The 144,179-nt window shown below is 39.4% G+C and overlaps 2 protein-coding genes across 2 annotated transcripts; both read left to right on the forward strand.

Annotated features, from left to right (window-relative positions):
- Nucleotides 1-46,393: 46,393 nt before the first annotated feature.
- Nucleotides 46,394-97,541, forward strand: LOC140246273 (dystroglycan 1-like). Its single transcript, XM_072325738.1, is given in 7 exon segments — nt 46,394-47,005; nt 81,305-82,224; nt 95,101-96,720; nt 96,722-97,078; nt 97,080-97,259; nt 97,261-97,399; nt 97,402-97,541. Coding segments are annotated over 6 exon segments (2,715 nt in total). The 5' UTR covers nt 46,394-47,005; nt 81,305-81,927; the 3' UTR covers nt 97,524-97,541.
- Nucleotides 97,542-114,234: 16,693 nt separating this feature from the next.
- LOC140242018 (uncharacterized) lies at nt 114,235-138,145 on the forward strand. Its single transcript, XM_072321765.1, has 14 exons — nt 114,235-115,816; nt 116,917-116,945; nt 118,009-118,078; nt 119,716-119,795; nt 120,533-120,624; nt 121,383-121,534; nt 126,335-126,436; nt 127,307-127,409; nt 129,608-129,776; nt 131,594-131,633; nt 132,117-132,204; nt 133,853-133,958; nt 134,698-134,776; nt 137,992-138,145. The coding sequence occupies exons 1-14, from the start codon at nt 114,235-114,237 to the stop codon at nt 138,129-138,131; spliced, it is 2,832 nt and encodes a 943-aa protein (XP_072177866.1). The 3' UTR covers nt 138,132-138,145.
- The last annotated feature ends 6,034 nt before the right edge of the window (nt 138,146-144,179 follow it).

A 144,179-nucleotide genomic window follows, 5' to 3' on the forward strand; every position in this document is an offset into this window, starting at 1 on the left:
AACAAAGTTTCTCAGCCCAACTAACCCTTTTTATAACGTGTTTCCTCTTAAATGTATGGGGACAGGTTTTAGGTGAAAGGGAGCAGTGCAACTCCAAAGGATGCATTTTGTCTTTAGTATCCCCCCTCCCCCCCAAGATATTCTGTGAAGATACATGGGTGCTGTGCTATGTGACAAAAGTGAATTGTTAGAGAGTTGTATTCTGCATGATTCATTTCTGCATTTCCTGATGATTTGTTTGTGCAATTCACTCTTGATACATGAAGACAAAATGAGGGAATGTCATCAATTCTTGGATGCTGTATAGACTGTGGCGTTATGCTCACATTCCATTCACAATGTCATCATGTACATGTAATGTATGAATGCAGAGCACAATCCTGTTTCCTTGAAATGGTTAGGCCTTAGATAGTTGCATAGATATAAGAAGTTGAAAAAGTCAACTTCTCCTTTACAGCAGCTAGATATCCTATATCAAAAGAAAAAAAAGGAAAGCGAAGCTTTCACATTTATACTGCACAGGGAATGCACTGTGTAAATGAAAGCTTTCAAAATATATATTTTTTTCATTTTGTTTGTTTGTTTTTGGGCAGGTGTACATATTCCTGTTGTGCAGTTGCTCTATATATGATTCTCTGTTTCACATTGTGGTAGAGTTTCAGAAAAAAAAAAAAAAACTTACTTGTCATATGTTGCTATCTACCAATACTCTGTGTGACTTGCACAACTGCGTGCCAGTTTAGCGAATTTATTAAAAAGAAGGAATTAATGGAATGTTTTGAAACACTATGTAAAATGGCTAGCCCCAAACTTTGTGACTCCCACCTACACAGTGTGTAGGCTGGAAATTGGCGAGCAGATAAGTTCAAGGGAAGGAATCCACCCTCTTTGGTTCACCACACCTGTCACCACGTGAACCCACCAAATTGCCGCAGCGATGAATAAAAGACTCCCACGTTCCTCCCCGAAATATTCCTGGAATGGAGGAGAGAGACTCATCTCCGATGATGATGGCGAAAGGACGAAAAAGACGGAACCAGGAGCAGATTTGATGTCACGTTTGCAAAATCAGGCGCGTCAGGGTTTGAGCATCTGCTGGATTCAGTTTCACAACATGATATCATGGAATTTAAAATTATTCATGAATGGCATTAAAAGTTAAAACCTTTCATTCCCAAAGTAAGAGCAATCTGATGTCCATGATATCACAAAATGCTACATGGGCTTTGAAAATATTCATGAATAACATTGGAGTTCATAAAAAGTTCATGAAATATTCATATATAAGATATATTTTCATTCCCAAAGCAAGAACACTCTGATTACCATGATATCACAAAATGATAACATGAACTTTAAGTTGAAATATTCACGAATAACATACCATAGGAGTTCATAAAAGTTTATAATATATTCGTATATAACATATTAAAGAAATGAACCTTTTCATTCACAAAGCAAGAGCAATCTGATGACCATGATATCACAAAATGATAACATGAACTTTGGAAATATTCATGAATAACATAGGAGTTCATAAAAGTTCATAAGAGTTCATAAAATATTCATAAATAACATAAGAGTTGGAACCATTTATTCCCAAAGCAGGAGCAATCTGATCACCATGATACATTGTATCGCCAAACGATACCGTGGACTTTGAAAATATTCATGAATAATATACAAAGTTGAAACATTTGATTCCCAAAGCAGGAGCAGCAAATTTGCTCTTGTTTTTCATGTATTGTGATTCAAGCTCCCAAGGTGGAGTATAGTTTTATTAGGTCCCTACTCATCAAATAAAAGATAGCCTGGACCCATGATTGGTGACACTGTTTAAAGGGTTTATTAGCCATCTTTTAATAAAACTTTCATATCTGTGTTGGTTTTTCTTTCTGATCTCAGTAATTTGCCCTTTTAGAGGAGAATCAATCATGCAGAAAAAATTATATTTCTTAAGGAATAATAAGGACACTGATATTGTTGTGTAACTTCACAAAGAGTTGATGTTAACTTCTTTGTGCGTATCATGCTGGTAGGACCCTTATATATGAGCGAGCATAATCATACAGTTGTAGGCCTTAGTGCTCTTTGCTACAAGACTATATGATATCAGGTATGATGGGCTAGCTTGACAAAAGGCCAGCTCTGTATACTGTTGGACCAAGTGGTTTTGTAACAAGACCCAGGCCCTAACTGAGTTTAGCACAGATACCAGAGACTATTTTGGGGGTGGTGGCATTTCTCGTTTGGACCTTGTGATCCGTCTTGATTACTGGCAACAGCCATAAGATAACGTCATCCTCGCCATTGAATATCCCTGGTCATCGATCACTCTCGGCCTATGATCACTCACCAGGGTAATTCATTTCGCGTCCCACGGATGGATTCTTCCAATGAGTCAGCCATTTGGAAATGCAGAGGTCAAAAGATGAAGTTGGCTTGTTATAATCCAGGTTAAGATACTTCAGAGAGACAAGTCCTCTCTGGCCCTAGGGATAATTTTAAGAGCAACCAGATCTGCACTTGGAACTTGTCATAGTTTTGTCTCTCGGTTTTGGAGAATTTTCTTCACCTTGCTTGTCTCTCTCCTTTATTCTATATTGACAGAACTCTTACGAAATGTACAGTCCTAAAAAAACTTATTGGAGATTGAAGAAAGTTTGCATTTAATCCTGCCCAAACTATGTACAGATCTACCACACAGTAGTTTCTGTAAGTTTTGTGAGTTCCCAACTCTTCTCCCATTATTGTTATTATTGTTATTATCATTATTATTATTATTATTATTATTATTATTATTATTATTATTATTATTATTATCATTATTATTATTATCCTTTTTTTCTTTTTGAGAGAGAGAGAGAAGTCTTCTTGTTTACTCTTGTCAGGACTAGCATGACAAACTTCTGAAAGGAGGCCTACACTTTTGCCATGGCTTTGTATTCCAGTGCTGAAAAGTAGGATTTGTGGCGCAAGTACGCATTTGTCAACTTGGAGACTTCATGCCTAGACTGAATCATAGAATTGCAAATACAACACATATCAACCAAACTGTTCTGAAGATGGCCATTCTTTCGGTCTTCTATTGTTTTGTGCTGATCGTACACCTTGTGACATTAACGTATTAACGTACTAACGTATACATCTATATTAACATTATACATCTACGTATATACTTAGCCCCTAAACTGCTGAGGGTATTGTCATTATTTCCTGATGACGTAAAGAAAATACGAGGAGATACATATTTGGAGTAAATTCCCCTATAAAACGGTCTTTCCTCACTGCTAATGAAGAGCGCAGGCTGAACATGTCAAATACACAGTGCAATTGTGCACAGACATTAATTCGAGCACCCCAGGGCAGTATACCCTTATGTATTGGTAAATGGTATCGACAAGGCCTGTTAAGCTACGTGAAGAAAAATTACCACCGTGTAGAAGATAATCGGATGATCAGGTAGCATACATGAGATGTCATTGACAATACAGTGTCATTTTTGCCAAGCCCATCGCAGGTGCGGGGAGACTAAGGGATCGCCTGCGGCATCTGTCCGTCCGTCGTCCGTCCGTAACGCTACAAAAACTTGAATAACTCTCTACTGAGGACATTAATTTCAATCAAACATGGAGGGAAGAGTGATTATACAAAGTTACACATTTTACCAAAACATGAAGGTCACCTCAAGGTCAAAGGTCACAGGCAGGGGTAATGAACTTTAGGGCCCAATGTTAAGTTTTTACGGTGCATTTCGATTATGACTCATAACTCATAACTTTTGATGTATATGTCTGTTTGTGACTAAACTTGCATGGTAGATGTCCCTTGGGGAGTTCAAGAACACCACAAGGTTAAAGGTCACAGACAGGGGTCAACAAACTTTTAGGGCCCAATGTTAAGTTTTTACGGCGCATTTTGATTATGGCTCATAACTTTTGATCCATATGTCCCTTTGTGACCAAACTTGGCTGGTAAATGTCCTTTGGGGAGTTGTAAGTCACCACAAGGTCACAAAGGTCATAGAGAGGTCAATGAACTGCCAGGATTTAGAAAAACATTTATTTCGTCTACGCGAATGGGCGAGACACATTTTAGCACTTGCCTTGTTCTGATTGTCAACATTAGTGTACATCTTTTTTGGGGGGTCTCTCATTAATTTAGAAATGCAGTTTGTTAAGACCAACACACCCGATTGTCAGTTAATGAGCAAAAATGCACAATATCATTAGTTTGGCAGTCAGATGTTTGGGTTGTTGTTTTGTGTTTAGTTTGTTTTCAGTTTTTACTTATACCGGGTGTCCCAAAAAAAGCGGAACGGTGGATTTTCAGTACCTTGCGGGCTAAAAGTTATATATATTTTGACATCATTAGAAAGAGCATCTTCCGCAGAAGACTATGATACCAAAATCATAAAATTTGGTTCAGTACTTTTTATTCTACGCCAATTTCTGAAAATGCAGTCATTGCCAAATTTCGCCGGATTTTTGCGACTTATGAGATAATAATTTGAGTGCAACACGCGATCCATACGGTGAATATTGTGTAAGCTCGGTGATCCATGTCAACAAATGATACAGCTTTCACATTAGGCACGGGCCAGGAAAAAAACGTGCATCTGTGTGTCTGTGTGTCTGTGTGCGCGCGCTCCCAATATGAAAGCGTTATCTTTTGTTGACATGGATCAACGAGCTTACACAATTCACCGTATGGAACGCGTGTCGCACCCAAATTATTATCTCATAAGTCGCAAAAAATTGAAAATGACTGCATTTACAGAAATTGGCGTAGAATAAAAAGTACTGAACCAAATTTAATGATTTTGGTATCATGGTCTTCTGCGGAGGATGCTCTTTCTAATAATGTCAAAATATATATCACTTTTAGAACGCAAGGTACTGAAAATCCACCGTTCCGCTTTTTTTGGGACACCCGGTATAATGACAGCATGTGTTTTAAGCCAGTAAATTGAGAAACAGCTCAACTTGATTCAATTGTCCTTGTTCGGAAGTGATGCTCAATCTATTCACCACTTTATATATTGCTCGAGTGCATTATTTTGACTTGTGATTTATGTAAACTTAGCATCAATATCGTGTAATATATTGTGCCAGATTCTAATAATCAAAAATCTCTCATTATGGGTATGATATTGTCATATACTGTGCATTAAATACTGATGATGATTTTCATTCTTTTCTTTTTTTCTTTTCTTCCCCCTGTCCCAGATCTCTGTGACAGAAACTTTTTGTTGGATCTTGTTTGTGGCAGAAATCCAGAGACAGAACTAGAACTCGAAAGGTAAGATGCTCTGATATATATTTCTTGTATCTCGGACTGTTGCGATGTATGATGATGTCCTTGGATGTGAAATATGCCTCTGGTCGCATCTTTTGTCTTATATCTTCCTTGTGTTGGAGGAACTATACATCATACAGAGAAATGTCACGCCTCATGAGAATTATAATGCATGGCAGTTGTATATTACGTGAATTGTCAGTCTTCTCGTGATGATAGCAGCAGAACGGATACACTGCAAAATGTTTTATTAGAAGTAGTAGGCACACCTGCTGGTAATATCCACCAGGTCAAAGTGATTTTAATCAGGCAACCAAAGTGCAGTGTACACCAGATTTGATTAATACGATGTCAATCAAATCATTTTCAAACTGCTCTACATCTTTCTCTTCCCTTTCAAAAAGAATATATGATTGTTGTGTTCCCAAGCAATCATATCACTAAGTGGCCCCTTTGCTGTAGATTCGCATGCATCCTGGACTATTATCAAATCAATGGAGATGAGTTTGGGACAAGGTTGGAAAGATTGTGGTGGAATAATTGGGGTGTACTTTCCTTTGTTGAGATTTCAGTTGGAGAAGACTTTTGTCATGATAGTTAATCCTGTTTTCATTCAGTAACATTAAAGTGAATGGATTATAATGCTATATATATTTTCTCTTTCGCCTTTTTTTTTTTTGATGGGGGAAGGAGGGAATTGGGGCTTTATTTGGGATTGTTTATTTGCTCTAGAGCCTTGGTTTGATCATGTATGTGTCTAATACTGATTCATAAGTGTGTGTGTGTGCTGTATTTGATGGATTTGATGTTTTTAGTGTGGACTTCCTGTACTGATACAGAAAAAAAAACAAACAGCAATCTTTGGTAAAAGTTTCAGTACTGCTTTGTTCTTTACATGTTGTCACATTACTCTAGTTTGTTTGACAGTACAGTCTCAAGTGGTACTGGGTGGAACTGTTACAGAATCCAGCGTCATTTAGGAAAATGTGACAATCCTGCTAGCAGAAGCAAAGAAACTTTTCATAGGGTGTATTCATCAACTCACTTCTGGGAAACAACATTCTGGGAGATTTGGGCAGTTGATAAACACAAAGCTGTTTCGATTAATTAGAAGCACCTAAAGTTCTGAAATGCCCCCCAAAAAGTGCGATCGCAAACACATTAGAGCCAGAAACGCATTCCTGTGGAAATGGTAAATGCGAAGTCATATATAACTCGGACCTGCCCACGCCAGCCATTGCCAATGACACGCATTGCCAGTGATACGTCTCTGCTCCTTGGGTTCAAACTGCACAGTGGAGCTGTATAGTGACGAGGCCTCCTTCTTGACTCAGAACAGAGATGATAAATACATCAACTCAAGAAAAGCAATCTAAAATGCCCTTGTAAAGGCGTTTTGATGGTGGATATTCAAACATGTACTTCAGATGTTGAAAAGATGATAAATGCAGCCAAAGATTTCATTCAGTTGTATTGTTTGTTTACTATTCAACAAAAACATAAAAAAAAAGAAAAAAAATTCAGTTCAGCACATCTGAGTAAAACATACAAAGATCAAAAGCATGGAAACTAGACTGCAGTAGGCATCATAGGTATGAGTGCTGTATGCATAAGTTTATTTTCAAGTCATATCTGACTCTTTGATCTTTAGGAGTTGTTTTGCTGCAACACCCCACTGCATCATTTGAATACACAAGTTGGTAATATGACAATGTCAGATTTAATATATATTTGTTATGTAAGCTTACGAACAAGCTGCCTACATGTACCCTGCAATTGGGATATGATTGTGTGTGTGTTTTTCCCGTCTTCCATCGGTGAGCATGAGTAAACAGCAGAAGTGTCACAATTTGCCGAAATTTTTGATCGTGCGCTGTCACCTTTTCTCGATGCACGAGTACAGTACGTAGCAAAGGCGGTGCATGGTGGGGTAGTCACTGGTGGGTATCCACTATGGCGAATGACCCCTGCTATCCCCTTGTAGAAATCCGCACTGCTGAAAGAAGCCTCAGTGTAAGGGGTGCTCCATAAATCACTTGTCAATGCTTTTAAATTGGATTCCTTTTGTTGTCATAGCCATCCTCATTCAAGGGCAAATAATTGTTCAGAAATCTGCCAGATTTTTATTTTTTTTTTCTTCTCTTTCAAGGGATCCAGAGAATGCCAGGCTCAGTTGAAAGGAAATTTTGGATAGCTTTGAGCTGTTGTGAAAAGCATCATCTCTCAAATGGTAGTTTACCTTGCCTTTTTTCCTTGCATGGACAAAACAGTTTAAAGTTGTTTGGTGATTTTAAAGCCTACTACATTACATAGTTCTCTAGTGGCACATTTATTTCACAAAAAGAATTTTGTTGTTTCCAGTGAAACAAAGCAAGGACAATTTAGGTGTGTGATAAAATATAGCTTTTGACAAGTGGAAAGAAAGAAAGTTGGTGTGTTCATGCATGAAAAACTAAAATTCTGCCCTCAATATAGATGGAAAATATTTTGCTCTCACATGACATAGCATACTGAGGCATTCTACTCTGTTCAATCAGACTTTTCCTGTCTTTTTTTTTTTTTTTTACTTTTCTGTACAGTAAGGAATTTAGTAAATAATTGCACTTTGTGGATAGAATATTGACCAGAATTCGAAAACTCATCTCTGTTTCACAGGGAATCATTGATATTCATGGAACAAGTGGGGCTTTGCACCACGTATGGAAAAGTTGCTCAATTTGTCAATGGCCCTTTTAAATGCTACATAGGAATATTGTGTGTATGAAATGTACCTGATTAGACAAAAATCATATCAGTTCCTATGCATCAAATTCTGTTTTTGGTAGATACTGGCTTTCCAAAAAAAATTGCAGTGAAGAAATATATTGCTTCAATTGACATAGTATGGTATAGATGGTATAGATATTTTTGTTACATTCAAAACCATACAAGAAAACTTCCTGCAGAGCTGGTATACGAGATTAATTAGTAAGGTATGTTTTTCATCCTTGAAAATGTCTAAGATTTTGTCAAATTTAGTTGACAATTTCTATCTCTGTTTTTTTGCGAGGATTTAAGTGATTGTAGTTCCAGTTTGTTTGTTTGTTTGTCTGTCTGTCTGTCTGTTTGTTTGCTGGCTGTTCCAAAGGTTGATTTTCTGTTTGACAGTGACAACTCATGCTGAGCTTCTTCCATCATATGAATATAGATTGTAATTAGCTGAAAGTATGACAAATTGTTAAAATACCAGGCCTTCCAAATAGGCTTCAGAATACACAACCTCTTTAAAGTGAGAGGCAATTTGTGTTCCTCATACGGTTGGCCTACTTGTAGAATAATGCCTTGAGCTCTTTGTTTAAATGGCGACATTTGTACCGACTTAAAAAAGAAAAGAAAGAAATGTCCAGAAGCTAGCAATCAAACCAGATAAATATGTACTAGTATCAAAGAATAAGGGGGAAAAAAGTGCATACATCTGTCGCAGCTACCGGCCATCAAGGTATAATCGGCAGCACCTGGTGCGGAGGACTCCCTGCCCTTTGAATCCAGCTGCCCAGCTCGTCTGGCTATGTCGCAACGTAAGGACGCGTTACCGTGATGGGAGTGACAGCTCACTACACCTTCCCACGCGCACATGCACACGCACACACACACACGCACACACACACACACACGCAAACACACAAACACACATACATACACACCTCTCCTTTCCGTCGCGAGAGAGATAACAGACAGATACAGCTGACCCCCTCCCCCCCCCCCCACTCACCGAGGTGCTCTCAACCTCTGACGTAGAACAACATCCCCCTCAAAATAAATCCCCTTCTCTCTACCCTAGCTCTAAAGACTTTCAAAGCGCTCCCATGGAGCATCTATAATATAGGCAAGGACACCATTTATATGAAAATCTACTCCATGATCAAATGGACACAAGGAATTAATCAAAATGATGCTGCCAATGAAAGTTCATTTAACTTGGACAATTTAACAAAACTTGTTTAAGTACGAAATAATTTAACTTTCAAGTTAAATCTGATTTTAATGGCACATTTTTACTATCTGTTTGACTTCAGTTTTCCTTGAAGAGCAGTTGTTAAACTTGTCCTTTCCTCCAGTTTTATGTCATAAAAGAAATCATTTACCACGTGTACAAGTGAACATTGGATAAGGAAATTTCTGTAGGAACGTAGTGTTGACCTTCAAGGTGCCACTCTATCATACTGCAATACAAAATCTGATTGTGCTAGTCCCAGAAATAATACATGAATTTAAAGAGACCTGTAGTGACTTTCCATATATATGTATTTGTAATTTGATTTGAATTTTTTTTTTCGTGTTTGCATGCTGACAACTCTATGGAAATTACGTATTCTGAGGAAAAATTTCTTTTTGCATGATCAAACTTGCATTTGAGCTTAAAACCCTTACTGCAAAGCCACACATGGTTTTTCAAGGGTTCTTTTTGAATATGCCGCAGTGTAATAGCACAGATGTAGATCAGAGTGACAGCCCAATGCCTTTCCACACACCTGACCTTCCCTTAATGAGATGTGACACCAGATAACTCTGGTGACAGAGACTGCTCCAGGAAGATTTCCACCTTTTGACAGGGAGCATCTTCCATGTCTTTTCATCCACGCTCTCCGCCAATATTTAACCTTCTCTTCCCCATACGTTCTTGCATTAGACACACTGCCTGCTTTACCAAGGAGGTTCTAGGCATTACCAATTGAAATCTTTGAAATCACTGGAAAGCCACACCTTTGTGGCGTAAGATAATATGTGTGCCTATTTTGCTATCATTCATACCTGTAATGTTATGAAAAAAAATCAAAACAAAACTATCAGAAAATGCTATCATTTTAGATGCCAAAAATCTCTGACTACTCTTTCCCAGCTTGCAGTGATGTTTTTATAGTGATTAAAAATGGTCAAAATATTCACAAATGTAGACCACACCAACACAGTACTTGTACTTATTTTGGACGACACATACACAAAACCTCTACAGAATCTGAAATTGACATTTTAGGTAATAATTTTCATTGGATGGATCATTGGTTGCTCTTTTATCATATATTGTGAAATAGGCACTGATAATTTTACGTGGATATAAATGAATTTGAAAATTGACAAAGGAAATAATATACAACGTACCTTATTGTGATTGCCTTGTCTGTGACATTTGATAAGCAAAGAAATAAAATGATGTGTGTGTGTGTGTGTGTGTTAAACCATAGGTGAGTTCTCAAGGTGCATGTAACACCTCTTGGTGTTTGTTTACACTGAATACATTGAACCTAAAGTTGAGTTCCCAAGGTGTATATCACCTTTAGAGGTGTGTGTTTGTGTGTGTGTGTTCATTGAATGCACTTCTTCATAGGGAGTTGCCAAGGTGTATAAGCTCTTACTGTGTGTGTACCTGGGATACAATGAACCGTAGGTGAATTCTCAAGGTACATGTAGCACCTTTTGTTTTGTGTGTACATGAAATGTACTGAACCATAGGTGAGTTCTCAAGGTGCATGTATCACCTTTAGATGTGAAATGTCAGTCATTCCTAACAATACCTTGCTTTGCTCTCAAATACACACTTTCAGGCCAAATAGAGCGGTGGCTGTGGAGAAAACATAAAAGTGTTTACTCTATCAATTACAGCGTCACATCGTCCGTGCTCGTATTATGATTCCATGTAATGCAGCAAGCCGTGATGGCTGGGAAATATCATGTGTATTTGCCCCATGGCCTGGTGGTGGTAGATCACTCAAATCAAGTCATCAGAGCATATTCTACATCTGATAGCACCTACATAGCATTCGTCTTGTCTGATAGAACATTTACCCACCCACACCAATCTTTATCTAGGGTCTGTGTTTGTGCTTGAGAAAGCATCCATTGTTCTCTTGGATGACTGACAATACCATTTTTTGCCTTAAGAATGTTATCACTTCTTTTTATTACTCCAGATATGATAAATTGAGGTATTCAGACAAACAGAGAGAGATTGGGAAGGGGGAGGGGTGGGGTGGGAGAAATGATGTCTTGCATACTGCATCAGTAGTCTACCTTTTGGTCAGAGCTAGAGTGTATAAGTTTTCAATCTTTGTGTGTGTGTGTATGTGTATGTGTAGTTCTTCTTGTTGTTATTGTTGTTGTTGTTGTTGTTGTTTATTTGAATTCAGCATTTTCACCTGTGTATGATTCATTGCTTGAAGTATAGCCAATTAGGTGAAGGGCCTAGTTTGTAGAAATAACTTTTGTATTTTAGATAGAACAGGAAGTTCTTACATTTTCTTGTCAGTGGTCTAGTATTTATTTTGAAATGTTGTTATTCTCTCCAACTAACTTATCGTTTTTCAGTGCAGGGAAGACGGAAATCAGCAAAGAGAAAAATGATGCTTGCAGACATCTACACTTTTTGTCTGATTGAAAGATGCAAATATATAAAGATTGTTTTTTTTTTTTTTCACTATGTATGCAATATTTTTCTACCGGAGCATTGACATCTTTTGTTCACATGAGAGTGCTCTGAATGTCAAAACTAATTTTGATGCTCAGTGAAGGAAACTAAAATGACTCCAAAATTCAGCATTAGATGGACACATTCATATATCCCCTCATTTTGAGCCTTCTGGGTAGGTAGACATACTGTAACAAATGAATTGCAAAAGCCCCACTCGTGCCAGTAAATGAGAGCCATGGTAATATCCTCTCAGTGTATTTGCACTGTATTGATGAAGTCTGACAATACATAAAAACAGAGGGGTTCACGTTGCACACAACCTTGAGACTTGCTCGAGAAAGACGGCATCGTGTTATCTCAGCGTTGCATTTGGCGTGCGAGGAAATGAGACCGGTATCGCACACAGATGCAGATGCTGTTTATCTTCTTTTCGTTCTCGGCCGTATCCAAGCCGGGGCGCGAGTTTTATTGTCCCCGATTCGGTGTGAGAAAACACAAGGAGATGAACCAGCCGTGGCCTGTGAAGGTTGCAGTTGCAAAAGCTCCCTCCTACTTTACACCAGACACAAGTATCTGTATAGGAACCCCTTTCTCATGACCGAAATAAGATGGATCTTTAAATTGTTGGCTCAGTTATTGAAATGATGCCAATTCCACAAGTCACTAAAAAGAGGGGGATTTAGATTGCAGTGCAGTGTGTAAGTGCATATTATCAAACTGCGGGAACAATCTTTATGATGCTGCCAGTATAGATTTTGATATTATTTCTGAATGAGTAAATGTGTGGTTCATTTCAACATAAAAATTGTCCGTCTACATTAGTTTATGTGAAATTGGTCCTGAATATGAGACAGCTAGTTTATAGATAGAGCTCATTTCCCTCATTTTGCACATTTTCTAAACTCCTTCAAAATCTACTGAAGATGCCTATACTCTAAGCACTATGATATTCCACACTGCCAAACTTGTAATGACATTGAAATTGTGTAATAAGTCTCATTATTTTATTCTATGGTGTCAAAACATTTACCCATTTCTTCCCAGATTTCCTCTGCATCATCAATAGGAGAAGTCTAGTTTTCCACGTGTAAGTAATTGAGGGAGGAGGGCCTTCCATTGAAATTAAAGCATTACAGCTTATCTCATATCAAAATGCAAAAATTTCCAAGGTCATGAAGGTAACATAGAGTGCACAGAAAACCATATTTGGTCCAGGGCCCATGCCAAGTGGGAGCACTCGGCGAAAATGAAAGGAAATACGAGGAACAGTTTTTTTTTTTTTCCCTCAAGAATTACACCTGAGATTCCCCTAGGTACAAGGCAGAGTTTTCAGCATTCATGTCTTCTGATACCATACTTTGTAACTCTCTGCACCTGAAACTTGGGGCGGTGGGCTTTACTTGGGACAAAGTACTCTCAGTTCCCCCTAGGCACCTTCTGCAATTTAAAGTATGTTCCCAAATCTTTGCTCAAGAGCTAAATTTTGTGTTATGATTACTAAATGAGTCATTGTTGTAAAATGCACTTTAAATAAAAAAAAAAAAAATGAAGTTTCCTCTGGCCATAGTATGGAGCCTTGCCACTTATCCCTTTCATAGCTAACTAAAAGGGGCCATTTCGACATTGCGTGCAAAAAATGGTCAGTGGCAGTAGACCTGGCAAGAGATAAAACATCGGTAGGATAGTGGGGGAAGATTTGAGATTGTAAGTCTTCGTGGTTAGATTCCGTGGCACTCTTGTGTATGAGAGATCTGATGTGTCAGATTGTTTTGGGTACCATGAAAGCTCTGTCTTCATGCCTATCTGAGCTCTATTCGTTAATCTGTCTATCCTGCATCAGAAAATATATAATTTGAAATATCAAAATGTATTTCAAACTGTGCCACAGAGTCATTAAAAGTCCATACAGGGCATTGAAACTATATGGCTTAGAGAAATGAAGTGCATTGTAAAAAAGATGGAGGACTGTGCTTCCAAGGCTAAGGAGGATTTTGAAGAGAAGAAAAGAAAAATATCAGAGCATCCCAGCCTGCAGCGTGAAGGCTATGGATTAGCTGTTGAATTACGGGTGTGACCTACTCTTTTGATTTGCTGGTAACCTTTAGGTTAATGTCTAAATTATGTGCAGTGTCTTCCATGAAGAGGTTGAGCATGGATGCTCATGAAGGTGTCCACATTCGAATCACGAAATGCTGCAATATGTGTCGGTCTACTTCCCAGCGCCAGGAGACGGGAAGCGGATCCCCAAATTAATTTACGGGGAAATCAGAGGACTGAACGGTAGATTTGAATTGGGCAGGAGTGCACTACAGTTGCTACGAGATACAGTTTTTTTTTTTGATGGTGCGCGGTTGGACCTGTGTCATCAGTAAAACCTGAGGAATAGTGTCCCGACGCCTGCCCACTAATGCTTACATGTCCGTTACAAAGCGCCATCAAAAATCTTTTTCACTTCAAATAGTCTCTTATTGGTCATGCAGCTACATAATTGTTTTGTATATATAGTCCTGTATTTTATGTAAGACTTCTGGCAGTGAATTTTGTACAGTTGCAATTCACCATGCAGTGGACTCTTGCATGTGTGTTTGCATTTGCTAGAGCATTGCAAAGTCTTGTTGCTATCCTGGCATTTATTAAAAATCTTACATTTCCAGAGGAGTTTTTTTTTTCTGTTGTTAGGGTGGAATATAAAAATAGATGATGATATTTAGATGGAAGTATAATTATGCTGTGAGGCTTGATGATAAGAAATGAAATTCAACTCCTTATATTGATTTGTTGCAGAAGGCATCCAACCCAAGTTCAAGGGCTCATTATGTCTGTGGTCAGTATGAAAGGGGGCGAAGGGACAACACTGCCTTGGTGAAGGTCATTCCCTACTTGGGCCTGCTGGATATCAAACTGTGGGGCTCGTGTGAGGCATCCTGAGAATTTAAAATGCGGCATTGATGTCCGGTCGATATTTACCCTCCATCCCTCCCTGTGCAGAAACTTTTCAAAAGCCTTCTTTGTGTGTATGTGTCTGTATGTCTGTCTGTGGGCATTTTGTGTGTGTGTGTGTGTGTGTGTGTGTTTGTATGTGTGTGTGTGTTTATGTATGTTTCAAAAGCTTTTCAGGAATGTGAAAAAAAAAGTAAGGTCATAACCTCCTGTACCATGAAGACTGCTTTGTTTATCTCTGCTCCCTGTTCCTCCCAAAGTACTCATGCTTATGTTGCTCTTAATAATAATATTTGCTATCCAAGCAGAGTGGTCTGGTCATATTACAGAGGAAGTGAGTGCTTCTGTGTGCTTAATTGTACTCACAGTTTGGATGTGCAAGTAGATGTGCTCAAGCTGTCGACAACCACAATATGGATCCGTGTCCCCTGCACAATCGTTCTTTCAGAGTTTCCATGAAATTCTTCCTTTCTGTCCCTTACCTTTTATCTGTGATTGTTGTGACATATGGGTTGTTGTATCCATTGCTTTGTGTGTCTCTGCCTCTGAGATTGAATATAGGAGAGATGAAATATGTTTCCATTCACACAAACATGGGCATGTTTTAACATTTATTGTCATTACTAACCTAATATTGAATACTGCAAATAACACATAACAAAAAAAATATGAATGACAGTGAATGCATTTTGAACTTCCATTTTCCACATATGCAGTTTATTCACTTAAATATCAAGCTATATCACTGTCAATATTATGACACTAAATTGCCTGCTAGAAGTATTATTTTGAGAGATAACAGTATTGGTGGCAATGGTGGTTGACATAGTGCTAGTGTAGTTTTCCTGAGGACAGTAGCAGTATCTAAACCAGCAGACAATTGTAACTTAATGGAAGCAATCAAATAGTCACAAGCATGATATCATTTACAGAGGAGTATTTCTGGGCATTTCTGTAAAATATACATGTGCAATATAAAATGAAAGGGCATTTTGGATGTGAAAAAAAAATGCTTTTCATATCAGTCGTGAACACGTAATACAAGTGGACAAGTGTATTCAGGTTGACACTGCAATCCTGTTGAATAAATAATTGGTCATCTCTTTCTCTCTCCCTCTCTCTCTCCCTCTATCTCTCTTTCTCTGTTTCTTTCTCTCCAGTTTGATTTCTTTCTTCCCCCGACTTGCCAAGGAATCAATGGCGGTGATAAAAACGTTGTTCTTCAATGGCCGCAGAAAGATGTGATGTTGTCAAATTCAATTTCAGGAATAATACGCTATTGATTCCAGGAGCAAGCCTGACTCTCATTTCACGTTGGAGTCCGAGCATCATTCCTGCATATATATGTGGAAGTATACGGCATGCAGGGGGTCACTATCCCAGAGGCGATTTGCAAATTCTACTCGGAGGAGGTCGCCAAAAATGAAAATGTGAATTTGTGGTTGTTGGGTGTTTTTTTTTTTCTCCACAACTTGTAATATGAAAAGAATTGTTCATAAATCAGCCCAAAGTGGTAACATTAGAGGGAAGAAGTAGATGTGGATCATAGGAAAGCAGCGTGAATGCAGACGATACCAATATTGATTGCAATTTGGGTTTCTGCTGTGTGGGGCTTGATTGGATATTTTTATTTATTTGTGTGTGTGTGTGTTTCTTTTTTATTGGGGTTTTACCACTTACAAGCATTTGTAGGCCAGCATTGTGGTTCAGCATGCCACAGTCACCCCTTCATTGTTCCTCAATCATATTTTCATCCACATTCCCTCTTCTTCCTCATGTCTTGCTCACTTGTTTTATCTCCTGGTTGGCATCGTCTCATCTTTCTGTCTATGTTGCTGTTTAAAGGGATTGTATAGTTTTTGGTTGAGACCTAACTTCAGGTTTCTAATACTTTTTTGGTGAGTTAATGAAAAATCTCTTATGAAATATCAAAGAGCATGTAATTCCGAGAGGAATTCAACGTTTATTTGACGAAAATTGGTTTTGAAATAGCTGAAATATCCAAAACAGAGTAATTCGAATATAAGGTGGGACCCACCTTTTATTACGATCGCTTTATTTTACTTTGTTTTTGGATATCTCAGTCATTCCAAAACCAATTTTTATCAAATAAACTCTGAATTCCTCTTAAAATGGTATGCTCTGTACTATTTCATAAGTGGTTTCTTAGTGTCGCGTAAAAAGTTAAAAGCCGACTCCTCATCTCCACCAATACTATATTATCCCTTTAACTCCTCCGTTTTTGTTTTTGGTTTTTTTTTTCTCTCTCTCTCACAATGGTTTTCATTGTCTCTCATGCTTATTTGTCTTACTTGATACAGGTTTCTTCAAGAGTGCGTGGGTGAAATTAGCTCTTAAGTATTTTTCCATGGACCCAGTGGTTGTCCCAATGATGAAAACAATCACATTCTGTTCAAGATTGCCATATAGTTACTACACTCCTTAATCTCTTATTCATCCTTATGTAAGTGTAGATGCAGTCAAATTGCTCAAATTTAATATGGGGCTGAATCATGTTTTGTGTTTTTTTTCAGTCAAAACCGGAGAGAGCTCGCTCTGGAAATTAGCTGTCTTCATCCTGGGATTTTGAGAGTGGAGTGCGTAATGAAATTATCCAGAGAGCAATTTTTTTTTTCTTCCGCCAAAAGCACTTTAATCGGATGAATATGGATTTGAATCCTTCCGTCGGACCTAAATTGAAAATCCTCCAGGTTTCTTTGTGAGCAGATTAGCGCTGGTTGGCATATGATTCCATTTGTCTGTTATGTGGAGTCAGCCAAGACTGCAGTATTTTATTTTTCTCCTGGCATGCCAGATAATTGCCATTGGAATAGCAGCACTGTGTGAATTTGAATAATTCAAATATTGAGAAGTGGTGTTTATGTAAATCTAAAGGTACTACATTTTGTGTCTGTGTCTTATTGCAGATTTTGTACAACCAGTAAAGAATCAAAAGGACATAGACATTGTGCAAAGTTTATGAAGCTGCTTTGTATGTTTATTGAAGTTGCTAACTGTTTGATGTCAAATGTCACATGTCTTCTGTCCGGCTGTTTTTATCTTCCCTTCTTCATCTGCAATCTGAGTAGTCTCAGAGGTACAGTCCAAAATTAGCTAAATTTGACCCATCTCTCACCCCCGCCAGAAGTATTGGAAGTAGTACTTGATTAGAGAGAATGATTTGTTCTTGAAAGGAATTTTACCTGCATTGTGTGTGATGTGAGAAAAAAAATCAGGAGTGTATCAGATGTTGATTTAAAGCGTTATTGTAGCTGTTGGTGATTCTGGTACATAATGTGTTCGTGTATGCCTTATGGCACTGATTATTCTAGATGTCATAGAGTTGCTTTTTTTCTAATTCACTCACTGGTTTAGTTCTTTGAAATACTTTGAATAGAGTGTTTCATCATTGTTGATTAATAGTATCATCATTGTGAATCGCTTCTTTTGGTAATATCTTGGGTAAGGCTTCAGAGGGGACATGACAGCCATTTACCAGTTTCCTATCTACTGTAGATAATGATGGTCTTGTCATCCCATTGATAGTAGCGAGCTATTATAGATCTGCGATGCGAATGCTACGGTGACACTAATCAGGCAAAAAATGGTGTTCTGCTCTGGCGCGAGATAGCTGTTTCCATTGTTCGATCCGGGAGGAGGCGTCATCTAAGCATTTGTGTCGCTGGTATAAGCCTCTCTACTGTTAGCCAGGATACCGGATGGAATCTTGATAGATATTGCTGTACTCAAATGGAAAGGCAAATCACTGTTATATATGCCTAAGTTTAAAAGAAAACAACAACAATAGATTATCACTCATTCCAAATGGATAATTGGAATCAATTGGACCATTTTGACTTGTTTTTCTGTGCCTGGGTGATGTTTCTTGGTTTATTTTTCTTTCTTTCTTTTTTTTTCTTCTTTCTTTTTGATGCTTCTCCATTGTGATGAGTATTAGAGACATATTGGAGATGGGTGTAACTTCTTTTATTGCTAATGTATCAGTTGTTATCACATGATTGTTATTTTCCATCTCAGCTGTTGTATGTATAAGCTATAAGGTCAGAGTTATTGAAAATGGTGATATCAGCAGCTCCTATTCATTTGTCTGAATGAGCTCTAATACCTTAAGCCAGTAGTACGTATGCAGAGGATTTATTCTTAATGACTGTACAATGAAGGATTCCCTCGAATACTGTGTGTTTGATGGACAGCAATATTACAGCTTAGCAATTCTAAGTTATGTGATTAGGAAGTTTTAGGTGAAATGGAAACAAGGGAAAGCAAGAATTACATGTGGGGCATTGTCCTGCGCTGGGTTGTTCCAGGAAGGATGTCGGCTTTGCGAGTCAAAATTAATTGTGAAGTGTATCTCGAGTGTAAGAGAAAAAGACTGGTATTCTCTTTGATGTGTCAGGAAGAAGGCTTTGTAGCCACCACTGAGACAAAGCAGGATTTTATGAAGATGATTCCTGTCTGATGTGTTCGAATGCCAAATCAATGAGCTTGCCGTAATGAGGATGCCGTGTACACAGTCTCTGTATCTTTGCCATGAATCATGCACCTGCGATGAAAGTAAAATTATGGGGTCATTAAAATACCATGGTTGCTATATTGCTTTGTTACCGCACGGTGCTGTTAATGTGTCGTGAGGATATCTTAATCACCGACTTATATCGGGAACCTCTCTTTACCGTTGATTTGAATTTGCGCGACTTTTAACTGTGCCAAGCATGATTTAAGTACCCTGCATGTTATCGTAAGATGCTCGTTAATAAATGCAAACCCTATATAAACCAGAGTGGTGTCACCGTGGTAGTGCTTTACCTTAGGATAGCAACCCCCTTGACATATGACTGGAGCGTATGATACCAGTCTTCGCTAATGCATTTGACACATCCGCATTCATTTAGCGGGGCCCCACGCTGTGGCATGCGGCTCATCGGTGGGCCATTCATAATTCACAAATTATGGCCGCGCCGCCGCTGACGACAGTGGAAGTGACCCTTCAGACCCGGCCAGGGGGCGAGCTTGACCATGGACATGAATATGAGTCTATCCATTAAAGGCTTCATTTATGGAGACACGGAGGGATGATGCAAATGCAAAGTTTGTGAAGTAGATTGAAGGAGCTGGGGGGGGGGGGGGGGGGGTAGGGAGATAGGGGGATGAGAGATAAGATATGTTCATGGAGACAGACAGATGGACTAACAAACACTGAGATGCGCCGAGAGGGGCCAGTATCTCCTCACGCCTGTCTCGTAGCACACTCTAGTCAGGTTTGCATATTATATATGCACAGTGTACATATACAAGGGCAAAAAAAGGAGTTGTGGTAACCTCCAATACCAGTAGACTAATTTGTGAAACTTTCCGCGGCGTGTGTGTCGTCAGTATAGAGAGTTCTGTGATTGTACGATTTAGTATTGGTCCCAGAAAGAACTTAGGGGATTAAGAAAACCAGATATATATGAACATAAGAAGGAAGATATGAACGAAAAAAAGAAATATTCTTTTACTGCAGTGGAGAGAGAGAGAGAGAGAGAGAGAGAGTGAGATTGTTTGAGCAGATACTTGTGAAGAGGGGAATATGGTGTCTGTACAAACAGAATTTTGGCAACATGGACTTAATTACATTCCATTTCAGTTAATAATGCTTATAAATTCAGTTGCAAAATGAAAGAAATGCTGGGTCAATTGAAAGGAACCAAACAAACTGCAAAAGATGTAGTAAAAAGTATACCATATACTGTATACGCTGTTATTTTCGTGAGGGTTTTATTTTCGTGAATTTCGCGAATTGCAGTTGGATCACGAATTTAACAACACGCGAAATTGTCTCCATGCGCTTTGTTAATAGAGCATTAATGTAAGCGTTGGCGTCAATTCACGAAAACAACATCTCGCGAAAATGTCTATGGCCTCGTCATTCGCAAAAATATCTACGCGAAAATAATGGCGTATATAGTATGAAAGTTGTAGACTCTGAAAAATATGCTCAAAATGTTGGATTTACCATTTAGCTTTAAAAAAGTGATGTGGTAAATCCAACATTTTTAGTGTTGAATTCAACATGGTCACAAAAGTTTTGAAGAGTGACAACATTCAAGATATTGGATTTACTGTTTCATTGTTTAGAATGTTCACCAAAAACACAAATGAATGAGTGCCTACCAAGAGATTGTCATATCGTAGAAAATGCCTGAAGGCTATGGAGCAAGGCATTCATTTTTCTCACATTTCATTTATCAGAGCAGTCATCAAAGTTCCTCACCAGCTGAATCATTCTTATCACTAGCGAAAAAAAAGAACTCCAGCTTTTATACTTTTGTGGTCATTATTAGCACAAGTTGAGTGAATTTGAATGGTACTTTTTTTTTGCAAGCAAGCAAGCAAGCAAGCATGAAATGAAGTAATTCAGAAACAAAATTTAATAGAGTCTACAGATTCAGTACATAGGTAATTTTGTTATAATACAAATGAAATGAATCCTATGCTTAATACAGTGGAATCTTTGCAAAGCAATCCCATTTTCAGCATCAAAGATAGAGAGAATGAGAGAAAAAGGGATGAACAAACAAGAGGGAAAGAAAAGCTAGAAGGAAGTGGAAAGAAGAACTGATTTGAGAAGGATTTGTTTCATATTTCAAGCAATCTTGCTAACTTCATACACAGTGAAATCCCAATCAAGATTCGCTTCCATGTCATGTGATGTATGGAAGGCACAACGTGAATAACATGTAATGTTACAAATAGACTCTCCTGTTTTCATTTAGCCCATTCCATACAGGAACCTGGCAGCATTTGTAGTATGGAACAGGTTAAAGGGATCGTATAGTTTTGGTTGAGACCTAATTTCAGGTTTCTAACATTTTGGTGAGATAATGAGAAACCTCTTTTTAGATATGGAAGAGCATGTATTACTATGAGGAATTCAACATTCATTTGATGAAAATTGGTTTTGAAATGGCTGAGATATCCAAAAAAGAGTGATTCTAATAAAGTGTGGGACCCACACTTTCTTACGATCGCTTTGTTTTACTTTGTTTTTGGATTTTTCAGTTATTCCAAACCCGATTTTCATCAAATAGACTTTGAATTCCTCTTAAAATGGTATGGTCTGTACTATATCATAAGTGTTTTCTTGGTATCTCGCAAAAAGTTAAAAGCCCAATTCTCATCTCCACCAATACTGTACCATCCCTTTAAGACTCTGTGCTGGGATAAGCAGCACATAGTTTCAGATCTTCTTTGCTGCAACCTGAGCCATTCTAAGGCGATATTCGCCGTAATTTACTGGCAAACTTGAAGCTGAGCCAAATGAGTTCACTGGCATTTTGGGTGTGCTCTTTGGGGTGCATAATTCATCAGGAGGGTGAGGCGTATATCCCCCATGAGAGATGGGCCCACTTTTATAGCGGCATAAATATCCATTGACTTTCAAGATTGTGACTGGTATTAGGATGGATAGAATGGTAGCATTACCTTGTTGTTGTTGTTGTTGTTGTTGTTGTTGTTGTTGTTGTGTTTTTGTTGTTTTTTTTGGGGGGGGGTGTGCCAATATTCACGAGTGAATCCTTCATGGAATAGTAAATGTGGAATAGTAAATGTAACTGAGTTCGAAATGTGAAGGAGATAGATGAAACTTTGTGATTTCAGTCAGAATTTCAACTTATATTCAATCCAAATGTCTTGCAGTGGTTTGTGCACTCATTGTTACCATGGCACCAGTATGCTTTCTGGCAATCATATGTTGCTATTGCCAAACCCATCCCCTCTCCCCCTCCCCCTCCAAAAAAAAAAGAAAAAAAGAAAGAAGAAAAAGTCAATCCCAAAGGAGATAGAGTATTTGTGTTACAAGTTGGATGATATTATGTTGTAGGGGTGCTGTGACATGATGCTGGACCATTGTATAAAATGAATCTTGCAGATTTTAAGTCCTGTGGTGCATTGATATTTTTGTGGAGCTGCTTGCCCTGAGAAAAGTTCTTTAAAATGAATATAATTTGCATTAAGTACCTAGCATATTCAAATTATCTGCATGAGCCAATAGAGATAAATGGAATGGAGGAGACCAACTAACATGTTAGAACATAATTCACCAAAATCACCAATGAAAGCAGGTAGGATCAGGGAGGTGGGGCTGGTAGGATGAAGATGGCAACTAGCTTACGTGAATACTTGATATTGACTGTTTAAAGATGTGGGGATGGAATAAATGAACACATCTGAATAGGAAAGGAATGAAGGTGATGAGAGGAATGATGGAGAGATCAATGAGAATGGGTGACAATCTGAAGCCCTATTTAAACCATGGAGGACGAGTCCCGAGTATACTCGGGCAAGTGTCTATGAGAAATACATGTTGGAGCAAAATTAGCCATCCTCAACAGGTCACCAATAAAAATACCAAAATAAAACTAGAAGGAAGGTTAAAGCAAAAGTAAAATGTAATGTCAACTTAGCTGTGTCATCTTACAAGATAATGTCACATAGATTCCTATCATCTTCTTTATATCTTAGAATTTTTAGAGAAGAATGATTCAGTTCCTGGTGCCACTACCCACACATGTACACTTGATTTCTATTCTGCTATCAAAGTGCTTGTTATTGGCATTTTTAGTGGAAATACCAAATTTCATAATTTCCAGCAACAGCAAAGGATGTTAGGAGTTGTGTGAAAGTGACTTTATGAAATAATTCTGGGCAAGTATATCAGTGGAGAAAAAACAAAACAACTCTGCTACTGGGACTTCACAATATCATCTTGAGAGTACTAGCATGATCCACAAACAATGTTCATCAGGCCATCTACGTGAAAGAGGCCATGTATTTAAATCAAACGAGAGAAGATGAAATGCTACGTGGGACCTTCAATTATTCACTAACACTCATATCCAGCTAGGAGCTCTCCAACACTTCACGGTCGAGCCTCCCATACTTTCGTGACGAAAGAGTGTAAGGCGGTAGCCGATGGACACTTGACGAGGGCGCGCCAGGCCCTGCCGGCAATGCGCTCCAGCGAGTGTGAGAAAGTGGATGACCATGCATCATAACGAGGCATGAAACATCAACTAACCCACTTTGAAGCATCGCGGACCGTCCGGCCGGGAATCCATCCTGCTATGTTATTCATGTCTTTATATCCATCGAGTGCTATCTCTCCCTGATGATAGCTCTCTCCATGCTGGCATTGACATCAGAAATGTAAAGTAATCTGCACAGACACCACCCCCCCCCCCCCCCCATATCATGTTCACATCAAACATTATCATGCAGTTTATAAATCTAAGTTGATGCCTCAAAGCAAGACAACAAATGATACATTTTATGCATTTACCCAGTGTCATTTAGATTCTGTGTTTCAACCAATTAACATGTTATCATTTGAATAGCTTTTCTCTTTAATGTGCTTTATTCAAATACAATTTGATATATACAACATGTTAGTTGGATAGGCTAATGTGAAACACACATAGTATTCAAAAATATGTGTTCCACATTTTTTACATGCTGTGTTTTTACTATCATTGATCTTATTCCTTTAGGAACCAGGGTTTCAATTTGTTTAGCCAGTCACAACTGAAAACGAAAATAGAAAGACATGAATGAAACAGATCAAAATGCTATAAGATGAAGATAGCTTGGCGATAAGTCCCACAGTATGCAAAACATGTCCCTGGGATAAAGGGATTCTAACAAGATTTATGCCCCGCTTAATCTGGCTTAGTGAGTCAAGAGTGCAGGGTAATAATGCTAAGACCTCAATGGATTAGATTTGTTGTAAATCTCATTTAATCTTTAGAAGTTTTGATAGGACCCCTGAAGCTAGATTGAGTATATATATATCACCAATGTATGCTACACAGGCCGTGTTTATCACAAGAACCAGCATCATGTGTTTTACATAGACTATGTAAAAACAAGAAAAGTGGTATTTGTGTTGCTGTTTGTTTGTTTGTTTTATTTTTATTTTTTTTTGGGGGGGGGGGGGTTGTGTCTTTTTTTTTCCTGGATGCCGAGCATGTTAGGCCGTGTTTATGCTTCCCCTTTTCAGGCCAGAATCAGCGTTTTGAAACGTGATTAGTGCAAAACGCTGTTGCATTCATGCTCACTTCGATAGAAATGCTGATTCAAAACGCCGATTCAAAATGCACAAAAAGGTGCGTTTACGATCGGCGTTTCTGACTAATCATGTTTGACGGGGAAGCATAAACGCAACAGCGTTTCTAAACGCGTTTAGAGTGACGTCATCTAAACGCCTTTCCGGTTCACGTGAAAAAGCGCGCGCCCGGCCAGCCAGCTACCCTTGCCTGTGCAGTTTTCCCATGTACTGTGCATAGTACACATGTCTTTCCCAGCTGCTCTCCCAGGCCAGGCCACCGATCGCAGCGCGCGCCCCAATTTGACCTGCCTCTGCTGAGGTCAGCACAGCAATCGCAAACGCTCTTTCCAAGACTCGAAGAAAGTGAGCATTAACAGTGCTCCCGTGAACGGCGTTTTGAATCAGCGTTTGATTCTGCCTTCGCAAATTGAGCATAAACACACCCTTAGTGTCATTACATGTAAGCTCCATTATGCTCGCTCCTCGTTCTGTAAATCGTGCACTTGATCTTAATATGGTGTACTTTCAGACATTATCAGTGACGCATGTTGTAGCATTGTAGGCCTTTCTTGAAAGCCAGCAACGACAGAGTATAACTCGACAGATTGTTCCCAAAGTTTTCTTGTGATGGATGCAGTTAATGCAGCTGTCATTTGTATGACGCACCTCTTGACCCCCGGGATAGGTGCGTCAAAGTACCAATGTGCGTTATACCTTTTAGGTACCATGACGTACCCTCCGTCACAAAAAGTGACCCACCTCTATGAGACATTGACGCATTAACCAGTCAAAATGGTGACGCACCTCTTCGTGAAAATGACTGACCCTTGACGCACATGTTATTCGCGGTACGTACCAGACTGGAATGCTGCAGAGCTCTGCGTGCGCTCACGCAATTCGCTGCCTGCGAACTGTGTACACCGAGCGGAACTTCGCGCGTGTGAATCCCTGTCGCCTACGGACGCTGGATGTTTACTTCGATCGCCGTGGTACTGTATCCCCATGTGTGGGCGGCTGGGGAGCGTGAGTATAGTAGCTTAGCTGCACACTGTAGCCAGCTGCCACTACACTACAGTACCCGGTTTCGATATGAGCCGGGGTAGAAGCGTTCCGTTGTGCAATGTCTGCTTCTTTTTCTCTTCTTCTTCATCCGCTTGTTCCTTGCCTCCCAAGTACGAAATGATTTTTAGAGCCGTGTTGTGTGTGTTTTTTGTAACGTTATTGCATCATTTTTCTGCAAGGAAGAGGTGAGTTTCTGTTCGCTGTGTATTGATGTGCACTGCAGTAAGTTATGTGCAGGTGAAAAGCGTTCGAACTTTCTTTCCCGAGTATCGTGGAAACTCGATGTATTTCTCGGCCTATCAAAGGAGATCTCATATAACAGAATACTTATAACAAACTATTTTCCGGTCAAAATGAATTGATTTCCTTTGTTTTGTATCGTTTATTGACTTGATCCTAAGGATCTCGTCGCAATACCGAGTTTCCAATGTGTATTTATTTTCACCTTATTTTCGCGTAGCTTTCGGTGCTGTAAACTGTTGCTAGGGCCTAAGCCTACTACTAAACTTACCGTTCTCCACTGTCGTTTCTCTCACATCGTTTGGTACAATTTCTTCCATTTTATATCACTTTATCCGTTCTCTTTATAATTTGAAGTATTTGACGTAATTCTTTCAAGTGTCTCGCACTGCTATTTTCGTAACGGCGATTTCTCCGCTTTGCTGCAATACTTTTTCGAATCGAAGCGACGAAGTTTGATACCAGCTAGCCGCTTTAGTGTGCCGTGTGTTGTCTTTTCTAAATATTTGTGTTGTTGGGAGGTGTTGATACTTTGTATTTGTTATTTATTTTCCTAGGTGTTTATCTCGAGGGACTATGCGTGTTTCTTAATGTTGATAGGAAAAGGCTGAAATGGTCTGAGTGATGTCTGATGGTGATGATGATAACTATGCTGGTGTAAAAAGACGGCTTACTGTGAATGCTGAGCATACGTGCCGTTCGTTTCATTTTACTTTCCCTCTTATTATTCTTTCCCCCTTACTCTTCTTTCCCTTCCCAAGAATGATAAAAAAAAAAGAAATTACATACACCTCACAACAAAATAGAACCACGTGCTACCAACCTTCGTAAAGTTAAATCTAAATGTTCAATATCAGCAAAGAATAAGGGGAAAGCACGAATGACAATAAATTAGAGCGAAGAGATTGTTTTACATGCAGTCTCTTCGGCTCGAAGAAACTTGACACCCCACCCCTCTCCCCTTGTGGAAATTTCCACAAAAGCAGGTGCCACACCCAGGTGCGTGCCAGACGAAAGAATGCGCGCACTGGAATAAACAGCGTGTAAATATCCTGGAAATATCGATCAAAGAACCAGCTCATTAGTTGAATTAAAGGAGTCATTGCAAAGATATCGTGATTCTATAGCCTTTCTTTTGGCGCATAGTAGGAAACATCAAACAGTGGATACTTGATCGAATATCTTATGTTCCCTGAACAATAAAAAAAGATAGATTAATCAGTCAATTAAAAATGCAATCACAGAAATACTTAAAAGGTCTCGTATGCCCAGAGAAATTCACTACGAGTAGGTTCAATGAGATGCAGTCATCACCTGGTTAGACAACAAAATCATGACAATTAATTTCAGTTCACGTTCATGATAACTGCTTATTACTTATCAAAGTTTTGGCTATCAACATTCGTTCGTAGGTGTTTTTTGTTTGTTTCGTATGTTTTTCCTCATGAAAGACGTAATGATTTCTTCGTATCGAACGTAGGCTGCATGTTTACCGTTTATCCAAACAGTAGGCGCCTAGGCGTACTTTCTGAATGTATTCAGAAATTTCTATCAACATTTTAAATATATTACAAGACTCCCAAATACCAGTTGAAAAAAATTAAGAAATCGAATTTTTTAGATATGAACAAACAAAAAAAATAAATAAATAAAAATGTGTAGGAAAAAACCACTTCAACTTCGAATGACTTCGAATTTCTCTAAACCGTTCCCTAGTTCATGAACATCCCATAGAAACGCGTGTTTTGATATACATGTTGCTATGGCAAACTATCTAGTTTCGCGAAACTATGGCCTGGCCACAGTAATTTTTTCCGTAACCTCCCGCCTCCCCTTCCCCGATTCGAAAACAGCTTGACTGAAGCCCCTGCCTATTTAACCACGAACCTTATTAAACCCAAGTTAGGCACATGGTTTATATGGCTAGTGTTTAAATAGAATTTACTATTTTAAGTTAATGTAGGTTTTAATAGACTCTCAGTAATGTTAATTCCATAATCGTTTGTATGTGTTTTGCGGCCTGGCCTCTGCCATGCCTCGCCTTCTGTATACGTATGTACGCGTGTACTGTGTACATGTACCACATGGTCGACATCACGCACGTGGTTTTGCTGCAGGTTCCACGGTCGGTCGACGGTCGATGCTACACTACAGTGAATGCGATTGAAGGATAGCGAGCTTCGCGATGCCGCGGGCTGTATGTGATGATTTTAATCACAAATCGTGTTTGGTAGTGTGGTTTTGGAGCAAATTTGTGCTCAAACTTTCTGAAAAGACCTTTAGTCTGACATCAGATAGAAAAAGAAGACATACGAGAATGAAGTGAGTATCAGTATGTTATAATAAAACTGAATGAAAATTGTGTCATTTTCGCGTTTCCAGGAGCCGGTGAATTCGGCCGACTCGCGATCGCGAGTTTGTTTTATTCTGTTACGGAGGGATACCATGCAAGAAGCCTCGCAAAATTACATGACGGTCCCATTAACGAACCTTTTGACACACTCTGGTTAAATGACCGACTATGACGCACATAATGGGTCAGTATTGTGACGGACATTTTGCTCCCGTGACGGTACCACGCGTCATCAAATTGGTGGTACTTGACGCGACCATGACGCACCTTTCCCGGGGGTCAAGAGGTGCGTCATACAAATGACAGCTGCATAATACTGTACTGAGTAAAGCCCTATTGCTTTCATCAGGATCAATATATCAATAGAGCAACTGCAGGGTGGTCCACAAGGGATTTGAACATGTCGCTGCCAAATGCCAGCAACATACTATGCAACATCCATGAGAATTGGAGACATGCTCAAATGAAATGTATTTTTAAACATGTGAAAATGATAAATGTACAAAACTTTAGAAACATTCAGACTACCATACTTCAAAAATCTGTGCGCAACACTTGAGACAAAGCATTGAACATAAGCAGCATGAAGAGAAATAAGAAGCGTACTCTTGATGTGCCATCCCAGCACATACTGTACCACTTCCGCAATATTCTCACATTCAGAGCTTGCAACATGCTCAAATTTCAAGCTGTGGACCACCCTGCGACTGCATGAAATAAATTCAGTATGACTGTCTTGATCTAGTTGTAAACAGAATGTCAAACGAGTATTTGACAGGAGGTGGCATAAGTAAACAAACTTTAAGTCCAACTTGAAAGAAAACTGCTGATACATTTAGCGTAAGTGCGCATAATTGTGAGGATCTATTTTTGTATTTTTGTCCAATGCACTGAAACCCGTTTTATCTCAATCTCTTTCTCCCCCTCGAGACATTTGGCAAGATTTATGGATTCAGCTCTTGGGTTTTATCCTTTTCAAGGATTCTCTTACTGCTTCCATTTCATGCATCTTCAGTTTTGCATCATAAGCGGGTTTGGATTATCAGGGGAAAATGTGTCTAAAACGGGTATGCCAGGCTTTGTTTAACCTTTTTGACATCAATGCATCTTGTTTCATAACATACACCATTTCTTCTTTGTTATTCATGCTTGTAAATGCAATTGCCTTATGGAATTTCAAACAGGGATTATTTTGTCCCCTTTCTTTATTTTGTAGCCTTTGGTCTTTTCGATCCCCATCAACAAACAGTGTTACAGTCTGCAATTTGTATAAAGCCATGACTGTATAAAATCCACAGCGTGATGAAAGTGTGTTCTTAGAGATGCCAACCAGTACAATTTTGTAGTATTCAGTATGATAAAATGAATGAAACATGATAATGCAATATTGCCTCTTAAAAGTCTGACTTTTCATCTTTTAAATGAAAAAAAAAATTAAGCCAATATAAACTTTGGAAAACTGCAGAAAACTGCATCAACATATAGAAAGATATACTACTAAATTCATGCAACCCCTACAAAAAGGTTGAACGATGAGCCAAAATGGGTGGGAAATATACCAATGCTTTACAATTTTTTCATCATTGTCGACGAAGTAGCAACATTTTACTTGCCATCCTTACCAGGGGAAACAATTTTTTTTTCTTTGTTGTTGTTGTTGTTGTATCATCTGTCATGAAATAAGTATGGCTTAATAAAGCCTGCCGACTACATCTTAATTACTCAAGTTTCTGCTTGAGCATTTTATAGCTGTCATCGTTTGTGTCATCTATTGTCTTGCATGATGAATTATTGTAGGTACCGATTTTGGTGCATGTTTTATAGATTTTAATGAGACATTGTAAAATGTGTTTTCAGAGGGCGAGTATTGTTCGTAGGACAGCCATAGCCTTGAAATTGTAATGTTGTCCTCCTGTGTTTTGGTTATAACATCCTCATTTAATTACGCCGAGGTTAGGAGCCAGCCAGTGCAATTTAATTAATGGTGGCTAATTACATTGGATTGCTCTGTGCGAGGAGGCCAATTATACGGAGGTTGCAATGTGGCAGATGACTGGCTCGATGTCAGAGGTGGCATCTCTTTGCTGCCATGTCGTGTGGAGGAGATAGACATTATAAGTATATCGTGCATCAATTGTTGTGTGTCCACTAGTTCTTGATGTCAAAATTTGTGTGGTCACACACACACACAGGCACGCACAAGTACACCCCGAGGTACCATCAGCGTGGATTTTGTATTTTCTTTTGCAGTTTAGAAAGTTTTTGTGCATATCTCATGCGCTGATGCCTAGTAGGCAAAAAAATAAAATGTAGGCCTATATAAGTATTCTGTTACCCCCCCCTTTTTTTTTTGCCCGTGCGAATTTGTTTCACAATGTGTCAACAGGCGGCAAGGCGAAGAACATGCAATATTCACTTCATTTCATTTCATTTAATTTCTACTTTATTAATTGGTTTACAAAATTTGTATAAAAATACAGACAGACAAACAAACAACCAAGAATGCATGGTATCAAATATGATAGTGGCGGAATCACAAGAAGCACAAAGTAAAATATCATGATGCAAATATGTGTAATCATTTGTATTCATTTGTAACTGGATTGAAACAAACGTTTCAGTGGATAGAATATTCAAATATGATGCCATTATACCAGTCATCTAAAGCATTCCTACAATGGAATATGAAATGAGATCCTTTTATTCCTGTGAGCTCCTGTATGGCTTCCAGTGATAAATTGTTTTGTAGATATATACCACCAGACATTTCAGTGATAGTGTTCAATTTGAACACACAAACATTCAAAGCCAAGCAAGGGAAAGTTTGAAGGAATACTTTATCTTCTTTTGTTTCTGCCTAATGCATCGGTAAGTTGGGGTGAAATTGGATTTGGCATTTTACTGCTGAAGATGTCTTCAGCATTTAAGCAAACACGGGGAAATGGAAGGAATATTTGTTTGTTTGTTTTGTTGTTGTTTTTTTTCATTTATGGCTGCCCAACGCATCAGTAAAGTACTCTGAATCATATTTAGTGAGCCCAGGTCTTCTTTGTAAGGAAACCTTGGTGGAGTTAACACAAGATTGTCAGAGTAAAGATTTGCAACCAGTAAGGAGTCTGTTAGATCCTCAAAACTATCTCTGAAAGATGTGTGATCTATCACAATATAAACGTGGCTTATGCAGGTGAATTGTTTAATATACAATCCCTTTCACCCCACAGTCAGCTCCAGTACACTGTGTTGGAGGGAGTCGATGTGGTTGGAGAGAATAAACTTGCCAGCTATTTGACCGCACTTACGTATTTCAGAGAGATTTATGAAGTCAGCCCTGCTTTTTTTGGCCGTGGATGATGGGACTTTATTTGGAAGTCTGCAGAAAGAGACCTGGTTGTTAACAGCTTCAGTTGTCCGATTCCACTCCATAGCTCCCCCCTCCCCCCAAAAAAAGAAAGAAATACTAGTAATAGTCACTATTGACACATCATGTTTCAATGCCACCAGATCCAACTATTCTATTTCAGAGAATATCATAGTCAAACTGCAATGGGATGAGTTTTATGTATCCTCACTATGACCAACACACACAAAAAAAGAGAATTAAGAAAAAATGCAAGAAAGATATTTGTATCCTCCAGATGAATTAGAGAATTATTATTAGAACACCTCCCCTCCCCTTCCCCCTCCCCCTTTCCATCCCCCCCCCCCCCCCATAGGGGCAATATATAGTATAGGCCTGTGGTGATACATCTCTCCCTCAGTAATGTTCTGTAGTGAGGGCGAACAAGAACAGTTGTGATCATCTATCACTCCCTGGGCAAGTGCAAACCTTAAAGAGATGGACATTAGGAACAAGGGTAGCCTTGTACCCAGCGGCCCAGCTATGTGTTTTATGGCCTTGTTAGAGCCAAAATGTCTTAAGTCATAATTTTGTGGTAGTAAAAATAAGACTGCGGTATCAGTTGTGAAGCTGCAGGGGCCTGTCAATGTTCATCTCATAACATTTTATACAAGAAGACCAAACACGCTTTACTGGAAGCCATAAAAAGGATTTGAATAAAAGCATCGTGTAATGTCTCATTCTTCAAAAAAATAAATAAATAAATAGATAAGTATCCCTATGAAAGTACTGATACTTGATGATTGTGTCTTCAGCACTTTCTACCATATCAATGAGAAATCAGGAAGATATTTGTTTTTAAGAGTGTACTTTCTTTCTGAAGGGTTCAAAGTGTTGAAATGTAATATACCAAATGTAGGAATGATTACTGATACCAGGGAGGTCGCCTCCCTGCTGATACAGAAGAGTTTTTTTGGTCACTATGGTGTGAATTCTCCCACTGAATGAGTCTCTGATGTTGCAATGATACGACCTTCTTGCTCCTCTGTGAAACGCTCTGGCTGGCAGCAGCGTCCTTCTTGCAAAACATTCTAAAGGTAGCAATTGAGATGTGAGATGTGTAGTGGGAGAAGGACAGTCGCCTCTTTGTTCCTGGGAGCCTGGAGACTTCAGTTTCAAGTTGGTCCATCATGGAGCATGAGTCATATTGCTTGGAATGTGGTACTCACAAACACACACACACTCGCACTCACACAAACACATTACACACACACAAACTCACAAACACACAGCTCCCCTCAATACACAATGCACCTGCTCGCCTGCATTGCGATTTGTGGTAGACGGACGACCCATTATGATTTGGAGCATATTGCAGCATCAGTTACTGCTAGGGAAATGTTCTAGGCTCAGATTTCTCACCAGAGCTACACTGTAGTCTCTGTTCAGACTGTTATAGTCCAAGTTTGTAGCGCAGAACCGTAAAACTGGAAATTTTCGCGTGCATGAAACTTTCATGATTTTCATGAGGAACCAAGATTAGCAAAGTAAAATGCATGCCATAATTCTCGTCTGCTCAGTGCACTGAATGTCAACAGCAAGTCACGAACATTTTATGCCACAAAAAAGGGCCATCGGCTCCAATTTTGCCGAAAGTTTCGTTCCGCCAATGTTTCTGGATTTGCAGTATGTATGTTTTGTGTGAAACAAGGGCAAGCAAATGTTTAAAGGGACTGTACAGTACTGGTTGAGGTAGGGATTCATGTTTTGAACATTCCTAAGTGAGATAATGAAAAGCCTCTTATGAAATATGAAAGAACATGTAATTTTAAGATGGATTCAACGTTTATTTGATGAAAATTGGTTTTCAAATGGCTGAGATATCCAAAAAAGTGCTAATAATAAAAGGCGACATGCCCCAACTTTATTAGTATCTCTTTGTTTCATTTTGTTTTTGGATATCTCAGCCATTTCAAAACCGATTTTCATCGAATAAACTTTTGATACCCCTTAGAACTGCATGCTCTTTGACATCTCATAGAGTGGTTTCTGTATATCTCACAAAACGTTAAAAGCTAAATCTTCACCTCGACCAGAACTGTACACACCCTTTAACATAAATTTATAATATAGTTTTATACTTTACCGTCTCAAATAATACTTTAACATGCCTCATGATGATGGAGGCTCATGAAGAATAGACATTGTGTAACAACTATCAGATACTGAAATTTCTCTGTAAGGGTATGCAAACCATGTTTCTCGAGTGTATTTACAAGAAAATGTCCTACAGGGCGTAGAATAATTCCATTTTCCATCTTTGATCAGTGAATTGAAATCAACTTCAGATTTGACTGGGTCTGGTGACCCAAAGCACTACATCAGGTTTCGTAGCGTATTGAATCATGATTGAAATATGAGATGTTTGATTGACTTTTTATTTTTTTTTTTAATTTCAAGAACCTATGATAATCTTATGGAGGCTGCTCCATTGAGCTGATTCACATCCCTACCACCAACAAATGTTCCCATGCGCAATGGGGGGGGGGGGGGGGGGGGGAGAGAACTGTGTTATAGCCGAAATGTTAAGATAAACATTTGGAAGATGTCGTGTCATTATTCTCATACAAAATGTCAACCAAGGTGTCACTGTCAAGTCACTTCAGTGTCGCTCTCCTTTGTTGGGTTGCATATTTCTCTGTCTGTCTTTCAGGGTCGACTCTTTTCATTTGCTCCGTTTGTGTGGCCCATTGTTCAGAAATTTCATATTTGATGAGCCAGGGACATAGAGTTCTGTTGTCATGTAAATGTTGCATTGTGATGGGAGACATCCTGACATATGACACATTCAAAATGATTACCTGATATAATGCACCATGCAGTCAGAAAAATAGACAAACGAAAACTGTTAACTCTCTTACATTACATGATCACACCACATCCTGCTATTATTTGTCTCAGTGACAAAAAAATTGACAGCATATTTGTTGGTAACTTTCATTCAGTGCATAATAGTGTAGACAAGATCTTTAGCGTGCATTTTAATTTCACGAATCTCGGCTCTCTCGAAATTCGCGAAATTAAAATGCACGTGAACATTCCTAGTTTTACAGTAGATACAATAGCCACATTCACACGTACAAAATAGTGGGATAGCAATCGCAATTCATATCTCTAGATTTTTTGTTAGCTCTTACTTGGAGAGGAATATCCTGCTAATTGGCACACACAATGCACTTCACTGTGTGCACTTCTCTTTGCCCTTTGTTTTTGTGGCATGGTGCGCTTACTGCTGTTGTGCTGCACGTGCTGTTGTGATGTGCGCTTTGAATAATGTGACATAAAAACTCAAGATTATGTGGTCCAGCATTTACACAGTCATCGCGGGGCAAATTATCTGTATAATTCAGGAATAAGCCTAAGGTTTCTTGGGATTTGCATCGCAATGCTTATCACAGTAAATGGTGGGATTTTTGTGTCCAAACGGCCAAAAATCTTGAAATTTCGATCCCAGTGCAAATCTTGAGATTGTTTTCTGCTACTTTACATACATGTGAATCCCACATCAGAAATAGTTAGTGTACAGGATACCCTACCATTAGTACTGAGGGATGCCTACCCTCACAGCGGAATTCATGGGTAGGCTGATAAAGGCATTAATGCTTATCATGAACATGCCAGCTATTTAAGCAGATAGATAGATAGATAGAAAGAACAGTCCAGGATGGGGGGGGGGGGGTGGGGGTGCAACATCATCCAACGAGTCAATCAAATTACAGGCATAACAGAATTTATTCATTTTCTAATTCAAACTGCCATGCCCCTAATGAAATTAGACTCTATCTGACTTTGTGGGCCTCACAATAATACGTGTGAAAGCTACGCTGCCACTGCACCACAAGCGATAGACATGTTTTGATCATTCCGGAAAAGTTTAGATGTGACCGAAGTGACAGGAGCTATATTTAAATGTTCCTCTATCATCATCAATTATTCATGAACGACCCATGAGCAGACGATGACATGATCTCACAAACAAAAAAAGAAGAGTGCTTGTTGATATTGAAACACATTCGTTACTGTAAAAAATAGTGCGCATTACAGTTGAAGGCGCATGGTGCTTTGATATGAGATTGATTGAATTCGATGCCCCCTGGCTCTTTCCTCATGAAGGAGCGATCGAAAGATGCAAGCATATGCAGCATAATGGAGGAGGGAGGAGAGGAGGAAGAGAGAATGGGGTCTGAGTTTGGAGACTACGTGGAGGTGGGATGCATTTGTGCCAGAGGATCGTATTGAAGACTGGGGGGTGATGTGATGGGAGTGGGAAGAGTCGTTGCCAGGCAAGAGAGCGATCCGAGAGCGCGAGTGGAGAACAGGGAGGGATCTTGCAGAGTGACATGCTTTCTCCATCTCTCCCCCTCTCTCTAGAAAGTCCTCTTACTGTGTAGGAGTATGCATGGCTGCCTGCTTCTATCCATCTACCATCTCTTGAATTGTCCACAGTAGCTAGTCACTGGCTTAGCCCTGCTCTACTCTGCTGCGGCGGTCTGTCTGTTCTCCAGCGGGGCGGACATTTCTCTGTGACATTGCATCTCAGGGAGGGATCAAGGGGGGAGAAGCTAGAAGCTGCCAGTGTTGGAATTAATACACCCTGTAAACCCCCCTCGCCCAAGATTTGCTGCCCTGAGTTTTCAGCTGGTTTGACTTGTGCCATTTCGTTCATTCTTTTTGTTGGGGTGGATTTCGAACTCCCTCGCTCTGGAATATTTCAGTGAAGGCTTGGATCCTCTATCCTCGTGTCCAGTTCCAACCAGCTGTGTGTGCCATGTGGATATAAAAGGCTTAGTGGTGTCATCCAGCCAAGAAAAGGAGACTTCTGGTGGGTAAGATGGGGCTAAATTCCCGCACTTGTCACTTGGTATAGAGCGTTAGTGACTCAATTCAATACTGACCTCAATACTGATATTTTGTAAATTGGAGCTAATTTATTATACCATTATTATCGCTATGATTTCACAACTAGCAATGTAGACTAGATGTATGAGTACTTATGCAGTCTCATACTCCTTGTTGATATGCCACACATACAAAGTATACATATGCAGAATGATGTATGAGATGATGTTTCTTTACTTTAAGGAGTACGAAACTGCATCAGCACCGATGTGTGTGGTGCAGTTACATGTGAGGACCATGAATTGAGTCTGGCTGCGGGAGGTCAGCGATCTACGTCACTGAGAAAACACTGATTGATTTATTGACTGTCCAGTACATAATTAGCCATTACGGTGGGATGGATGTAAATTGCACAACAAAGCTCAAATCTGGAAGATGGGGGGGGGGGGGGTCTGTTCAATATCTGATGAAGAATGAAGTATAAACCCATCAAAATTAGTTTTGATTGCGTGTACCAACGTCTGTGAAATCTTTGCTCTCATATCTAGCGTGATATTGAGTTGATATTGTCCTTTCCATTGGCTGTCACAGCATGGTGTCTTGTGCTGGTTGTATTTACTCACTCTAACATCATGCTGCATGTCTTTTCCTTTTCACTTTGTACATATGTATGATCATGGATCTTATGATTATAAATGTTTTGCCACAGTCACAGAGACTCCAACCCAAAGCACCTTCTGATCTGGAGATTCTCCTGCCTGAAACCCCTGGCAAACGGGAGACTCGAACTTGATGTGTGCGAAGCGCGAAGTTCCTAGGGTTCTAGATGCTCTCTTGTGCTATCTAAGGCTTATTTTTTTCAACATACGATAGAAATAAGTAAGAAATCCCTTCCAACGGGAGACAAAGAGCCAGGGCGGGAGAAATTAGATCTCTAACGGGAGAACGGGAGATTTTGCAAAAATGGGTTTTCGGCGGGAGATCTCCCGTCGAAAACGGGAGAGTTGGAGTCTCTGCAGTCAGTTTCTCCATGCAGAAAAGTGGGTAGCTTTTGGTCCAACAGTTATGCCATTTTGTAGTTGTGTTTGAGTGGAGGCGTGGCAGCAGTTTTTGGAGTAGCAACCTGATCTGGTCATCATGATCTGAAGTTCATGTTGCAGGTGGTATGTAAGAAGTGTCGTGCATTGTAAGTTAAATCATTGCAAAATTTGTGCAAAACTCTTGAAGTTTCTAGTGAATATTACACGGCAATGAAACTTTACACGCGAGTCTCAGCTGGAATAACGTAAACGCTGCGTGCAAACACAAGCTCAGTGTAGTGATTTGCAGCCCCCCCCCCCAAAAAAAGGAAAAAACAGTAACAGAACGGGAAAGAAAAGAGCTTTGATGTGTCCATGAGGAGCGTCATTGTTTATGCATTGTATACAATGGTTTATTTTTAGTAGGAGGCAAGACATACATAGTGTGTGTATGCATAAACACCCATGATCCATGTAAAGGCGCATCCCGTCAACATGATCTCCCTTTATGAGGATTAATGTAGTCGCCGTTACATCAGGCATGAATGGACTTGCGTTGCGTTGTGTGGAACAACATGAATGGTATGTGAGAAGGGGATGGGGGGGGGGGGGTGAATCTGTTTCTGGAAACACTAGCCATTGTAACAGTCACAACTAACAACCAATGCATTTGTGCACAAATGTTCATGAAATTTCCATAGGTTTAGATGGATGCAAATTGAAGATTTAATGACAAAGTAAAGATGACATTATGATTTCTTTTGACTAGTTATACCCCCGCCAAACGAAGTTTGAAGGGGGTATATAGGAATCAGCGGACGGTCGGGCGGTCGGTCGGGCGGTCGGGCGGGCGGTCGGGCGGTCGGTCCGTTGCAAATCTTGCGTCGCGAACTACTTCCTCAGTTTTCAACCGATTCCCATAAAACTTGGCACAGATGTGTGCCTTGGGTTGTAGATGTGCAAGACGTATTTTTTGACAGTACCCAAAAGTACGTTGCCATGGTAACGGCATATTATGGGCAAAAATGGGTACAAATCTTGCGGTGCGAACTCCTCCCACAGTTTTTGATCAATTTTTATGAAATTAGGTATAGATGTTCATCTGAATATGTTAATGTGCAAGACACATATTTCCGCAGTGGCAAAAAGTGCGTTGCCATGGTAACGGCATGTTATTGGTAAAATATAGGGCAAAATGCTTCATGGCAAAACTGCTTCATCAGTGTTCTTCCAATTCTCATGGAATTCATATTGAATGTTTGTCTTAGGATATAGGTCAGCATGACACATTTCTTGACAGTGACAAAAAGTATGTTGCCATGGTAACAGCTCACATATTATGAGCCAAAATGATGGAAAATTTTGTGTTGCAAACTACTTCCTCAGTTTTTGCCCAATTTCCATGAAACTTGGTACAGATGTGTGCCTTTGGTTGTAGATGTGCAAGACGCATTTTTCGACAGTACCCGAAAGTACGTTGCCATGGTAACGGCATATTAATGGCAGAAGATCAAGGAAAGATCTTGCGGATTTAACTACTTCCTCAGTTTTTCGACCAAAGCTTATGAAATGTTGTTTTGACCAAAGCTTATGAAATGTTGTTTGGCGGGGGTATAACCAGTCGCTGTAGCGACATTTCTAGTTTGATTAGATTATTTACCCAAAATGTCCTCATGTGATAATACCCATAACCAAGCCAGTAGGAGACTTCTGGGTCATTATCATTATTACCTCATTCATTTTGCCTTCATGATGATAATATCAGTGTGTCATAAAAACATACAAAGCTTTATAATTGGCCTCATGAATCTGACACTCAATGACCAGTTCAATTGTGGTGAAACTTGACTGTATTGTCAGACTGCACGCTTTTAGGCAATGTCAAATATTAGCATGGAGTGGAGTCCCCGTGTCATGTATGGCCAAAGCGACTAATTCACACGTGTACCCACTGTGTAGTAATAGTCATTAACCGTGACTCATTTCTGAGTGAGCAAAAGAGTGGAATTATCTTTTTGAGTTACTACCGCCCCCCTCTCCCCTCATATACAAACATACACTGCCATTTTTGCAAATTGAGGCTGCATTTTTTTTTCTTTTTTGTTAAGGGGGGGGGGGGTGGAGACTGATGTGACGTCCCTCATAAATATTCATTCAATTAAGGCCTTGAGGTCCAAATTTGTTTATCTTGAAGGGGATTGCTGGTGCATTTTAGCTCAGCTCTGGTCAAGCAGAAATTATCCAAAAGTCGTGTCTCATGTGATGAGATGTTTCAGGAGCGGAGGAGAAGATCAGAATGTGAGAAGCTCTTCCTGATTTGATTGAAGGCTCTTGAGTTGAGGTTCATGTATCTGGTGTGGAGGGATAAGCATTTTGATGTGGATTGATGTTCAGAGTGGAGATAGGCAGCTTTGGAAGGAAGCGGATGAGACATGTGGAAATGATTCGAGGAATGTTGGTTGTCATGGCAACCGTGAAAGTTTACACCACGCCACTTCCTACTGGCATGGGAGTCCCGAAGTTCTCGCCATACGCCACACTGGGATTCGGTAACATCAAGACCCAATACCAAGATATGGAGCATGTATTCAAGTTTCCGCATGGGGACATTTTGTGGGAGGGCGGACCATAAGTCAAGCCAGCTGTCAAGTGCTGAAACTTTGGGGTTTATTTTTGTAGTGGCCATAGGCATCCCAGGACAGCTTGCACCGATGTTGACTCTCTGGTGTGACTCTCTGGTGTGACGCAGGTCCTGTGGAAAAAATATACACTGATGTTTGATGGTGGATATTTGGGCGAGGCAGAGAGGGCAGACTGGCTATCAATGGCCGAGGTCACCAGTGGATGAAATACTGAAATACCCTGCATACCCTCTCCCCTATGCCCCCATATTTCACTCCCCTCCCCTCCCCCTCCCCCCCCCCATAAGAAAAGTACCCGTGTGGTGACAGATGCAGTACCCAAAATCAGATCGTTATGTTTCAGCGTAGCATCTCTGCTTACTCTCTCTATCCCACTGCCCACCCCATCTCTTCATGTCTTCAAATCTGTCTATCCATGTGTCTGTCTATCTATCTATCTATCTATCCATCTATCCATCTATCTATCATTCTTTCTTTCCTTCCTTTTCTATCATGCTTGAGTCTTTTAATATCCCATAAGTTAACAAGAGCTGTAGGTATCTCACAAAGTCAAAACCTGTCACTGTGCTTTATACCAAGTCAGTGCCCACTTGGCCCTTCAAAGTTATGATGTCCTTAAAAGAAAGAAAAAATCATATTTTCTATGAATATGAAATTGAATTATCCAAATGGGCCTATACGGTGTACCTTGATTTTTTAGGAGACAGTAATACGTAAGCTCCTTTCAAGAAATGTTTGAGGAATGAATATCAATTTGATTTTTGTTTCTGTCAAAAATGTTTGATGAACCCTCGTCTTTGTGTAGACCCTAAATTCAAGCGATTTTGGGGTCTCTGTGGTTTGAGGCTCATTGGTGCTGTCAATCATCTCCTTGTTATTTCTTTTTGTTGTAATACCATGTCTCTACCTACAAGAGTACAGTGATTTCTTTACCAAACAGCATTCCTCAAAACACCCAAAAGTGCACATTCTTGTTTAACATTGCTCCATCATGCCCTTTTCACCCTCATGGAGTTCTGCTGGGAGAGCTAGGGTCATTCCTGTTTCTGATTACAGTCAAAGCCACGGTGAAGGTCACGGCATGGCAAACATGCCACAAATCAGGAAACGTTATGAATGGAAGTGATCAGCCGTTGACTTACAGCCTTTTGAGCATGAACGAGCAACCAAGAATGACAAGACTTCTTCGAAATCATTATTATTATTGTTATTTTTTCCGGGGGGGGGGGGGGGGGGGGTGGTTGTGGTACAACAGTTTGTGGCTTGAAAACTTTGCTGAACTTTTTTTGGGAAACACTTCAGCACTATGACACAACAAAGATGGTTCTTTTTAAGCTTGAAGGAGCAAACCTTCTTTTGCAAGACATAGATGATTACTTTGAGCTTGAGAGGATTCAACCTCAATTTGCTAAACAAAGATGATTACTTTCTATCCTGAATAGAAGCAACCTTGTTCAAAAATACGATGATTACTTTCAAGCTTGAATGGAAGCAACCTTCTTTTGCGGAGACATTCTAGTTTACTCAGCTGCCATCAGGTCCATCTGATGATTGTGTCCAGTATGGAAAAAACAAAAAGGAGACAAATATTTTTCTCATTCTTAAAGCTAAACTTGAACTGCCCTCAGGTCACACAGTGTCAAATGTGCAATCAGTTTCGTATTCCAAGGCCAGAAGGGATATACATGTATATTTCAGCTGTCCTAAGTGGAAAAAGCAAATACGATTTGAAAGGGCATGATTCTGAAACCATGAATTTGATGTTGTGATCCCGTCACCATTATTTTTTTGTTTGTTTCATTTTATGATAGACTGATGCCTGTTCAAGGCCTTTAACTACCACCCCTCCCTGCATGACATTTTGTTTTAGAAATAATGCCTACTACCATTTATGATATATGATAAAATGATATAGAATGAAATAGGTAATGTTCTGGCAAGTAATTGTATCAAATGAGCTTTTGGCATTCATTCTTGTCTTGAAGTGTCGAACAGATTACAACAGTAGTTTTGGTGACTCTTCCAGCTTTCAATTACGTAGTAAGTGCATTGTGCTGCAAGGTAGGCCTATAAGCAAACTACATTGTACATATGTGTTGGTTTTTCTCAAGGAATCATGAATGATAGAAGAGTTTATGTTAATCTCCAATCTACGTACTGATTTAAGTGGGATCTTTAGAACACAGAATATTTCAAGGGAACGATCCCATAATCCACTAGGATGAGGATTTGTTTGCCATGAAGGTCTTGCAGACAAGAGATAATCTAAAACCCAGAGTATGCAAGGATGCGTTATCACTGAAACATCCTTTTTACTGGGATCACTCACATGGATTAATTGTAGATTATGCACATGATCATCATAAGATGTTGAAGTTTTTGCTTCATCGTTTGAGGGCTTTTTAGACATGCAAATTTTTGCTTAGTCCCGTACCAACGGTGGGGCTAAGGGGGGGCCTTAGCCCCACCGTTGGTACCGGACTTTCCTTAGCCCACTTTCTGTTTACACTTGTTTTTGCCAAAGTGGGCTAGCCCCACCGATAATCCCATACTAAACTATCTGGCCCTGCAAAAAAGCAGGATTAGCATCGCAATTGCGGTCTGTTTCTTTGTGAGATTGTCTGGTTCTTGATTATAGAAGACATGAGTTGTGCCTTATTTGCCCGTTGTTGTTTTTTTTTTTCAAAGAAAACTCAAATATAAAATGATGTCTTTTAAGGCCAGACTTCTTGAACAGCTAAAAACTGGTTTTCAGCATTGAATATACAAGATGAAATTATCAATAGTCAGATTTGTGTAGGCATAGAGAAAGTTTGTGAAGACATGCCATCATGCTGAAGCAAGTTAAATAGAAGGAAATCTCATTATATAGGCTATCACATGGTGATATTAAATAGATTACTTCAGAGATAGTTTGAAATGTTAAATTCCAACTATCTAGTCACAAATTTGGAAAATGTCTTGGGTAATATGTAAGGTTCAACCAGTTTTACTGATTTCAGGGAGTAGAGAAGGGATTCCCCTTTTGCTGTATCTGATGTTCCCGAGGTAGGATGGGGGCAAGAGGGGCTGTCCAGTAGTACAGGTATTACAAGTTGACCAGAGAGTGTCCGTGCATCCTCTCCGCCCCATTAGTGTAGTGATTAAATTCGTCGTCTGGCCGTTGCATGCATCGAGGGAGGCCACCGACTGCTTTGCCGAATTATGATCGAGTTCTGAGACGAGACCAATCAGGAGGGATGTCTTCTCCCCTTGTTTCTCGATTTTCTTTCCTCGACGACGACGAAGGGACGGAGGGGCAGGGAGTGAATTCTCTGGAGTAGAAGTTTGGACTTGATTTGTATGCAGTCCACTCTGCAGCCTCCAATTTGCCATCATCGGGGAAGGAGACAGACTGAAGAAAGGAAGAGAATTAAAGGAGAGTGAGAGAGTTGGGAGAGGTGGTGTGTTCTAAGACATTACATGGACAGAGGCAGAAGTGAAGAGCAGTGGAGACCGGACAGAATCAAGATAGATGGTGGAATCATGAGGGGGAGATATAAATTGTGTGTGGTAGAGAGTAGAGGGGAGCATAGAGGAGGAAAGAGAGAGCAAAAGGGTAAAAAATGCAAGTTTGTGTTCAGGGCTCAATTGGGTTCAATCTAGGGAAAGGGAGGAAAAAAAAAAGATAATTTATTTTAAGAGTTTTCTGCAGTCAGATTGAAGTATAGGGACATGCAAACCTCTTGAGTTGGAACAGAGCTCTTGAAAAATGGAGGCTGTGCATTTTAGATGAGAGTGTGTCCCAAGAAATGATTTGTATCGTATGGATGCAGAGAAAGAGCACAACACACAACAGGTCAGTGACAATTTAGTAGAAATCTCACAAATAGTGAGAGAGTCAAAACCATTTCAGCATAGTGATATACTGGCATCACCACTGTCACCAACCTGGAATGAAATAAATTCTCCACCTTCTGTCGGCATGGTAACACAATTATTGCCTTGACTGTAGGCCTGCATAATTACAAAAAAAATGTAGTTCCCTGCATGTCATATAATCTGGATGTAAAAGGAGTTTAAATATTTAGGATATCGTACAGCATAGATTGCTTATCACTTCAAAATAGCAATCTGAGTTGGTGGATATGATGCTTCTAATTTGTGTGTGTTTGTGTGAAACATCCACTCTTTTCAGAAGTGTATGTAAGGCTTTCGTGTTTATAATATTGAAGATTACTCATTCGAAATATTCGAAGACAAAGGAAGTTAATTTTGTCATACATACCTGATCTAACAAATAGGCCTATTTGTTTTTTGTTTTTTTTTATAAGCATTGAGTGCCTATCAAATGTCAATGTATGCCTATTCATGATTATGGTGTTGCTTTATTTTGGATCTCTGTGGAATTACGTATTCATATATTAGTAACAACTTTTTTTTTCCAAGTTTGTGCAGTCTTATTATTATTATCATGTGTATCTCTCATCTGTATTTTCACAAGATTGCACATACTTCAAAGAGAGTCTCTCATTCAGAAATCATGTTGCAAACCGCTGATGATGTTAAAGTGTATCTTTGCAGGAGCTTGACGGTGTTGTCAGGGAGGTGGCAGTGTTTCTGAAACATTTCTCGTGGTTTTTAATGACCAATGCATTTATCATGCAAGAGGAAATGCTTTTGTCACTCGGTCTCAAAATGTGCAATTTTGCCAGTCTTATGTATTCAGTATTTCTTCTTCTTTTTTTTTTATGCCTGGCTTCCTGCTTTGCAATGGATGCCTAATGAAGGCTGACAGATGTGTATACCAAAGGCAGCTAGAACAATCATTTCATTTACTGGGTGCTTTGGCTTGTGTGCTTTGCCAAAAAGGGTTGACAGGCTTGTTGTTGTTTTTTGTTTTTCTGTTCTTATCAAAGACTTACTAATGTGTGACTAGAGCAAATCCCTTCCGCAAAGCAAGTTCAAAGAATTTCATGTATGTGGAGACAGTCAATGGGCTTACAAGATGGGTTTGTCTGGGAACCCTAATCCGCCTCTTCTAAAGGACCCAGGGCCACTTCTGGTTTAAGAACCTAGGCCACCCTCACCCCACTCTGGGCTCAAGTACAAAGAACCGTTTCCTGTGTTTTGTTTGGTGGGGGATCTCCATGTGTGCGCTGATCCCATTCATTCATTCCTTGTGTGTAATCAGAAAGGAGAGGTTCATTGTGAACCAACTGCTACATCATCTTTACCCACCAAGCTCGGATTAATAGCAAGAAATGTAGTTTTGATGATGTTATCTCTATCATCATGATACTAATAGCAAGAGATGTAGTTTTCATGATGTTATCTCTATCATCATAGATTTGAGTGTGCTGAAGAGATCAGCTGCTCATCAAGTAGGCCTACTTTTAGTCATGAAGAGAGCATCAAAACCAGTAGTGCATTATAGTAAAGATTCTTAGCAGCAGCTGTATGTTGGGTGATTCATTTCTCCTGTATTTTCCTCCTTTGCACGTTTATGAAACTTGCACACGAAAATCACATAGTCCAGCTAATTAGGATCATTTCAGTGAGTACCCAGCCCGAGATGCACTTGATACTCAGATGAGGTAAACCCTTTTACAGCTCAAGAACCCTACACATGTGTCATGGGATGATGAAGAGAGAGTGTGTATACTTTGTATGAGCTGGCCTGTTGTGAAAGTGTGAAAGTGTAGCCACTAATTATAATATGTGAGGACCATTTGGGTTGAAACTCATTAAAATCATGAATTGGTCACACAAGGTGATCTGTGTGTCAGAGGATTTTTCTTTTCCTCTGTAACTTGTACCCCTCCCTCATTTTCCTTGTGACTATAACACAGAAGACTGAATTGTATCCATTGGCTACCCCTCCCCTGTCAAGTCAAGGTAGGCCAAACCTCACCCCACCCTACCCCACCAGCCATCTTTTAGCACACCATACAAAGCTTGCGTTTTGAAGAGTCAACCCAGGGTCACATACCAGCCAGCCATCCATTCATGCCCGGTCCACTGCACAGTCTCATTGTACTCCAGTCGCCTCATTTGCGGCTGGCTGGGGCTATGCACCAGCACCACCACAAGAGAGCAAGGAGAGCTAAGAGAGATGTGTGCACACAGAACTGGCTGGCTAGCTGAGGTGTACACTGCACGCTGAGCTGCACACTCGCTCCCACCACTCAGTCTCACTCTATCTGTCTCTGCCATAAGCACTACCGTCATCTACGGGTGGGTGGACTGTTCTGTTCATCTAATACCATCTTTGTCATTCATTCCCTCACCGTCCGTCTTCTTTGGCCGGAGTCGGAGCCCATTTGTGCCGCTTTATTGCCAAAATCGGGCGGGGATTAAGAAACTGCACATTCCCCATTGATGTCCATTTCATGAGGCTGATTAAACTACAACAGAGTGTGTCTTTCTCTCCCTCCCTCTCAACCTGTACAGTTCTGCTCAACCTCCCCACACTGGATGAGGTGCACGGGTGTTATGCTACGCTAGAGCAGAGGAGACCCTCACTACGGTTTGCAGGCTTGTGTTGTCCGGCCTCTCTTTGCCCAAATCGAACGGCATTCAGGGAGCAGACGGAGCAGCACACCACGGAATCTATACGTGCGGATTATTTTACTCGCAGCAGAGTGCATACATATATTCCCAGCACAAGCAATATAGTGTTGCATGTAAGTATGTGAATGTCATTTCTTCTTGTGGGGGATTTCAATACCTCTATTTTAAAGCAGCAAGTCAGAGCCTATGTTCATTTCATAGTATATAGAGATGGATTATAATTATTTACTCCACTATAGGTAGCTGTCTTTATACATTCGAAAATCAATTTGTGGGACTATCATTCTATTACTGTATGTGCGGGGAGTATATGTTGATTATAATGAGCGCTATTTAGTATTTCAATCTCAGTCAGTATTGTCTGCAACTCTACACATCAGTGGCACCTGCCACAGAGTATCCGCTCATCATATCATGTCATCTCATATTCACAGGCAGTCTACATGATTTATATATAGGCTATATCACAATTCAGCATTAACTGCTCTTTCTGAAGGAAATGAATAGGGGGTGCAGGTTGGGAACGGAGACAAAAATGGAACCAAATTGCTTTTAAGCTGATTGCCGTCAATGGAGATGCACCGAACTGAATTCTCTAGACCGGGAAGAAAATCATTGACTTCGGCATTGCCCTTTGCAGCCAAGGGTTTCAATTCCTATTGTTTAGATGATAATCCAAGCGGAACCACTTCCCATTGTAAATTTAGCTTTCAATATGAAGCCTTTCTATCTAAACCCTCAATGATCCTTATCCTCTCAGTGATCCTGAATAATGCAGGGCTACTTGGCCTGCTTTGGGGATCATGGCTGTGACTTTGGTGCGAAGAAAGTGGGTAATGCAGCTGTCATTTGTATGACGCACCTCTTGACCCCCGGGATAGGTGCGTCAAAGTACCAATGTGCGTCATACCTTTTAGGTACCATGACGTACCCTCCGTCACAAAAAGTGACCCACCTCTATGAGACATTGACGCATTAACCAGTCAAAATGGTGACGCACCTCTTCGTGAAAATGACTGACCCTTGACGCACATGTTATTCGCAGTACGTGCCAGACTGGAATGCTGCAGAGCTCTGTGTGCGCTCACGCAATTCGCTGCCTGCGAACTGTGTACACCGAACGGAACTTCGCCCGCGTGAATCCCTGTCGCCTACGGACCCTGGATGTTTACTTCGATCGCCGTGGTACTGTATCCCCATGATTGTGTGGGCGGCTGGGGAGCGTTAGTATAGTAGCTTAGCTGCACACTGTAGGCAGCTGCTACTACACTCCAGTACCCTGTTTCGATTCGAATCGCGGTAGAAGCGTTCCGTTGTGCAATGTCTGCTTCTTTTTCTCTTCTTCTTCATCCGCTTGTCCCTTGCCTCCCAAGTATGAAATGATTTTTAGAGTGTTGTGTGTGTTTTTTGTAACGTTATTGCATCATTTTTCTCCAAGGAAGAGGTGAGTTTCTGTTCGTGTATTGATGTGCACTGCAGTATGTGCAGGTGAAAAGCGTTCGAACTGTCTTTCCCGAGTATCGTGGAAGCTCGATGTATTTCTCGGCCTATCAAAGGAGATCTCATACAACAGAATACTTATAACAAACTATTTTCCGGTCAAAATGAATTGATTTCCTTTGTTTTGTATCGTTTATTGACTTGATCCTAAGGATCTTGTCGCAATACCGAGTTTCCAATGTGTATTTATTTTCACCTTATTTTCGCGTAGCTTTCGGTGCTGTAAACTGTTGCTAGGGCCTAAGCCTACTACTAAACTTACCGTTCTCCACTGTCGTTTCTCACACATCGTTTGGTACGATTTCTTCCATTTTATATCACTTTATCCGTTCCCTTTATACTTTGAAGTATTTGACGTAATTCTTTCAAGTGTCTCGCACTGCTATTTTCGTAACGGCGATTTCTCCGCTTTGCTGCAATACTTTTTCGAATCGAAGCGACGAAGTTTGATACCAGCCGCTGTAGTGTGCCGTGTGTTGTCTTTTCTAAATATTTGTGTTGTTGGGAGGTGTTGATACTTTGTAGTTGTTATTTATTTTTCTTAATGTTGATAGGAAAAGGCTATAATGGTCTGAGTGATGTCTGATTGTGATGATGATAACTATGCTGGTGTAAAAAGACGGCTTACTGTGAATGCTGAGCGTACGTGCCGTTCGTTCCATTTTACTTTCCCTCTTATTCTTCTTTCCCCCTTACTCTTCTTTTCCTTTCCAAGAATGATTAAAAAAAAAGAAATTACATACACCTCACAACAAAATAGAACCACGTGCTACCAACCTTCGTAAAGTTAAATCTAAATGTTCAATATCAGCAAAGAATAAGGGGAAAGCACGAATGACAATAAATTAGAGCGAAGAGATTGTTTTACATGCAGTCTCTTCGGCTCGAAGAAACTTGACACCCCACCCCTCTCCCCTTGTGGAAATTTCCACAAAAGCAGGTGCCACACCCAGGTGCGTGCCAGACGGAGGAATGCGCGCACTGGAATAAACAGCGTGTAAATATCATGGAAATATCGATCGAAGAACCAGCTCATTAGTTGAATTAAAGGAATCATTGCAAAGATATCTTGATTCTATAGCCTTTCTTTTGGCGCATAGTAGGAAACATCAAACAGTCGAATATAATGTACTTGACCGAATATCTTATGTTCCCTGAACAATAAAAAAAGAAGATCGATTAATCAGTCAATTAAAAATGCAACTGAGCCAGAAATACTTAAAAGGTCTCGTATGCCCAGAGAAATTCACTACGAGTAGGTTCAATGAGATGCAGTCATCACCTGGTTAGACAACAAAATCATGACAATTAATTTCAGTTCACGCTCATGATAACTGCTTATTACTTATCAAAGTTTTGGCTATCAACATTCGTTCGTAGGTGTTTTTTGTTTGTTTTGTATGTTTTTCCTCGTGAAAGACGTAATGATTTCTTCGTATCGAACGTAGACTGCATGTTTACCGTTTATCCAAACAGTAGGCGCCTAGGCGTACTTTCTGAATATATTCAGAAATTTCTATCAACATTTTAAATATATTACAAGACTCCCAAATACCAGTTGAAAAAAATTAAGAAATCGAATTTTTTAGATATGAACAAAAAAAAAAAATGCGTAGGAAAAAACCACTTCAATCTCGAATGACTTCGAATTTCTCTAAACCGTTCCCTAGTTCATGGACATCCCATAGAAACGCGTGTTTTGATATACACGTTGCTATGGCAAACTATCTAGTTTCGCGAAACTACGGCCTGGCCACAGTAATTTTTTCCGTAACCTCCCGCCTCCCCTTCCCCGATTCGAAAACAGCTTGATTGAAGCCCCTGCCTATTTAAACACGAACCTTATTAAACCCAAGTTAGGTACATGGTTTATATGGCTAGTGTTTAAATAGAATTTACTATTTTAAGTTAATGCAGGTTTTAATAGACTCTCAGTAATGTTAGTTCCATAATCGTTTGTATGTGTTTTGGGGCCTGGCCTCTGCCATGCCTCGCCTTCTGTATACGTATGTACGCGTGTACTGTATGTATACATGTACCACATGGTCGACATCACGCACGTGGTTTTGCTGCAGGTTCCACGGTCGACGGTCGATGCTACACTACAGTGAATGCGATTGAAGGATAGCGAGCTTCGCGATGCCGCGGGCTGTATGTGATGATTTTAATCACAAATCGTGTTTGGTAGTGTGGTTTTGGAGCAAATTTGTACTCAAACTTTCTGAAAAGACCTTTAGTCTGACATCAGATAGAAAAAGAAGACATACGAGAATGAAGTGAGTATCAGTATGTTATAATAAAACTGATTGAAAATTGTGTCATTTTCGCGTTTCCAGGAGCCGGTGAATTCGGCCGACTCGCGATCGCGAGTTTGTTTTATTCTGTTACGGAGGGATACCATGCCCCATGCAAGAAGCCTCGCAAAATTACATGACAGTCCCATTAACGAACCTTTTGACACACTCTGGTTAAATGACCGACTATGACGCACATAATGGGTCAGTATTGTGGCGGACATTTTGCTCCCGTGACGGCACCACGCGTCATCAAATTGATGGTACTTGACGCGACCATGACGCACATTTCCCGGGGGTCAAGAGGTGCGTCATACAAATGACAGCTGCATAACCTAGGACCATTTCCTACTCCCAATGCAATTATGGCATAGTCCCTCCATTTTTATGAATCCATCCATCTATCTATCTCTCCATTCATTTATCTTTCTTTCTATCTATCTGTCTCTGTTGACACCTCTTTCACAATATCAGTAAAAAAATTCAGTTTGTTTGTTTGTTTGTTTCTGTTTATCAAGAGAGATGTGACTACATATTTGAAACCATGATCTTCTAATGTGCCATTGATTTTGACGTGAAAGTGTGGGCAAATTGAGAAGTAAATATTGAGCATTTGTTGCAGTCATTTCTTTAAATGAATATAACTAACCCTCCTTCTGTTTTGGTAGAGTAAAGTAGGGATCCCAATAACACCCATCTTCTTTTACCTTCTTCATCATCTTTTTGTTTCCCATCTTTTTAGTTCTCTTTTTCTTATCTGCTTCTTTTATACCTTTTATTTTTTTCTCCTATTCTTTACCCCTATTTCTCCTCATCATCATGCTAACCTTTCCCCTCTTTTCAAGTTTGCTGTAGCAAGTCCTGTGTGTATCACAGTGCAATGCCATGATCTGCCTTCTTGTGTAGGAAGTGTAACCTGGCAGCAAGTTCAAATGTTTTCCTCTTTAATTTGTGTCTTTTACTATATGTATGTCCATTGCAAGATACAGAAACAAAGAGGACTAATTTATGACTTAGTTTCATTACATGCAGAACCAAATAGAACAAGAAGAACTCTGTTAATACAGGCATGATACTGTAAAAGTGGAAATTTTCGCGGTGTTGAAATTTTCGCGCATTTCGCGCAATCAGAAACTAGCACGAAAATACAAACACGCGAATATTTTTGCTTGCCATACGTTCCTGTGCGTGATGTCTTGATTCCGCGGAATTAAACACACGCGAAACTCTTCTGACCAGGCCTAGCGCGAAAAATTAGTCGCGCGAAAATATTCACTTTTACAGTATTTGCAATTGTAGTTTGACATATTACATTTCCAACCCACCCCCCCCCAAAAAAAAAAAAAAAAAAAAACAGAAAATCCCAGATTTGACTACAGGTGTCACAATAATCATCATCATTTTCATCATCATCATCATCAACTTCAGACATAAGGAAACTATTAGTTCATTGTCTCACTATTTAAAAGGGTTTTTAATCATCTTTCAGCATACCGCTATTCCAGTATCGGCTATCTGACACAAGATTTCCGTAGACCTCCTCTTACACTGATGGGTGTTTTGTTTCAGATTCACACCATCTGGTGGGATTTCTGGAGCAATTAAAAACCAAGCAGTGAAGATAATGACATGTTGAGACCACACAAGGGGTTTGGGGAGAGTAATTTTAGCGCCTTAACTCTGTTATTTGTCTCAGCTTTTTTTCTTTCTTTTTTTTTGTTGGTCAGATTCTTTATTAAGAGGTCAACAGCAATTAGGGGCAGAGGGATATGATATAAGATCGATGTATCAGAGTGCATCTATGATTATGTAATACTCTTACATATATGCAAAACAGTAAAATTTTCATTATCAGGAGGTTATTGAACCTGCACCATTTTGTGGCAGAGTGCTAACTTAGTAGTTGCATGCAATCAGGGATGCCGTAATCAACCCGCAGCGTTATGAGTAGAGGATTACATTGAAGGGAGCGTATGATATCTATGCCTTTACTTAAAAGGTCTCCTGCACATGCTTAGTTAGATTCAGGATTATGGTTTATGTACATAGCCATTTGGATGACTCATTGCTCTGTTTACAAAGAAATGACAATGTGCATGTGTGTGTGTGTTTTAGTGTGAGCTGTGTGAGTATGTATATGGGGGGGGGGGTGTACCTGATTGAACGCCAAGATGAAATTAGTCTACATCTGATGCTTTTCTGACCAATGAGGATAGAGTTAATCCGATAATAGCAGACACTCTCGTTGACCCATTTCAAAGTTGAGCCGAGGAAGCAAAATTAAATTGCTTCATGGATGGAGTACGTGTTTAACATTATTCAGAGTTCCTGATTCACTTCAGTGATAACTTCCCACAATCTTCCTTCCAAGAGGTTTTTTTTTTTTTTTTTCACAGAGAGCAGACAAATTATCCCATAGAATGCCCTCAGTGGCTGCCGTGATAAAAAGACTGTCGTGCATTCGCTGTTGTGATCAGCGACTCGCCATTGTTATGGAGTCTAGAGGCATCTGGTTTTATAGCTCAAACACTCAAAACATATTGTTTCCTTGGCTGGAATAAAACCCCAACTCTGGTCAATTGGGCCGCATGGTCTGTTTAATGCCTCGACCGCGAGTGATTCTCACCTAGTCATTACTGCCGGTAGTGGAACGGCATCGCATACTACAAATGATATTTGTGAGCGAACCATATGGGCCCAGAAAATAACTGTATAAATGGGAAAGAGAGAGAAAAAGAAAGAAGCAGACCAGAGTTTTCCTGATATTTTTTTTTCCGCACTGCTTCTTTTTCTGCTCCACCACCCCAGCACCAAACCAATTATGACTCATGAGTCCAGTGTTTGTACTGGCTATGGAACCATGCTGTGTTTAAACCTCTAGTTGACACCTAGCGATAAAACAGGAGATGCCCCCAAGAAACTAGGGCAAACCTCTCTGCCCATTCAGACTTGGAATACCATAATATCTGGATATACTATGGAGTATCAATTTCACGGTTCTCAGTTTGATTTCATTTTTTTAAAATTTGATTTCTGCATTCTTGAAAGAAAAAATTTCCACTCTTCTCTGACAACTGGAACACCATATATAAAAAAAAAAGAAAAGTAACTTACCATAACTGCATGAACCATCATGAGTCAATGCATTTTTGTAACACATATAATTATGATGTAAACTGTAAAAGAAGGAAATATTGATGATTATTTTGGCAAATTCAACATTTTTGGTAAATTGAACAGTGAATTAACATTGTTTCATATGAAGATAAAATGTCCATTGGGAAGTCCAGGATGATCTGTGGCATAAGGTTTTGGGATTTTGACATCTCACCATTCACCACAATGTAGGCAACATCAGTGGCTTTTATTCTTTGCCTGTAAGGCAGTGAAAATCAAGCCAAGTTATGAAATGACCAATCCCTTCCCCCTTCCCCCCCCCCCCCCGCCATTTTCGTTTTGTTTTGTTTTGTTTTGTTTTTGGTGGGGGAGGGGATTAATCAGATTAGAAATGAAAACATTACTGCCCTGCAGTGACAGTGGCAGTAATAAGCCCAGCAAGCTAGAAATTATTCAGTAACTTACCGAGATGGTGATTCAGCAAGGGGGGGCAGAGGTAAAATTCACCTGCTGGAATTCTGTAATCGAGTGTTCTTGACCTCTGGAGGAGCCTGCAAGAATAACTTGTTTGGATAGAGTCTGTGCAACATTCCTCCACATACCCTGCTGACCACTAAATCTCCTTTTTTATGGCCCCACCTCCCCATTTCCATCCTCCCACTCTTGAAATTCTGTGGTAGCTAAACCCACAATTGAATTGTTTATAAGAATAAGCAAGACAATGATTCATGCAAGCAGTCTTCCTTTTATGGAATAATTCCCCCCCCCCCCCCCTTTCTTGCATTTCCATTTGATGATTCGATATTGACACAGATCTCGGCCATTTGAACGATGAGCTGAGATTTGAGTATCGTGCTGATAAGCTATTACCAGATTTCTCCGTAGCGCTTCTGAATTATGTCTCACCTACTTTCATTTTCCCTTTGATGTCAAGGTCATAGGATGTCATCTATTGTGCACACATGGCCCTATCAGAACACTTCAAACAAAGCATGTTTGGTAATTACCAAAGGAATTAAGTGAATAGAATGCTAGTCAGCTTGAATTAATTTGTTTACATTTTTTTTTCTGTAAAATCTAGGCCACCTTTTTGTTAAAAAAAGAAGAAAAAAATACTATTACTGTATCAACATTTTGCAAACAGATTGCTTTTACAAAACTTAGAATGTTGGTAAAGCCTTGGAAACAATGCCAAGAGGAAGCTTATGAGAAAGGGAACATAGAAAACACTTTGAGAAGATGATCATGAACAGGTCACAGTCAAGTGAAAAAGATATACTTGTTTTTTGAATAATTTGTTTCAGTGCACTTAATTTTTGCTCTCTTGTTCTGAGCTGAGCTGATTTGTATCTATTCTCTACTGCAATAAAGGAGTTACTAAATGGAAGGTAACACATCAGCATACTTGCCAACTAGTAAGATTTTATCACATTCAGTAAGATTTTTTACGTTAAAAATAGCAAAATCAGATTTTCTGTCAGAGAAATCAGATTTTTGAAAAATATTTAGATATACCTTTCATGTGTATTTTCTAAAGATTTGACCGAAATTAAGATTTTTAACTTTAGTTTGCGTATAAAATAAGATTTTTGCAATTCATGAGTAATATATTTCATCTTGAAATGTTGGCAGGTATGCATCAGTGATAATTCAAGGGCAATATGACAAGTAATATACAATGTATGTGATGGCATCACCTTATTATCACTCCTGGAAAATGAATATCACACTGTGATAAAGAGTATGGTAGGCCTACTCAATTCGTATTATACAAAAGAGACCAAATTAAAGACATGCCAATTCTTAGGGCTTAGATACATTTCATGTGATATTGCGCTACATGAATATTATGAATTAATTAATGAATTATTAAAAGTAATTGTGTTAAAATTCCACATGATTTATATTTGTCTGGTCACATTCTAGGGTAGGGCATACATGAATGTGAATTGATAAGTTTTTCTGATGTTACTTTTGGCAAATTCTTCTCTCTTAAAAGTATACAGGTTTGTATGAAAATGTGGATATTCAGTGAATCAGAACATATTTTATATGCCAAATGTTGTAATCTGTTTTGCTCTTCAAATTTTCATCTAAACCAATATCATTTAGTGTCATTGACTCTCGAGATGTAGTCTTGTCCATCAAATCTTTCATTTAAAAAAAAAATCCCCATATTTAACAAATGTTTAAAAATTATTCTGTCATTGCAGTTGACAAGTTTATTATACAAGGGTGTTCTCTGGCTTGTCATACCAGTTCTGATATTACAATTTTGCCTTCAGTGCTGTAAATTTGGCAAAAATGAATTTGTCATTGCAATCACTCTATTTGGTTGTAAGACCTGCCCGGAATGATACCATTGCCCTTGTGGCCGCTCGCTGTGAATGAAGTATCCTTGTCCACAGTAGTTGATTGATGCAGAAATCAGATGTTGCAGCCATTACTAGGCAGCATTGATACGTATTGGTCTTTGGTCATGCATTTGATTGGTTGCGAGCAAATCAAAAACCAGGGCTCTTTTGACAGTGGGCCTTCAGAAAATCTCTGATTGAATGTAATGCTCGGGAATAAATGGAACAGTGTTTAATTATGCTCCAGCATTTTCCTTGGCAGCATGTTTTGCTATCCAATTAATTACTGTTGCATCAATTTCCAGTGGCTGGAAAAGACTGCCTGCTATTTTTCTCCATACTGAAGCAGTCAATCTCAGTGTGAGGATCATACCAACTTCATGTCTCCCATGGATGAGACATTTTCCAAGTCAGATTGTACAAAAACCTGGTGACAATTACTACAGTTCAACCTGTTCTGCATGTCTACCTTCACGAACAGAATCTGCATGCATCTTGATTACCGGGCATTAGAAATGCTGATGGTGTGAGCGCAGTGCGTGGCCACCGTGCAGTGATCCTCATATTCTCCCACTTGTTATTTTGCTGCGAGCTTGACAGGTCGTAATCTCGTCCTGCATGTCAGTCGTGGCCTCATCAGCATGTTTGCTAATCAGGTCGCTTTTGTTCGGGAGCCGGTTTTTGCTCGCTGCCGCACGTCTTGATGAGGACGACGCTCAATGGGAAATGAATTCAATTACCAACCTTCACGAATGTGAATCGAGGAGAGAAATTGCCATTTTGGCGCTCGGGCCCCCTCCATCGGCCAAACACAAAGTGATATGTGATGTACAGGTGCTCATTATGCAGGCTGTTGCCCTCCATTCATTGGTGATGGTATTTGCCTGCGATGACTGTCGGATAAAAATTAGGAATTCAAGATATGCATCAAGCTCCCTCTACTTGTGAACATGGCATTTCACTGAATGGAGCCATCCTCTCCTGACTTTATATGTCAATCTTCTCTGATGTAATATTCATTCACTCATTCATTAATTCATTTATTTCATCAGAGGTAAAAGTGCCTTTTCAGTATAATTGCTGATTTTTGAAAGGGCAGTCGTACAGTGTTTTTTTGGTTGACATTGGAAATACACACTGTACACATTTGATGCATAAAATGACTTTTCAAGAAAGAAAAAAAAAAGTATAATATCATGTAAGCCTGCACCGAGTTATTACAAATTGAAATAGCAATTTAGGATGATTATACCATACAAGTTTTTGTACTTGCTACATTGTCAAGTCCAATTTTGAATTGAATGTTGGATAATTCATGCCATTCAAGTCCTCTATCTTTGTATCTCAAGAAAGGATGACATTTTGTTGACTTAGCCCACTGAATGCACTCAACCATTCTGCTACACGTACATGTAGGTCCTTTATCCTCCCCCCCCCCCCGTAAATTTACGAAATGTCTTGCCCCAGTTTTTGTTCTTGTCAGAGCGATCCCACAGTGCATTATGCCATTTCTGTGATCAAATTTCTCCCGCCCTCTCCTTCTGAATAGTCCCATTTAGTCATTATTGTGTATAGCCTTGACTGAAAAGATAAAGGTATAAAGGTAGAGATTTTTATATGCATGTGTGTATGTATGTATGTGTGTGTGTGTGTGTGTGTGTGTGTGTGGAAAGCCATGCTGTAGGCACACGCTGATTTCACTGGCCTTCCCCATTTTCCTCACACTGCTTCCATGTAGCCTCAAGGCATTCTTCACAAAGACCTGGGTAATTCTATTGCAATTTCAGTGTGCACGGATGAAGAAATCCAGTTTGGTTTTGAACTCTTTCTTCACTGGGCAGGATGGAAACACAGGAGAAAGGGGCTTGACACATTTTTATATTCCGTCTTTTTTTTTTTCTTTTTCCTTTTTTTTTTCGGGGGGGGGGGGGGAGGCACTGCGCTGTTAAAGCTCTTAGGATATAAACACAACATGCTTCGCTAACGATGTGCGAATTCTTGCCCAGTGCTTTCTAAGATTGAACACGCAATGAGTGTGCGGAAGTCAAAAAGAACAAGATCAGGCTACGATGCCTAACTGGCTGTGAAGAATGCATAAGTGTTGGTTGGGTTGCAAATAGGCCTACTTAAATTTGCCATTGGTGTCGACGAAGTGGAATATGTCTGTATGTATACTGCAGTCTCCTATGTGTTGGTTTTTCCCTGTATATACAGTGTAGTGTCTATTGTGATATTTTGACCTTGTGAATTTTTATAAAACTCTAACATGATAAAGGAGATTGTGCTTGGAAATAATTTGGTGCCTGTGTATATGCCAGCAGGAATGGGCCGCATATCACTTAGATTTGAAATTGACTGTGAGGATGTTTTAAATCAAAAGTACAAGTTGTTGACATATTGATCATACTTACATTTACTTGCACTTTATCAAGTGCAGGGCCATAGTAAGTGATAATTTTATTTTTGTGAGACTACCCAGCAACTATGTACATACGCTTTTTTTATGATATTGTCTTTCCTGTCAAACTTTTAGGTACATTCTTCATTTTGATCATGAAATTTTCATAACTCTCATACATTTTATTCCCAGTAATAACATTTCTTTTTAGAAATCTCAATTTGCTCGCCCTGTGCACTTGTCATGCTTATTCATGACATTATCATGCATCAAAGTTTTTTTTTTTTGTGTGTGTTTTTTTTAATCCCCTGTGGCTTTCTGCTTTCTCGCAAGAAGGTTTCATCCATCATTCCATGCATGTGAGTATTCTTGACAAAATATGGTTGAAGCTGGATTTTTCAGAATTGATCATGTTTATTAACGCAGCCGTGCCTGAGAATAATGCTACATTGCAGATCAACCCCGTCCCAGTTCGAAGGAAAGGTAGATGCTTCACAGGATTGCCGAACTACAAGTTGTATTTTGATTCATGTCAGGATCCAATGAAGGAGTTCAGATTTCTAGAATGAGGTAAATCTTGTTCTGGAGTCTTACGTATGATTCCAAGATTGTATTTCATAGCTATAAATGTATCAGTTTGCAGAAACATGTGGCAGCTTTTGATTTGCAATTTATAGGTGATACGTGCTGTATGAATTATGAAGAAGGAGAAGCAAGGTATGAAATCAAGACTACGAGAGGCCTTGGGGGTAGTAGAATATGAGGAGCCAAGCATACATTTCAGTGATGAATATTTGATGTGGTGATAAATTTTTTTTGGCGGCATTTCTTCAGAAATTCGTCACCTCGGGTCTTCTTGGTAGAAGAGTGCTGACGGGCACCAAAGATTTATTCACATTTTCATGTCTTCTTGGATGAGGTATTATTAATGAAGTAATTGATTGGATTTCAGTGGTTATTGCCTGAGTGAAGACAGATGATTGTCGCAAGAAAGGAGTTATCACTCCTTGTTCTAAGTTATCCCTTCTTTTAGCACTTTTGTTTTGAATGGATGACAGACTTTAGTCATCCCTAGTTAGGCCCTGCGTTGTTGAAGATACAGTTCTATCCCATTGAACGAGGATGAGAATCTGAATGTGGCTATGGTTTTGTTGTTGTTGTGCAGACTAATAAAAGAGAAATAACAGAAGCTATTATAAATCGGAGAAGGCAGAATTGGAGAATGGATGACCAGATAGGCCTACTCAATGTGCAGGAGGCGATCTGTCTGAGGAACCCCTTCCGCCTCACCCCCCCCCCCCCCCCCACCACCACCTGATAGTGGGTTGAACTGCAACTATTATTTGGTATGAATTAGCATTTATGTGTATTTCTGATGGGCTGTTGTTTCACTGTTTTATGTTTGTGTGATTTGAATTGATATGTAGGCCTAAATGTACATCAGTCATTATTCCCTGTTGTTTATTTCCCGTGCATCATTAACGAAAGTCTGTCACCGCACAGATGCCATAAACTTCTCCAGTGAAAGGAGTTGTAAAAATTCATGACCCACATCCTTCACTGGATGCGGGATGCCTTTGGTGTGAGTGGTACTCACGGTCATGCTCAGCGTCTACATACATGTGTGATACAGAGGATGGGCATCTGGGTCTTGCCGGGTAACATTTCTCCATAACCAGTGGTGAAGGCTCACCATTTGGGGTGCGATTTATGGAAGCGAAACTTCTCAAGGAGAGTTTATGCCATCTGTCGGTGGAAGCCCTCACCGAATGCTACCACCAAAAAGCTGTGGTTTATAGTGTGTGCCTAATTGGCCCATTAACCCTGCAAGTCTCGAACTGACATTGGAGGGGGCTCCTAGAAAGGTAAAATATTCAAGTACACTTACAATAACATAAGATTTATGTGTTTGTTTTTTTGAGGAGAAGGGAAATAATGAACGATTAATATTATATTATAATCACAATTGTCATCATCGACTCAACTATAGGACATCGAACAAATAGCACCTACTACAGTATACTTACAACACAAACCATTACACTCACAAACCATTACACTCAATCCGCTGATCTGTTGAATTGTGTAGAGCTGACATTTGATGGTTAATTCAACAAAATTTAATATGAATAATGTGTAATGAAAGAATGTAGGCCCTAGATGGATAATTCATCATTTTTGTCCCTTCTTTTATTACATCGGATAGAGTGACTCCAGAATATCGTCGCTGGGGTGACAAGACCTGGTATCTCAAAAATGTCAAAAAAAATTTTTTTTTAGCTTAATGGTCAATAATGGGTCAAGTGATGTCTTGGCCAAATCCTAACTGTCTTACTCCAAAAATGAAGCCACCATGACATGTCAAAGAGAAGGCTTTCCCATTCACTATAGTGCTTTGGCCGCCATATTTTTTCACTCTCCTGAACATTTGACAATTTTGAGATACGAGGTTTTGTCACCCCAGCGACGATATAAAAATTGGAGAGCTGTAGTATGTGTGTGTCAGGAGGGGGTGAGAGGTGCACCTTACTTCATACTTAACCCATTTAGGACGAGTCCCGATTATACTCGGGCAGGTGTCTATGGGAAATGCGTGTTGTAGCAAAATCAAACCGCCCTCAACGGGTTAAGCAAAAAACAGGTGATGGATGTATTTGATTTCAAATGCTTAGTTTGTGGTGATCAGGTGATGATTCCAATTGTAATAATCCCTTAGCCAGGATTTGGAGATAGGCATCCTCCCCAAATACCCTTTGCTCTTTGACGGCCGCCTTAGGCAAATGTCTTGAGTTGCCGCAAGTTGCCCCTGCCCCCCCCCCCTTTCTCTTTTTTGGCGGCTGAGGTGATGGGAGAAGCAGGGTTATCGGGGCAAGACGAGGACAGATTACCAGCAGACTAATGGCAGTGAGCTAATGGGGCCGGAATGGGATGAACCGAAGTCCACATAATGTAATGAACCCTCCTCCTCGCTTCCCCTTTGCAAGGTGATCTCTGATGTATCGTAATGTGACTTTGCAAAGTTCGATTCCATTTGATGACGCCGAAGGGAAGTGCTCTAAGTGCATTTTCGTTCCGCGGAAAAAATGAGGCACAAAAAATAAGCATCTCTTGTTTTGCCCTCATTTCCTCCATGGTATATTTATTTCCCATTTGTCTTGAACAAGCTTTATCACAGTTTGCAAGCATGCCGATTGAAGAGTGGTTCACATTTGCTTTCTCAGGGGGGTTGCTATTTTTAGCGTACGTGGATTATGGAAAAATGAATATTTAAAGAAATCTCAAAAACTCATTAGGCCTACCCTTCACGGGTCAGGTATCCCTGAGTCAGTCTATCCCTTTGGTTGATTCCCGCCGAGATAAGAGAGGAACTGTTGGCCATTCACGCATTTCGTGATGATACGGTAGCTTCTGATTAGCTTATAGAATTCCAGCCCAAATGTGTCAAACATTCTTCCCTTTGGCATACCAAACCAGTGTAAGGACAGAGTACTGAACACACACATCAAAGTACATTGTTTCAGGGGAAATACAGAAAGCCTAAATATAGAATATTCAGATGCTTCTGTTTCTATACCAACAAAGAAATAGATCCACTGTGCAGTTCTTCAGTGTAGGCCTACACAACAGAAATTTTTCGAGTTACGTTTTGTACAAAGTAGTCACACAACTCGCAGACATACTTGGAGGTCCATGCATTTGAGCAAGCATGGCAGTGGCATTTACAGGCGCTCATTAATGCACACCCTTCGAGGAGCCACCAAGCTGAACTGCTCCGGCAACACAAACCCATCACTCATCATTGAAGATCATCTCATGTTGCAAGGCAAAGTCCCCAGATTCATCCCCTGCAACATGTACCATTGTCAGCACCGGCGGTACCTCGGTGCAAGTGTCATGTACGTGCGTACCATGAAAGGCCCGCTATGAATACTTCTGTGAGGCTTGGAGATGCTAATGAGCACCCACATAATGGACGGGCAAAGAATTTCCTTGCATCTATATGCATTATGTTGAAAGAAAGGAAGCATCTCTGCTTAATGGAGTATATTGCTTTATGGAGAGGGAGGGGGTTGAAAGGGAGGGGGAATAAGCATCATAGATGATGCTGTGTGTACAGACACAGTGACAGGACATCAACAGTGCAGGTGATAGAGGGTAACAATACCACGTGCTTTCCTGGCCATTGTGTTGTCATTTGGAGCTCATCTAGGTCGCATGGCCATTGTGAGCCTTTCTGATAGAAATTTACCAAAAGGAGCCAAAGAAGGAGTGGATTTAATTTAATGGCTTTTCTGGGCGGATATTGCGGGAGGAAGTACACTGAAAAAGAGAAAGAAATCATTTATACTTCGCTCACCATGGGGGATGTGAATGGGGGGGGGGGGTCTATTGACACAAAATGTCCTGTGCAGAAAAAGGAAAAGCTCGTCAAGGATCCAGCAGAGGGAAAAGGAACTGAATATAAACTATTTCTTTCTGCATAATCTGCAAAGGTGATGATTCAACCTAGAACAAGAACTGTCTGCAAAGGTGGCAAGGTCTTTATGGAAAGAAGAGATGCTAGTTACCAAAGCAACATCAGCAAGGTTAAACTTGTTCAAACAAAGGATGAGCAAAATCTGGAATTAATGATGTGATGAAAACCCTTTGAGCAAAGAATAATACAGATGTCCAGCAAACAGGCAACCTGGCATTCAGAAAAAGAAAGTGAAAAGCAAAAGCAGTTGAAGAGGACGCGGAGGAATGATAAGTAAGAGAAGTGGTCAGTGGAATGGAATTCAGATCAAAGGGCCTGATAAGGAGGAGACATTAAGTGACTACCAACTCGTAATCGTAACGTCTCAAGTGTTTTGCCAGTTGAGTATGATTGATTTTCACTCTGCGAAGGACCAATCTCTTAAAATAGGGATCGGTTAATATTAGATAGGCATACGTGAATACCGGGATTGAATTCAGATGCCTAGTAAAGACGGCTGTGAAGGAAGGAAGGGTTCTTAGTCGGTAGGAAGGAAAGTGGAAGGAAAATTTTAAATAAGGCACATGTTCAATTACTTGTTTAGCTAGTTTTGCTACAAATTAAAATCTCTCTCTATGTAGAAGATATCTTAGCTGCATACCATGGAGAGGTTTGTCTTCAAACCAGTCAATGAAGACAAGAAGTGAAGTGTATGGACTCATACAATTCATTTGCTAGTTTTACAGGGTGTTCAGATGCAAAAAATTTATATCAGAACGGTATAGCTAAACAATGAATGTACACATGTGAACACTGACTAACAAAACGGTGTATAATGAAACGACGTATAATGAAATGATGGTCAGCGCATCGTTTCAAATGAGAATTGATAACGAATTAGCATTCCATCCATGTCCATGTGCATCTGAACATATGGCGACCATAGAACGGTATAACTGGGTGATGCTTAATGTGAGTGCGCACAAAAGGTGACCCTATTCCTCTCAGTAGCCGCGACGTCATGACCATAAGAACATGCGCAGTGGAAACTGCACATCTGTACGTTTTCCAGAACGGTCGAGATTAGCGTCTGAAGGGTCTGTCAGCTATACGATGATTCTTCATACGTTGTTTCTTTATCGAGTTTTGGTATAAATTGGTTTGTGCCTGAACAGGGGGTATGTTGCTTTAAGCATCCCTGGGAGCATCTTGAAACGGAAATTCAGGGCATTGACCAGGATTGTTTTCAGATGCTGCAACTTCAGCACTAGCAACATGATTAAGCTGTCAGAAGAAATTTTCTTCAGGAATGGTGCTCATGTTTGATACTTGAGTAAACAGTTTGTGGCACATTTGTTATCATGACCATCATTGCCATTTGCAGGGATGGCATGCCAATAAAGATAGAAACTAATGATACATATCAGAGTACACTGAGCCAACTGTAGTTAACTTGTTATTGCATGATGGATTTCAGGGTGTTATTTATTTTTTTGAAAAACTCTGTTTTTATTTTGGTTTTCTTTTTCACTTGTCAAGATGTTTGTTGTGCATTGAAGGTACATCTTCATGCAGGGAAATGGAGCTTGGTGAGCTTGGTTTGTGGCCAGACTCTGGCGGTTGCCATGGATATTTGTATGATGAGCAACGGATCTGAGAAGGGTACAAATTACAACTGTGTGCAATTGTTCCTTACTGACACATTGGTAGTTAGCACTCATAATCTATTGAATTAGGACCTGATTGAAAACCTTTCTCAACAGATGAAATGCCATTTCTGTATTGCTAATTGCTTGAATTCAGCAAAGGTGGAATTTTAAGGGTTGTATTAGCAAAGCTTGTGAAATTTCTAAAACAAAGCTGAAGACTGCATAACCGTAAAGATGCAAACACCGTGGTGGGTATGAGGGACACGAGTGATTATTCTGAATGTATAATATAGTTATATTGTAATGATTTAGTCAAAATAGAGCTTTCTGTGTTTTCCACATTAATTTAATGGCTTAGAGCTTATAGACACCGACATTCTGAACTAAATCTGTGTGAATAAAGAGCTGAGTATGCAGTATTTTTTCTCTGCAGCTTCTCAAAAGCGAAATCCAGGCTGTATTAAAGAGTGATGTCCTCCCACTCAAATCTCCAAGTCTAATAAGTCGGATGATGAGTGAAGGAAAAGAGCGGGGACAAGAACTGGGGCGACAGTTTTATAGAGTTCATGGCACCAATCATATTTTGATTGTGATGTTAGTGATGAAATCATGCTATAGACATCTATATATTACATTTAGGACAGTCCCGAGTATACTCGGGCAGATGTCTATGGGAAATGCGTGTTGTAGCAAAATCAGTCCGTCCTCAACGGGTTAATGTCGTCATCATCAGTACCATAAAACTCATCTTCATCATCATTGCTCTCTCATCCCCATTGACTTCTTTTTCAGAAACATCATTTTACATTGCAATATGAAAGGGTTGGACAGTCCACAGAAAAGTTCATATCAGATGGCCTGTTTTGGGGGCGTGATATACTGAGGGTATGGGATATCTGTACAGCAGGTTATATCTCTCTGGCTCTGTGGGATATTTGGATGGCAGTGGCATATGCCTATATCACTATTTCTTATAGAGTAAGAATTACTCTTACCCAAGCTGCTGTGAAGTCCTACCTAGTTTTTGTGTGACATTTTCACGACCAGTATCTTCAGATGGTATCACTCTATTGATCATTTTGCCATGCCAGTCTCCTCCACACCATTTTGTTTTGTTATGTTTATTGCAAGGAGAAATTCTGATGGTCAAAGACATGAAATCGAAATAGTGTCAGCAGAAATGAGTGTATAATGTGTTCATTTGCATGATACACAACATCATACCTCTTTAGTAATCTAAGATGTTCGTTATAAATCAGCTGGATATGAATAGGTGGTGATCTCGATTCTTGCTCTTGATGAACCCTGACAGAGTAAAAGCCTGGTGGAGTAAGACTAAGCATCCATCCAGTCCCAGGTGTCCTTGGCAATGGTGGATCAGGAGGAGAATAAAGAGGAGGTAGATGGATGATGTTTAAAAAAAGGGGGAGAATGGGAGAGACAGACCGACAGACAGACAGACTGACAGACACAGAGAAGGATCGAAAGAGACATCCGACTCCAAGATCAATAATATATCATTGCAGAGCAAACTGGCTCCAGCCTCTGTGATGGGTTTCCTGTGTGCCCCCTTCATTTCATACTGATTCCAGTCTCTGGCTGGGTTCAGGTGAGCTCTGAGTTGAGCTCACTCATGAGCTCACTCACGGCTTGTTCTGGCATTTGCCGGTTGCAAATCACTCTCTACGACATACTGGGGAGATTTGGATGAAGTTCATGGCAGTGTGAACCCACACATGCTCTGTAACCCACATGCTCTGTTGCTGCTGATGATCAGGAAAGTGCCATTTTGTACCAGGCCGAGCTTGGACTTGGTATCAGTATGAATGGGATATATCAGATACTGGACCGAAATGAGCTGGGGTACCAACAAAATTGAGATTATTGCGCAGCTCATGGCGTTTAATGTGTCTCACTGCATTTGATTAAAAGGAGTAAATTATTTTAATGTTTGGCCCTTTAATGTTTTCTTTAGCTGAGCAGTGGAAATGAATCTCTGTGAAAATATTGCCTTAAGGCTTCTGAAGCAGTACTTGAAAGCCCAGTGGAAATCATGTCTGGATATGACATTAATCAACGGGAAGTAATGCACATTAATCATTCCACTCTGTAATCCCAAGGTGGTCGTAGATTCAGTCCAATTTCCCTGGGGCTCATGTGCACAAAATCTGCACTTCTTGCAGGGTGCTGGCTTATCTACATAAGTACCTGTTTGCCCCGGCAGTTGATGAGAAATGGACACGTAACCGTGGTGACCAAAAGTCAATGTTTGGAAAAGCCTTGACGCCACTGAATTTACTTGAGAGGAGGATTGGACTGATTAATGATGTGAGTCAGGAAAAATCCATTCAGCTAACAAGACATTATTGGTGGGAAATGTGGGAATGTGGTTGTTGTAGCTGCTGTAGTCCCACGTGTTGAAAAGAATGGGATTATTGACAAGTCTTTCGTGCCTGCTGATAACTTCACCTCAAAGCCCAGGGAATGATGTTCATTCCTAATGTAGGTGGATTAAAGATAGTCCGAGTCAGGTACGTCGCACATCACGGAGACTTTGATCTTCGTCCTCCAAACCAATCAAGAGATATCTAGGTCAAATACAGATTTGTTCTCCATTCTCTCACCGCAGACGAGTCAAGTGGACAGAAACAATATCTCTGGCTCCATTTTTCATGCTGGGCAGCTGGACTCCACAGTCTGTGTGGTGCCAGGGTGCTGATCGTTCTGGCAATAACGATGTCGTGCCAAAGTTTTTCTTTACCAATTTCCCCCCTATGCGTGGGTTACAAAATGGCTCCCATTTCTATCTGTGGTACACTTGACCCCTCCCAAAGATGGATATGTTGATATCAAGATGGTCCTTCATGCATCCATTTCAAATTGATATCGTGGCAGAATCAGATATTTGTGTCACAAGTGATATCTCTCATTGTAGGGATTAGGTACTGTGTATGGGGCAGCAGTATAAAAAAGAAACAACTAGACACTAATAATAAACTGATGATTATGTCGATGATGCTGATAATAATGATTATAATAAGAATAAATTAAGGAGAATAACAGTGATAATTATAATGATATCAATGATGACAAAAACATTAACTTTGAAAATATTAAGACTAATGATCACTTGTAAGACAAATTGTTATTTCTCAGCAATAATATAGATATAGGATATAGATGAAATTGAAATAATGATTTACATTCATTTGAAGAAGAAATCCACTCCTAAGATTTTATTAATTTGATAAGAGAGGAAAAAAAATCCCTGCAAACAGTGCAGAACAGTTATTCATGTAGACTGGCCAAAAAATATTTTCTGGAAAAAGAAGTGAAATTTCAAAATGTTATATCTTCCTCCATAGGGAATTTTGTTCTCTTTCTTTTGGAGTTTATGTATTTTTGGGGTGGATTTCCTCTTGAAGAACAACATTGATAGAAGACTCTTGACACCTAACTCCAACCCCACAACCATTTCTATGCCACTGGTCCTCTGTGACTGATTTCACACACACAAAAAAAAAAGGAAGCAAAATTTATTGTTTGTGATCACATTTCTGAAATTCATTTTCCTAAATTTGTTCAGTTAGTTGTCATAGTGCTCAGACACTGAAATACGTCTCCTTGCTGATCGCAGTGAAATGCCTGCAAACAAGATTTCTAGCGACAGCTGTGTCACACAAACTCTGCAACCTGTCAATCAAACATTCCAACTCTCGACCCGCGTAGACTGCAGGAGTACGACGTACCTGCATGCACGTACTATGGTGGAAGTGAATACAAGGGTCAAACTAAGCTTCATCATCTCTTCATGCATGTTGTAAAGGTGAGACCTTTCCATGTATGAGGAGCCAGAATGGAGCAAAACTACAGGGAATCACCCCAAGACACTGATTGCTGGAATCTTCACGTAAGGAACATGCATGAGGAAAACTTTGGTTCAAGTTTGTGTTCAGACTTTCCGCTCCATTACCATGAAATTCATTTAAGAGCACATTTGCAAATTTGTCCTTTGTGGTGAGTGTGAAACCTCTCTATTTCTCTCCTTGCTCCCCCCCCCCCCACCTCCCAATAAAGTTTGGACAGATGATAAAGTGCACTGATGTACTAATGGACATATTTATTGCCTCTGCTTGTAACGTGTTTATTGATCTGCTCTGACCTCGTGGCTTATCAACTGACCTGGCGCCAGAGACAGTTGCATACGTAATCTTTGAACCTGACTCCCTGCATACCTGCCCCTTACAACCATTTCACTAGATAGCGCCGACTTTGGATAAACTGGCGAAACCGTGGGTTCTGTATAGTGTACGTACGTCCGTCCGAAATGTCTTCCGTATGTGTCTGGTTTGCACAGGGGCACGGGGTTTCCGACTCGGCCCCTCAAGTGGCGAGAGAAAGTGAAAGGTGAAAGCGGATTTTCTGTGAGTATGCATGTGGGCATGACTTGATTGCTAAGACAACATAAAGGGTGGCTTGCACAAGAGATTTGGTTTGAACAAGGTACTCAGAAAAAAAGTTTGTTGAGAGTGATCTTAGTGTATGGAAATCCCTTGGAGTAGTTGAATGGATGCATGTATAAAAAAAAAAAAAAGAGGAAAAAGGAAAAAAAAAAGAGTGGGAGAGAGAAACTCTGTTCACAAGTCCCTGTAAGCTTTTGCTAGTAATCGAGAAGTGCCACATTGTACGTATGTATTTGAATATTTTCTCCTCACAGGGTTTATTCTATTACAAGGTACAAGGAGTAGGCCCCTTTGCCTGCAACAGTTTTGTGTACAGAGATTAGGGCGAATAAAAGGCTCTATCCCCCCTGTGCTGAACACAGCTCAAAAGGAGGAAAATACTTGTAGATTAGTATTTGTTTTCCCTCTGTGTGTGTATGTGTGCGCTGTTCATTGTGTATTGCTGTCAGATGTGTTCTCAAATTTATGGGGGGGGGGGGAGGGGACATTTTATTCATGTGTACTCAGATATGTTGCTCAAGATTACAATGGAGATAAACATTGAACATCATGATGCTAAGTCAGATCATGGAGCTACGTGTAGCTCCATGGTCAGATCTTCCAACCTTGTCTGCGTTGCATTTAAAAAAAAAAAATCAGATTCTTCAGTAATTTGATAATGTGAAATTAGTTGATATGATTTGATTTGATTTGATTTGGCAATGGTTTACTTAAAAAAGGAAAAATGTAATTGTAGGATATGTTTTGAAAGAATCATTTCTATAGGCTGAATGGTAGTCTTGAATGTTTTGGGGGCAATTTGCAATGCCCTGTAAGGCAAATATGTTGTGTTTGTCTGTTTTGAAATTTTTGTAACTTCAACATTTCCTTTATTGTTCCAATGTTCTACTGTGTATGTATTGTTCTTAGTATCCTTTATAAATACTTTTTATCAGGATGTGGAAATAAATGAAATGAAAATGAAATGAAGTATGGATCCACAGTTCAAATTGGCAACAATTCCTGTAGAGGAGCTACATTGTACCAACTAGTATTTTACTATGATAATAACTGTTTGGGTGTTTTTTTTTTTCTCTCTTGCAAAAAAAAAAAAAAAAAAAAAAAAAAAATTAATGGAATTTTCTCAAAACTTTTATTAAGCATCCTTAATATGTGAATTTTCTTTTAAAATAATCAGAGAATATGATTTTTGCCTTCATTTCATAGTGCATCAATGTATTTTCTGATCTGCAGATCTAATAGAGGTTGGCAGCTCTGTACCGCTTCTGATATTGAGTGTTAATACACAAGCTAAGTAGATGTAGATATAGATGTCTTCTGAGGAAGACAGGATAAAGAGCCCATCAAAACTTCATTGTGGTCACTTAATCTCCTGCTACATGCAGTATGACTACTCACGGACAGTGGATTGGCATGTTGGATTGATGATGATAATCCTTAAAGGCCTCGTGTCGCATGGCGGCATCAATCTCTAACGAGGAAGCGTGCGTAATCATTGCGTTCAGCACTGCACGTCCCTCTCAAACATCTCATTTTCACTGTTCCCCGCTTGCTGCAAGCGTCCGTGGCTAGCATGCTCCTCGGCCACCTTTCTTTTCCCATCCAGCCGGGCATCTTGTGCCACATCGTATCACTTTCAAATAATATGCAGGATAAATACTGCTTACCCATACTCACGTTCTCTTTTTCTCTCCCTCTCTCTCTTTCCTGCTCTCTTCAGTTCTCCTCTGCTCTCTTTTCAGCACTGTGAAACCTGCAGTGGGGCCCTCTGCAGGGTTGACTGATGGAGATAGCTCTGAGCTCCTTTGTAATTATTATAGGGCATATGTGGTATAATCACTTGACTTTTACAGCTAGAAGGCTGTTAAACACTCACTTTTTGTGGAGCAAGATTTTTTCTTAACTGCTAATGACTGGAGAAATCATTCAAAAATGCAAGGCATAAGTTCTTACAGACTTTTGAATCTGAGTACATGATATACATGTATAAAAGCAATTGTTGAACTTGGAAGGGGCTAATCTAAGTGCTTTGTATCGCAAGGATGAAAAAAAAAAAAGAAAGCAGCAGATATCAGTGCCAGAGAGGGGCTGAGACTTGCATGTAGTTGGACTAGCCTAAAGCTTGTAATCAGATTTATGGCAAAGAAACTTATCTTGTGCTTTTCTTCTTATCCGTTTCAAATAAAGATTTATTCTGTCTTTGTGCCAAGACTGCCAAAATTCTTCCTCTCTAAACATCATAAACAAATGTCTTTGTATGGGAATCATATATCCCCTTGACCGTTCTCTGACTTCTGTTGTTGTGGAGGCGAGTGACACCAAATATGATTAGAATCCATGTTTGCACATCCTCCAGATTTTTGGAAGGTCAATAATTTTTTTTTCTCATTTTTTTTTTAACAATCTGCTCTGTTTCGTCCCCACCATAGCTGACTTGAAGAGGTGGGTGGGGTCCCGCAACACATATTGGCCCCAAAGATCATTTGTAAAGCACGGAGATGATTTTTCTGTTATTCATTCCATCCCAAGCCAGATTGTAGAAAGTTGACAGAAATGCTGACCCCAGTCCTCTCATAATATTTTTTTATCCTACAAGAATGTGTCCTCCCTGTATATCACATTCACCTTATGTTTTGTTTGGGGGGAGCACGAACTAGTTGATTCCCTCAGCTCTCTGCCAGCCCTTTCCGAGGTTTCCAATCCAAGCAGCATCTATAGCCTCCTGTCCAGTCTTTTCATTGAAAGAGATGATCTTTGCAACACTGGTATACTACAGGTGCACACCTGTAGTATTGCGGTGTCGGAATAAGACGTGCATCCAAAGAGACAGTGCTTTTACAGTAGGCTATAGCCAGCGTCACTGATATTGGAACCGAGTGAAAATTTCAGCTGAAATGTGTAGAAGTATTGAGAGGATTGCCGCAGGTTGAGTGGCATTATTGCATCTTTTGTGGTGGGAGCCAATAAGTCATTCTGATTTTGCTCTCCCAGTCATATGACTATGATGGTTTATAAAGAATCACAACATTCGTGTGACCATTGTCATCTCACAAGACTCCCACAAGATTTTTAAACAAAAGCACAGGTAAATAGCATGTATTGTTTTGGGGTTTTTTGTCAGTTATTCAGGATTTGTAGCAATTGCAACCATCAACCCTTTGAAGTGTATACATGTATCTTATATATTGCAACTCTAATGCTGTGTGACAAGACAGATAAGCAATTTTCTCATTTGTTTGTTGTTGTGTTTTTTTTTCAAAAAGAGGATATTTGGTGAAGATTTGTGTGCAGGTCAATGAGACAGAGCCTTGAAAGTCAATCAGATACAGTATCTCAGTCATTTGGATAATGTTTAGCACACCACATTTTTGTGATGTGACATGTGAAACTGTAATAATTTCAATAATTTTCTTGTTCATGTCAAGTTTAAGAAACTTCTACCATTCTACTTTTTTCTGATTTGTTGAGGTCAACTTGTGGAATGGCATTTCACTTCGATGCTGTTGTTTTCGTCCTTTTTTTTTCTTTTCTTTTTTTTCAAGTATAGACTGCTCAGTTTCAGTTGACATATTGTGGTGGGTTATTCAGCAGTCAGGTCAGTCATTGAACTTGACTTCTCATGTTTTCATTTCAACCCTCACCTTCTAGATAGATATAGAGGCTGAGCCATTCTCGGCCATGTTTATGGAAGGGATTAGGGGAAAATTGGCCCCAGTGGAGTGTGCAGGATCAAGTCCTTTTATCTCGACTTGCATAGCAAAGTGTGCATTGTGGCAATGATACTCTTGGCAAATATTACATACAGTTTGTAGACTTGAGTTTACTTACACATATTCACTTAAATTTCTATTTGAAGGATTGTGGTTGTAATTATATCAATAAATGTGCAGACTTTGATCTTTGGACATCAAAAAAAAAAAGGTATTTAAAAAAGGGCTAGGTGGGTAGAGCAGTGGTACATACTTGATGTTGAAGTTTGCTGTCTGCTATAGATATAATACATTTCATGGTAAGGTTTTTACCATTGAATCATATATGAAGTAGTTTTTTTTTTTTTAGGGGGGGATGTTTTGACTGAAGATCCACCGTCAAATCTGGATGGTAATATCACATTTCTGGTGTAGGTGTGACAACATCCATTCACTCACTCAGGTTTTTCCCTCGTGAGGATCAAGTATGTACCAGGTATTATATTCAAAAGAGATTTAATCCAAGGCTAGCCATGCAAAATGTTCTTTGATTACACTTTCAAAGCGCATCAACACAAACCCTTCTGTGATCATACTTTTCTTCTCATTTTGCAGATTTGAGGAGAAAAATTGTCATGATAAATGGTCCACAAAATATTCCATTTGTCCTTATGGTGGTTTGAAAAATTTTACGTTTAAGGCCCCCCTGTATATCCCTAGGGCCCATTTGCAGCTCTGAATAGTATGATCTATATTTTCAGGATTTGTGTTACTTCACCAGGAATAAATCTTAATGGCCAATTAGCTCAATGCATATTGCCAGTTCATTCATAATGACATCACAAACATGCTGGGATGCAATCTCCTTAATTTGTTATGTCGCTCTCGTTGCCTTCCGCTCACTGATGATCAGTGCCTTTACCCATACAACTGTCAAGGACAGGTAATTGTTGCACCACCCAGTGTGTGCGGTGAGATGAGTCAACTAGGGACCGCATCCATTAGGTTACCATAGTAACAGGAGGAAATGTAAGAAGCTGTTCTCTCCTCGGCTATTTATGAGTGCAGATTTGATAGGGAACTGACGGGAAATGGGTCAGAGAGGTTTTTTGAAGGTTGATTCAGGTAACATCTCTTACCTACAGAAAAAAAAAGGATTCAAGATTATTTTGACAGGAGTGCTCCTGTGGATGGGAGCTTGCCTAGGCAGCTAATTGATCTACTTGATCAGGCGCTGTTGAGCATCGTTGGAAAGGAGCAGTGTCACCTGGACTCCCTGGTTCCTCGTCTCAGGGATGGAATGCAGCCAATGCTTCCTCCGAATGTCTGTCAGATTCCAAACTCAGCTAGCCTTCGGCAACCAGGAGTTAGTTTCCGGGCTACTGAACTCTTGTCATCCGATAGGTCGCGATGGACGCAGCATCCAGGGGGGGCGCGGCCGGGCGCGTGGAGCCGTGCTGTGAAGTAACACATGTCTTGCTGTTTATCAATCCAACATGGCATTGATGGCCCCCATGCATCGATGCCGATGCCTTGAACATGCTCTCGACATTCTCACACGTCACACATATTTGTCACTCAAGAGTTTTGAACATGAATCAAAGTGCTAACTAACAGGGAAGATAATGGAAAGTGCAAAGTCATGCCATTTTTTTTTTCCCAAGCGGTTTTTATTGATTGTACACATGTAAATGATGAGAATAATATTGCTCATTGAAGCAACCAGTGTAAACTGATATTGCAGTCCTTACAGTATGGTTATAACATCAAATCTGTTTGTAAACTGAGGTATGTAAATTCTGATAAGTTATGAAATTTTTGGCCCCAGGCGCAAGGAAGACTGGTTGGGTAGTCTCATGTTCTCTGTGTTCAAAAGAAACAGAATCAACATTTTAAAAAAAATAGCAATTATCTCTCTCTCTCCTTCTATCCACACCTCAGACACTGTACGTCCAAAAGTTACACATATTATAAATCACACTTCGCCGCAAGAATGCGAATTGAGCCTGGGAGGTGAAGTTATCGGGGTTATGGCCATGGGTAAAATTTCATTGCATCCAATCTTGGAAAGGGAGAACCGACAAATGTCAACAGAGCAGTATAGGCAGCAGAACGTTTGATACCGTATGATGATAACAGGGGGGGGGGGGGGATAGGGTCGGGGTATAAATGTATTTCCACTTCCCATGGGGTGTCATAAAGTTAATGAATTTTTCACCTTTGCCCATGACTTGGTGACAGGTTTTGGTACGATAGGTGGAGGTATTAGTGTTTGTGTGTGTAGCACAAAGGTGCGAGTTCTGCTTTTGGCCTGTATTGGATATATTGCTGCCTCTGCAGTATGGTATATTGCCCATTCAGCCTAGTTCCTAGGTAGCCTCGCAGTATGTAAGATTATCATAATCAAGTGTATTCTGCACTGATGAATGCTGTTGTTATACAAGATACAGAGTTCGAGATTCATTCCATGAAGTCTGATTTCAAATGCGAATGTTGGCCTGAGAAATGTGGCCTATATAGGCCCATAATACTGTGATACAGTGGGAACATTTTTCTTCATTCCTGATATTGCATAAGTAGGTGTGGGCGCAGAGTTAGGTGCATTGTGTGGGCCAGCCATTTTATGTTATGTGACACAGCTCACAGGTTTTTCCATCAGCTCATGCGATCAAACAAAGTGGTGACTGTATTGTCTTCTATGTGGCAACCTCGATCAAGTACAGGATCAAACACAAAATCTGTGTTTCAGTTGGGAAACCAGAATTTGTCTGAATATGTTGCACTGACCTGATTACCTAATGACATCTTTTTTTGCGAGGGCATACAGCTTGGGAAGAGTCGCAGGAGATGCATCGATTCTTTGATCTGCAGTCTAATAATAGCTTCACTGTTTTCTAGAAACACCTCGTAATTAAGTTGTTTGACAAGTGCTGTCCCCTTTTGTGGGGTTTCTGACTTTGCTCCCCCATTTTCACTCCAAAGAGCAGAGCTAGGTCACTTAAGCGAAGGCCAGAGTTTACGAACAAAGGGACTTAATCAATGCCGGCAGCATTGTACTTGTAGATAGAACTCGGACCGCAATCAATACAGGGGGGAGGGTTCACGCAGGTCGCAGGGCAGGGCCTTTCCCTGGTTGGGAGTTTCTACACCTGGGTGTATTTCTGGAGATGGGCTTTATATTCACTCCGCGGCAGCGCAGACTGATGGTGTGACTCTTGGAAGTGTACCTGTGAAGTATACCCGTAATACCTATTACCAAGGAGCTTCAAGCTCCTTGCTATTACAAGTTGGAGGAAGGAATAGATGCAGATGAATAGAGATGGGAGGGATCTGAGCTGAAATAGAGCGAGTTTAAGTACGGGTAAGTCAGCAAAGTGGCACCGCAGACTCAAAGTGGTTCAGGGAGAAGCGTTGATTTTCCTTTGAATGTTTCTTTTTTATTCGTTTTCTTTCCTCGTCCTTTTGTTGTGAATATGATGGGGTTTGCTTTAGGGGCAGGAGGAGAAGCAAATCGACTTCTTAATGGCTAGTGTCGGAACAAATGCAGCCCAGAGGAGCAAAGCAAATTGCAGTTTTCCATTTCCGACATATGAGGTAAAAGGCACCCGAGCAACATTTCATGGGTATTGAGGCTAATGTGTGGATATTACCGCTTCTTGGATGTAGGGCCGTATGCAACCTTTTTGTCACCAGTCAAGACACAAACACTGATCTGCTTTGTGTTTCAAGCAGTGGGTCAGGAATACCCATCTGCAAATGTATTCTTGTTCTACCTGTTCATGAGCATGTGTTTTCATTCAAGAAGGACAACAAGCTACTAGGATGTGTACCACAAGGTGACTACCCATACATCTAAGGGATAATTAGGTCTGAGCTTGATGTAGCATTTCTAGGACTTATCATTTGATTCATTATTACAACAATAATTAGTATTATATCCCTCATGTAAAGCTTCTTGCCATAGGATTGTACAGAGCACGAACATGGTGTAGTTTTACTAGCTAGCTACGAGCAACTGGATGCGGTGCAATTGGTTACTAGCCAGCGTGATATAGTACTTTTGGGAATCCACGATTTGCACCCAATCGTGATCGTGTGATCGATATCTACATTTCTCACTTAAGAATGTACGCAGTGCGCGTAGTAGCGATACTTTTGAGCGACAGTCCTGCTGTGGCTTTTAGCTAGCTAGCGCTAGCGGAGCAGCGTTGTGCGCGACAGCATTACAGAAATCTGTGGTACGATGGCGTGTGTAAATGCATTCAGCAATGTGACTGCTTCAAGTAACGAAGGAATGATCGCAGGAGGACACCATATATCAGGTACGGATTGGGAATAAACTAAAACCGATTTTGAAGATGATCTGGGTAACGAAGCCGCTTTATGCCTACTTCTAACGTAGTCCTGGACCTCCTCGATCTTTCGGAGTTCTGCACGCTGGCCTGTAACGTTAGAGTACCTAGCTCGTGTGTAGGAATCAACAACAGCGCAGCGGTGTCGTACGCTACGCGCTGCACGCACTGCTGCTGCACTGCTACTGCCTAACGTTAGATTTATCGTGAAGGAAACCTGCACACTTTTCCAAAAGGGAACCGCCATTACTCTAGTAAAATGCTCGAGAGGGATATAAAACAAATATCGACTGCTTTCTTTCGGGCCATGGTAAAACTATTTGACCTCGGTGATTTCTCAACAGTGCCATGTCCCTCGACTTCGTCTCGGGACATAGCACTGTTGAGAAATCACCTCGGTGCAAATAGTTTTACCATCTCCCTCAGCAGCAGTCGATATTTGTATACTAAATAATAATCGTGAGGATGTGCATTTTCATGAACTTTATTCTTCTGGTGATTTATGAATGAATTTGCCTTTACTGTGTGTCGCTGTACAGAGATATCGATTCTCCCCGAGTGCATAGCAGATCTGCTCTGTGTATGAACAGCATACTGTTCACAGGAAATTCAGCAAACATTGGTGCTAATCATTTGATCTCTCTGCATCCCCATTGATTCCAAGCAACTCTTGAAAAGTACTTGATACTTATCAGTAACTACACGTACACAAGTCATTGAGAAGTAATCTAGTGGTGCTGGAGTGTCTCTCCTCACTCATCCTATCCAAACTGCATGCTGCAAGAACATGTAATGACCATGTTATGAAACTGTATTCATTGTCTTCGGTAGAAAGAATTCAGAAGAAATAGAAACTGATTTTTCCCACCATATGTACTCAAGTAGTTTTATGCATTTTATACTTTTCTAGGATGCTGGAGTCAAAAGGGGCCTGAGCTTTCGATCCTAGCAGAATCTTCGGCTTCGAAGATTCTGCTAGGATCGAAAGCTCAGGCCCCTTTTGACTCCATTTTACCCCATTGGCTCGCCTTTATTGGATAAGCAGTTTTCAGCAGCTTTTTTGCCACATTTCTAGGATGCTGTTACAATGTAATTGGGCCCAAGTCTGTGCTCTATATGAAGTGAAGAGAGGGAAACAGATGTCATAATATTGAAATTCTGATTACCTACAACTGGGGCTTGAAAGGAAATGCAATACTTTATGTACAAATGTAGATCAGATGGAGCTACACTGTGCGTGCCGTGCAGTAATCTCCAAACAGTTGTAGATATCGTAGACGTACAGTGGACATTGTAAGCAAATAAAATGTTATCTGTTTATTATAGATTGCTCAAACCTATATTCCAGACTTCATCGGTTGATTTTATCCTGTGCACTGTGTTTCCCAGGCATTTTTTCAGTATTGCTATCAAATGTTGTCAATTGGTGAATTTCTTATCATCACCACTGATGTATGCCAGTTGTGCCCGACGGCTAATTAAGATGTCCTAGCTGTTAGACATCATTCTCTGACTACATGTTACAGTGAAGCCCTTGGGGTCAACTATAGACACTGCCAAAGGATTTAGGTTTATGGAGAGACCACTCAAAGAGTCTCAAAGGAGTTGGGTGTCCAGAACAATGTCCTGGTGTCACAATAGACTCCCTCTGATCATCTTTTGTCTCACACTGTGTATGTGGATCCCTGTGTATGTGTGTGGGACAAGTCCTCCCTCCCCTACTATAAGTCCTCAAACACCCCCATTGTTGGGAGTCCCATTGAATGTTAGTATGAATTTAATTAGTGTTTGTATTGAAGGGATTAAAAAGACAGAAAGGGGGAGAAGAGAGAGAGAGAGAGAGTAAAAAAAAAAAAGCACAGGAACTACTTGGCGGCTAAGCCCAAGACATGGGAACTTGTATGGGTTAAATTCCTGCTCAGGGCTACACACAAACACTCACTCGGACCATAGTCACATTCATCAGCTTATACCCTCCCTCGAAATGGAAAGGAGGATCATCATATAGATACTGTGGCAACTCTTGACACCCCCCTCGCAGATAAAAGCATGTTGTTTGGCGGTAACGAGAAACATTAGCGCAGCGTGTGTGCAGACAGTAGTGGAGAAAGCCGAGAACAAAGCAAAGGGAATAGATCAGCCTTAGGGGAAAAGGCATTACCACTAGTACTCGCTGTCCGCTGCGGAGTGAGTTCATCATCTTATCATATCCTTGAGAGGCCTCGCTGAAGAAATTTGATTTCGTGGAAAGGGCATCCACCGGCATATCTTTTCTCTTTTTTTCATTTTTTTCCTTGCCGCAGGTAAAGTTCATTTGTAATGGCTGCAATACAAGGACAGTTTTGATGATGCCTTCAGTGAAGTGTAGTGTTTGCATGATTCATAAGTGATCATCTCTTTTCTGCAGCAGTTAATGCTTTGCTCGACTGAATTTATTTTACATATTGTCTGTCCGATGAAGAAGACTGACTCAGTTTAAAGGGATGGTTATAGTTTTGCTTTAGATGGGAGATTCAGATTTTAACTTTTTGCCAGATAATTGGAAACCACTTGTGAAATATGAAAGAGCATATTATTCTAAGAGGTAGTTGAAGTTTATTTTATGAAAATTGTTTTTAAAATGGCTGAGATATTAAAAAACAAAGTAAAACAAAGTGGTCCTAATAAAAGTGGGACTCACCTTTTATTATTTATTTTTTTATTTTTTTATTTATTTATTTATTCTCCACTCATGGGACGAATAGCCCTAGTCAGCTAAGAGCTGTTTTTCACAGGGGTCCGACAAGGACATCTCCTTCCCTTTAAAGTGGTGTGTACACCATTCTCTGTATACCTTGGATGTGGTGTGCGTGCAGAAGACAAGTGAGGGGTCTTTGTATGTGTGTGTGAGTGTGATGGTAATATGGGAGGTTGTAGTTGTCATAATGCAAAATTATTAATTTCTGTACTTTGTTAGGGAAAATGCCATGATTTTGTTTGCATAATATATGAATATTATGTTTTCTTTATACCATGGAAATATGTATGGTAAATGTCAATAGTTTTGCATGATTAATTTTTCTTGCTGAGTGGCTCCAAAACATACAAGGTGTATTGCGGGTTCTTGAATGCACGCTGCGTAATTGCTTTATATTCACGTTTTCATGCAATCGCAGGAAGTTGTGCTGCTTGATGAATTCGAATGTATGGCCCACACAGAAACTACAAGTAGTGAAGTACTGCATACACACACACACACACACACACACACACACACACACACACACACACATACTTGTACCAGGGAGGCACCACTAATGAATCTCACAATTCAAAATCTGCAGAGAAAATTGTGAAGATATTTTCGCGTGTTCTAGAATTCGCGCAAGCCAAAAGTAGAGCGAAATATGCAAAACAGTTAATGTACTGCAAAAAATTTCTGCATTTACAGTAGCATATACTGAGAGTGTATAAGCCATATATTTAGTGAGTCTAAATTTTTGCAAATCGGGACTTCCCAATGATATTGGAAGTGGTTAAACTCGCGATCGTGGAGCACAGTGCTGAACACACAAATGCATACATGCACGTCACATTCATATCAGGATCAGAGTCAATAATTTCATGTGTCTTAAATTTCGCAAATAGCACCCGATTCGTGAAATTCGCAGAAATAAAAACCTCGAGAAATATATGGTGTATACAGTGATCTATTGGGATTTAATCCAGAATGGTGTGTTCTGTGTGTACCATAGGGGCGACACTTCATTGTTCTTTGTCGGCATGTTCACCTGTGCATAGCAATGCCTGGCATATTTGTTTCACTTGACAAAGTATTATTTGTTAGTAAAGGCAGATGGCATATAAAGTAAATAGCTGCAGCCAGGTTGTCAAAGCAGCAATCAACAGCTAACAGGAAAAGCACTGTGTGGGGGTGTTGTAAACAAAGAAAAAAAAATGTCTCTGACAGTTTGTGTTCAGTGTTCTGTTGACAAATTACCCATCTGTGAAATCCATGACTCATCCTAGTCCAAGTATGTATTACAGAAACATTGTCATAGTGTGTTTAGTGCCTTCTGATACACTTTGGGAGGTGTTGATCGTCGTTGCTGGATGCTCACTTATCCTCGTTATCTCTTTTTTCTCTCCGGTGTATGACAGGTGACGGGGGTCGCAAGCCGAGCTTTGCTGTCTGTAAAGGAGCATGGAATCTAACCAGGGGTTGGAGTAGATGTCTTTCTTCCAACTTCCAGAGTGAAGTGCATCTCTCCCGTTCACCTACATCGAGGGTCTAATGAGGTGACATCTCGACAGCTGGGGAAATAGCCCAACGTTTTGGCGGGTCACCTTTCTCTCGTCGGTCCCCATCCGGACCTAGCTGCGCCCCATCTCCCCGGTTTTTTTGTTGCAACAAGTGAGGGAGAGCTCTCGAAGAAAACAGAGGACATCATTGTTGCCTGTGTGAAACACTCCAGCGGCCGGGTGCACTGAAAGAACCCCCAAGACTGAGAGAGAGAGAGCCAAGCTCGAAGGAGGAAAAGAAGAGTGGGTGGAATAAAAAGGGAAAGTGTATTGGGGAAAGGGAGATTAGCATTGACTTGTGAAAGTTGTTGGGCCCTGCTCCGAAAGGGCTTTTCTCAGGGGATTGCGAACACGGAGGATATTGTCGTGTTTGCAGGGGAAGAGATTTACCGTGGAGAGGTGTCAAGAGTGGAGAGGGAATTAGTACAACTCGACAGGGATTTTCTCCGTCAGAAGGGGTGGTAGAGAAAACGCAGAAGACGATGGAGACGTCCGTAGGACCACACACACTAGTAGCAGTACTACTGGTCTTAGTTGGACTCGCGCTTACGAGTCTACCCAATGCAATAGGACAGGAAGTGAACTCTATGTACAGGGACTGGTACGTGCCTGAAAGCAGAGACTCTGTCCGCGACACTGACATCCTCGAACCGAGCATCGGCATTTGGAAGCCTGTCTCGCCGGGATGGGGTATACCGGATACCACGGCAACGGTCGGAGTCGCGTTTAGCTATACAATACCCAAAGAGGCTTTCAGAGGAGATGTGGATAAGTATGAGGTGAGTGTCATTGAAAATTCATAAATGGGCAGGGGGTGTTTCACAAAGAAAATAAGTTGATCAACTCAGAATTATGGTAGGGTGTGTGTGACTTCAATAATATTCTAACTTTCATATAAGAATGAAAATTTTTGAGATTTTTCATACAGGCTTTGATTAACAAAATGATAAAGTAAGGGACAAAGAATATTTCTATAAATTTCAATAACAATTTGAAGTGGATTCTGAAAATATTAGATAAAGAGAGAGAGAGACTAACGGCACACCATAATTTTAAGCCGATCCTAACTTTGAAGCTCGACTTAATCCTTTGAGAAACACCCCCCAGGACCATCCGGTCCTGTCAATGTTTCTCCCACACTTCCATGTATGAAGAGGTGAAAGGTCATGGAAGGAGGAGGAGGATAGGATGATAGAGGTGCGTACACAAGCTGAAGACAGTGCAACATTTGTACCAACATGACCCTTTTCTTTGAGAATAGATCACCACAGGTTCCTAGTCACTTTAGTGATAATTTCTTCATCGTATTATGAATGCGGACATTCTGCAATCAGTCTCTGCAGAGATTTTGTTTTTAACCACGATATAGCCCCATTTGTTTCAGAGGGTGTTATGATAGGTGGCCATTAATTTCATGTAAACTGCAAAGGTTAGCAAGCAGTCAGTACCATATGACGATTAGTTTGTGTTTTTGGAGGAGATTGGAATGACAGATGAAGGCATACAAGTACAATATTTCTCCATTATCACATGTCTATTCAAGGACTTGTTCATAAGTCATCAAAAATGTACAATATCCCAACGTGACCAAGTTTTAGTGGTTTGCCTGTGGTGCTACACTTTATGCTACACTGTAATGAGTTTAGAATTGATCAGTTTGGCCTGCAATTCTGCGAAGTAAATTCTTGCCATTTACAACAACAACAAAAAAACCCTGAAAGACCTTTCCAAGGTGAGAATGTTTGCATATCTATAGGTACAGCATGTATAAAAGTGATCTAGAAAAGAAAGGAGATGAACAACTTCTTTTTTTTTTTTAATTGGGGTAAGGTCAAGCAACATGACATCATTCAGGTTCTTGTGATGTAGAATCCTTGTCATCTCATTCTTAACTTGTGAAGGAGGGAGGGAGTAGGTAGCAAGACGAGATAATAGTATCGTCATTGCACACTTTTGTCTTTTCTTCTCCATTCCACATTCCTGATGGGTTACGCACACCTTGTCATTGATTTACCCTTCTGTGTCCGCAACAAGCTCCTGCAGTGGAACAATGGCTTTAGAGGGGGGAAAAAAAGACCACCCTTCTATTGTTGTCCTTCTGCGGTTGTATGGTCCTTGGTCATAGCTTCCTCTTCGTGGATCCCTTTTCTTGGTGCTGGTCTTGCGGGGGATGAGGCCGAATGAGAAAGTGAAAGGACGAATTGATGATGCAGCAAGAAGAATAATTGATGCTGCCGAATGGCTGGTGTTGTCATTGGTCCACCACCCGAATAGCCCAAACAGCATTTAGCGGAATAATGGGCCTCTTTAGGATGTGGGCTCTTTTCACAGAGACAGGTGCTCAGTCAAGTGTATGAATCGATTCCGTATATTGTACCAAGAGGATTTAGGCCCACTTGTTTCCACAGGCGCACACGTTCCCACTGTTTCCAAGTTTAATGTACATTCACATGTGACATATCCTCGCTGGGCTAACAAAACCATGTTTCTTAAATTTTTGTAAAACCACTTTTTGAATCAATCGTCACATAAGTTGTGAAGAGCCACCACAGCTTGTCAAAGGAAAGATGATCCCATTTGTTACAGTGTTTTGGTTGCCATGTTTACTTTTGCTCTCCTGAACATTTGGCATTTTTGAAATATTATTATTTTTCGTACCCCAAGAGCAATGTAGAGCAAAAAGGTCTGATTGAAGTTGGAAACAAACAACTTTTTTCCTATCCATTCTTCAAATTTTGACCATGTGAATAGTCAAATGCAGTTTGTATGGATTCAGATGCTTTGCATATTCTAATGATTGCAAATTAGCTACTATTATGTAAGCAGTGATATAAACAATGACAAATGCACAAAAACCAAGAGAGTAACTTTTTTCTTCTTTCTTTGATTTCATAAATTTCCCATGTCGATCAGAGCTTTACTTGTAGGCCTACATTTAAGTAAGAACAGTTCAGATGATATCAAACTCCGAAAGAAAAAAGTAGGAAAATTATGAAGAAGACTTAAAAGATTATCATGAGTCGAGACATTATGTCTGTAGGTTCTCATTGGGCTGAGAAGACACTTCATTCCCCATACAAGCTTTTGTAACAAATACCGTAAATGCAGACACTAAGCCCAGTTGCTTTACTTGCATTATGGGGATGAAACTACAAAGAACTATAAATAATATATACAAAACAATGCAACTAATGTAAGCACTTTGCCGTGGAAGAGGGAAAAGAAAAGAAGAAAAGAAAAAGAGAAGAAAATGGAGATTCAGACGTGAAGAGCCTGAAGCGAAACGGACAGAAAAGTGGGCTAAGCCCCATCACCTAATTGTGTCTCGGAGCCAGGCAATTCAAGGGAGAAGATTTGCTCCAAAGCCCCCGAGAGTGGAACATAATGTCAGCAAGCAGTCTGTGGTCGATGGGAATGAAACATCATACATGCAGTGTATATTTGGTTTATTCGAGATGTGAAAATGTCTCTGCAGTGTTGTCTTGTTTTCATGGAGAAGATGATTCGTGTATGACTCTGATGCAAGATAAAGGGTATTATAAATCATATCACCCATTCCCAAAGTCAAGACACAAAAAGTAGACCTATGCAGTTTCATGTGTGAAACTCGAAAGTGGATTTTCTAGGTGAGTGATGTTTCAGTCACATGACAAACTCATATTTACGTGCAGTTTGCATTTGCAAGTCTTAGTCCCTTGTGAAATTTGTGTAGGTTTCATGCACGTAAAAATTTCTGATTTTACGGTATTTTCTTAATTTGACCATCACCCATCTTGCAGAAGATGAGAACTGACCATCTTGAGCTAAAATCGTAAATCTTGTGCCATTAAGGAATTAATTACCCCTCTTCAACTGGGCAGTATACACTGGTAGATCTACAGCTGTCATGCTTGTAGCCCCCTCATCGCACCTCCATCACCCAGCTCTGACGACCCACATACACACTGTATATTCCTCACTGACCCATTGAAGGTGATTATGCAGTAAAGAGTATTTAAACAAGCCAGTTGTGTACACACTGTTCTCCCTCAGATATTTTGTCCCTCTGAATTACAACAAAAAAAAAAAGTCCACCCTGATACAGTCTCGCCTGCAATATCACTGGTCCACTCAGCAGAACGCAAACTGGCATAGTCTCTGCATTTTAGACGCACTTGAATTGTATCTGCACCATGAATTGAGTCACTGTCATTGGCATTAAAGCTTGGCATTGTAAGTATTGATAACAATGCTTCAAAGGGAATCTGGTTAAAAGAAATTGCCATGTAGTCGTCGATCATGTAGAGTCATTGGCCATTTTCTGCATGTGATATATGTGATTGTATATTGCACAAGCCTGCATCAGCTGAAGGTAAAATCGTCTGCAAATAAAGCAAAATGACAGATTGCAAATAAAACCGTACATAAGTAGGCTTGTCCGTCTGAATTTTAGACGGATGATTTAAATCAGGAAGCCATACTCGTAAGTATTCTTTGAGTTACTGAATCTGGACTTCATATACGGGAGTTTATACATTTTGTCTTTCACTAGGACTGAACTTATATGATTTCAACACTTTCTCCACAATTTTCTGCTTGAAGTCAAGAAAGAAATTTGCCCTCATCTTCTTGAAATAGCTGCTCGGTCGGCCAGATTGTGTTGAAAGGGCTTGCTATACCAGATGAGTTAGGAGTATCTTTAGATATGTTTGATATGAAGATGGTGCAAAAATCACAGCTTTGAAGGAAGACTACATTTGGGGAAAAAAAAACAACAACTCTCCCTTTAGTAAAGTGGGACACAGTATTAAAGGTGAACTACAGTCCTTTATCCTGCATAGGTCTGCCTCAGGGAATAAAAAATCCTCTGACAACAATAACATCAGCATAAGTTTACCCATCTCCTTATTATATTGTCTGAAGGCAAACTTGAGTTTTAGGAAGGAAGGAAGAAAAAAAAATGCAGGGACTGCAATCATAGAAACCTTCAGCTGTTCTGTTACACTAGGCATTTTATCCCATTTGATAAATAAAAAGGTATTGCTTTTTCTCCAACCAAAGAATCTTGTCAATAAAAGAGAAACATGAGCTTATTGCTGGTAAACCTAGGACACGTGCGTCACAGCTTCACATGAGCACTTGCTGTTTGCTTTGATCGAGCATATTTACAGGCAATAACAAAGCTTGTTTTTCTTGTTTGATTAACATGTCAACTTTTTTTTTCTATGTGATTTCTGAGAGTACTGCTAAGGCAAACTGGTTTGCTTTGTGTACCCAGTAATTTCAGTAAAGATATGTATTGCATTCCTAGTGAGTGCTAGCTTGATACTCCTCATATAAATGATAAAACAGAAAATACTGTTTCAATCAATGTCTTCATAACCAATCATGGTAATACATTCTATGTATCGATGCTGTCACCAAGCTTTGAGCTTCTTTGCTATTTGCTTGTATGCATATTCATATTTGCAGCAAAAACAAAAAAGAAAATAAAAACAGTGATACCTTCAGCATATGTACTGTACAACTGTAGCATCAAAGATCAATCATGTGCTAAAACCTCAGAACTTTTTCTCAAGTAATCGTGGACATGGGCATGGGACGTTTCGAAATCAGGGACAGAGCTTGCATCAGGTGTGACCAGGCTCATCAAGCATGAAGGAAAGATAATAGCTGCGATTTCTCTACCAGTGGCCCTGAAGGAGATTTTCAATTCAGGGAAGACTTGCCAAGGTTTTTCTGCCAGCCACAAATGCTCTCTCTGTCTGTTCCTTCCCTATTTTTCATTCTTCCTGTTTTGTTCCATTTCACAGGAAAGAGAGACCGGAAATTTAGATTGGATGTCACCTTCTTTATTGTGTCCTGTCAGTTTATTAACCCGTTTAAGTCCAAGAAACCACATCTCTTTGGTTTGGCACTTTTTTTCACATTTTATCATATTTTCCTCATTTCCTTTGCTGATCATTTGAAGTGTTTCTTAAGGTACAGATGTAACAAACAAACAAGCAAAATTCTCATTCTTGTGATCCTTTTGTTGTTTATCATATGACTGTTTGTTTTGGTATGCAGATTTTTCATAAGCCTCTTAATTGCTAAATTTAAAAGCAGGCTCTCAAATTGGCAACACATATAAAAGATAGAAGTTCCTGTCTCTCTGTCAAATTGGCAATTCCTTGTAAAATTTCTTTCTGATTTTGTGCAGCTTTAATGATCATAGCCAGTTTCAATTGATTGCTGGTCCAATTACAAGATATTAAAAGAAATTATGCAGTGCCAATAAAAAAAAAAAAGATGATTATTATTTCTCAGGCAGTAATCCATCCACCCCCCCCCCCCCCCCTTGGGCTAGGAGTTTCAGACTATTAATGAATGACTCAAATGTCTGCCATTTATCTGTTGTAATGGGCAGTACAGCAAACTGGATTAAAAAACATCCCGTTTGGCTCTTTGGGGATCCCTCAACCGAAAAAGACCATGATGTGTGTTTAGTCACGCTCGGTTCTAACCAATCGTCAGGAATTCAATGGATTCATGGGTTGTTGTTTTTGTTTCTTTCTCCTCTGTATTTTTGTTCTCTCTTCTTTTTTTTTTCTTTTTTTACTGAGTTCTTCATTAGATTGTGGGGGGGGGGGGTTGTTGAAGCATCAACCACTGTCAGAAGATGGCTGAAACCTTGGGAATCCTTTTCCCAATCTGTTCCCATGTACTCTCGGCCCTCTCTTGTCCCATCCGTGAATGTGTTTGTTGCGTGTGTTTTTAAGCAAAGTTACAGTATGTGTCTACCTCCAGTCTCAACAGGGAATGTATCGTAAGGAGGAGGAGGGAAACACAATATCTAGATATCATAATCATTTCTCAGACCAGACTCTACAATATTTTATAGAGCTGTTTTGATTTTTAGCAAAGATGCTTTTGGAAGTTAATTAGGCAAACATTCATATGTAAAAAACAAAAAGCAAACAAACAAACAAACAAGAAAGAGATAGGAGATTGTGCAATACAGGCACATTGTTGTGTAAAAACAATATGATACTCTTTGATGTCTTCTCTCCTTTTTTTTGGGGGGGGGGGTTGTTAAGTGATAAAGATACCTTTTCATTATAAATTATACATTTTCATCTTCTTCTTGAGAACCCCATGACCAATTTTCACCAAACTTGGCAAGTAGCATCCCTAGGGGGTTAGGATCTCAATTTGTTAAAATGGGCACCATGCCCCACCCAGGGGCCCCGGGGGGGGGGGGGGGGTGGGGGGGGGGGGCAAACCCCCAAAATGAAGGAATCTTTAAAAATCTTCTCTAGAATCAGAAGTTATAGAGCTAAGATAATACTATGAGTGAGTACAGTAATGACTGTAGTTTCAAGTTTGTTCATAGCAAATCCAGGGGTGCCCCTCTTGGGGGCAGGGGGGGGGGGGGTTGTTAAGGTCCCAATGGGGGCCTGAATTGTACATTTTCATCTTCTTCCTGAAAACCTCATGATGGATTTTCGTCAAACTTGGCAGGTAGCATCCCTAGGGGGTCAGGATCTCAATTTATCAAAATGGGCACCATGCCCCCACCCAGAGGGCCCCAGGGGGCCCTCAATCCTCTAAATTAAGGAATCTTAAAAATTTTGGCCCTTATTGTACATTTTCATCTTCTACTTGAGAAGCCTGGTCAAATTTTAGTAGAGCTGTGAATAATTTAGATTAGTGACTGCGTGAAAGGTAAACTTGCGATACTCAGGTGAGCGCTAGACCCGCGGGTCTCTTGTTTCTTTTTTCTTTTCTTTTTTTTTGGGGGGGGGGCTGCTTTTGGCTGCTTTTGGGTATGATTCTTCTTGCTGCTTTTGTCATCTCTGTTATTATCAATAATGGGAAATTTGAGAACTTGTTGATGGGCAGAACCTGCCACCACTGTTGTGATTGTTCCCCCGAAAACATTCAAACCAAAGTCGTTTTCACGATCATGCTGGAAGGAAGTGGTCGGGGAGGCACAGACCACAGAGTTCTCTCACGGGGATCAATGGACAGTACCACAGAACCACAGCCCACTTTGTTGTGCAATTAAAGAGATGGTACAGTATTGGTGGAGATGAGAATTGGGCTTTTAACTTTTTGCGAGATACCAAGAAAACACTTATGATATAGTGCAAAACATACCATTTTAAGAGGAGTTCAAAGTTTATTTGATGAAAATCGGGTTTGGAATGACTGTAACATCTAAAAACAAAGTAAAACAAAGCGATCGTATGTGGGTCCCCACACCTTATTAGAATCGCTCTTTTTTAGATATCTCGGCCATTTTAAAACCAATTTTCATCAAATAAACATTGAATTCCTCATAGAATTACATGCTCTTTCATATTTCATAAGAGGTTTCTCATTATCTCACCAAAAAAAAATGTTAGAAACCTGAAATTAGGTCTCGACCAAAACTATACGATCCCTTTAAACTCTACTTCCGTGCAGTGTGCATGTAGGTGTCAGACAGTTCATGATATCAATTCATGTGGACCTCCTTTGGCCCATTTAATGGTTAAGAAATTAACTTGGTGGGATTTTCCACCTTTACCAACAAGTGAGTATTACGTTTCACGAGGTATCAGTTTTCAAAACAATACTACCCTCAGAATAACACTTCCAAAACAAAACCAGAATGATACTTCCCTCTCCTGCAGTAAGCTCTTGTTGTGTTTAGGCTTTTCATTTTTCATAAAGTTGTCATTAAATCAAGGTTATTTTTCATGCTTGTGAGCTTGAAGTGAAAACAGTAGTAAGTGCTGTTTAACCTTGTATTATAGCAGCTCTTACAACTTTACAACACTGCATGATGGTAGTTACCAGTATTTTTCAAGTGGCACATTGCATTATGGGAAAATTTTGAAATATGACAAGTTTCGAGCCATAGCTTTTAAAATAGTACCAGAACAGTTACTCTTTGTTGTATTACCTGCAGATCACCTACAGGTAGAAGTTCAACCATTCTTTAGACATTGAGAGAGTTTTGTTCATAGAAAATTTGTCTCATTTAACATAGTACACCACCCCCCCCCCCCCCCAAAAAAAAAAAAAACATACACAGATATACATTGATGGGACTACATTCAAAGTATGTGCATGGTATAGTTCTATGTTGGTACAATGTACATCCTATCAGTGTAGTAAGGTTGCAAACCTCATGCCGTATTCAGCGATGCATGCTGAGATATCTTCCAGGTAGAATTTAAGGCCCCCTTTTTTTTTCAGGGAAGATGGTATAATCACAGCAGCAGGTCATTACTAAATTAATTTTTTTTATTAGCAAACTGGACTTGATGGTCAAGTTCATATCAAAAGAGTTCGGTCAAACAACAAACAAAAAGCAGCAAATTACTGGCACCTACTGGCATAGTTGGCAAAAATTAAGTTCTAGAATATTGAAGTTTCTGATTTGTTTTTGTTTTTTGAAAGCGATGGTCAATATTAGTCGCAATTACTTGTGGAAATTTGAACTAGACAAAGTCCTGGTAGTGAGATCAGGTTGAGTGATTCCATATTTGGATGAACTCCAAGATGGAGTTATGTAATACAAAATTGAGAATTAACAGTCCACAATGAACGTAAGTGTTTTACAGGATATTACTGTGCTTCTCTTTGTGCTTATTAATGCAAAGATATTGCACACTACTCACACCAGATGTTTGGAAGGTTTTTGTTGTTTGCTCTCTTTCATTATGAACGCAGAGTGTTTATGGGATATTGAGCACTTTGTTCACTGGTAGTGCTGCTAGAATCCTAGAGGAATAAATCAAATCAGTTGAGTGAAACATGCATGTACCTGCAACTACTTTATGGTACTATCAATGTAGGATTTTATCTCATGTTCCCTTTTACCAGGGAGGTGGAAGAGACTGTTACCATTACTGCATGCATGCTCTTCCCACACAGTGGAGTACCAGCTCTTGTGCACACGGGTGTAGTCTACAGGCATGGGACCACCTCCCTCCCCTCCTCCGCCTCCCTGCCCCTCCCATCCTCATTCACTCTCTCTCTCTCTCTCTCTGGCCAGGAAAAAAAATGTATTGTATATACTTGAGACTCTTGCACCATTTACTGCATTATACGGATGCCCCTGCATTCAAACTTTATACACCATATTGAAGGGCACATACACTGGAGGTCTTTGGACCATTGATCTTTAGTGTGTTACAGATGCATGTAGCATTTGTTTGTTGTTTTTGTTTTTTCAACTCCTATTTTCTTCATTAGGGCCGTTACAGACAGTCCCCTCTGTGTTTCTTTATTATTATTTTTTTTTTTGTGCAATTGTTTGGCCATGATTTGTCAAGTTCTCATGAAAAAAAAAAGGTGAAAAAATGCAACTGTCAGAGTGCATTTGTTTGACATTTTAAGAAGTTAGATTCATTATTCTGTTTGCATCAGATGTAGGCCTATTTAGATACATATTTTGTATCCAAATTTTCAGGATTTTTGTCCATGATGCAAAATGATTTAAGAGGACCTATGACAGCTTTGAAGCTCGTTCAACATAATTATATTCCTGTGGCTTGTATTGCTGTTAATACAACCATATGCATTTTTACAAATGAAAAACCTGTGTATAGGCCTATTTACTAAATCAGTAGATGGTATGTACCATGCTCAGTAAAGGAAAACTTCGACAGACTTGGCATGTTGTCTTTAAAAGTAGTACATAGGCCTATTCGTTTTGAAAAATGTTCTTAGTCAACTACCATGGTGGATATATGGTAATTATGCCAAAGAGGTCGATATGAATGTAAACTGTATCGGTGTGATATGGAAAAATGGCTGGCGGAATCTCTGCATATAGACCCTTCATCAAGTAACATCTGGTGATTTCCATGTTGAGAAAGCACGGGAATGCTTCTTGACCCACTGCTCGTGATGTTTTTCCCTTTGCTGCTGCGTAAAATAGCGGAAACAAGCGAGGCATTCAGAGGAGAGTATTCAACAGCTTAGCTAACGGGCTCCAGCCTGCACAGCTGCAGAAGTCATCTGCCTGATGAGCTGCGAACTATTCATCCCGGTTCGACTGAAACGGGTGTCCCCAAACAAGGCTTATTTGTTCAAAAACCTGTTCTTACATGCGTCCGTCTGCCACAATTGCCATCTTGTTACACCTCGATAACAAACACATGGAAATTTTATAAATGACAGGGGTTTTTTTGAGGGGGGGGGGGGTTGGGGGAGGAGTGAGATAAAGGTAAATCGAATTTGTGGCACCCTCATTAGCTGTTGACAAAGTGGATGACGTTCTTTCTCAGCCCACTGTGTTTTCAGCTCACGAATGTTCTGAGAGACAAGCATCACTCTGCCTCTCTGTTGGTTGCCTGCTTGTGTAAACCATTGAAAGCAACAAGTGTTCTTTTGTGGTTGTTGTTGTAGTGTAATTGATTTGCAGTTTGCACTGCACATATTGCCAAATGTAGTAGTGCTGGGTAGCATTATTGCATTGTTTGAACCGTTTGTGCACAATTGCCAATGAAACAGCTTAAGCCATAGAGGATGCAACTGTGAATTCCAAGATGAAGCTTTGAGGGTGCATGTTTGTCACGGTCTGGCATATTTTTCATGTTTCATTTTGAGTTTTATGTTAATGCTCAAAACACCCATGTAAGTCTGGATGGGATCTCCATTGTGCCTCACCCCTTGTCCATAACTGAAGATTTTAATCAGTGGTCATCTCTTCATGGTCATGATAGAGTCATTTTGCAGAGGTGAAACTGATTATGGAAAGATGATTTAGCAGGGTGCTTTTGTCAAAAGGCGAAAGAAAAGTACGTTTGACCAGGGAGGTGGAAGCTTCCACCTCCCTGATTTGACCATGAAGCTTCGACACCATGAGTCGACCATGCAGAGAGCAGTGTTCTTAGGGCAATGTAAATCTTCAGGGGACGTTGAGCTTGGAAGAACAAGCAAAAACAGTGAGGCCCCAATTGTCCAGATGTGTGGGTTTCCCGTGGGGCATTATTAGATTCAAGCAGGCCTGTGTCTGCGGTAATGAAACCACCAGACGTCGTGAGGATCTGCTCGAGTATTGCCGTTTCGAATATCGTATTCACTCCTTCATCCACCCACTTCTACCCTCCCCCCCCCCCAATATTGATAGGCACACTAGTGTGTGTGCTTATACTTACAGTCTGTACTCAGCTGCCTTCTGCAATACTTTCTTTTGCCGTATGTGGCAAAAGAGCAGATGTAACAATTGTGATCCAAATACCAAGAGTTTTTACGCTAGTTCAGAGGGACAGAAAAATCTTGCTAATTGCGGATCCTGATAATTTGTTGATTTGGACCAGTTTTCTTTTTCCTGTACATGTGTGACGCAGAGCACAATAAGGCATAATTTGAGTTGACGATGTGAATCCCATTTTTTTGTGTCTGTCTGTGTTAATGGACCCATTGTGCAGAAAACAGCAAGTAGGGAAGGTTGTGATTTTTGTAGATGTGCAGTGCTTTTGTGAAAGAAGGACTGCAGTGTACACCGTGATAAAAGGGCGGAAGAAGACTGGAGCGTTAATGGGATGAGCCGTTTTATCTCGGGAGTTGTTTCTGGCAAGGAAATCGTCAGCTCCCCGTAATTGGAGGAGAGGATAACAAGATCTGTGTTTACACACCAGGAAATCCTGTTTGGAGCCTCCCAGAAAGAGAGAGATGGGGATGAGGTCATTTCTTTAGCTAGACCGAAGGAGGAGGAAGAGGAGGGGGAGAGGGGGGGGGGGGAGTATGGGAAGAGGATGAAGGGACAGGTGGATGGTCAAAACCAAGAACAGGGTCAGGGGAGATATCTCCGCCCCCAAGAATTTGCACCCAAAACTCAGATGTACCTCCGTGTTATAACTGTCCTGAGTGGAATCTTTTCTTATTTATATGAATACTGAAGCCTCTGGAGTATTTAGCATGCACACTTACATGGGCACTCAAATTAGTTTGCTCACAGTGGACTGACAATAAAAAAAGATGTATCGTATACCAACTAATCCTACTTATACCAATACAATCATTCCTCTTCTTCCAGGAAAGAAAAACAAAATGTCTTCAACTGAGTGTTCAGATCTTTTGGATTACATGTTACATGGAATTTTCAACAAGACTCTGATTGAGTGAAATCTGGGCCTATGAAATTGGCTTTCTGCTAGGGTAGTTCGTACACTGTCGTACTGCCACTGCACGGACTGCACAGTGGTCATCACCCTGACTTTAAATCACCACTAGAGGGCAGTAGACCACTTTATATCCTGAGCCTCTAATGCTTTATTACTGCATTAAACACAATTGGCATTGCAGGTGATGAAAAGTTTAAAGATGTGTACAAGGTAGCAAAAATTTGTGAGTAATACAATGTTTTATCATTCCTAGGATTAAAGAAAGACAAGAAAGCTAATCTAAAGAATGAATAAGTATTGCAGAAATACTGCTTCACTATTTTTTTTGACCAGCATCTATGACTGAATTCCTGTTTTATTTTGTTTTGTTTTTGTAATGTAAATTATATTTGTTATTGTCCAGAATATGATTTGGAACCAATTGATTTTTTTTTTTGGGGGGGGGGGATGGAGGACTGCTCTGTAATCAGTGAAAGTTTTACCTTTTTATGACTGCTTTAAAATTTTGTTGTAATTAGGCATAAGAGTGTTAATGTCTTGTTTCTTTTTTCTGCCTTTTTTCCACAGATTCGAGAAGTTGGAACACAATCCTTACCAAAGTGGCTATATTTCTGCAACAAGACAAACAAACTGGAAGGTATACCGGGCTTAGAGGATGAACGCCAACACTTCATTTCAGTCACTGCCTTTGGAAAGGAATCAAACATTACAAAGCAGAGCTCAAACACCAAGGATGTTTTCAGTGTCAATGTGCTCCACCATGATGCGCCGCAGGCAAAAGGTACCGAAGACTCCAAATCAACGAAGCACCAAGATGGCGTGGTTGTGTGTCCGCCGGAGAAACCAGCAGTCCGGGCAACGATCATCCTTGATGCTGACTGGACCATGCTGACTCCTCAGGAGAGGGTTCACGTTGTATCCAAGATGTCCAGGTACTCAAGGGTATCCCTGACCGCCTTCAGGCTTCTGCCAGAGAAACAAGATGTGAAGGGCTACCAGGCTCTTGCAGCCGGAAGTGGCAACGTGGTGTCGGCCCTGCATGAAGGACTGTCTCTGAGCTGGGTGGTGGGTTGCGGTAGGAACGCCGACCAGCTTCCGGTGGTGACCATCTTAGAGGGCGCATCCAAAGATGGCTCAATGGCTGAGAAGTTGGGCTATGACATCAAGGGCTGGCACGTCAGCAGCAATACCCCCATCATCAAAAACAGAGTGAGAAGACAGGTACCCATCATGGGTACTCCCGTACCCACTCCACTCCCAACTGGTGCTCCCAAACCAACAGAGATTGCCGCAACCACCGTCACTCCGTCAACGCATATTGTCCCTTCAGAGAGTTCTCCGGTTCTGAGCAGTATGATTAGAACGGCTGGCACTCAAGATACCATGACCATGATGGTGTCAGACACAACTCCTGGAAAGGTGTCGGTGTCCCCAACAGTCAAGGCCTCCAAGACTTCTTTCTACAAAACACCAGCAATAACACCAACACCAACACCCACAGCTATGGCAACGCAAGTTGTAACATCTTCAGCAGTGCCAACTGAGGCTCCCACACGTACATTTAGCCCACCTGTACCGTCAATGACATCAACAAAAGGTTTGCCCAGTGTACCTACAGTGACTTCAGCTCCCGTGTCGAGTGCTACCCCTTGCACCAATGACACCATCAACGGTTGTTATCATGCCAACACCAACGGAGCCTGTTACCACACCATCAGCACCCACTTCACCAACAACACCCACGCCAAAGGAAACCACCACAATAGCAAACAGGCCACCGAAGAACCCCAATCCTGTGGAGAGAATCGATGTGTATGTTGGTGTTCACTGGTGTATGTCATCCCCGCAAACACCTTCTATGATCCTGAACAGGGAGACACTCGTAATCTGGATCTTACCCTTCTCACCCTTGATGGCTTGGAACTGTCATCTGACTTCTGGCTAAAGTTAGACAAAAATAGTCAGACCATATTCGGATACACAGACAGGGTCCTGGCGCCTGCCTCATATGTTCTAGTCGCTCAAGACAGAGGAGGAATATACGTCAGAGATGTCTTTGACGTTCATGTCATAGACTCCAACACGATTCCAACAGAGCCTCCGCCAGTCGCCATGGGTGCCACCCTGAATATCGACTTTGATGAGTTTGTTAACAACCCAGCGCTACAGCTGGACATTCTCAACAGAAATAGCTAGTGTCTATGGTGATCCAGATGCCAGCGCTCTCACCATAACTGGCATCCGGCGTGGTTCGGTCATCCTCTCCTTCACCAACAACACCATCCCCAAGGATTCCTGTCCGATCGACCTCATCCAGGAGTTGATGATGAAGCTGGTCGATGAGGATGGCAAACCCACCCAAGAGCTGATTGATGCCTTTGCTCCCGAGTACCAGATATCTGGTGTGGAAGCTTCTCCCCAGGGAACATGCGATGAAACAACTCCAGCAATGACCACCCAGACAACCAAGGCATTCCCGCCTTCAGTTGATACGGGTACAAAATCTAACGATGCGTGGATTACGAATGTCCTTCCAGGAGTAATTTGTGGCCTTCATAATCATCCTGGCTGGCATTGTCGTGTTCATCCTCTACCGAAAGAATCGCAAAGGCAAGCTGTCCGACGAAGACCAGAACACCTTTATCAACAAGGGCATTCCAATCATATTTGCAGAGGAATTAGATGAGGGCGACAAGCAACCATCATCCACTCCCCTCATCATGAAGAACGGAAAAGCCCCCACTGCCGCCGCCTGAGTACTCCGCCGAAGATGGGACAAGGCAGCCACTCCTGAACGACAACAAGCCGTCTGATGATGCAGACAAGCCCGGAATGCCCATGGTAGATCTAGGGGGATCCCCGCCCTACGACCTCCACCGCCACTGACCTCCTCACGCAGAGAGCAGGAATCCCCACTCATCGAGCACGACGCGGTATCAGTCACCCCCTGGTACGTCCCCCCTTACCCTTCCGCCCTCAAATTTTGGTGATGTCCCTGAGCAGACTTTTAAGAAAGAAAACGATTAGTCCCTCTCAGACCAATGCCTTGAAAAAAGTTTTCTCTCAGAGCATCACTCGCATTTCAACTCACAACAGTCTGTTCGCGTTGGTCAGTCAGCGATGCCATCGTATAGACAAGCGAGGCTTCATGAGTACGAGCCAAATGTGCATGATGAAGACAGGACAGTAAAATATTTTTGTTTCTTTGACTCATAAACTTTGTAGTTATGAGGGGAAAGAGGAGATGGGTTAAAGAGACATTCTTGGAAATGAGTTTGACCGTTTTCACAAGTACTCAAATTTATTTAATGTTCATGTCTTGTATCATCTATGTAGAGGAATATTCAAATATTGTGCTTTACCCAAGGTATTTCCAACTTACACTATATCATGATTTCAATGTACTTCATTTCAATAGTAGATTTTTTTTTTTTATGTCCTATAAGTTATTAGATATTGTCATACAGAGCAGCTTCTGGTAGGGGAAATAATCAAGCATAAACCTGTTTTCCAGTCTCACTCATTCTTCCAATAGTCGAAGCCACGAGTATCCGAATATTCATTCGTTTTATGCAATGCTTGTACCAATGCGGTGAAATGCTCCACAAACCTGCCAGCAGCACGTGCCGAACAAACAGCTTTTTGCCGAAGCCACGGCGCTCTTTTGCAATATTAGCATTGGCAGTGCTCAATATTTATAGCTCTGTACAATGTAGCACACGATTGGTATGAGACACTGCTGTACGTACCGTTTCCGTGGCACATGTTATGCATATTAATACCTTTAGTTCTTTCATATTATCTATTCCCCCGTTAGCCGTCAAGCTCTGTGCTTATTCTTACATTATGTTTGTGTCATTTGCTATGCACTACGTATTTATGAACAGTGATGGGTTGAATGCATTAGGCATTGTTGGTATCCAAGACGGAGAAAAAGTGTGATATAAGAAATGAAGAATCTTCTCAACCACAAACACTTTCATTCTCACTTGTACTCTGACCATGTGGATCAGAAAGCAAACGTTATGCGCAATTATTTTTTGTTTTAGTCTTATGCAAAAGACACAACTCAGAATTCTCACATTGTATTTTTTGTGATATTTTTTTCTTTCCCCAAAGAATGGATCTTCATTCATTTGTCTTAAATTTCTGTGCTAAATCCTAAACTGCTGCGTTGTAAAATCTGTCTATTTTGTCAGAGGACGTTGTGTTGAATTTGAAGTACTCTTTCTTCTTTTCTTTTTTTTTAAGAGACATTTTGTATAGTCAATCTGTACTAAAAATAAAGTACTATTGTATATAGCATAAGGATTTAGGAATATTATGTGGTTATCTGATGTAACATTGTCATATTTTGGTAAAGAGTTATTTACATTTTGATCAGCATCATGCTGGCCATAGGAGGGCAAGTGAGGGGAGTGAGGGTGACCAGAGGGCCATAGCCGTCCAAAGTCCAGGCTGTGCTAGCATCATTTGTGAGCAGTACTGCAGTGAGATGAATGGCGTGGTCTCTTTTGATGGGACTGAAAAGTGACGTTTTCACAAACTAACAAGCAGACAGACAGACAAGTTCAAAAAATAGATTCACAGTCATGGATGGGTTGTCATCTGTATAGGTCCCAAGCCTGTCATGTGGCTTGTGTCAGATTTGGCCTTTGATGGGAGCAGATGTAGGCAGTATGATGGGTTGGGACCACATTCGGGTACCATTGGGAAGATTGGGGAGCTGGGCTGGTACTTTCCATTCTTCCAGCTTCTTTTTTCATGTACCAGTAGGTAAGATGGATAAAGCCAGACAAACGTATGATAGTCTTTTTTTTTTTTAGAGAGAGAAAAAGTTACTGTCTGGTATACTTTTATTCTTTGTGTGAGGTATCAGTGGAAACTGGCTTTTTCAGGTGAATTATAGAGAGATATTCATTGCCGAAAGTATGCATTGATTTATTTTGAGTAAAAATCACTTGTAGGATTGGAAGAGTGAAGTTACAGGTGTAATTACTCGTCCTGTGATGATTACTTGATTTTACTCAGTTATGATTATGATGGTTTTTTTTTTTTTTTTTCTTCTTCTTTTTTTTTGGGGGGGGTGGGGAGGTAATGAATCGAAGAAATGACTCTACTATTTGTTTTTACAAAACAAGGTGCAAAACTGCCACTAAATGACACATCTCAGACCTTTATCATGAATGGTAACCTTTGCACAGAAGTGTTGGCTAATGCCTGTCTTGAGATGTTTACCTCTGGGGAACTCCACTGATGTGTATGTTGTTGGTAACATGGGATGTCACTGCCTTTAATAACATCATTTTGGCAAATCGTTTTTGCTTAAGAGTTTCCTGTCTTTCGGTTAATTAAAGAAAGGGACACATACTCTATTTTCCGGCTTTTTTTTGCAATCGCATTTGTATTTGCCAACTTGTCCCTTTGTGTTTGTGTGAATTTGATGTGTCGTAAATGTGACATGCACAAGCTCATGGCAGGTTTACATGCAATTGTTAAATTTTTTCAAACGAGATCGGTTATATTGTGTGAATATTCTTGTCAAGCTGCACCACTAATGCCCTATAAAAGGTGTTCTTACATTTTCTGCTTTGCCCTCACAAAGGAAAACATCTCATGTGGCAGTACTTCTGAAAGAATAATACAAGTGGTAATACCAAAATTGAGTAAACACAGATTTTGGACAGAATGCTGCATTTATTTTTTCCACACTACTTGGAAACAAAGTTAGAAAGTTCAGATCAGTTGCTAGTCAGTAAAGTGATTGTTGCAACAGCATAAAAGAAAATGGTGTTGAAAGAAGGGAAGAATAACAAAAAAAGAGAGAATGGATTTGTAATATGTTGTTTCAGATGACTGATTTAGTGAATGAAAAAAACAAACAAACATGTGCATTATAAGTACTTTGGGCGTTCATGCCCCGATAAAAGATTACTTATTGAGGAGTGGAGAAGTACTAATTGTATGCCTTGAAGTTCTCCGCAGAGAGTGAAGTTGAAATTGAGAAGAGTAATTCTCTAAATAAAGACAAGCTACAAGCTTGTCTGTCTTACTTTCTTTTTGTCCTGCTGTTTATCTGCATTTATTTCTATCAGATTCTGATTCAAATTATTCTGTTATGAGCTATAAGCCTTCTTTGTAGTTTTGTTGTAATTCTCCCTGATATCCTCTCCTCTGTTTTTGTTATAGATATGGAAAGTATAACAGGTTTTAGTTTCTGTGTTCTTTCACTTGAAATGAGTTGTCTTCTTGGACTAGAATGAAGAAATTGCTATTCAATTTTGACGCGTCCATGTAGTGTTGCAGTCACATTTCCCTTGTTACTGCTCTGACTAGCGTAAAAGTCCCAACACTGAATTAATCCTTGTAAATAGTACTTGTTTTCAATCTTGTGAGCATAACTATTTAATTAAACGATTTTGATACTCTTTTTTTTTTATGTGAGTTTAGATATTCTGCATGAAACCTGACAATTCACATTCATGGGCTGTTCTGAAAAAAAAAAGGCCTCAATGAAGAGAGTTAGTATAGGTTGAAATAATAATGTGATAGGCTCATTGTTATTTCATGATGGTAATTGTTCATGTTCGATCAATTCATTAGCAGGGCGTGTACCTTCTGTGCTCTGTTGCTGTGGCAACTGTCACCCTTTGCACATCATCCTTCACATGACAGAGCTATATTTTTCATTTCTCGTTTAGATCACACCGTGCACGTTTGTTTGCTTAACTTCACCGATTTAACACCGGTTTTACATTCACAAGTTTGCAAGGCCACGCGCTGTCCATTTAGAATGCATCTGTAGATGACTACCCTGCATATGTTAACATGGTTTGCTACTTTAGAAATTATGTTGGTGTTCAGGAAATGAAATTGTAAGTTCAAATGCATGTACAGAGTGTAAGTTACTAAAGGTGCTTGAACAAATGACAACTTGTAGATATATTTAAGCCGCATTTGTTTTCAGACTTTCAAGATGAGTTTGTATATTTGAAGGTTGTTTTTTTTTCTTCCCAGTGACCAAATGTACCCGTGTTTTGTTTTCTTTTTTTCTTGCTCTTTATATTTTTTTCTTCATTTATAAAAGGTTCAGAAGTGAGAAGTTATCACTTGCATATTGAATTAGAACCTCGTTGGGAGTTTTATAACATTAAGTGGAAAATGAGGGTGAAGATATGTAGCTGGTTTTCTCTTCCTTTTTTTTCCCCCCCAAGTTGGAGGAAGTTGACGGGAAATGCCTTTTAATGCAGCAAATCAGTCATTAAAGTTAAATTAGAGGTAGAGGGATTCTACTGCAGTTGGTGACTACATTGATTATTCTTACACTGATGCAATCATACATTTTCTTTTCCAATTATTGAGTGAGATTAATAAGCACAAAGCTATGCTTAAAATGTACAAAAATGTACACGGAATTGAGTGTGCTGACAAAGTCATGTGTTTGTCGAAATGAGGAAATCTCGTGTATTCAGTGGAAATACAAACAAAAAGTTGTATTCTCAAATAGTGGCCACCTTTATCAAGTAGATCATGTGTAAACTGGGATATGGCAGGCTTGACTTTATTTCATATGATGATATGTATAGCTCTATTTCTCTTTGACCTTTTTTCCCTTGACATTTATTACAAGGTCTGCTGCTCTAAACACTTTTTTATTCTCTTGTTTTTCAGCCAAAAGGTGTGGTTATAGATATGTGTATATTGTTTTTGTACTCCAAACTTGCCGATCATAGGTCATCTACGTTGTGCGGCCCCCAAGTATTTATCAACCTTTATGTACATGTATGTATGTATGTAAGTCTGTTTCTTTATAATGTTCCTTCAAATAATAAAAGTATACTTGTTTTGTGATTATACTTCTGCATGTTGTGCCTTCGAGATGTTGCTTTGATGATGAAAGAAAACAATGGTTGATCGAGATGATGTTGTTGATGGTGATGATGATGATGATATTAATGGGGAAATGATGGTGATGATAATAATGAGGAGAATGGGTGATAATTGATGATGGATGATAATGATAAAAGATAATAGTGATGATAATGTGGAGGAGGATGAGTGATGGTGATAATATAAAGATGATGATAATGTGAAGGATGATGGTGAATGATAATTGATGGTGGATAATGAAAATGAAAGATGATTGTATTAACTGTTAATGTATAAGAGAAAGGGGGAATTATTGATTAGGGATGATAGTGATGGTAGTGATGGTAAAGTAATGGTGATAATATTGAAGAGGAAGATTGCTGATTATACATGTAATCATTAAAGATGATGGTGAATGATAATGTGGAGGAGGATGGGTGATTATTGATGATGAATGATGATGATTGTGAATGATGGTGATGAAATATGGAGGAGGAGAAAGGGTGATGATAATGATGAAAGATGATGTGATGATAAGGAGGATGAGGAGGAAGATATATGATGATTGGTGATAATGGTAAAGTGATGGTGATGATAATGTGGAGGAGGATTGGGTGATGACTGAAGGTGGATGGTGATATAATGGGGAAATAATGGGGATGATTATGTGAAAGAGAATTGGTTATAATCGATGATGGATGATAATAGTGACAGAAGATGATGGCAATGGTAACGCTGAGGAGGAAAATGGATTACGATGGATGATGGTAATGACGAAAGGTGATGGTGATGATAATGTGGAAGAAGAGGATGGATGATGATTGTTGTTGGATGATGATGATGATAATGATGAAATGCCAGTGATGATGATAATGTGGAGAAGGAGAAGAAGGATGGATTACTGTGAGTATGATGATAATGATGACTGAAGATGATGGTGATAACAATGTGGAGGATGGGCTATGAATGATGATAGATGATGATACTCTGAAAAAAGAAAGAAAGATGATGGGGATGATGGGTAATAATTGATGATGAGGAGGATAATTAAGGATGAAGGGTGAAGATAAGGAGGAGGAGGATGACAGGTGATATAGAAGTGCCATTGAAACTGAGGAGGATGATTAATTACAATGGCAATGACGGTGATGAGTAAAATCATTATACAGACATTCCTTTCTCAATACACATAAGGTCAGAGGATCAAGTGAAAAGACATTGGCACACTCCAAAATGCTGTTATTACTCCCATCAGAACAATTTATAGCATTGTTTCTGAATTTTCTCCAGGGGATACAAACAAATCAGTAGTAGGTAAAAGATTAACTGTCATTAGTTTTGACATCATTTTGGGATGATAGCTTCTCATCAAAATTGGTACTCTGATGTTTCCACATATGCATACACACACATGTTATTTCATCTGGAACAGAACAACTTACAAGAAAGACTGAGATGCACAGGTGTAGAAGTTTGTTACAGATGACACCAGGCATTAATGGTCGACTTCAACTTTGAGGATATAATTAAGGAGCATGCATTTGCTCTATTCTGACAAATGTATTTGTGTTCGTCCTATTAATTTCCTAAATCATCAGTTAATTCACATGGAGAACACAATTCTGTGTTCAAATTGAATTGGCTAAGAAAGTAACTTACAAACAAAGGTGTTGTATTTTATGAAATAGACTGGAAATATGGACTTTCCTAGTTTTACCAGGGAGGTGCTCCCATCTCGTAGTTTAACAAACAGCTGATTTTGCCAAACGCATCCTTCTTTTTCTTGTTCTTTTCTTTTCGCGGCGCTCCATCACTTTCGTGGGCACCAAGCGTGAGGATGACGCACAAGTGTCAATAGAGGGAGGCAGACAACTAAATTGACCAAGCCTCACTTTGCCGTCTGAAAGGCGCTTCGCGTCCATTGAACTTTAACCACCAAGTACAAGTGCAACATGCTCGAGTCCTGTCACATAAAAAGCCACAATCAAATGACAACGCCATGCATCAGATCAACCCTTTATCAACCAATCAAATAATCAAATAAGACAAGTGATAAAACTTACCTTTTGGGTTATCAGAATCGGGCATTTAGTTGTCCATCAGCAATTTTTTTTTTTTTTTCGTTTAATAAAAATTGTGCATGGGCGTCCTTTGACCTTGATATGCATGTGATACCTCTTTGGTATATTATGTAAATACAGCTGTACATACTTTAAAGCGGTGAAAAAATAAAGAAAATAAGTAAAACACAAATCCAGGTATATTGAGAAGGTTACTATTATCGAGTTTGCAAGTAACTTTGTGTCACTGGTTCTTGAATAAAACGACAGCGTAATTCCATATCTCCACAGTTTAAAAAATAACCTCAACATCATCTCAGTCTTCCTTCCATATTGCGAGCATGTCGACACATAGATTGAAGGCTTAGGTTACCTGTTTCATAAAACATCCATTCATGCCTATAGGCCCATTACTGTATGTCCACTCTGCAAGAAACTCTGCAAGAAAGTCGTCTCGGAGACTAGATCTTGGGCATGTTGGGGGACATTTTCATCGGGTGCTGTTCGTTATTCCGAAGGTTCGCTATTCCGAAGGTTCGTTGTTCCGAAGGGTCGTTAATCCGAAACACACAAATTCCCTATACCTAGAGGTTCGTTAATCCGAAAATGAAAAGGGGTTCGTTAATCCGAAAATTTGTGGCGTTATTCCGAAGGTTCGTTATTCCGAAGATCGGTTAATCCGAAAATGAAATTCGGAACAATGAACCTTCGGAATAACGAATCTTAGGAATAAAGAGCCTTCGGAATAACGAACCTTCGGAATAACGAGCTGTAACCCATTTCATCAAGCGTTTCGTCAGACTTTTTTTTTTTTTTTTTTTTTTTTGGACAAACTGCTATCTGATTGGCGGATAGCAAATTTGTTATTAAAATTTCAGTCAAAACGCTTGATGTAATGCCCCCTGAAGGTCCGAAGTATAGTCAAAGAAAACAAAGAGAATTAATCGTGTCCCTTAATAGTTAAATCTTAGGATGAAAACATCATCCTGAATTTTATCTGTTTAATGACGATTACGATCATGCAGCTGATTTCAACGCAATTTCTAAATCACTTTTTGAAAGCGAGTTGTATATTTCTCTACTTCGTATACGCACATTTCCTGCATAGCGACATTATGCACATGCATGATCATGAGGAATATCTGATGCTTGTTACATTGCTCTTACTAGTAGGTCTACTGAGTTAGATTATGTCTTTTTTTTCTCCATGTTTTACCCGAGACGAGATGATAACCTAAATAATAATAGTGATATTAAGGAAGAAAAATAACATACACACAAAACAAATAAAAATTTGCTCCAAGACAAACAAACAAATGCAAAGAAGAAGAGACAAGTGAAAAGATTGCTGTATAGTCTGCTTATCCAACATTCTTTGCGGTCTTCCAAAGATAATTAATTCATGTATTACTCAACTGCTGCTTTGGGTTTCTGCCTTCCATCGGTCACTCAACTCAAAAAAACCCTCCCCGAAGTTCATTGCCCTGCTGCTTGTCAGTCGGAAGGGACGTGCTTCGTCAACGCGGCGGCAGCCCGCCACCATCGTCGAAGGGAGCATTTTAGCATTGTTTGTTTACTGGCATTTGTGATTCATTAGAGAGGCAGGGACTCTTCATTGAAGCGTTCTAATTCTTGCTTTTCTATCATGACAAATTTCTGCAACGAGTAATGGCTCGGTCACATATACCATTAAGAAGTGCTACGAACGCCGTACGAACAAATTTTAGACAATTTCGTAAGATCTTAAGAAGGCCTTACGAAACCAGCGTTCGTAGAAGTTCGTAGACCGTTCGTATAAGTTCGTAGCTTGGTCGATGGTCTTGTCCAAGATATATATTTTTTTTAACTTTGTACGAAACCCTCTCTTCGTAAGGTAGCCGTACGAACTTCAGAATTCGTACGAACAGTGACATTCGTACGAAAGCATCGTTCGTACGAACCTTTGTGACCGTAGCTTAAGTGAAATCATGTCAAGGATTACAGCTCAACACGATCTATTCTCATAACTTTTGTTCTCTCTGTCAATTTTCATGCAACATTATTATCAAAACCGTGGCAGCTGGATGGAAGGATGTCTTTATGTGATGATTAACGAACCTCCTGAATTACGAGCCTCATATTATTTCCGGAATTACGAACACCTGGGATAACGAACACTTATTTCGTTTTCAAATTAAGAAAGTTCGGAATAACGAACTGTAGCCGGTTATTATACTTGAAGAAATCCTTACCCCCATTCTTTTTTTTTTCTCTCTCTCTCTCTCTGTTGTCCCCTTGTTCGCCTTTAAGTTTCATTCTTTTGAGAACACTCTAAAAACACAAATGTTGAATTAGCATTTAAAAGGGCCGAGGAGTGACAACATTTTCAAAGTGTTGGTTTTTCTGCTAGATTCAACATTTGAAATGTTATTTTAAAACTTGGATGCAACACTTCAAAAAATGCTGTCACTCCTCGGCCCTTTTAAATGTTGATTCAACATTTGCGTTTTTAGAGTGAATAGACCTACAATTTGTATTAGTGAATATAACCATACAAAATGAACCAAAGTCTGTATATATTCATGTATTTAACAGGGAATATAAGTTGCAAAAGCTTAGTTGATCCTCTCAGTTCGAAATGCGCTAAGTTGTAACAATATTTTACACTGAATAGGGATCTGAGCAGCTTGAGCTTGTCATATAGCATCACTCCGGAAAATGTTTCCACACACACACTGCTGCAATTGCAAGAGGATCCAAAATGAAATGTTTTGTCAAAATTCCTGACGTGCTTTTTTTTTTTTTTTTAAACCAAGCCTACAGACAACAACAATTTTAATGTCAAAGACCGGTGGGTGAATGTCCCTTTGGACTACTTTCAATCTGTTAAAAAAAAAAAGAAGAACTATGATTATTTTGTCTGGGGGAAATATTATGTCACCCAATTTCGAGGCTCGCTCTTCCCTCACCGACAGGTCTGCAAATCTATTTTATTCCAGGGCAGCGGATAAACATATAAATATTATATTTGAATGACTATTCAAAAAAACAAAACAAAACAAAACAAACACAAAGACGCAAGGAAACTCAACCACATAGCAAAATGAGTTCGACAGCCGACCGAATGATAATGCGGCATGGTACAGCATCGCTTTGTTCATTAGCCAAGCTTGCGGTTTCGCCATCTTGATGAGTCCACAACGCGAAGAAATCGTGCGCCTCTTTTATGCTGTCCACGGAAAATACAGAAAGTACAAAATAATATTTGCTGCCTCCAATGAAAATCTGGTTACTCTTTTTTCCTCTCTCTGCATGTTCGTAACCCAGTTTGAAAATTCTGAGCAGAATACGAAACATCATGATGGCATAATGTACCACGAAAATGTTATATTTTATGCAAGGGGTTTGTTCATAATTTCGATGCTCATCGCTGATCACAGAGCAGAGTTTTTTCAATATTAGAAAGTCAAAGAAAATATTATCATAGCGAAGTTCCATCAGGAGAAATTAGGAAAAGTGCATCGTCTGGCCAAATTTTCATTTACAGTGGACAAAGTATCACAGCATGAAACTAAAATATCCTTCGATTGAAACTGGAGTTTTGTGTGACGTTTATCTTCATTAAACGACTTGTTTTGTAACAAAAATGTTTGAAGCCTCCTTTAACTAAATTTATTTATACGAAAACCGCTAGAAAGATGACTTCTTTACAGGAAGCCTTTAGAGGAAATTCGAGCTCAGATAATATGATTTATCGTTTTGATATTTGTTTAATGAGATGGGTCCATGCCATGGATCAGTCCTTTCCGAGAAAAAAAAAAAGAAGAAGTAGAAGAGATAATTGTCAGCTCCGTTTTGTTTTCATCATTTTTGTTTTAATCGTGCTGTTATATGCATTTTGTTTGATTTACGAAGTATTTTTCATTCCATGCAATATGACATGTTCATCTTTTCTTCCCGTCGCATGTGGATTACAGTAATCCTTCATAATCCTCATTCGTCACATGCTCTGTGACTAAGGGAGATAAGCCATAAATCATCACTATAATCTGTAGTTAGAATATGTCAATGAAATCTGCAAAAAGATCATAAAAGGCGGATGGTGCACAGCGAGAAGAAATCATAATTCCCAATTCTTCTGGTATGGATTATCAATGATGATGTGTAGTGCGCCACAGTGGTTTAGATAAATTATCTGGAAATTCTTCTTCTTTTCTCCTTTTCCTCCTCCTCATCACCACCATCATCTTCTTCTTCTGCTCCTGAGTTCTTTCTTCTGCACTCTACCTTTTCCGTCCCTTTTATGCTTTTCTCTTCTTATTCTTTTTGCTTTCCTCATGCAGCCTTGATATAGCAGTAAACATGCAAGCGCTTTCTGAAGCGAATTCGTGTGTTGAAATGCCTTATTAGGCTGTATATAAAAGTCTGTGATTGGCTGCTTCTTGGTTCTGCTAATAATTTACGACGACAGGTTAAAGAAGGACTCGCATATGATATTCATTCGAAGCTTTCTCTGTTAAAATAAATGTCCTAAGAGCATCTTGTATTTCACTGCATATGCTTCTTATCTCCATCACGTTTTATTTAAGATCAATGAAGTCGATAATGTTGGTAAAAGATGACAGCATTTTAATGTAAGAAATTGATATATTTAAAAATAAATCTAAAAAAATTCCAAACAAGAGAGAGACCGGTGATATGAACAGCGCTGCTGTAGCTCAGTGGAAAGAACATGAGCTATCGATCACAAGGTCCCTGGTTCAAGTCCCCTGGCTGCAGTTGTTTCCTTATAGGCGAGGCACTTCAACATCTTCATTGCTTACCATGTATTACCTTTGAAGGGGTCAAGTGGTTCCTTCTTTATACAAACATTAATTGCGTCCCTATATAGCGGACACGTATATGTATTTTCACCTCATGACGCGTTGCATAAAACAAGATATGGTGACTCTATATACATTTTACTAGCAGTCCATAGTATAGTAAAACTATATCCCATAGCCAATCGTAGTCAAGAAATCACACGGATTGTATATACCACAATTGACTGCACAAAGAGTTGCTATGATAAAGTATATTGTGTGATATCAAACGGGGCTCAAAATTTTCGTACAGTAACTGTCCAGCTGATGGTAAAATCAAGGAGGCTTCCTGCTTCGAAACCGCCCAAAATACCTCGGTTGTGCAACAGATGACAACCAAACAATCAAATCAACCACAATCAGGCAAAGTACAGTATATATATACTAATATCATTTCCTGAAATGATATAAGAAGCAAACATGATTGCTTCATCACAAAATGTCGGCTAATCACCGACGTATGTCTCTTACACTTTATTCATCATAGCAATATTCATATCGATTATGGGATCTGTGGACTACTATATTTCTGAGGCGCAGTGTGTTATGCAATGACATCATGAAGTTATACGTGTAAGGCAACAACAAAATTCTGCACTAACACGTTCATACCCTTTTATGTACATAAAATTATGTTATCTATTGTTCAATTAAAAAAAAAAAAACAAAAAAAAAAACAAAAAAAAAAAAAAAACCTCTGCACTAACACGCCTATGTTGTTACCGGTGCCGGACTTTTTAAAGTTTCAGTTCGGTTCCCAGGCAATGAAGTTTAAATCTTTGTTGCCACATCAGTGCTAAAATGCGTATAATCATTATTATTATGGTATTTAAAGGCACATGTCATTGTTCAGCGAATGTATACATTATGCACACAAGTATGTGTACACACATCTTTTTGTTTTGTTTTTTCTCTCTCTCTTCTTCTTGTTTTACAAACACAACAAAAATAGTAGAGGAAGAAGATGAAGAAGACACCGTAAATAGAACTGAAATGCGAAATCCAGGAGGTCGCTGAAGTAACCACCAATAAGTTAAGATCCTAAAAATAATAATGAACAACAACCTCCCCCCTCCCCCCCCCCAAAAAAAAAAAAAGAAAGAAAGGAAGACAAACTGAATTCGTCTCATGAGACCAAAATGGCAAGTTACAAGAAATAGGTCTGCCGGATACATCGGAGGGGAATCTTGAATAGAGAGGGGGATTCATTTAAAAAAAAAAAAAAAAAAAAAAAAAAAGGAAAAAAAAAGGGGGGGGGGGGTAAACTAAAGTTGCATGTTGAAGATGACAAGTCTATCGCCTTTGCTCCTTTCTAATATAAATTTGAATGTCTATGTTCACTCAACATAACGCAAGATCGTGAGTTACATTTTGTTTTAAATGAATGGAATTACAGTTATTTTCTTTTATTGCAACAAAAAAATACAAAGGTTATGCTTTATTATACCAGGATGCCATGTGACATAATATATCATAATCTATTCTTCGAATTACATGCATTAGCAAAAATAAAAAATAAAAAAATAAGGGCATTAAAGATGTAAATTCAATGGAATCCTCCGAGAAGAAACGTCTGTTATTTGATTTGACTTTGACTGTTCTCAGTAGAGTGTACTTACAACACTTTCGTGACCAACTTTGTGTCTTTTTTTTTTTTTTTTTTAGATTTATCAGGCCTTATTGTTCTCTCGGGATTGTTTGACGATGTAGAACTATCTTCATTTTCATTTATTCGATCTGACTAGAAATTAACATAATCACTTGGGCAGAACAAGATGTAAGTTTAAGTGTTAAGCATGCAGGATAATCAATACATTGTGCTACCATATTACAAAGATGAAGTTTCAGCTTATCATGCCCAGTATGTTTACAGCGGGATGGAAAAGGGGGGGGGGGTGGTGTGGCTGGGATTATAGGACAATATGCTCTTCGGAATAATTCTCCCTGTTCCGCTGCCTCATTTTTTCGGAAGCGCCCTCTCTTCTCGCTGTTCTTCTCAGTCTCCCTTTAAGCCCCCCCCCCCCCCTCCTTCTTATCCACACTGACTGCTTTGCCATCCTCTTCCTGTTCATGTTTGTGTCTAGCTCTTCCGATCTCAGCGGAGCGGGACTCCAGAAGTTCAACTCCTGGCCACTTTCGGCAGTCCGCTTCTGATCATGGTTTCTTTCTTTCTTCTGTAATGATTGCCATCGGGTTTTTGTCAGTCTTATCATGACTGCGTGTATTACTCATTTTGACCACAATCTCGTCTATATACTACATGCATGGTGTATGATATATCCATTCTTGAAAAGAGGTGCTGACCATAAGTGGTTTGGAATATTTGGCCGAAACTGAAATTCACCCTCTTGAAATTAGGCCTCTGATCACTCAGGTCGATCTTCACGCCATTATAGATATACAGTATAGGAGAATGATATCGTTGGCCAATAAGCATATGTATCTGGTGCTGCATCATCCTGTAGATAGCTGCAGAATGGATATAGTATTACAGTATCCACGACGTCCATCTATTGAGCTCATACACCTATAGTGTAGTGGTATATCTGATAATATCTTACAATTGTTTTTTGGGGTCGTGAAAATACTATACCCAGAACTTTCTTATGGAGATCATTGATCACTAAAGAGTTTGTTGAGTTCCCTGGGTTTTATAATGACAATGATATTGCTTTTATTAATAAAACATGATGTGATCCTTTGAGATGTAGATAACCGCCGGGCAATGATTTTGTTTGTTTGTTCTATGTTTGACAGATTAGACACTGCATCATGTATCGTCACAACTACTTTCCAACTATATTTTCATCTATAAACTTCCTAATACTAATGACTCCACTACAACCTCCGCAACCACCACTATTATCTCTTCGTATTTCACATCAGATTTGAATGAAACTTCTTTTTGTGAATAAAAAATATAAAAAATATTATAAATGATATAAAAAATAAGATATATTAGGAGAGAAGCCTACCATCATGAAAATGACTGTGTCGTATATGAATATTCATATAGGCCTATACGTGAATACGAAACGTGTCTGAAAGCGCCCACATTGTACAACCACAAAGGAAAGTGATGACCAATGTAATGACACAATCGGAAGAAATTTAGACCGATGCTTGAGTGAAGAGTGTTTATGGAATGAAGGCTTTCTCCAATTAAGGTATATAGCCGGCTACATGGCCATAGTGGTTCGTAGACAAAGGCAGAGATTTCCGTTGTTAGGAACTATACTATTGTCGTCATTATTATGTATACTATCAAGTATAGTGATAGGTCTATAACCTTCTTTCTATTATACCTACTATAATCTCTGAAATTAGAAATATTTTTTAGAAAATTGTATACATAATGATATATAATTATGATTATTGTTGTTGAAAATAAATATACGTATGCGTCACAACCGACAAAGTTATATCATACACATAAAGCCGTGACAGTGCTGTCATTTACACATTCGGCCCACACACCTTCAATCTTGACTTAGAATTTGAAGAATTTGAAGAATTTGAATTTTGTCACATTACGTAGATAGGCTGATTGTCATTGGGTGGAGCCTTTACTGACAACTGTCAGCCCATCACTTGCCATGTATACAGACAAGATTCAAGTTCTTCAAATCCTGATTATATGGTCTACACTGCTCTTGAACTATATATATATATATATATATATATATATATATATATGTAATATTCATATATATATATATGTATATATATATATACACACACACACATATATATACACACACACAATAATCATCAATTACTGTCATCTCGCGTAGTGAAGATGCGCACTTAGAAGGCCTAACTTTAACGACCTCATCTGAATGAATCCCTAAAGGGTCCATTTTAATGGTCTCGCCTCAATTGAATGAATCCCTGAAGAGTCCAATTTAATGGTCTCGCCTATCAAATAAAGTTGACTCATATATAGTTCATTATCTTTTGGAAATAAGTTTACTATCTTTTTTTTTTCATGATCTAAAATATTGTTCAAAGTTTGTTCAGTGAGGATATCAGTTTTGTATTTAGTGAAATAGGCCTACATGAGCCGGGAATATGAAAAATAAATTCAATTCAATTTAAACATGAAAGATTAGGCCCTATCTGGTGAGACAGGCATGACTGAGGGAGTCCTACAGGAGCCGAGATTGATTGTCCAATAATGATAATGCAACTTGAGTCAGTAAAGAATATTATTTTTCACGTCAACTGAAAAATTCTGCATTGAAATGTTTTAATAGCAACAAGTACGTCGTCTGATGGTCAATATTTCTTTACAATTTGAATGCTACATGATTATACCAGCGTCTAAGAAATTTATATGTGTAGGCCCCAAACTAGAAAATGGCTTGAAACCGACGTAAGTGGTAGATGGTATATAAGTTATCTGTACAAGATATTTGATAGATGCCAGGAGACATTGACTACTTTAGAAATCATAAGTCCCCGAGGAAACGCGTGGTAACCTGGCTGCAGAGGAAAACGCAAAAAACAATCCATTAAAATAACCACACTAGACCACGCTAGGCCTACACCTTTGCAAACTCATTCTGTCTGTTAGCAACAAAGTAAAGGCATAAAAAAAAAAAAAAATCCCCGTTCAGTTATATTCACCACAGATATATTCCTATCTTTCATAAACTGTCTGGAATGGATATAATTGCCAACCATACTCTTCCGATCAAATGAGTTCGTGTTTTTGTTTTGTTTTTTTATTTTAACGAAAGCCATGAGTGATTCAACTAACCGTAATAATTCGCGACGTATTTATCATAGTTTTGTTCAGGGATTGTTTGTTTTTGCATCGTAGAGACATTAATGCAGTTTGGATATAAGACTAGCAGAAATAACAGCAGACGCCGAGTTCCGTGACGCGCGACCCCAAATGACTTTTTCCCGTGACCTGACGCTCCAAAATGGCGGCAAGGGGAGAGCCACCGTTGAGCGACAGCGATCTCAGAAATGAACTGAAACGACTGGGATTCACTCCTGGCCCGATTACGCCCTCGACTCGTGGTGTTCTCTTGAAAAAGTATGAAAGCCTGAAGAATGCAGAGAGGAAAAATTCAAGAGCTCCTCCTGTATCGAAGAGGATTTCGTCGCCTAAAATATTTGGTTTGAGTTCAGACGAAAGCGATGGAGAGACAGCGGGAAATTCCAGGGGAACTGCCCCGGCCACTTCGGCCAGACGCCGTAGCGGCGCCCGCGTCTCGCGGACAGCGCCTGCTACAAAGCGGCTCTCAGTTGGAGGTAAAATACCCGTGACTTCACGGAAAACGACTTCGCGGCGTTCACTTCCAGCGCCAACGACGACTTATTCGCAGGAAGACGATGAAGAAGACGATGTTAATGGTGCAGATAATGGAAGTGATGCAAATGGGCTGTCCAGTACAAGTGGCAGTCGTCATCAGACTGCAAGTCGTCTGATGATGGGTGGTGGGAAAACCGTTAACAATGACGAGAGGGAAGATCATAGGCCGTCGATGAGTCGAGGGGAAGCCTTCAGAACCAGCAAAGGGATTAGGAGGAAAGGGAAGAGAGAAAAGGGAGAAGGCGACCAACTTGCTGTCAATGTCAGACATTCGGCTTTCAGGAGTGAATTTTCAGATTCGGATGGAGAGACTCTTGCAAGAAGAAGCGTGAGAGATCGAGAAAAGTTGAGGAAAGGCAAAGCCAGTGCAAGATCCACAAATAGTGAGGTATATGGTGCTAGGAACAGAATAACAGAAAGGAGAAGTTATGGCATATCTAGCCATGACCGTGGAGAAGAAAATGAAGATGATGAAGAAAATGAGGAGGATGACAATGATGAAGATGCAGAGCATGGTGGGGACAGTGCAAGACCTCCACATGTGGGCAACACTGATACGTATAGACGGCGGTCTAATGTAAGTTCGCCCAATGACACATATGAGAGTGGTACTGGCAGATGGAGTTTTTTGACTCGCAAAACGAGTGCAAAGTCAAGTTCTCGTGTTGCCGAGGGCAACAATGAGACAGCGTCCAGCAACTGGACCTTTCTGTCATTGCCGTTCAACTCCTCCCGAACTTCGACGCCGAGAAAAGCAAACGCGGACGATACATTATATCACACTATCACTGGAAATTCTATCAGGCAGGACAATTCAGCCAATCCTGTGGCGGCCCCAGTAAGTAGCAGAGATTTGTCGCGATCCACTCCGACAACAGCGCATCACGGCAACCATTCATTCCTCGGGCAGACTCCGGTCACGGGCAACAGTGCCCCCAAGCAGGAAGAAGAAATGGACCCCAACCGGGCATTTGCTTCGCGGAATGATTCGCTGATTCCGCCAGACGACCAGGCTGGAGACGAAACACAGGAATTTGCAACGGAGGAGAATCTGGGCTCGAGCTGGCGGACAAAGTATGGTCACTTTGTCTCACTGGTGCTGCTTGGGAGTGTGTGCTTGTTCTTTCTTCTTCTGGGACTTATGTACCTGAGTGTGAACAGTACTGGAAAGTCTGGTCTTTTACAAAGTGAGCAAGAAAAGGAATTCTAAAGCTATGCAGTGGTTTTTAAACTGAAGTTGTGTTAGAATTCTGTCATATTGATTGTGGTGTTAACTATTTCTCTTTTTTTATTTTTGGGAGGGGGGAAACATAGGTATGTTAACAGCTGTGAACAACAGCCAGAAGCTGTCAAAGTCTTATGTACAAAGAACTTTCACATAACAACATAATGTACAGTTTATTTTGTCATGTTATGCCGAGTATAAGACATGTGAATAATTTTTCAATTTTTTTTTTTTAGCTTTATGACACTGGCAGTATCTAGAACTTGAAAACCTCCCCAGATGAGAATAGATGCTGATAATTCTTATGTTCTGTGGTTAAGTTTGAAGAGTTTTCTATCTTGTAAGTTCTTTATGTTGGTATTGTGAGTATCAGTTCTCATTTGTACACAAAATTGTAGTTAGGAGTCTTGTAGAACTGAGACATTCCCTGGTGTGTCCCATCAAGCATTTACTCTCGGTGTCCTTAGATATTGTACACTTTGAGCGTACAAATATGAGACAAGTGCAAACATACGCAATGTTTTTTTGCACATAAGGGTATTTGTAAATTTAGCTATTACTGTCATTTGTATATGATCTTTTTCCTTATGTGTGTCATGTTTCCAAACCAGTACCGTAGTTGAAAAGAGGCAGTCCTGTCCTTTTAATTCAGTGAAAACACAGAAAATGGAAAGGGGGGGGGGGGGGTGTTGGGAGAGGAACATCAGTTCTTATTACGGGACAAAATCATACTACCGAGATGACTGCTTTTGACTGCCAGTAGTGCCCTTGTTTCAAACAGGCGCATCAGCCCAGATTTATCAAACTAAAATGCTGATGTACAATCGTGTTTCTCAGTCTCAAGTTACCTCAACTTTCTTTCTGGCTTTTATACTTCTTCTGTATGGATCAAGAGAGTTGATATCACAGTGATGATAATGATAAGCATTGTAAAATTGAAATAGTCTGCTAGTCTGCTACGTATGTATAAAATAGTGTTCATCCCATTTTGAAGCATCTAATATCTTCCTTACAATTGTTATGCAAATGTTTTAATTCTGTTTCTGTACTTTTCCTCAACAGTTGATGATATTGCAGGGGGAGATGATGTGGTAAGTTTCCATGCCAAATTTTACTTAGTGTCAAGGTTGTAATCTTTAAGGTACTTGTACAATAGTATGTGTACATTTAAAAGTGAATTAGAATGCTCATTATGAACCTTTGGAGATAGCTTGTAATTGAATGTTGTTTTGTTTTTGTTTTGTTTTTGTTTTTTAATCTTTAGAGCGGCTATCCAGACTCAATGCGTAGACTTCAAAGGAAACTGAGATATTTGTAGTTCTTCCAAATGTCAGAATTTGTGTTCCTGTGATTTTGGAATATGATCATTTTTAATAACTCAGAGTTCATTGCATCATCTCATTTGGGATCCGATACATTACTTTTGCATTCTTATTCTGTGAGTCTCTAGCTTCAGAATAGTTTGTATGCCGAGTGAAACATTCAACAGAAATTTTGTCAATTTCAAAGAAACTTCAGCAAGCATTCCAGGGAATAATTTTCAAACTCAAATTTGATTAGCTATTTCAGCTGGTGAAAAATATCTTCAATGATATCTTGTACACTTCTATGTAAGAAAACTGCTACACAAAAGTTAGTTTGTGTAGCAGTGGTGTAAAAATGCATAGCAGATTGCGATGCGATACCAGGAAAATTATTCCCTGCATTCCTGATATGTAATGACGTACAATTTATGTCTTTGTATGATATTAGCTTTTCTGTTTGCTCTGTACCAATTTTCAAACACATGTTGCTGCTTGATATGCAGTTTGCAAGTTGAAAAATGCATTGTGTTAACAATATCAAAGTCAGAATATGTGTCCCCATGCAGTTGCGGAAAAGAAGAATTACTGTTGGGTATGGGAAAAGAGGAACTACATGCATGTACATGTATGTTATAGAATACAGCTACACTGTCAGAGTAGTTTGAGGAAGTTTTCCTTTTGTACTATGACACTTCATTGTTTATATTTGTTCGACAGAAGTAGATGGATGAATGCAATTACAGAGCCAAAACCCATATTGAGATGGATTAATTGTGGATCTAGAGTTAGTTTGCCGATGTTTGATTTTACCCATTTTTCTTTTCTTGTTTTTTTTTTCACGTTTCTGAAGGATTTCTCTGGAGATGAATTTGCACTGTTGATGGTCCAAGCCCTGCATGTCAAGCTGAGTGAAATGACTGGTGAGATCTCACATCTTAGCATGATACATGTAGCTTCTGAATACTTCTTGCACATACAGTGCACTCCCATCATAATGAACAAAGTTTCTTGTTACAACAAAGTAAGAAGTTAAGGTCCAAAAACTATCACCTACATGTTTTCCAGTGTACGCTCACATATAACAAAGTCGTCAGGATTGACAGTTTTCATCCTTATCGAATCCTTATCGAAATTTCATTTCTTATGTTAAAATTTCATTTTAACCAAGCAGTAAATTATGGAAAGATATACGATATATATATATATATATATATATATATAGGCCCTAGATGATAATTTTGGGACCTGAATTTTTACTTTGTTGTATCAAGATTTTATAACCGTGTTGTCACACTGAGAGTGCACAGTATATATCTTGATACTTTACCATTCAGCTATATCAAAATTTGGATATAATGAAAGAAAATGTCAGTCCTGAGGACATCGTTGTGACAGGAGTCACCTGTATTAGTTCAGGCAAACCATTTTTTTTTTGCAGTCGTATAGATTTGCTAAACTTGAATTTAAGTTTGGAACCCAGTCCTGTGGAAATGGGAATATTTGAAAGGTATGTCATAGTTGTTTTTAGCCAGCACAGATTTTATTTGGGTATGATTTTCTCTGAGAAATAAGTGTCAAGGTAATTAGCATGTAATTACCTTTTTGTTTTTGTAAGAAAGGCCTTTTGAACAGCTAATGTAGTTTGATACACACATGTAATACACACAAAGGCAGAGTCACTGGTGGTGGTACCATTTTACAAGTGCGTTGTCTGCAGTACTCAACACCAGTGCATGGGTCATCATTGTATCTAATCTCACGCAGAATATGATATGCTACATTTTGTATCTGTGATCACAGGCCTTTGGTATAGGGACAGTAACAAAATATTGAAATCTAAACCATTGAGGACAGACTGATTTTGGTATAACACACATTTCCCATAGATGCCTGCCCGAGTATTCTTGGGACACGTTTTCAACAGGTTAAAGGGGATGGCTATTAAACTGATCAGTGGGAATCAGTGGGAATGCTGGAGGATGATTGTTCCAATCCTTGTGGGATTCATTTAAGAGTACATTATATATCTATTGTTGTATGAAAATTATTTGCTTCAGAATGGTCTCATATTCAAGTAATGTGCAATTTAATGTTTCCAGGTTAGCGTGCTTGGTCAGTGACGGGGCAGTAATCTGCACATTACTTGAATATGAGACCGTTCTGAAGCAAATAATTTTCACACAACAGTAGATATATAATGTACTCTTAAATGAGTCCCACAAGGATTGGAACAATCATCCCTCAGCATTCCCACTGATTACATGTACCACTGATCGGTTACTAGCCATCCCCTTTAAGCTATGGTAAATGATTGCATGTTATTTTCTTCGTAGCACACAAAGTAAGAGTGTTCATAGTCATATCAATAACTTGATGAGCATAAAATGTAATCTTGTCATGTCACTTGAAAGTTCTTTATTGAAGTGACATCAGACTTTGATGTGGTGAATGCAGGGTTGAGAGGTAACCATGTTCATATGTTTCTGTGTTATGTGTAATGTGCTCTATTCAGACATGAAAACACATGATATGTCACATTTGTTTCTCCTGCTTGTAGGCAATTTCCTGTGTGGGAAATCAGTTCTGAGGAACATGAGCCGGGATGAAATCAAAATCTATCTGGAGGAAAAACAACTGGTAAGTGCAAGGTGATGGTAACTCAAATTGCTTCAATTCTGTTGTGATTGCTTTAGATAAGATAAATCTTGTTTCAATGTTGATTTCGTTGATTGGAAATTTGTACTATGTTTTTTTCTTGATTCTCGTTGATTGATTGGATTGGAAATAAACTATGATTGAATTGAATTGAATTGAATGTGAGGAGGTACTATACTAGATTGCATAAAGTAGAGATGTAATAAACCAAAAGTACACACATAATTATACTCAGACAAAAACACACAAAACAGCATAATAAGATTTTCCTTTTTTTTGGGGGGGGGGGGGGAGTGGGGTTCTTTGGCCTCATTAAACGTTAGAGAGCACTTTGAAAAATGCTAACTTTGAATGGACTATACATGTATATAGCATTAGGATAAATATAACTTTTTTACAAGTTTGTCATTTTCAACCATTCTGCATTCAGCATATGGACTAACAGTCATTTGTGCACATTGTGAATTTCATTTGTTCACTCTTTGCTTCCCTAGGTAAACAAATTTCTGGATCTTCAAATTATTTGATGATAATAATGGTGTCTCAATTTCTGCATAGACTTTTTTAAAATCAATTTTTGAAAATTTGGAGCAGTTGCTATCATATCCATCTTTAGGAATTCTGTGACCGAGTCATGCGGACCGAGCTAAGTTTTGCTTTTTTTTTCCCCAAAACTAAAAACGTCACAGTCAATTCCTCTCTCGTGTTTGATACTTCAGGACAGCAAGACGAGACGGAGGCCATACCTTGTAGATGAGACCATGCCACGGATGTTTGACCTCATCACAAAGAATCCGCAGTGGGGATTGAGGTAAGCCTTGAGAGGAGACTAGATTTTCCTCTTTTTTTGTCTAGTTTTATTTTGTTCTGTTTCTATCACAAAGCTACCAAATTAGCCTGTGCATTATGAATAATATATGCCTGTGCGTTATGAATAATTGAGTACTTTTGAGACAAGTTTGTATGCAGTGGTGGTTGCTATGTTGGGCATGCTTTTTGTCGGGAAACGTGTTGTGAATGTGTGATAAAGTTTGTAATGCATTGTTGGGGAACTTCTGGTCAGTATACACACTGGGTCCTTGGGTCGATATGTAAGAGTTCTGGTAAAATTTGCGAATACATTGTAAATGTGATTCAGTCAAGCAAGATACATCTTGAATGTTTCATAGTATGTGTATCTACACTAAATATCTAAAAGTGTGCTGTGGTTGAATTAGTTCAGTGAGAGTAATTAATCTGAAAGGGTTGTATAAAGTAAATGTTAATAATGGGATTAATCAGTGCTTCCCCCCACCAAAAAAAAAAAAAAAAAAAAAAGGGAAAAGAAAAAAAAAATGCTGCAAAAACTTCTCTCATTCATCATCGGCATGGTTATGATGTTGCAAAAAATGCTGAGATAACTCAGTTATCCTGCTCACACTAAATCAAATGTAATTCTTACTGTTACTGATGCATGTTTGTGAGTACATTCAGACATCATAGACAATAAACGCTCCTCATGTTGTAGTAGGCAACCATGATATGTACAGTCACTACACTCTACATCTCTGTGCCATTCATTGTTTGTAGGCTGTTTGACAAGGACCGGGAGCTCATACCGGAGTATAAATTTGATGACGGTGTGGCGTGGCTGGACTCCTCCCATGCTCACATGACCATGTTCTGCCAGGTGAAGACGACGGCCCTGAGACTCATCTTCTGGGCATCCGTGATCATCATTGGTGAGTAGACGCATGGGCCTGCCGAGCCGATCTCTATCTCTTTTCCACCTGTTTAATGCATATTGATGATAGATGAAGTCATCTTCCAGTGACCACCATTTCCATTTGAAAGTGCTGTTTGGTATGGCAGATGGAAGGCATAAATGTTCATTTCTAGCTACACTTTTTGGTTCAGAGTGCAATATGTTTGTATATGCTGTAGATTTTCTCCCATTTCCCTCAAAGTCCTGATCAATGTTTTTATTTGTTATGTATGTTATTTTGAACTGGAATTTACTGTTAATTCCAACTAGCAATACACACATTCAGTGTAATGAATGGTGAACATGTACATGTTTTCACAGCAATGACAAGATATGCAACAATTAACAAATGCTTAGAAATTAAGTGGCATGGTAAAATAAGCACTATGCAATAGCTGAACTGCCAGCCTCCATTTGATTGAATATGTACATTTGATTTCAGGCTTTTATCTTATTTGCAAATGAACCCATAGTAATTCAAAGTGATAAAAAGCTCATTTGCCCTGTTACAAACCAGCAATTATGTCGTAATGTGATTTTAGCATTGAGAATATTTCTAAAATACAGAGAATACATTTGATTAGTATCAGGGTGATATTTTCCTCTGGCTGCGCTATGAAAATCTGCTTTACTCAATAAGATATTTGTTTTGTGGGCACCGCGAGTTGAATGTTGTGAATTGCAAACTGCAGGAACTGTTATTGTGAGTAGGAAGGAGCATGATTTTGTTTGTTACCCCGCAAGATGTTTTTGCAAATGAGGGCAGCAACCCCCTGTTTTTACCCCCCCCCCCCCACAACAAATTATTTCTACTTCCCCTGAAGTTCCTCTACTGATGGCAAATTGCGTCAGACTCTGAAGCACAATAACAAATGTAAATGTCACAACAGAGACTCCAGCACTGGCAGAGAAAGAAAAGTGACAAAAGTGTTGCTCTGTTGGGAATGTATAATGTGTACATTTGATACCAACTTGCCCCTGAAGGCAGGCAGGCAGACAAAAATGGCAAGAATGTCAGGGCATTGATAAGATGAAACAGTACAATGTAACTGTTTTAATGTTTAGCCAAATCAGAAGAACATGCAAGTTATTGTAAGAACTATTATTATTGAGTGCTGGTCTACATGGGTTTATTCTCGTTTTCGTAATTTTGCTATGATTTGCGTGATGATTTAGTCTCATACTATGTGTTGAAGAAGACTTATTAAGGTATATATGCCACATATTTGCAAGATTTTAATCTGGGAGTTTTGAGAGTTGACCAGTTATTTGCAAAAGTTCACAACTCATAAAAAATGTTTTGCTTATAAACAAATTTGAATACAACATAAGTGTATATTATCTTTATAAGGTGAGAAATGGCTATAAAGTTTTCTCTACAAATGAGATAACAATTATTCCTCAGTCCACAGCTGTGACTCGTGGTCTTACATTTGTGTAAGTGCAACCACACGCAAATTGTTTTACGGGCTCTTATTCACAAATGTATGGTGTGTACAGTAGACCTTATTAGTGCATAACCCATTTAAAGATTATTTTTGCCTTGAAAATTTAACTGAGCTGTGGCTCATAGGCTGACGAATGTTGTAGATTCAATGTCACACAGAAACACTGCATCAAGTGGGAATGCTCTGATATCAAGATGGCTGTAAGAGGCCGTAATTGAAGGAAGGAACTTCTACAAGTTTTTCCATTACTCATCATTTAAAAAAAAAAAAAAATAGGGTACAGTCTATTCTGAAATTTGACACATAATATGTTACAGCAGCTGTCATCTGCAGCTATGCAATTTTGGGAACATTTGATGGGCCACTGCTGAGGGTTGTGGCCTTGAAAGCATCTTCCAGTCAATATTATTCATGAATTATTGTGTTGTAAGAGGTGAAAATATTCTTACTTCTGTCTGAAATCCCTGCCATCAAGTAAGTCAGATTACACTGTAGCTGTGCTACCATTCTGAAAAGAAATACCTTTCCTGTTGAATAGCTATCCTAATGCTCCTAAAAATAGCTTTTGTCCTTGGCTTAATATAGGCACAGTATAATACTTACATCTAACATCACTCCATTCCAATCAGTTTTTGTTTTTTGGTGCTAGGATTGTGAAATTCTTAGAATGAAATATTCTAGAACTATCTCATTTTCCTGATATTTGAATTCCACTTTTTTGATCATGAATATATTTGTTTTTTGCACTACATGTGACATGACTCAATAGACATGATTCAAAATGCAGCATCACATGTGTACATGTGTGCCAGTTGAGTTATTTTACGATCGCCTGTATCCCTGTGCGACCTCCCTGGGTAAGGCCAGGCAAATGAGTGTTAATCCTATTAATTTAAACCGTTGACAGACGAAGGAGAATGTGAGTGCATTTTTAGACGCGTCTTGAGTACCTCATCATTTGTGTCTTTGCAAAGCGAATGATTCACCATCCAAATTTAGACTGAAGGTGTTCAGTGTAAAATTTCTGTGTTTCTGAAGTTGTGCAGACAAGTTGTGCTGTTTGACACTGACATCAACATAAAGATATCCTCTTACATAGTCTCCCCTCCATACTCTTCCATATTTATTTTTCCTTATTTTTTAAAAAGGAATGTATGTTATGTACATTGCACATAGGTAACATTCACCGGTCTGGAGCCAAACTTGACATCAGACAAGTTCAAACATGCTGCAGTCAGAATTTAACCCGTCAAATATTTGCCCCAGATCGTTATCTTGCGCACCAAGTCATTCAATGGCACCTAGAAAATAAACCTTTGAGAGAATGGGCGTGGGCCCTGTCATTGTTGTGGGAGCCCATTATTGTCAATGTTTCGAGCAAATGTATATGACATGTATGATGATCTGTGCTTTCGTCTGGGCCAAAACTTACCGGTAATAGCCTCTTGATGGGCTGTATGAAGTTGCATGAATTCAGAATGAAAATTTCATCTCTTTTCAATATTCTTTAAAAATTGTATTTCTTAGCAGCATTGATGAAATGCTGGAGACTAATTTTTGTAATACTGTAGGCACTGGAATTTCCTGCCAGTACATATCTTTTCAATAGCAAGTATCATCTACTGTATTTCATCATAGTAAACAGTAAAGATTATCTGTGTAGTGAACTGACATTGCTTGTGATTGGTATGAAATTTGTGAATGTTGATGTCGGGTGTAGAGACAACCTCCCACTAATGGGCATACATGTACATGTTCATTGTTGTACCAACATTAAAGTTGGAGCAAATCCATGCTCCATGTAAAATGAATATAACCATGGTGTATCTAGATGCATTCATTTTCTATTTAACTGTACAGGGGAATTGGAGAAATGAATTGGATGTTATGGCTAAAAAATAACTACATGTACATGTATGTATCTGCACATATATGGATGGGCATACATGTACCCACTGCTAGAGTGTAAACTGACCCTAAAGACTATTATATGATTAGTACTTTGAATTCTGAATACTGCATTCTGGTAGTGCAATGTCCAGTCCTGAAGTGTAATAGATTACATGGCAACAGAGATACCTTACAATGCTGTGTTGTTGTTATTGTTGTGGGTTGTTGTTTTTTTTTTGATAGAGTTGTTCGACATAATGATACAGTGAGACATCTTTCTCCATTATGACAAGATGTTGTTGAGGCTGCTCCAAACATTACATGATAGACTGATGGCATACAGTAGGACATAGTCATAGTAATGCAGTCTGTCACTGTCAAGTTTAGAATAGAAGTCATGCATTTTAATAAATGAAACTTAATTTACAGTAAATAGCTCATCTAACCTTCAAAGTCTCTTGTACGAGGTCACCCTCTTTCTCTGTGTCACCCCCTCTTTATTTTTCTATATGGTCAATCATCCATCCACCTGTAGAAAATTCTTGTTTTTCCCCATCATGTAAAACAAGACTTTGCCTCCCACTTGTTCTCTCTCCTCTGTCAATTTCAGTGATTCTCTCAATACAAGTTGGAAGGTAGTAGAGGGTAATATCCGTCTGTGTTCTCAGTACATGTACAGTAGTCATTGTGTGAGTGGTGTCCACTGTAACATAGTTTTCATTTTCTTTCTATGAATATTGCTTTTGATTATTTTCTGTGTTCTGTTACATAAGCATAATGCACATTATGAGAGGCCCAGGGGTGGATACCAAACTGAAAGTTGCAGCATCTCCAGGATATCAACTTTATGTTTCTCCTAACATGCTTTGAATAAAAAAAAAAAAAAACCTCCATGAGTTGATTGTAGAGTTGCAAAATTTAAATACTGTAAAATGAGGAATGTTTCCGTGCATTTTAATTTCACGAGTTTCGCGAGAGCCAAGATTCACAAAATTAAAATGCACCTGAAGTTCTTGTCTACACTATATGCACTGAATGTTAGAGGCAACTCGCGAAAATTTCATGCCGCAAAAAAAGTCCACCGTCTCCAGTTCACGAAAAATTCATGCCGCGAAAATATTGTGTTTTACAGTATGCAGTTAAAGGGATTTAAGGAAGAGTTGGTAATCAAAGATTCAGCCGCAATGCGCAGATTGTATTTCCAGGATTTTAACTTTATGCTTAACTTTTCATGTTTTGGATAAACCTCCATGAGTTGATTTTAGTTGCAAAATTTGAACATATGCAGTTAAAGCGATTAAAGGAAGAATTGGTAATCAAAGATTCAGCCATAATACGCATATTAGAGTGTGGACACCAGCAAGTATTCACCAATTTCACTACCCCCAGCAACATTGCCAGAATGATAAGTTCTGTTTTGGCTGTTCTCTCTTTAACAGGCCTGCTGGTGCTGTGGCCCTGTCTCTACCTTCTCACATACCTCCTACAGAGGAAGGAGCAGGAGAGGCGAGAAGTCACTCAGCTGGTGGAGAGAATCATTGGTAAGTTTAAAGCCTCAGTGGCTGTGGGAAAGACTATTCACCCCCCCCCCCCCCCCAGCCCCCCAGCCCTACTCACAAATAAAACAAAAATGAAGACATATCTAAAGTTTGCTTCCAGAGTTCCATAGAAATATATGAAATCCTGTGGAAATCCCGTGCCTACTGGAGCTGAAGCATTTCAAAGTCGCTGCAACATACTTGCCCATGACAGAGAACTACTTCTTCTTTCTTTTCTTCCCCCCCCCCCCCCCCCATCAACTAAAAGAATGAATAGTATTTCCATGAGGCCTGTCTGTGGAGCATTATAGAGTTACTCTATCTGTCTTCTTGTGAAAGAAATGTGATATGATACTCTTGTGAGAGAAATGTGATATGATGTATCATATTTATTAGAATTTAGACGCTAGAGAGATGGCTGTATGCCTGTTACTTTGATGGATTTCTTACAGAGTGCATGTAATTTTAACATGATTTGTAATAAGCACATATGTTTTAACACCAAATTAACAGAAGAGTTGGATATGGGACTCCCAGCATTACAAGAATTTGTATGAGGCAGGAGGGTAGATATGTTGAAACCGCTGTGCACTGTGTATGTGTGGTTTTGTATGAATATGAGATACTGAGCATAGCAAGAGGAAGACTCTGTGAAAAATTTACCAATACCAAGCTGTGATAACCATCAGTTCAATGCATGCCAGACACAGGCTCAGAAATGAGACACGTCTGCGACAATGGATCCCTCACGTTCTGTGCGTGGCATGTCATTGCAAAGAAGAACAAAAGACACATTTGTCGTTGAATGAGTAGTGATCAGGTGGCATTGTTGATTTTGTTGATGTTTTGTTCCTGTATTCCCTGCCTTTGCAGAGGTGCTGGCCAACCACCAGAAGGCGTGCTATCAGGACAAGAGTCTGACACCCTACCTGGCCATACCTCACGTCAGGGACACACTCATCCCACTGGCTGAAAGGTAAACATATGCCTCTACTGCATTGTCATATTGTGTCCCCCCCCCCCCCCCCTTTTTTTTTTTTTTTTATTGTAAATGGCACATTCCTGAAAATGAATATCCTGATGCAAAGATTTTATGGAAATTCTAATGAGAAATTTCTAGGACAAGGTCTAAGACATGTATGTTGACAGTGTTTCTGTATAATGGTTCAGAAATGTCCATATGTTCAGTAAGCCCCCCCCCCCCCCAAAAAAAAAAAAAAAGAAAGGAAGAAGAAGAAATAAATAAGAATCTGTATTTTAACATTCATTTCTAAATACAGAATAAGAAAAATTGACATAATCATAGTTCATTGAATCATAGTACAATGCCCCATGAGGCTTTTTTTTTAATGAACTTCACAAGTTTCTCAAATGTGCATGAGTAAGGCCAGTTGGGCATGGTCCAGACTTTGCTTATAAAGACCTTAGTTTACCCAGAAACATAGATCTGATATCAGCAATCAAAACAGATGTGAGTCACCCCAGACTGCTTGTGCCCAGACATTATGTACCGGGTGTATCCCTCATGTATAATGTGACTGTCTCGGCTCTTTGTTATTACAGCTGTTGTTTTATCACTTTGTAAACTAACATGACAAAGATGCCGGGTGCCATGCTGTATCCATGTGTCGTGCAAATGCACGCATCAGTCACATTAATAGCCGAGTCACGCGCAATTGTGAGCAAGTGACTGATTGTGCATTGTTAACAGCAAACAGATAAGATATTGGCATGCCATGCATACTTTTGATACTCCCAGGTATTCGCCTGCATTGTCTTCCCTGCTACACATTATTCTGTGCATTTCTGTTGAGACGCATCACATCCCTGTAGAGTAGAGTAACAATTGATTGAGTCTGGGTGTGCATTGTTAAAATGCCAACATCACTTTGGTTTGGACAATGATTCTTTTGTAATTCTATGAGGTATTTCTGTCACTGAATATTGAGGAGTGGTGTGTGGATTTGTCATTTCACCGACAACAAATCTCCACCATAGTAATGAGATCAGTATGGTAGCATATGGACTTTGGGGGCTGTCTATTCTTAATCAAGTTTAATTTTTGTATTTCAATGAATTATGCCATGATTATGCATGGAGGGGTATTAACCCATTGAGGACGGACTGATTTTGCTACAACACGCATTTCCCATAGACACCTGCCCGAGTATACTCAGGACTCATCCTTAATGAGTTAAAAACCAATGCACAATTCTCATATTTCTTATTATTCTCTAAACAGCACCAACGTATAACTGGCAAATGAAAGAATTGTGCCCAATGTTTTGCCACAAAATAATTCCTTGTCAGCAGTTAGAGATGTGAAGTGTTTTGCATGTCTATGTTCAGAAGCAACGGGTGTATCACTGTGGTGTTTATCTCATTGTATTTGTGGCAGGGTATGGTTGCAGTTGGTAGGAAATGGAGCAAACGAAAAAAAAAAACCCACAAATAATTGTGATCATTTGAATTTCCTTGTTTTGGTTGGGTAAGATTCAGGAGCTTTTAGCTAAAGTTGTGGTAATTAATAAACAGAAACAATGGACGGAAAATTAGTGTGGGTGTGTGTCCCCCTTTATAATTGTTTCATTTTGTACTTGAGATCAATTCATTTTTGATATCTTTCTTCTTCTAAAGTTCGTTTTGACCCATGTAGAAAAATCTATGTGTATGTTTCCAACATCATCATTGGTTCTTCAGATAAGTTGCCTTGGATGATCTTTCAAGTGATTCACATTTTACAAGCTCCGCTTTTCAGTAGATCACTCTTTCTCATAGCTGTATTTACTTGTTGTCACCATTGCATATAGTGCATTGTTTCTATTTATTCATTAATTCATATATCATGTATTAAACTTTATGATATGTATTGCTTACAAATTGTTAACAATATAACTCATTGAATATATATTTTGTATTTGTTTAACCTTTCTGTTGGATGGAAATAAAAGCTCATTTGAATGAAATTGAATTAAATTGAAAATGGAATTAAATGAAGGTATTTAATTTAGTTTCAAAAGCCAATGGTAAAATGCACTATTCCTTATAAGTGGCCTTGTATTTTTCCACTGGTGCTCTGCTTTAATTTGTTGTGTCTGGTTTACTAATGTATGAAACCAGAAAGAAACATTAAATAAAAGGAAAAATGGCTGAATTTGTGTCCTCATCCACCAGACACAAGAAACAGCACCTTTGGCAGAAGGCAGTGCAGTTCCTGAACGTCAACGAGTCCCGGGTTCGAGTAGAGACCCAGCAGGTCGCTGGGGAGGAGTTCGCCGTCTGGCGGTGGGTCCAGCCGTCGCCGGCTGTCGCTGTGACATCCTTCTCTCCCATCACGGAACGGGTGAGTGGAACACTCTCGGTGAAAAACACAAAAAAGTGCTTCCTATTCTACTCCCATGGCAGGCAGAGCAATGTGTGCAAGCCTTCAGAATGTCAAGCAGTGACATGCTTGAATAAGCCAGTTCGGAGTTAGCTCATGGGCACATTGGTCCGAATGACCTTTCTTTTTTCTCAGTCGGTTAGGGGCACTTCACTCGTTTTAGAGCGACATAATGCATAAGCTGTACATAACAATGTGTGGAATTCATTGATCCTGTTCAAACAAAGAATGAACTTGCGTAGACCAGATGACCAGAATGATCCATGAATTAACAGTTGGGAAAGCATCCATTTCATTATTTTGCATTGAATGTATTAACAATCTCTTTCTATTGATATTGCTAAATACCACTTTTGCTGTCAGGTGGATGTGCTGGCAAGCAGCATTTATAAGGATTACATGAATAATCATTACATCACAGATGCTTATCCCAGTGAATTTAAAAACCAACATGCCTGTTGCTACGAATGACCTTTCTTCTGCTCATGCACAAAGTTGAACTGCAAATGGGATCATTGAGTTATGATTAGAATTCACATGCAGATCATTTCTTAATCTGGATGTTTTCTTGCCTTAAAACTGGCTCGTATTCAAGATACTGAAGCTAGTCACATATATAAACTATAGTCATGGGAATTAAAGAGTGGCCTATGATCCCCCCCCCCCAAAAAAAAAAAAAAAAAAAAACCCTAACAAACAGACAAACAAAAATCAAATTATTTTTTTCACGATGTAGGAAATTTGTCAATCAGTTGCAATGAAAACATCTTGACGGAAGAATTTCATGAATTAAAAAAAAAAAATCATCAAATGACCCAACAAGCAAAAGCTTCTGATAGATGTTAGAATTATCAGAAACCGAGAATGCATCTTAGATTACGAGCATGGTGGGATGCCAAAGTAATAAATCTTGAAGATAGATGTGTCTTCTGAAAACTACCCGTGGATATTTATCCTCTTCCCGGTTGTCAATGCAACAGTTTTTATTGTTATTTTGAGATACTTCTCACACAAAGTGAAATCCATATCTGAATTAATTAGTTATATAAAGATTAGGGTTTTTCTGTGCTTTTCATAATAGCATCTGCACTGTATATTACCTCTAATTGAAATGTAAATAGAAAGGAGGTACAGTCGTGATCCCTACATGTATGTTATGCACAAGTTTTTAACCCATTGAAGATGGTTTGATTTTGCTACAACACCCATTTCCCATAGACGCTTGCCCTCATACTCGGGACTCGTCTTCAACGGGTTGAGACACAGTAGAATAGAGACATTGTAATCCTAAAATTTATTCTTGGCAATATCTCCTTTCTCTTCGTTGTCTTTGTACAATGATGAGATTATTGTGAAGCTCGAGTAATGTGTCGTTTGTTTCGATGTCCTCATTTGTCCACTAGTAGAGCCATTTATACTAGTGTTAGCAGAAATCGCTGCTGAAAGAAGGGCAGTTGAGAAGCACAGAAAGTGAAAATTGATTTGTATAGTGTGCACAAAGCTATCCCAAGATGGAAACATGATAGAAACATGCAAGTTGCACATGATGTCACAATTTCTCGCCATGCAATGTTCCTGGTAGAAAAAGAAAGTGTGAATACTCTCCAAGTCTGGTATCATAGTAAACTATGTGGAGGCACAGAATACAGTGATATATCAGAAGCAGTCATTGTCATGCTTCTGTAGAGTTTATTCCTGTATGTGTCATATTTATTTGATGAAAGTGTGCTTAATATTGATGAGTTTCAGTTAAAATTTCTCTTATTTTCTCTTGACAGGATATGAACCCAAAAAGGGCCAAAGTGTGGCAAGGAACAGGTTGGTATACGTTTATTTTATCATGTGTGGATTATAGTGTCAGTGTGGATGGATACCTTCAAACAAAATCAAATTTTTGTCATTCATTACAGGGAAATATTGAACAAGGAAATAGAATGGTTCGTTATTATTTATTTTGAGCCCAGTAAGTTTAGAAAAAAAAAATGGTGAACTGTACTCTGAAGACTTTTTGCAAATAAAACCTAAGAATGTCACAATGGATCAGTGTATGATAAATGGATATATAATTGGTTGAAAATTGTTCAGCTTTTAATAAAAACAGACTAATGTTCTGCAAAGTATGTGAGACCAATGCACACACGTACCTATAGGTGAGCTAACTTACCATTGACATGTTATTTTTTTTTTTAATGGGTTACACCTTCTTTTGCGAAAAGTAGTTTGATTCAGTTAGCATAAATGGGGGTATTTGTCATTCAGTCATTCATCCATTACTATTCATCTCTCTGATGTATGTTTCAGCTTTTGCAAACCTGGATACCGCAGTGAAAGCCAGTGCCTACAGCTACACACCGTGCCTGAAAGTCAGAAACATGTTTGATCCTACCCTGTGAGTATGCACAACTACTTGAACAGAATCAAATTCAGCTAATTACCTTTGCAAGAGAGTGTTTCATAACTTCCAGAAAAAAATTAGAAAAGAGTGCCCAGTATGAAATAAAGCAGCATTAAATTTGATTATTTATTTTGTCGATTTATGCAGAAAAAGTTGTGAAATAGGCTTAAAAATACATGATATGCAAGGATAATGCATTCAGAATATGACCCAAATGCCTAAGAGACAAGACTGAAGTACCCTGAGAATGTGACAGTATCACAGCATACAATATAGTCAGTACAGAAGGCATAAGAGATGGAAAGTCTTTGGCATGACTTGTACAGACCAGTAGAGAAGGCATGAAAAGTATACACTGGCTATTCAGCTCTCCTTAGCAATTTTTGTTTTTTCCCTTTGCTCACAATGAATGGTTGAAAGACCTCTAAAAATAACCTTGTGTTTGCTGTCATTTCCTTCTCTTTTGAGATTTAATATGCTTATCTAACTTTGGTATGCATACAGCGCATACACTTACAGAGTAGGATAAACCTGACTGTGTAGTGAAAAGACTACTTACAGATTACGACTTGGGCCACAGCTGCTCGGGGATAGAATCATCCTTCAACCCTTTGCATGCTGTGAGTGCCAATTGGCAGGAAAAGCCCCATAGAGTTGTACCAAGGAGGTTTTTATACATGGAGTAACAACAGTTTTATTCCCTTTGATCTCATGTTTGATGCCGCCACTAAGAAATATTTTAAGTATGTGCTAAACTGGAGCTGCCTCACAGATAGGAAGACAATTGACTAGTGTCTCATTGCATAATCACCAGCCACTTTCAAAGGAAGATAACTTTTTATGTCTTTGTAATGGTAATTACTTTTCGCTACCCCTTCTTAATAAAAGGTAGGTGGTACAGACACGAGGATGCACGAACAGAAATTGAGCAAAAAATGCTGAAATAAAGCTGAAAATTACTCAACTGGGCATATATGGGCACTAATCTGATATATCTATCAATAAAGAATTATACTTGAAGATTATTCCATATGACTTTTAATTGGGGAAAGTGACGCCGAAAAGTGATAAAACCAGCTTTCCACAATGGTACAGTTTTAAACATTTTCACATAATACAGCTCTGATTTACACTTTTGAGCAAATTTCTGCACGGAATTGACTTTTGTTTTACATGCTTTATCATTAAGTGAAATTTCATTTCATTTGATGAATAAATAGGCAAAATATGGCCAACATTATGATAACGCTCAAAATAAATCTTCAGATTGCTCAGCAAGACGGCGGCGTCAAACATCGATTATCAAAGGCACAAGTGCACCTGTGGAATCATTTTGTACATCAATAGAAATCTGACAACTGTTTGAATAATTACAGCCAGTTGGAACTTGTATAGAACCTTCAACCGTCCCCCTCCCCCCCCCCCCCCCCCCCGAGCAGTCGTAAACTGGGCAGCATTTTATGAAGCTTGTCAGTCACTGACAACTGTTTAAAGCTACTGAAATCCTTGCATCTGATTGGCTGAGATCAAATTTGTCAGTGAAAACTCACTGACAAAACACTTGACTGAATGCCCCCCTGGTGTGTTGTAACAAAGACTGGCACTAACTGGGGCTCACTTGTCACCCTTTTTGCCTCGTCAGGGAATCTGGAAGTAACTGGCATGTGGCTATCCAGGATGCCATTCTGGAGAGATGCGGTGAGAACAGTGGTATCGTACACATTGCTGTGGACAAGAACTCTAGAGAGGTATAGAGGAAGAAATGTTGCCTTTTACTCCTCTTAAATCCCATTTTCCATTGTCATAAGACCCTGATATAACAACTTTGTCATCAAAATCACTGGTTTTTCTTTTCTTTTCTTTTTTTTTTTGTGATAAACCTTGATTCCATTTGTTCCCATCATCATTTGATTTGTACTTTGATTGGTTTTGTCAGCTGGTTCTAAAGTTGATCATGCAGATAAGTAGTTTATCATAAGTTATTCTATAACCAAAACAAAAAGCAAACAAACTGAGGCTTAGAAGTCTATTTGATGTAAAGTTTTCAATTTTATGGTTTTAGTCTTGATTTTCCGAATTTTGTATTGCATACTGTATTATTTTCATGACTTTTTGATTCTGTATATAATGTCAACGTGATAACCTTTTTTCCCCCCTGGGGCACAACCTAATGGATATTCTAGTCGTTTAAAGAAAATATTGCTTTAAAGAAATGTTGACATTTCTTCAAGTTGGTTCTGTTTCAGTAAAATGTGGAGACAATTATGGTGGATTAAAGTCTCCTCCTCCTCCTCCTCCTCCTCCTCCTCCTCATCATCATCATCATCATCATCATCATCATCATCATCATCATCATCATCATCATCATCTCATCACCACCACCACCACCATCATCACCACCATCATCATCATCATCTTCCTCATCATCTTCTTCATCGTCTAACACCACTCAAACCTTGAACTCTATTTCTGTTTGTCTTCCTGCAGGGCTGTGTCTATGTGAAGTGTGTGTCTTCTGAGAAGGCTGGTATGGCGTTTAGGTGCCTGCAAGGAAGCTGGTTTGATGGTAAGTACCATGACTCTCTCCTTTGAGAGTTATCCCAAAGACTATCACAGTTTTGTGACAGAAATAAGAAAAAACCACAACAGAAACTCTGAAATTGTAACTCCAAGTCTGTTGATATGTAGGTTGGGTAGAACAAAGCAAGTAAAAAGATAGCACTAAAGTGTGCTGGATGATGAAAGTTAACTTCAAATTCATGGATTTTGTATGTTTCTCCAAATGTCTGCTTCTTTCTTCTTTTTTTTTTTCAGTGGTTCTGCCACACCACAGTGACTGAGGCAAGGTTTTGGGGCTGTCTGTTGTTCAACTAGCTAATATTTTGTATGGCCACTATAATATAGGAATGATTGTAGAATCTTGGTGAAACTATGTGTTTGCATGGCTATGAACTGATTAGGGTCTGAGGCAAAATGTTTTGGGATTTAGGTCACAAGCAGCATTTCTGTATTAAAAAAAGTACTTGAAAATGAGATGTTACGCACTGTTTTACGGTATGAGCAGTCAGACAGACTTGAAGGATTATTTTGGAGACCTTGTAAAAATAAGAATCACGTCTGAAATTGCACCCTTTTCACTAAATGGTGACTTACTTCAATGAAAGTCGAAGTAAATATATGTGTCAGAAATTCACTCAATGTGCAAATGATGGAGGATTACCACTTAACTCGGAAAAATGTTGTCCTATGAAGGTTAAGTTTTTATGCCTCCGCAACGAAGTGGCCGGAGGCATTATGTTTTCGGGTCGTCCGTCCGTCCGTCCGTAGGTCCGTAGGTCCGTCCGTCCCGTTTTGTTTTTGTCGATATCTCAAGAACCGTGTGGTGGTTTTTACATCAAACTTGGTATGAGGGTATATCCTTTAGGGATAATACTTTGTGTGGATTTTAGGGTCACAGGGTCAAAGGTCAAAGGTCACAGGTTATGTTGTGAAAAAAAATTGAAATTTCATGTTTTTCTCCATATCTCGCAAATGGTTCAAGGTATCTTCATGGAACTTAGTATATATGCTTGTACCGATGGGCAGTGATTATCTAGAGAAGTTGGGGGTCATGGGTCAAAGGTCAGGGGTCAAAGGTCAAGGTCAACTTCTCAAAATATCACTACTTTCCTTATATTTATGCAATGAATGAAGGTTTTTTTTTTTTTTTTTTTTTTACTTGATGTATACATGTATTACCCAATATATATTCTGTGGGAGGTTTCTTGCCAAAAGGTCAAAGGTCAAAGGTCAAGTGAAAGTGCTGAATTGCACTTTTTCCTCCATATCTCAAAAGTAACTCAAGGTATCATCATGAAACTTACATATTTATGCGTGTTCAACCTAACAGTGATTCTCTTTGGAACTGTGAGGTCAAAGGTCAGGTTTAGATAATGCTATTTTCCCGTTTGATACTGAAATCATACTTTTTATGCCTCCGCAACAAAGTGGCCGGAGGCATTATGTTTTCGGGTCGTCCGTCCGTCCGTCCGTACGTCCGTACGTCCGTCCGTACGTCCGTCCGTCCCGTTTTGTTTTTGTCGATATCTCAAGAACCGTGTGGTGGTTTTACATCAAACTTGTTATGAGGGTATATCCTTGGGGGATAATACTTTGTGTGGATTTTAGGGTCACTGGGTCAAAGGTCAAAGGTCACAGGTTATTTTGTGAAAAAAAAATTTGAAATTTCATGTTTTTCTCCATATCTCGCAAATGGTTCAAGGTATCTTCATGGAACTTAGTATATATGCTTGTACCGATGGGCAATGATTATCTAGGGAAGTTGGGGGTCATGGGTCAAAGGTCAGGGGGGTCAAAGGTCAAGGTCAACTCCTCAAAATATCAGTACTTTCCTTAAAATGCAATATGCCTGAAGGTTTTTTTTTTTTTTTTAACTTGATGTATGGCATGTATTACCCAATATATATTTTTGGGGAAGTTTCTTGCCGAAAGGTCAAAGGTCAAAAGGTAAAAGGTCAAGTGAAAGTGCTAAATTGCACTTTTTCCTCCATATCTCGAAAGTAACTCAAGGTATCCTGAAACTTACATATTTATGCATGTTCAACCTAACAGTGATTCTCTTTGGAACTGTGAGGTCAAAGGTCAAAGGCCAGGTTTAGATAATGCTATTTTCCCATTTGATACTGAAATTATGCTTTTTCTCAATACCTTGAAAATTACGCAATGCATAAACTTATAAAAGGGTCAAAAGTCAAGTAAAAATCATCAGTTCCCCAAATACCTGCACTCTGACATTTTAATCATTCATCCAATTGAACCTAGTTCTAGGAAAGTGAACATTCAGCACATTTGTGTCAAACCTGTCATTTTAATATTTTGCCACTTGTGTGAAACTGTCATCACACATTGTCAAGACATTGTACTATAGACCTGTTAGGAGAACCATGCATTATGGCGGAGGCATATCAGTAGCCGTAGCGATATATCTAGTTCTCAATACCTTGAAAAATTACTCAATGCATAAACTTATAAAAGGGTCAAAAGTCAAGTAAAGATCATCAGTTCCCCAAATACCTGCACTCTGACATTTTAATCATTCATCCAATTGAACCTAGTTCTAGGAAAGTGAACATTCAGCACATTTGTGTCAAACCTGTCATTTTAATATTTTGCCAGTTGTTTGAAACTGTCATCACACATTGTCAAGACATTGTACTATAGACCTATTAGGAGAACCATGCATTATGGCGGAGGCATATCAGTCGCCATAGCGATATATCTAGTTTTTTTATCCTTATGTTTAGTTAAAAATTTTGCTCAAAATGCAACCATGACTGATTTTGTACCTTTTGACATGAAAATCACCTCTACACAAGAAGAACTGCTACTAAACATGGTTTCATCTGCTTCAAAACATGCTTAGGAAGTAAGAATGTGGTACATAACATATTATTCAACATCAAGCACTTACCATAACAATGCCTCTGGTTTTGCTTTATGTTAATGTTATCCTTTATGGTAATGATATTATCAGCCATGGACTCATAGAGTGTATATTTTGTTAATCAACAATATTTGTATAGATTTTATTATATATTAAAGGAAAGTGCAGAAACATTTGTCATTATTGAGCAGTGTCAAGGAAGAAAAATAGCTGTAGTTTTCTTCTGGATATTATGGTTTTTATTTGTTGATTTCATTCCTGGTTTGCTGTTCGCTGTTAAAAGAAAATGCACGCACATCACTGAGGCTTGTGTTACGCTCATTGTCTGCACAATGCAGGTAAGCTGGTGACAGTGAAGTACATCCGTCTGGATCGATACCACCAGCGCTTCCCTTCTGCCTTCAACTCAAACACGCCCCTCCAGCCTTCCAACAACCTCTGCATCTCGCTGCAGCCCCTCCCGGCTGGCTCCAACTGATGCCTGCCTGCCAGTCAGTCTCCCCAGCTCCACCCATGCCCCTCCTCCCCTGCCCCTCCTCCTCCTCCTTATCCCTCCTAGCGACCACCCCTCCCTCCGCTGGCCACACCTGTGGTGCTCTCAACGCATGACTGGTTTCAGGAGGGGACTTAAAAGTTGTCAACCTTAATGGCGTACATGATTGTATCACTCAAGCCCCCTCTAGACTGGCCCTCGTCCGTTGAAGTGCAGCACTCGCACTGAGAGTCAGGGGGGTCAGCGACACTGCAGAGTGTATCGAGGGTGTGCCCACTTGTTCACCTTCTGGTCCTCAAACGATACGAGTGCATAGCTGGAGATGACTTCTGGACAGTCATTGACATGCTGCAAAGAGACGGGGGATAGCTTGCACCTGTTCTGTTCTGTCATGACAGGGCTTGTGGGGTTTGATGAATTTTTGCTTCTTCTGCCCCAGGAAGATAAGCGAATGCAGAGTTTTGGGTCAGAAGGCAAAAAAAAAATATATATATATAGCTTTACGTAGAGAAATGTTAGACCAGCGTGCCGGGAAAAGGCAAGATATTCATTTATGTCTTGCGGTAAATCTGATATTTAGTCAGTTCAAGAGGAAAAGGGTTTCAACTGATGTGAATACAGTTGTAGTAGTCTGAGTGAGTTTTCAACTCAATGGTTGCAGGGGGGTGAGATGAATTTTCCTGGATGTTATATGTGCATGATGTGTAGAATTACAGTATATGGTATTTCCACTCTGTACAGTTTGCATTTGTATAACTCAATTATCCCACCGCATAATTCACATTTGCTATCGTTGTAGAGTAGGACCATCCCAAGATAATTCTATTTTTGTACCATTTTGCTGTCCGTATCAGCAGGAGTGTTAAGTATGTTTTGTCCAATTCTCGAAATTCCTAGCAGTCTGCTTTGCCAATATATCATCCTTACACTGACATCTGAATTTCAGCTTTACACAAAAATCATTGATTTTGGTATCCCCTCTGAATTGTAAATCGTCATCTATCTATCCTCAGTATTTTGACTTGTCAGTGTGGGAACATCATCATATAAATAAACTTGTGCATGTGAGACTAACGTTATGTATTTATTCACTATTGAAATCTGTAGGTGTAATAAGAGAAAAACATGTATTGAGTTCTCATGGGCTTGCACTATTCTATGAATACATTTCTTATACTCTGTAATGTGCATTTTTCATTAGGGGAAGCCCCTAGCAACATATATCACCATGCACATTCAATATTGTATTGACACAGCAGTAATATGTAAGCAACTAAAGTTTTAGAATGGAGCGTTACAGTGTACAAAATGTAGGAGCTGTTGCTACACCTCATCCAGTACGATGAAACAGAAAGTGGAAATGTTTATGGCAAAGTGAGGATGCCTCTGTACACATGCGGCACAAGGGATGTCGAACTGCATCAGGCTGTCTTGTATGCTTTTTTTCTTTCTTTTTTTTCTGTTCCAGTAGACTATAGAGCACTCACTGGCAATGTTTATGTGGGAGTCGTATCCTGCTTTTGTAGTGACAGTGTATTTAGGGTAACGATTTTATGAAGTTGAGACAAGAGTATAGCATTCTTTGAATTGCATGCTTTGAATTGCATAGTAAGGCACAAGATGTTGTTAAAGGACTTTGACAGATGTCCTTGAATGTCCTCCAAGCAACCACATTGTAAAATTTTGATGGCAAGAGGAGATGGCAAAGAAGAAGGAAGAAGAAGAAGAAGAAGAAAAAAAAGAAGAGAGATCCTGATGGCTTAATCTACCTCGAAGGTGAAGCTGCCTAGTCAGCTAATGTACAGACGTGTAAATTGTAATTATATCTAGACGTGTTCACGTGCAGACGGTTTGGAAAAGCATGTCATAATTGGGAGTGTTACGAATACATGTGTAATCATACCAATAGCCTGTTTAGTCTTAAGTGTGATGCTTGTGTAAACAGTTTTGTAATCGCCTGTGATTTTATTGTTTTGTTAGATGCAGTATGTACATTTACTTTTTTGCTAGTTTAATAGACAGTGTGCAAGTTGAAAAATTGAATCTAGTCAATGGCCAATTTTCTCCAGGTTTTACATCTGTTTCCTGCGGATAGTAATCGCCCTGACACAATTACTTTAATATATCATCAGGGCTCCACACTAACTTTTATTTTTGGTGGCCCAAAGGTAAACATCAGACCTTTTTTGATGGCCCGATCAGGCCACTAAATTCTTCATTTCTGAAATTTTGGTGGCCCGACGTGCATTTTTGGTGGCCACTGGGCCACCGGGCCACCGTTAGTGTCGAGCCCTGATCATTATTTATGGAAACAAGTAATTGACTAAATTATGCCTCTGCCACAAAGTGTCGCCAGAGGCATTATGTTTTTTGTTGTTATTGTAATGATATTTGGTGCATTTGATTTCCTAAATTTATAAGTTATTTTATGGCACATGCTTGTCAGGTATTAGACAGCTTAATGAAATTATTTTGTTTGTTTATATGGCGAAATAACTTGATTTTCTGAAAGACTGAGAAAAAGAAAAGTGCAATCCTGACAAGGAGGCTACACAAGTTGTCTATTATTCTGTGTGAAGGAAATGAGTGAACTGAAAAGTAAAAATGAGCAGGGCCATCCTTTTCTTAAGCTTTTGATTGGTCTGTGACATGGAACACAGAGTGGGACTCCCTCTGTTGACATCGAGTGTTTTGTGAGTGTCGCCACTTTATGTCCCGCCTTGGTTTTCATGCTTATTTATCACATGTTGTTTGGTTATGATGTAAAGCTCAATAAACCTTCTCACCACTTTGCTCTAATAGGGCAAGGGCAAAAAAACAAAATCAAAAACATCAAAATGGTCAAAAATCACAGTTGTATAGGTAAATTTTCATCTCACAACCTTCCAATGCCAACAGCTCACCTTGCATGACTTGTTCGTTCTTCTTGCCATTGCAAAGACTAAATAAGATAGACTTAACTCTCAAAAATCATCATAGGACCGTGATAGCGAAATAGATATCAGTAGTTTTTACCATTTCACTCACAAGTAGAGATGTTTTTCTTATGTTTCATGAAGCAAGGAATCAAGTGTTTTGCACAGCCTGAAATAGTGTTCTACTTTTCAAATAGGAAAATGTACAGAAGAAGAAAGAAAAACTGGATGAGCCCCGTGAAGTGTAGGTTGCCGAACAAGATGAAAAATAGAGCTTATGCTCTAGTCAGACACCAAAACTGCGCACATTTTCTGTTGGCCAATCCATAATGCACAGGAGCGTGGTGCATCTTTCGCAAAGACAGTGGAAATACGAGAATCTGGTTCGAATGGAATTTGTTGTTCAGTTTGTGTGTAGGTGGTTTGTTGCTTTACATCATCCTTGAAGGCAACAAATTATTTCATGTCACCAAGACGACTGTTTGTTTCTGGGAATTTTTTTGCTTTTGGGTAAAATTTGTCCTTGAATAGATTATGAAGACTGCATAGTACTAAGATTCTGAGAGACAAATATTCCAGGCGCAGGTCTTGAAAGTATGTACAACGCAGGGTTCTTCTGTATTTAATGATGGTAGTTATTTAAGTACCGGTACTGATTATTTCAATTTTGTGTAGAATGTACATACACTTGTAACAGCTTGCGATGAGAACAAACAGGCCATTAGTGATTATGACGTTTGTACAATCTGATACTCAATGTGTAAAGTGGTGTAGGATAGAGTGGTTTGTTGTCTAGGTCGTCTGGATTTGATGTGTTTGTGAGTAGAAGGAAGGGCGCTGTAAGATAAGTCAGCCTTTGCATTTAAGTTGACTTGGATTAAACGATTCCTAATGGGAATGGTTTGTGGTAGACCCGCTCGCTATTGTCACCGAATATTTTTCTCTTTCTTCTGTTAATAAGTTCCAAACGGAAGAAGAGGAAGTTGTCTGCAGCATGTCAAGTTATCAGAAAATTGTAATGATTTGGCAGGGATTACCTTTTTTGGTTAATAATGACATTGTCCTAGGCATTATGATTATAGACAAACGAGAAAGAATCATTTTTGTAGATTCGTCTTTTGTCGAACCAATTGGAAAATCAGGGAGCAACAATGTTAACATCTCATTTGATTTGCATATGCAGTTGTGACCAATTTCACTTATTGTGTGGAAATATGTAAACTGAAATTTCTCCATATATTTTTCCTTCCCTCTGAAAAAAATTAAGCTTTTCGTCGCTGGGGTGACAAGACCTTGTATCTCAAATTTTGGTGAAAATGACTTTTTTGCATTAGTGGTCAAATAATCGGTTAAGTGATGTCCTGTCCAAATCCAAGCTGTCTTACCCAAAAAATGAAGCCACCACGGCATGTCAAAGGAACGGCTATCCCATTCAGTATAGTGCTTTGGCCGCCATGTTTTTTGGCTCTCCTGAACATTTGACATTTTTGAGATACGAGGTCTTGTCGCCCCAGCGACGTTTTATCATCCTCTTATTCGACTTCTCACTTTGAATGCGGAGAGGAGGGTCCCTATACTCACAAAATAAGTGTGACTCTAATGGAATGAAGAAACATGGGCTGTGGCCTAACCTTGGTGTCATTTCAGAAGATCAGGAACCGAGCTTGTTTTAAGAAAAAAAGGGTGCTGAATGGCTACCCGAGTATTCAATTATGGTCACATTGAGGAATACACATTTGTTATGTTTGTGTGTGCAAGTATATGTGTAGAATTGAGATCAGATTGCTTGGTAAATGTGTTGCACTAGAAAATATCATTTGAGATGATGGTGGCAGAGGTTACAGTGTAGGTGATGAGAGCTCTAGATCAATTGGTTTCTGAGTTAAAACTGAGGACGCTGTTAATAGACCACATAATTCACTGGAAGCACTATAGCATAGATCTCATGTACAGAAATGAAAGTCTTGTCTTGTGATCCGTCAAGAAAATATATATATGTGTTGGCAGAAAGTTTCAAAGGCTTGGATTGCTTCTACTCTGTCATATAACTGTTCAGAGAACTGTTGTAGTATGAATTACTTCATTTCCAATTTTGATTGTGTGGAGGAGTATACAGTACATGTTTCTCACACGTGATACATGTATTTTTTTTTTTTAGATTTGAGGATGTGATCTGTAAAAAGCAAGTACTTGTACACAGTGTGAGCTTGCTGATTCCAAAGGATATCTGCTACCCTCAATGATAATTGTGTCCTGATTCTGTGATCTGTCATAGACACACATGATTTAGGTTATGCAAGAAATAGATAATCACTGAAATAAGTGTTGCTGTTTCATTTCATTGGAGCAAGGTGAATCAGTAGCCTAAATGGAAATATCATTTTTGTGAGGAACATAAAGTTTGTACACTTTGTTCTTGCTGAATGTATCAGCCTCTGTGGATTACATACACAATATTTTCTTCTTTCTTGCCAAGATTCCCTTTGATAAGCCCTGTCTGCCTTGGACTATTCAAGGTAACGTCAGAATTTCAGATGGGTATTTGTTCCAAGTTCATTGTGTCACTACCACATGAATTTTCGCAAATTGCCACAGGCGTCCAATGCATATTGTGTAGGCAAGAACTTTCACGTGCATTTTAATTGATTACATACACAATATTTTCTTCTTTCTTGCCAAGATCTCCCTTTGATAAGCCCTGTCTGCCTTGGACTATTCAATGTAACGTCAGAATTTCAGATGGGTATTTGTTCCAAGTTCATCGTGTCACTACCGCATGAATTTTTGCGAATTGCCACAGGCGTCCAATGCATATTGTGTAGGCAAGAACTTTCACGTGCATTTTAATTTCGCGGATGTTGGCGCTCACGAAATTATGCGAAATTAAAATGTACGCGAACATTCCGCGTTTTACAGTATATGAAAGATTTGACATTTGAGTTAAAAACAGAACCAAAAAAAAAAAGCTTTCATTTGTGCTGGTCCATCTTATTTCACTACACACAGCCTTTGATACATTAATTCAGTGATTGATGATACAATGTCCTTTTTTTTAAAAAGGATTAGTCATTGCACAAGACTGGTTAAACCTTCCTGGAAAGAAAAAGCAACCTGATGA

This window comes from Diadema setosum, chromosome 2 (genome assembly GCF_964275005.1).
Source record: "Diadema setosum chromosome 2, eeDiaSeto1, whole genome shotgun sequence".
Classification (NCBI taxonomy): Eukaryota; Metazoa; Echinodermata; class Echinoidea; order Diadematoida; family Diadematidae; genus Diadema; species Diadema setosum.

Excerpts from the sequence above, each read along its gene's own strand:
- LOC140242018 (XM_072321765.1), top strand. The coding sequence starts at position 114,235 with ATGGCGGCAAGGGGAGAGCCACCGTTGAGCGACAGCGATCTCAGAAAT. Across the intron at positions 118,079-119,715 it reads CAAGCTGAGTGAAATGACTG|GCAATTTCCTGTGTGGGAAA; the intron begins GTGAGATCTCAC and ends TCCTGCTTGTAG. Across the intron at positions 134,777-137,991 it reads GCAAGGAAGCTGGTTTGATG|GTAAGCTGGTGACAGTGAAG; the intron begins GTAAGTACCATG and ends TGCACAATGCAG.